At 43.5% G+C, this 111,330-nt stretch overlaps 1 protein-coding gene across 5 annotated transcripts; it reads right to left on the bottom strand.

Moving 5' to 3' along the window:
• Positions 1-5,580: 5,580 nt before the first annotated feature.
• On the bottom strand, positions 5,581-97,984 carry GABRA5 (gamma-aminobutyric acid type A receptor subunit alpha5). Of its 5 annotated transcripts, none has more exons than XM_070774993.1 (11): positions 97,537-97,718; positions 96,137-96,195; positions 95,611-95,770; positions 82,233-82,354; positions 81,374-81,441; positions 81,061-81,281; positions 35,359-35,441; positions 17,042-17,185; positions 14,518-14,670; positions 11,725-11,936; positions 5,581-6,861 (listed from the first exon to the last, which is right to left on the bottom strand). In XM_070774993.1, the coding sequence occupies exons 3-11, from the start codon at positions 95,694-95,696 to the stop codon at positions 6,562-6,564; spliced, it is 1,389 nt and encodes a 462-aa protein (XP_070631094.1). In that variant the 5' UTR covers positions 95,697-95,770; positions 96,137-96,195; positions 97,537-97,718; the 3' UTR covers positions 5,581-6,561. The 5 variants fall into 5 exon arrangements, with proteins under 5 accessions (XP_070631094.1, XP_070631095.1, XP_070631096.1 ...); XM_070774994.1 differs by lacking the exon at positions 97,537-97,718 and adding an exon at positions 97,264-97,368; XM_070774995.1 differs by lacking the exon at positions 97,537-97,718 and adding an exon at positions 96,976-97,043.
• Positions 97,985-111,330: the final 13,346 nt, after the last annotated feature.

The raw sequence follows: 111,330 nt of genomic DNA, 5'->3' as shown, positions 1-111,330 counted from the left end.
CCCAGCTGTGGATATGACTGGTGATAGAAGCAAGGTCCGATCCTGTAAAGAGCAATATTGATAGGAACCTGGAATGTCAGGTCCATGAATCAAGGCAAATTGGAAGTGGTCAAACAAGAGATGGCAAGAGTGAACATCAACATTCTAGGAATCAACGAACTAAAATGGACTGGAATGGGTGAATTTAACTCAGATGACCATTATATCTACTACTGCGGGCAGGAATCCCTCAAAAGAAATGGAGTAGACATCATGGTCAACAAAACAGTTCAAAATGCAGTACTTGAATGCAATCTCAAAAATGACAGAATGATCTCTGTTCATTTCCAAGGCAAACCATTCAATATCACAGTAATCCAAGTCAATGCCCCAACCAGTAATGCTGAAGAAGCTGAAGTTGAATGGTTCTATGAAGACCCACAAGACTTTTTAGAACTAACACCTAAAAAAGATGTCCTTTTCATTATAGGGGACTGGAATGCAAAAGTAGGAAGTCAAGAAACACCTGAAGTAACAGGCAAATTTGGCCTTGGAATACGGAATGAAGTAGGGCAAAGACTAATAGAGTTTTGCCAAGAAAATGCACTGGTCATAGCAAATACCCTCTTCCAACAACACAAGAGAAGACTCTACACGTGGACATCACCAGATGGTCAACACCGAAATCAGATTGATTATATTCTTTGCAGCCAAAGATGGAGAAGCTCTATACAGTCAACAAAAACAAGACCAGGAGCTGACTGTGGCTCAGATCATGAACTCCTTGTTGCCAAATTCAGACTGAAATTGAAGAAAGTAGGGAAAAACACTAGACCATTCAGGTATGACCTAAATCAAATCCCTTATGATTATACAGTGGAAGTGAGAAATAGATTTAAGGACCTAGATCTGATAGATAGAGTGCCTGATCAACTATGGAATGAGGTTTGTGACATTGTACAGGAGACAGGGATCAAGACCATCCCCATGGAAAAGAAATGCAAAAAAGCAAAATGGCTGTCTGCAGAGGCCTTACAAATAGCTGTGAAAAGAAGAGAAGGGAAAAGCAAAGGAGAAAAGGAAAGATATAAGCATCTGAATGAAGAGTTCCAAAGAATAGCAAGGAGAGATAAGAAAGCCTTCTTCAGGGATCAATGCAAAGAAATAGAGGAAAACAACAGAATGGGAAAGACTAGAGATCTCTTCAAGAAAATTACAGATACCAAGGGAACATTTCAAGCAAAGATGGGCTCGATAAAGGACAGAAATGGTATGGACCTAACAGAAGCAGAAGATATATTAAACAGAGGTGGCAGGAATACACAGGAAAACTGTACAAAAAAGATCTTCACGACCAAAATAATCACGATGGTGTGATCACTGACCTAGAGCCAGACATCCTGGAATGTGAAGTCAAGTGGGCCTTAGAAAGCATCACTACAAACAAAGCTAGTGGAGGTGATGGAATTCCAGTTGAGCTACTTCAAATCCTGAAAGATGATGCTGTGAAAGCGCTGCACTCAATACGCCAGCAAATTTGGAAAACTCAGCAGTGGCCACAAGACTGGAAAAGGTCAGTTTTCATTCCAATCCCAAAGAAAGGCAATGCCAAAGAATGCTCAAACTACCTCACAATTGCACTCATCTCACACACTAGTAAAATAATGCTCAAAATTCTCCAAGCCAGGCTTCAGCAACACGTGAACAGTGCACTTCCAGATGTTCAAGCTGGTTTTAGAAAAGGCAGAGGAACCAGAGATCAAATTGCCAACATCTGCTGGGTCATTGTAAAAGCAAGAGAATTCCAGGAAAACATCTATTTCTGCTTTATTGACTATGCCAAAACCTTTGACTGTGTGGATCACAATAAACTGTGGAAAATTCTTCAAGAGATGGGAATACCAGACCACCTGACCTGCCTCTTGAGAAACCTGTATGCAGGTCAGGAAGCAACAGTTAGAACTGGACATGGAACAACGGTCTGGCTCCAAATAGGAAAAGTAGTATGTCAAGGCTGTATATTGTCACCTTGCTTATTTAATTTCTATGCAGAGTACATCATGAGAAACACTGGACTGGAAGAAGCACAAGCTGGAATCAAGATTGCCGGGAGAAATATCAATAACCTCAGATATGCAGATGACACCACCCTTATGGCAGAAAGTGAAGAGGAACTCAAAAGCCTCTTGATGAAAGTGAAAGTGGAGAGTGAAAAAGTTGGCTTAAAGCTCAACATTCAGAAGACAAAGATCATGGCATCTGGTCCCATCACTTCATGGAAAATAGATGGGGAAACAGTGGAAACAATGTCAGATTCTTTTGGGGGCTCCAAAATCACTGCAGATGGTGACTGCAGCCATGAAATTAAAAGATGCTTACTCCTTGGAAGGAAAGTTATGACCAACCTAGATAGCATATTGAAAAGCAGAGACATTACTTTGCCAACAAAAGTCCGGCTAGTCAAGGCTATGGTTTTTCCAGGGGTCATGTATGGATGTGAGAGTTGGACTGTGAAGAAAGCTGAGCACTGAAGAATTGATGCTTTTGAACTGTGGTGTTGGAGAAGATTGTTGAAAGTCCCTTGGACTGCAAGGAGATCCAAGCAGTCCATTCTGAAGGAGATCAGCCCTGGGATTTCTTTGGAAGGAATGATGCTAAAGCTGAAACTCCAGTACTTTGGCCACCTCATGCGAAGAGTTGACTCATTGGAAAAGACTCTGATGCTGGGAGGGATTGGGGGCAGGAGGAGAAGGGGACGACAGAGGATGAGATGGCTGGATGGCATCACTGACTCGATGGATGTGAGTCTGAGCGAACTCCGGGAGTTGGTGATGGACAGGGAGGCCTGGCGTGTCGCGATTCATGGGGTTGCAAAGATTCGGACACGACTGAGTGACTGAACTGAACTGCCAATATTCAATGCGAAGTGTTGCTGTACCATTTTAATTTAGATAGTTTCTCTATAAATGTCTGAACCAAATTGTTGTACATAAGCATTTAGGTCAACTTTCACCACAGCCTGCCCTAAACAGACCCATCTCTTGCTGAGAAAGAGGGAAGTAATACTGCTGCTGCTGCTGCTAAGTTGCTTCAGTCGTGTCCGACTCTGTGCGACCCCATGGAGGGCAGCCCACCAGGCTCCCCCATACCGGGGATTCTCCAGGCAAGAACACTGGAGTGCGTTGCCACTTCTTCTTCAGTGCATGAAAGTGAAAAGTGAAAGTAAAGTCGCTCAGTTGTGTCTCTGAGCAACCCCATGGACTGCAGCCTACCAGCCTCCTCCGTCCACGGGGTTTTCCAAGCAACAGTACAGGAGTGGGTTCCCATTGCCTTCTCCGGAAGTAATACTGATTGCTGACTTATTAGAATATTCTTTGTATTTATGGTGATGTCAAAAGAGATATGTTAAATACTCTGGTTCTAAAAGTAGGGCAGTGTAATTTATAATCATTTTCAAAATTTTTATCTCCTACCTTATTATCATTTTCCCAAGGTGATTCGTCATTGTATCCTCATTAAAAATAACACTGAAATATCTATAATACAAAATTAACAGAAAACTAATGTGATCTTTTCCACTAAATTTTGCTCACATTTAAGGCTGAGCAGCATATAAATGCAGCAGTATCCTCAAATTGGAATTCCCCTAGCAGGGTTCTGATGGTTTCCTGTAACAAAGGCTAGAATTTGTCAAGAAAATTAATGCAACCTAATGTGGAAGATAACATTTCCCATTAGGATTGAGATGTTTAAAGTGAGTTCTTGTGTGTAGCCTTTTAGATCCAACCTATACTATATTTTTCTCCAAACTACAATGCAAAGCTAAAATGTGAAGACTACATAAACAAATATAAATAAACAGTAAATAAAAACAAAGTTGCACAGTCAGCATCAGATTTGCCTTTGGTTTTTGCTGATTTTGTGCTGTAGTACAATGGAAAATGAAAATGAAAGTGAAAGTCTCTCAGTCGTGTCTGATTCTTTGTGACCCCATGGACTGCAGCATGCCAGGCCTCCATGTCCATCACCAACACCCAGAGCTTGCTCAAACTCATGTCCTTTGAGTCGGTGATGCCATTCAACCATCTCATCCTCTATCGTCCCCTTCTCTTCCTGCCTTGAATCTTTCCCAGCATCAGGGGTCTTTTCCAATGAGTCAGTTCTTCGCATCAGGTGGCCAAAGCTGGAGTTTCAGCTTTAGCATCAGTCCTTCCAATGAATGTTCAGGACTGATCTCCTTTAGGATGGACTGGTTTGATCTCCTTGTAGTCCAAGGGACTCTCAAGAGTCTTCTCCAACACCACAGTTCAAAAGCATCAATTCTTCAATGCTCAGCTTTCCTTATGGTCCAACTTTCACATCCATAAATCCATAGAGGAAAATATAATACTTGATCTTGAATCCTGTGGAAAGATTTCTCAGAATAGTACTTGGGAGTTTTCAGTGAGTGGATGCTATAGGCATTTATATAGTTATTCAAGAATAAGGACTTCTGAATATGTGCTTATATGTGTGTCCATGGCCATGACCATATCTGTGTCCATCAAACATGCTGAGGTGTATGAGTTTTTAAGAACTAAGTTCCATGAAGTAGTCAGTTTAGGCAGGTATAACTTACTCCTTGGAAGGAAAGTGATGACCAACCTAGACAGCATAGCAGAGACATTACTTTGTCAACAAAGGTTCATCTAGTCAAGGCTAGGGTTTTTCCAGTAGTTATGTATGGATGTGAGAGTTGGACTAGAAAGAAAGCTGAGTGCTGAAGAACTGATGCTTTTGAACTGTGGTGTTGGAGAAGAGTCTTGAGAGTCCCTTGGACTGCAAGGACATCCAACCAATCCATCCTAAAGGAGATCAGTCCTGGATGTTCATTGAAAGGACTGATGTTGAAGCTGCAAGTCCAATACTTTGGCCACCTGATATGAAGAACTGACTCATTTGAAAAGACCCTGATGCTGGGAAAGATTGAGGGCAGGAGGAGAAGGGGACAACAGAGGATGAGATGGTTGGATGGCATCACTGATTCAATGGACATGAGTTTGGGTAAACTCTGGGAGTTTGTGATTGACAAGGACGCCTGGCATGCTGCAGTCCATGGGGTCACAAAGAGTTGACAAGACTGAGTCACTGAACTGAACTTTGATACCATTTGCTAATGGTCATAAAATCCCTTGAGAGGAAAAAGAAACAGTTTCTTTCACACATGTTATCACTCTAACAGTAAGTAGATGGTCTACATGCAGTTCTTTGTATCACTCTTCACAAACAGCAAAAGGAAAGGTATGGAGGACTGAGCAGTAACCTTACCTTCAGGGAGGACTCTATTGAGCAGAGACCAGTGGAGCACTGTATCATGGAGATGTATGTGACAGAAAGAACTTCTGGTTCCACCTATTCACCTCATTGTGGTTGAAGTCAGCTTTCTCTTTACATGCTACCCAGAAGAATCAGACTAGAGCAGAGATGAACAGCTAAGTAAGAGGCTTTCTTCCCGAGCACTTTCATGATGGGTTTCCTTTATATCATCTTTAGAAAATGAGTCAGTACACCCACCAAAATTAGAAATATTTTCAGAAAATGACATATTTTCCACAAGATCAGTTTCATTTTTATTTTTTAATGAACATTTAAGGTTCATATACAAAAGCTAACAGAGCAATAAGTCAATCATGAAATAACATACAGGGAAATAAAATGGAAAATAACTCATTTACAATTTCTCACCACTGAAGCACTATACTCTGGCTGCAGTGAATTGTGGTCAGTGTTCCAGACAGTGTATGCTCAGGTCAGATGCCAAGACTGTCATCACACTACTTTTTAAGATCTTTTCTGTCTTGATCATTGTTCAGTTAGTCAGTGGGGGGTGGGTGGTCAGAGGGAGAGAAGTATGTTTCACTCCCACTCCACCAAAAAAAAAAATTTTTAAGCAGTTAAATTTTTCCTTGGGGAAATATTTTATCTGTTAATCTAACATACTATCTGCTTCTATTATTAAATGTCTGCATAAATATTTATTTTATTTCTTAACATAAGATCATGCAGTAGTTTTAATTTCAGAGCAATTAAATTCTTTAATTTCAAAGAATTATCAAAGGCAATTAGTTTGTACATAAATGCCCACAGTTGAATTTTTCAATGCAAAATGTGCTCTTTGTGGTATCTGTTTCTTGTGAGAGTTGGTCAAGTAATAATCATGGAGCATTTCCTAAAATATTTATTTGCTGGGAAAATTTGTATGAAATGACATCTGAAGTATAAAAAACATTGTTAGGTAACACTTGGAACAGTTAAAAATATACTTGTTTGTAAACTCTCAGTGTAAGGTGCTGAGCATCTAAATGTCAGTGCCATTTCTCCTGTTTTTCTAGAAAGTGGCTTGATTTATTTATCAATGTGTCATCTCTGAAACATCTGACATTATATATAGAAACATCAAGGCAATATTATTTGTACATATAATTAAACATGCAAAAATTTCCTGAAAGATAGTGCCCAGATAAGGGAGGCCCCCCGAGTTCAACCTCTCCTTGGTGCCCGTCACTGACGTATGGCTCTCTTGGAGTTTGGGAGCATGAAAGCTCATTTTGGAGAGGTAGCCCCTTTAATCACTGGCTCCCTATTCAAATATGTTGCCCAGTAGACTAGATTGAAAGTGCCAAACAGAAGTGGGAATATAATTCGGGACATTTTGTCAATCTTGCTGATGCTGTTGTAAGTCTTTTTGTTTTCAGAAGCCTTGTCTTCAGGTTTTACTGAGGCTAAAGAGGCATTTGTGGTCCCTGCAGGGGTCTGCTCCTTTGGGATGTTCGGGGGGTGGGTCATCTTCCCAGTAGTATAAGCGTTTGTTGACTTATTTATTGTAAGCTCACGCTCCTTTTTCTGCAAAATACAAGAAGAATGTAAGGGCATGATGTTTGCAAGCAACTATCAGTTCTCAAAAGAGACAGAGACAGAGAGGGGGATCAGCTTATCCCTGGCAGAGGACAGCCTTCCACAGACTTCTAGGCTTAGAACCCCACGTGGCCAGTCTTGGATGTGAAATGCTAGAACAGGTAGAATAGTTTATGGTAGAAAAGTTAGGAAATGGTTCCCTTTGGTGCGGTGAGGACAGGAATGGACTGGGAAGGGGGACAGTGGCCTTCTGGAGTGTGACGACGTGCTCTGTCGTCATAGGGATTTGGGTTATACAGGTGAGCATGTTCGTCAAACCTTCTCAAGATACAGGTGAGCATGTTCGTCAAACCTTCTCAAGGGTACACTTAGAGTTTGTGCACATCATACTATGTAAATTTTTGCTTCAAAAGAATTAAACAATAAACAAATATTGAACTCTAATTAGTGATATGCTTGCTGAATTATTTAGTGGGAAATGCATTATTTACTTTGAATCCATCAAGAATTAAGAAGCATTGACAGACTGAGGATGGCTGGATGGATGAATGGATAGATAGATGTTCAGTTCAGTTCAGTCGCTCAGTTGTGTCTGACTCTTTGCGACCCCATGAATCGCGACACGCCAGGCCTCTCTGTCCATCACCAACTCCCGAAGTTCACTCAGACTCATGTCCATCGAGTCAGTGATGCCATCCAGCCATCTCATCCTCTGTCATCCCCTTTTCCTCCTGCCTCCAATCCCTCCCAGCATCAGAGTCTTTTCCAATGAATCAACTCTTCGCATGAGGTGGCCAAAGTACTGGAGTTTCAGCTTTAGCATCATTCCTTCCAAAGAAATCCCAGGGCTGATCTCCTTTACAATGGACTGCTTGGATCTCCTTGCAGTCCAAGGGACTCTCAAGAGTCTTCTCCAACACCACAGTTCAAAAGCATCAATTCTTCGGCGCTCAGCTTTCTTCACAGTCCAACTCTCACATCCATACATGACCCCTGGAAAAACCATAGCCTTGACTAGCCGGACCTTTGTTGGCAAAGTAATGTCTCTGCTTTTGAATATGCTATCTAGGTTGGTCATAACTTTCCTTCCAAGGAGTAAGCGTCTTTTGATTTCATGGCTGCAGCCACCATCTGTAGTGATTTTGGAGCCCCCAAAAATAAAGTCTGACACTGTTTGCACTGTTTCTCCATCTATTTCCCATGAAGTGATGGGACCAGATGCCATGATCTTTGTCTTCTGAATGTTGAGCTTTAAGCCAACTTTTTCACTCTCCACTTTCACTTTCATCAAGAGGCCTTTTAGTTGCTATTCACTTTCTGCCATAAGGGTGGTGTCATCTGCATATCTGAGGTTATTGATATTTCTCCCGGCAATCTTGATTCCAGCTTGTGTTTCTTCCAGTCCAGCATTTCTCATGATGTACTCTGCATATAAGTTAAATAAGCAGGGTGACAATATGCAGCCTTGACGTACTCCTTTTCCTATTTGGAACCAGTCTGTTGTTCCATGTCCAGTTCTAACTGTTGCTTCCTGACCTGCATACAAATTTCTCAAGAGGCAGGTCAGGTGGTCTGGTATTCCCATCTCTAGGTAACATAAATGACAGATAGGTAGCGATGACACACGCATAGTAAAATGTTAATAGAAGAGGTTTTCATTATGTAATTCCTCAACATTTCCACATGCTTGCAAATTCGCATGATAGAATGTTGGGGAAAATTCTGTTCTTTTACCAAGTTAACATAGTCTCATTGAATTAAATTTAGAAAAACACACGAATACATTAAAGATAATATATCACCATCTTGGTGATCAAGACAGAACACCATCAGCACTCCAGAAGGTCACCATGCCCCTTCCCAGCCCATTTGCATCCTCACCCCAACAAAAGGAACCACTATTCTGAGTTTTTATGGCATAAACTATTTTGCCGGTTCTAGAATTTCACATCCAAGACAGTATTACTCACAATAGCAAAGACTGGTAACAACAAGTATCCATCAATAGATGAATAGTTAAACAAAATGCACATATATGCGTATATATATATATATATATATGCATATACACACAGCTGAAGTGACTGATCATGAATATACATTTATACATACACACACACACACACACATATATATATGAATGCTGTTTGGTCGCTAAGTTGTGTCCCACTCTTCTGCAGCCCCATGGACTGCAGCCCACCAGGCTCCCCTGTCCATGGGATTTCCCAGGCAGGAATACTGGAGTGGGTTGCCATTTCCTCCTCCAGGGCATCTTCCCAACTCAGGGATCGATCCTGTGTCTCCTACATTGCATGTGGATTCTCTACTGCTGAGCCACCAGGGAAGCCTTATACTATATACACACACACACATATACCACACACACACAATGAAATACTATTCAGCCATAAATCCTACAGGGATGGACTGTTTTAAGTGAAATAAATCAGACAAATACCGTATGACTTCACTTATATGTAGGATCCAAATAAACAAAAAGCTGAACTCATAGATACAGCGAGCAGATTGGTGGTCAGCAGAGGTCAGGGTGGGGTGGGGAGCAAAGTGGATGAAGGTGGTCAAAAGGTACAAACTTCCAGCTTTAAAATAAATAAGATGAGGAAATGTAGTGCACAGCCTGGTGACTATAGTTTTAAAAAAGAAAAGCAAATATATTAACTATTAAAAATATGTGAAAGGTAAAAAGCAGAGAGGAAGGGCATGGAAAGGGAGCAGGAAGCAGTGGTGGAAAGCGAGGTTGAGCATGTGCACAGACCCAGGGAGCATGAGAACTCAGGCCCGCGGCGAGGATGACCATGAGCCTCAGAGCAGAGCAAGGCCTGTGAGCAGCTGTGCAGCAGGGCTCTCTGCAGACCCAGTGGCTCCACGCGCACCTGTGCGGGGCTGCCACCAGCCTGACAGACTAGCTCTGTCAGTGTCTCGTGCAGCCTTCACATCCTGGGGTAAGCAGGGCAGAGCACACACTGGAGGACAGCAGGGTGGTCTCAGGCTCAGGTGTCCTGCTCTGGGCAGGCGGGGCACAAGCCTTAGGACTGCCACAGTGGTTGGAGACGGGCCCCTGGTGCTCTGTCAGGGAAGACTTGCTGCCCAGCGCAGGGCGCAGAGGCCAGCAGACTGCTCCCTTCACAGTCAACCTGAACCTTTTTTCTGTACCCTTATGCAGGTGTTCACCCCTAAAAATTGCCTGGCACCCCCAACTCTGAAGACCCCAACAGGTAATGATGCCAAACAGTTTGGTGTTCAAGTTTTCTCTGCTTGTAAATAAAAGCCAGTTCATGCAAAAAGAGTAATGATACACTTCCTCATTCATGCTCACCACCACGACTAAAGTAGGGCTTGCTGGCTGGGATGCCTGCAGATACCCTGATGCCTTCACTGGCCGAGGGCATGGGACCCCCTGCTCCACAACCTCTGGGGGCAACACACAGTCTTCCAGGAGATCAGTGCTAGTCTGGAGTGAGACAAGCTACTTTACCTCCAAGCCCTCCTCTCCCTTCTGGTCTGTGTTCAGACCTGTGATGAGTGGGAAGGACAGGGAGGCCACGTGCGGGAGAATGAGGTGGCTGACGATGATGACAGCCCACTACTTCAGGGCTGCTCCGCCTTCCTCCTAGGCTCACAGACACAAGCCTGATGGCCTCAGTTCCTGCTGCACCTCCCAGCTGGCTGTCCCACTCAAGGGGGCCACCTCCAGTCTACCATCACCAGGCCCATAGCAAACATTTACTTCCCTGCAACATGGTGCTGGGAAGCTCCTCTCCCCAGACTTCATATTTTTTGGGGTACAAACACCCCCATGGCTCTGCCTACTGGGACCCTTCAGTCAAGAGCCCCCAGTCCGACAGTCCCCTGCTTCTGCAGTGTTCTCCCAGCTCTCTGCCAACCACCGGCTCTGCTCAGCTGGCTCCTGCCCCCGTCACCTCCCACAGAAACACCCGTCTGGGAGCGTCATGCCTGTCAAGACCCTCACCTCCCCCGGCACCTCTCCCCACCCCTCCTGCCCTCAGGGGCCTGATACGGGCCCACTAGGCTTTCCTCCATCTTCATACAGGTGAGCTGGGCCTAGAAGCAGGTCTTTCTTGCATGACTGAAACCTCGGCGTGGGAGTGGATTCATGGTGCTTGAAAGTAGGAAAAATCCGATGGGCCAGGTCAAGTCAGAACTTTGGACTTTTCGTAAGAAAAGAACAGCTGTGTTGAATGAAAACTTCCATGTATGTTATTTTCTTTTCCCCAAGGACCTTGTTCAAGTTGGAATGTTGCACAACCTTTTTCTTCAAATATTTTTTAGATTCAGGCACCAATCTCTTTCTATATACTCAGCACTTAATTGCTCTGCACAGAAAAATGCTTCCCAAGATAACTCTTGCCTCGTTTAAGCAAGCCGGATCATCCCATGAGTAGAATTAGGTGTGTTTGCTGTTGTGTTGCTTTCAATAATTCAAACGCTCCCTTTATGACCTTCAGCCACCTTGCAGAAGACACTGCATGGTGAAGTGGCAAAAGAATGAGCAGAACCATTGACTGTACAATTCAAAACTGGGTAAGTAGTCCCTGAACAGACAGAAGGTACTTCATCAAAAGTAATAGGCCTGAGGATAAACAAGCCCAAACCATGAACATGAAATCAGATCTTTCCCTTGAATGAAGCTAGTGATTGAAAATAAAGTTAAAACAGGACCTGTTATAAGACTTTGTAAGGTCTGTGAATATAAGGGAAGGAATCATTTTTCAGGGGAAGGGATGTAGGGAAGAGAAACACTTGGGCTTTTAGTTGGACATAAAGTCAGGCCCGTTTTCTTTGGAGTAAGGAGGAAAATGAAGTCAGTACCTTGATCTTGGCTGCTTCCAAGGCTTTTTTCCCATCCCAGGCCCAGCCTCTCTTTGTGAAATAGTTGACGGTAGCAAACTCGATCAGCGCAGAGAACACAAAAGCGTAACACACGGCTATGAACCAGTCCATGGCTGTTGCATAAGCCACTTTGGGCAGAGAGTTCCGGGCGCTGATGCTGAGGGTCGTCATGGTCAGCACCGTGGTCACCCCTGGTCAACAATAAGGGGAGGACAATGGAACAAGAGTCAGCTCTAGCATCGGACCCCAGGATAACACCTCTGCATGAGACAAAGACAGAAAGAAGCTGTCTCTCAGCCCAGGTCTCTCTCTACGATTCTCATAGCACAACACGTTCCTTTAAACACTGCTTAGTTTCCTTATCTTGTCAGTTGTCTCCGCTAGAATATGGATCGAGGCGGGCAGGGATTGGGTCTGATTTGTACACACACCCTGTGTCCCTGTTGTCCTGACCTGAGCCCTGCAGAGAGCGGATGCCCAACACAGATAAGTTAGAAGACTGGGGCATCTTTGTGTTCCTCAGAAAAGTCGAGCTGAGACGGGCAGGGATGTTCCCACGGCTCTGGGGAAGCACTTCACAAAGACTCACGGTGCCCCTGACAAACTGTGGGCTCCAGAAAACTCATAAAGCAGACTTGCTTTCACATGGACTAACGGAGCCTGCAGACTCCAAGGACCTGAGTGCAACAGAAGTACCACATCTGAATCTAGGTCTTGGCACGCCCTCTAAGAAAGAACTGGGTCACCTTGAGGCTGCTGTGTAAGATGCCTGTAGCCATCTGCCTTGTCTTTTAGGGAAATCTGCAGTGAGCATACAGCAAGTCTAGATCCTCAGAGGGAGCTGTTGAACCTTTACTGGGCGTCTGCTAGGGGCCAGCCCCTGATGTAAGCTACATTCTGGATGGGTGTCAATATTCACATTTGGCAGGTGAGGAGCTTAAAGATTTAAAAATAGTACTGCACTCAAATTCACCAGCTGGCAAATGAGAGCCAATACTAGACCCAGGTCTGCTGAACACTTACAGCCCATGTAGTTTCCACAAGCTCTGTCCTTCCTCTTAGCATAGTTTTGCTTGCATAAGGGTGCATGTCTACGCACGGGGTGTGAGTGCAATGCAGCTGTTCCAGTGGAACTGTGTGCCACCCTCCCCAAATTCAGAGGTTGAAGTCTTAATCTCTGGAACTCAGTATTACTTTCCAGATCTTACTTAGAAACATGGTGTTTACAGAAGTAATGAAGTTACAATGAGGTTATTAGGGTAGGCCTTAATCCAACATCACTGGTATCTTTCTCTCTCTCACACACACACACACACACACAGGGAAAACCCCATGTGAAGCCCAGAATTATGCTGCCACACGCCTAGAAACTACCAGAAACTAGGAGAGAGGCCAGACGCAGAGCCTTCCTTCAGAGAAAACCAACTCTGCTGATTTGGGACTTGGAGCTTCCAGAACAGTTAACTTCAGGCAGTTAACTTCTATTGCTTAAGCCCTCAGTGGGAGGAACTGTACTAAGGCAGCCCCAGCAAACAGCATCAAAAGACTGTAATGTTGCTGGTCGTCATAGCAGCTTAGTGTTCATTCAGTGTCATCCTTCAGAGATATTTACATACCCTCATCGAACATGGCACTGTGCATGGAACTGATGCTAAAGAAATCAGTGGTCACCTTTGATTTTTCTTAGAAATCCAGTTCATCATTGTGCTAGAGAGCAGTGCTCTGTGTATGACCTTAAACAGGCTTCTTTTGTCTCCTTGAGTCTTTTAACATCCTAACACTAGTTGAAAATCTCTACGAGGAAGCAGACTGGAATACAAGGCATCCTCCAAACTAAATTTTTTTCCTTGTCCACCTACTAATGTTCTCCTAAACAGCTGGGGGAACACTGTCTAGCCACAAGCCAACCCCCACACCTTCCTGATGCTAAATCAGAGGAGGCAGACGAAGCACGCGGTTGGAGGCAGAGAGGTGGTTGCACAGAAGCAGTCCTGGGCCCTTCCTGGAAATCTCCAGGATCTCCGGCTTCTTCCACCTACAGGAGTTTTGGCAGGAAATGCAGGGCACCTTTCCTTCTTTGGAAGAAAAAGTACAGTAGGAAGAGCTGAGATGGGAACAGTACTTGACAGTTTAGAAAAATGTGAATATCCATTACAACTGACCCATAAAATTACTTTTAATGTTGAATTTGATGAAATGAGCTCCCAAGTAAGAGTAAAACATTGGATCATGTCTGCTGTGTCAAGGTACTAGCTAGCTAGATCTGGCTAAACTTGATTTATGTCTCAGGAATGTCAGATAATATTCTAGATTCTTATCATACATATGTGTACATATACACACATATCATACATGCATATATCTCATATATGTGTTTATTTATACATTTGTTGTTCTTGCTCAGTCGGTCAGTTGTTTCCGAATTTCTGTGGTCCCATGGACTTTAGTCTGCCAGGCTCTTTTGTAAAAATACTGTAGCAAAATCTCGTGTAAGACAGATTGCTGGAAATTTTAAAAACACTGTCCTGTCCTGCCCTGCCCCTCCCCCCAAAAAGAGAAAAAAAAACAACAGGCTACCGGTGAAAGGCTTTTCAGGAGGGAAACGATGTTCAAATTGCTCTGAAACTTGGTTCAGAAAGCAGCCCTAAATCTAGTCTTTAAGACTGAATTTGTTTTCAAGGTCACAGAATAGACAGGCAGCTCTAGGCTGTTGTTTTCTGCGATGTTAGACTAGGCAGAACACAGTCTGCAGGCTGGGTTAGGCACACTCACCAAACACTGTCCTGGCAGGAACTGATTCTCGGTTCAGCCAAAAGGACACTTGTGACAAGATCACGGTCATGATGCAGGGGAGGTAGGTCTGGATGACAAAGTAGCCAATCTTCCTCTTCAGATGGAAATGAGCTGTCATGATTGTGTATTCACCTGCAAATAAGCAAATCAGTGCAGTCAGCCACCTAAAGGAATCCCTGTGCTTCCTGCCCCGGTCACCGTCTCCTCGGGAGCTCCCTTCTCCCCACCTTCCCTCTGCACAAGCGTTCAATTGTGTTCTTTGGGTGAAGGAGAGGCTGGTTGTTTTGTTAAGTCTCCTGACCCCCGGCCTCTGAAGAGCCTCTGCGGGGGGATGCTTTTCTGGGGAAAATCAGATTTGTGTGTTTTCCTAATCCCTGGTTACAATCTGTGCCACTCTCCACCTGCCCCCCTCAGTGCTACTGCCCTCAGGATTTCAGGATTTAGCCTCTCTACATATAACTCAGGACATCACAGAGCCCTGTCGCGGGTGGAGGGTTTTTCCTCACTTCCCAGCCAGAGAGGGCTGGCAGGGGCGGTGGGCTTCCAGGCCCCCACAGGCTCAGTGCCCCGCCTCGGCTGGGGGGTGAGAAGCAGCAGACCCAGGAGGCGGCGGGTCCTGACTGCGCCGAGCCCCCACGCCTTCCAGGGACAGCGAGGGCATCTCTTTGGCGATGTCCCAGTGCCTTCTCTGGATCTGCCTGGTGGTGTGGGAGGTGGGCGCCGACCTTCCCCTCATTGCGGAGAATGACGCTGCACTGACGGTGAACTGGTAAGGAGCCAAGGTGGCTACATGGGCAGTGGGGTGAGATGGGCTCCTTTGCTGCAAGAGTCTGCCTATCCCTGGGGAGACGGGAAGGATGCTTCCAGACGTGAAGGCACAGCTGAGTTGATCTGAGGACAAGAGTCCTTTGACTGATTGGAAGAATCAGACGGTGTGGTCAGCGAGTCTGGCAGAACCACGGATGTGGGTTGGGGGGCCTCTGCTGAAGTGGACCCCCAGATGGGCCATCTGTTTGAGGGTGGTCAGACTGCAGCATGGGCTCAGTGTTGAGGCGTTTGAGACTGGTTAAAGCGTGGATGCTTGCTGTTGGAATCAAAGCCCAGCGCTCAGTAAGGTCAGCTGCGGATGTGTCCCTAGGTGCCTTTCCTCACAGCATGAATTAAGATCATGTGTGGCAAAACCTGCTCCCTACAGAAGAGGAGACCACAATTCCTGCAGGGCCGAGAGCCACCACGCCCTCCCCACAGCCCCAGGCAGGCAAGAGGAGGGACTGGGCTCCGTCCCATAGAAGGAGACAGGGACACAGGGAAGGGGGGAAGGTATGCTAGTAGCAAAGACATCTTTGCCATGATCTGATTTTGCCAGGAGGATAAACACCATTCTGTTTCTTTGCATTCGGATTTGAAGTTACTCTCCTACTTATAAATTCTTTTGCTGTTATGGTTCTTTTCATTCTGTTTTATTTTTGAGTCGAGGATAGCAATATAAGATAACTTTCAAAAAAGGTCATTTTTTAAAATGCAAATAGGGGCAGAATCCCATTTAAAAATGTCTACAGAATGACATGAAACAGGGTTTATTAGTGTTGCACTCCTTAACCCCAAGTATCTGCCATGCCACCTTCCCACTTGTTCCTATAAAACCAGGCCTGCTTCCTCTTCCTTTCCCTTGAACGCAGCAACAGTATGTTGCAGCAGCCTCTTCCCAGGCCTGCCAGGCCCTTTCTGAGGACACCAACCCTCTCCAGCGGATGGGCACTGAGTGGAAGGCTGCAATGTGCATCCCTTGCTTCCGGCCAGCTCCCAGGGGTGGTGATGCTGACAGAGTGATGCTGACCGGGGGACCATCTGGGGCTTAGAACTCATGCTGCGAGCAGGACTCACTCCATCCTTGTCCCACATTTCTCCTGCCATTTGGTGCCCTGGAGGACCCTGCCCTGCTCACAGCCAAGCTAGTGATCGTGACCATTGGGGTTGGGGTCTGTGGACACCCCCTGTCGCTGTAGGCCAGGGGGTTCCTTCGAAGACCCTGCCCACTTGGCATCGGGTGATGCCAGGACTGTGCTGCCCTGAGGGCTCAAGCCAGCCCTGTGCCTGAGGGAGTTAACTGCACCCTCGAAGGCCATGGTGATTTCTACGCAGCTCGCTGTGCTTTCCAAAATTCAACCCCAGGGGAATCCCTGAAATGGTCAAACAGGGAAACAGCAGAGCAGGTAAATGGGAGAATGTGTAGGCAGCTCTCTGCCTTGGCTGCAGAGGCTGCTGCTGGCGTCTTGGTGCTTGGCAGGACTGTTACATAAGCAGGGCCCGCGGTCACTGATGCTCACATGGGGGCAAACGCACCTCGGATTAACGTCCCTCATGACCCTTAATCCCGGGATGCCACAGCTGCGCCTCCGTGCGCGGCCGAAGGAGGGGCTGGACGTGGCGGTTCCTTGCGGCTCAGGAGAGCCGGGGCTCCCCCAGGCGTGCGCCCGTGTGGGGTGCGGGAGAGGAGGGCTACCTGTGCTGGTGCTGATGTTCTCCGTGCCCACGGTCTGCCCCATGAGGTGGTACTGGTTCAGCCTGGAGCCATCTTCTGCCACCACCACTGACTTGGCGGTGCCGTTGGTCCAGACATAGACGACTTCGGAATTAGGATATGCGTCTGCATGGCGGGGGACAGAAGGCAGTGTAAGCCTGGGAACGTTTGCAGCCTGGTACAACCACACATGTTTATGAGAGTAGTCAGAGAGATGACTGAAGAATCAAATGACCTACAGAAAGTACAGGCAGTCAGACCAGGGCAGACAGCTCCACCGTCGAAGCCCTTATCATTTCCACAGGGCGGAGCCCTCAGAAGTCAGGCCCAGTGCTTCCCACGGACTGTCTTCTCTTCAGGGTGCACCGTCGCATGGGCCGAGACCACAGGGCCTGGGGCTCTCCCAGCTCCACGCTCTGGGGCAAGTCTCCTGTTCTGTGCTCAGTGCTTCTATCTGAGAACGGGATTGTGACAATGTCTGCCGTCCACTATTACAATGGACATGACGAGAGCTCCATCAGGGTGTCAACGGTTCATTAACAGTAAAAGTAAACACGATGAGTCACGCAAGAAGCAATGAGTAAGTTCACTGTGCACACACCAAAAAGACAGTTTGCAAACTGAGAGCTCTCAAACCAAAGCATGGGTTGAGGCTGAGGGGTACACCCTTATAAAGCACCTTGTATAGCAGGAAAGAGTTGATGGTTTATTATTCAAAGTGGTTACAATATTAGAATTTTCTTAAATGATATGGAATTGGTCAGTAGTTGCCTCATATCAACCCCGGGAAACAGTTTAAGTTTTACTTCTAATTCTTAGAGGCAAATGACCCAGGTCAAGTTAGCCTTAGAAAATAAGCTAAATTAAGCTTCATTTGTAGGACGAAACTGGCTGTCTGCTCAGTGAGTTTTCATGTCTGGTCTCCATTTGTTTGTGATTCTAACTTGCAGCAGCGTCTGACTACATCAGCTCCTATAAAGGTTTCACTTTGCAGAAGGCACTTGTCTGGTTGACTGCACTGTCCTGGCAGGCAGGTGATGCAGGCAGCAGGAACTTTAACCCTGGCGTCATATCTGTGACTGTTACCTTACACGGCAAAAGGCACCGTGCAAATGGAATGAAAGCTATGGGCCTTAAAGTCAGGAGATTTCCTAGATGATCCCAGTGGACCCAATATAACCACTTTAGTCCTTCAAAACAGAGAACTTTCTCAAGCTGAGGCCAGTCATAGACACCCAGTTTAGAGAGATGTGAGGCAGAAAGAAAGGACTCAACTTCTATTGCTGGTTTTAGAGATGTAGGAAGGGGCCATGACCCAGGGTATGGAGTTAGCCCTTTTATGGGCAAGAATGACTCCTGGTGACAGCCAGCAAGAAACAGACTTCAACCTGCAGATCAGGGAACTGAATCCTGCCTGCAGCCTGAGGGGCTGGATGTGGACTTGCCCCCAGAGCTTCCAGAAGGGAAGGCAGCCCTGCTGACACCACGATTCTGGCCATGGGAAACCCAGAGCTGGGATACCAGGCACATTCACTGTATGAACTGTAGAACTAGAAGACGATACAAGTGTTGTTCTATTTTTTAATGTTTTAACTATTGAGATACAATGGACACATATCATTGTATAAGTTTAAGGTGTACAATGTCATGATTTTATATATGTATATATTATAAAATGATGACTACAATAAGGCTACTTAATAAATATGTTGTTCAATTAAATTGCTAAGTTTGTGATAACATGTCACGGCAGCAGAACACTAGAACAGGTGGATGGAAAATAAACAGAAGACTGTATCCCAGAGGAGGGAGACAAATATACATGAACATGTTATATGTGAGGTGGCAGTGAGTGCTACAGGGAGACACACGCTCTGCCGAGGGGAGAGGTGCAGTGGGGGAGTCTGGGGAGGTGAGATCGAGGGGCGTCAGCACATGTACGTCATGGGAAGCAGTGGCTGGGGTGTGTGTCGGTGGAGGGGAGGGGCCTGCAGGGTGAGGCCTGAGAGGTGAGGAGGCAGCAGAGGCATTGGCGCGGCGGCCACTGCACTGGGGGGACGGTGAGCACGCTTCCGGGGGTCTGGGTGACAGGCTTGAGGAGAGCGGCTCCCGGGGAGCGGATGGCATGAAGGAACCCGCCCGCTGGAGCGCTCCTCGTGTCTTTCAAGGCCCCCGACGGTGAACCCACACACCTACAGCATCTGTACGGCTGCCACACCCAGACCCCAGCGCCTTCTGCACAAGCCTGTGCGCTGGGTTCCCCGCCTGGCATCAACCCCCGGCGCAAAGAGCTGCGTGCCCTCACAGGGAGGCCTCAGCAGGCGTCTCAGGAGACAGGCGGGCTGGTAGGGAAGGCGTCCCTGGGCCGGGCGGCAGGTTCCGGGACTCCGCCAGGCAGGGCCCGGTGCACGGCTCATGGGCCCGGTGCAGCCACTGCTGTGCAGACGGGCAGGAGTGTTGTGTGGCCACAGGCCTCCACAGAAGGTGCCAGAAGAAGAGTCACGCCAGTGATGAGTACTCCTTCCTACTAAGTGTGGAAGTTTCTCTGCTAGTGCACATCACTACCCTTATTCTTCATTTACGTGCGAAAGAGCATTCCTAATACTTGAAAAATAATAAAACAAACAAGTATAGAGCAAACACTGAGTTAATACAGAGGAAACTTCCAGGCCCTCTGTGAACTCACTTTCCCCCCACAGGTTCTATTCCAAACTTAACAATAATCACATAATCACTGCATTGTTTGCTCTGTAGTTTTACAGACATCACTAAACACAGGTTTTTTTTTTTTTTTTTTTTTTTTGCTGTTTTCTTCATAAAATCTGATTGTGTTTTTTACCCGTTTGAATCATGTATTCTTTACATATTCTGATATACATAATTTTTTTGTTCCATGTGTTGTAAACATCTTCAAGTTGTGCCTATATAACTTTGCTCACTTAAAAAAAAATTTATAAATGGTAGCTTAAGTGAGTTAAATTTATCAACCTTTTAATCTCTGCATCTTATTTTGGAGGCCCTCCTGATCAAAGCTAGAATGCTCCATCTTTAACCATTAGGGCCTTGATACAAGGAGCTGACTTCTGTACATATTTTCCTATATAAGTATCCAATTGCACCCTCTCCATGAGATTTTCTGTGCTGCCACAGGAATCATTAAGCCGTTCTTCCCACCCACATCCTTTCAGGGCCTGTTCTGACAAGTAAGGTCTCCTGTGGGCACAGGCTCTCTCTGTGGAATTGTCTGTTTTGCTTCCTTTTTCTATTGCGATTTCAAGCCCCTCGCCTTAACCACACAGAGTGCAGAACTCTAGACACCAGCAGCTGGAAGAGCAATCTGTCCCCTTTTCATCTTCACCCACACACATGTTAGAATCAGGCTTTCCCCAAAATACTCTGATGAGATTTATGTTGGACCTGAACCGGATCTACAGATTTTAGATTGGGGTGACATCACATCTTAGGTATAGAATCCTTTTACCAGGGACATGATGTTTATGTAGGTCTCTGGAGTGCAAGTGACTGATAATAAGCTTTTTTTAATTGTAGTGTTAAGTGCCTGGGATCAGGCTTTCAATTGCTGATTGCCAAGGCACCTGTTTAAAAAGGCATTCACCTCCCATGAGCATATTCCCAGATACTCCACTAGATAAAGGACCAACCCACCCATGCAGTTCCCCTTCAAGAAAACCCAAGGTGACCTAGATAACCGACCGCCTGATGACCCCAATTCTCCCTAGTTAGAACACCTAATTCCCGTTCTTATGTTTTGAATTTGCCAATAAAAATTGAACTGGTGAAACCCTAAACACCCCACCCTGGACCCCAATAAAGGCAGAGCCCCACATCTATGGTCTTCCTCTTTCCCTCACCATGACTGTGCTGCATGGCCCTGGGTGTGCTATGTGTCCGCTGAGATCTCTGAGTGATAACCTGGTTTTTTCAAAGTTCCCTTTTCCTGGCAGTTCCTGCCAAGTGTGTCATGCAGTCATAACAGAAACCATGAAGGCCTGTCCAGTGTCAGCATTGGCTCCCATCAGAGAATGTCTGAGTGGGCTGCCATGGCTCGTACGGGCCCAGATGGGCACCCCAAGCATTCCTAGCCACAGTGTGTGTCTGACGGCTGATGATGACCTGAGGGCAACACAGAACAGTGCTCTAGGTGCACACATCTCTCGGTGAGGTCGTATCACTTTCCTCTTTCACCGGGTGTTCTCCCCTCAGACGTGTGTTAGTCAACACGGTTCCAAAACCCAGTGTGTCCTGTCTCTGAGCAAAGCCACAGCTCCCAGAGTTGGGAACCCTACTTCTCAGGAGGCTCCTCGGCAAGGGGGTCGTTAGAACCCTGAGAATCAGTGACACGATTCCAGTGCCATCTGTGTATCAGTAAGATATCAAACAGAATGATGTAAACAGAGCAGACGTGCTCACCAGTTAATGGGATACCACACATGCTGCACTTGAATTACATGGCAAGTGGAGGCTGAGTGTTCTTGTCATGTGGTTTTAAATTAGCATGACCTTCCAAGTCTCAGGTAATGCAGAAGCGTGTTTGCACATGGGCTGCACTGGAGCCCTCCAGCACAAGTGTGTTCTGCTGTAAGTTCCCTTCTCTGTTACGGGAGATGTGGCTGGGGTGGTGTTGGGGGCTGACGGTGCACTCCACCCTGGCAAGCTGCTTTCCAAGTGTCTGGTCACAGACAGTCAGGCTTGTGCTGGCAGCTCCCTGAATTCCCCACAAACAAGGTGAGATTTCCCTCTTTCTATCATTCAAACGGCACAGCACCCTGAAGACTGCAGGGCCGTGGCGCTGAGACATGGACTGGAGCAGAGTGGCCACGCCGGGTTCTGGCCAGGGCTGAGTGTGGAGTGGGTGGTGGACGGTGATGAGGCTCCCTGCTGTCCCCAGACTGGCGCAGGCAGCTAGCATCCTGTGGTCTTGTGCCCCGTCTTTCCCCAGCCACTGTGCCCCAGGACAGGCCAGGCTGCTGCTCTGTGAGGCTGGCCCCACTCCGGCCATGTTCACAGGGAGGAGGGCTGCTCATGTCCCACCAGCACCCCTCATTCCGCTCCCAATCCACACACCACGGGCTGTGAGTCTGTCCCCTGGCCCAAAGAAGTATGCAGGCTCCCATGACCCCTGGAAGATGTGAGCCAGCTGGGAACTGTGAATCCCAAAGCTCAGAAAGGAGCGCAAACCTTGGGGCAATAGGTCTCAGTGACCTGGGCGGTTCTGAGAGCCAAGAATGACTGGGTGCAGAGACATGCATCAGAGCAGAGAGCACAGAAAACGATGCACCATCCCTCCTCCCCCAACTGCAGAGCTACCTACTCAATGCCAGTGTCCTCAAGGAAGAGGGAAGAGGGCAAAGAGCAGGGGGCACAGGGAAGAGGGGGGCCTTTGGGAAGAATGAGGCTTTCAGGAGGGAGAGAGTGCCTGCCTGGGTGGCCTGGAGAGAAGCTGACCACGATGCGGGCATGCATGTGGGAGCTGTGGGATGGTGGGGGTGCAGACGTGGTGGGGTACAGATTGGATCGCTGGGCACATAGTCCTGACTCTCCTGGTGGGACTGGGTGTGGCTGGGCATGCGGTCCTGACTATCTGTGGGACTGGGTGTGGCTGGGCACATGGTCCTGACTCTCCATGGGACTGGGTGTGTCTGGGCATGTGGTGCTGACTCTCCCCATGGGACTGGGTGTGGCTGGGCACACGGTTCTGAATCTCCCCGTGGGACTATGTGTGGCTGGGCACACGGTTCTGACTCTCCCGTGGGACTGTGTGTGGCTGGGCACGTGGTCCTGACTGCCTTGGGACTGGGTGTGGCTGGGCACACGGTCCTGACTCTCTGCGGGACTGGGTGTGGCTGGGCACAGGGTCCTGACTCTCCGTGGGACTGGGCGTGGCTAGGTAGGCAGTCCTTATTCTCTGTGAGACTGGATGTGGCTGGGCATGCGGTCCTGAGTCTCTGTGGGACTGGGTGTGGCTGGGCACGCGGTCCTGACTCTCTCCATGGGACTGGGTATGCCTGGGCATGAGGTCCTGAATCTCTGTGTGACTGGGTGTGGCTGGGAACGCTGTATGGCTGGGCATGAGGTCCTGAATCTCTGTGGGACTGGGTGTGGCTGGGCACACAGTCCTGACTTTCTCTGTGTGACTGGGTGTGGCTGGGAATGCTGTCCTGACTCTCTCTGTGGAACTGGGTGTGGCTGGGCACACGGTCCTGACTCTCTGTGGGACTGGGTATGGCTGGGCATGCAGTCCTGACTCCCTCTGTGGGACTGGGTGTGGCTGGGCATGCAGTCCTGACTCTCTCTGTGGAACTGGGTGTGGCTGGGCATGCAGTCCTGACTCTCTGTGGGACTGGGTGTGGTTGGGCACACAGTCCTGACTTTCTCTGTGTGACTGGGTGTGGCTGGGAACGCTGTCCTGACTCTCTCTGTGGGACTGGGTGTGGCTGGGCATGCAGTCCTGACTCTCTGTGGGACTGGGTGTGGCTGGGCATGCAGTCCTGACTCTCTGTGGGACTGGGTGTGGCTGGGCACGCGGTCCTGACTCTCTCCATGGGACTGGGTATGCCTGGGCATGAGGTCCTGAATCTCTGTGTGACTGGGTGTGGCTGGGAACGCTGTATGGCTGGGCATGAGGTCCTGAATCTCTGTGGGACTGGGTGTGGCTGGGCACACAGTCCTGACTTTCTCTGTGTGACTGGGTGTGGCTGGGAATGCTGTCCTGACTCTCTCTGTGGAACTGGGTGTGGCTGGGCACACGGTCCTGACTCTCTGTGGGACTGGGTATGGCTGGGCATGCAGTCCTGACTCCCTCTGTGGGACTGGGTGTGGCTGGGCATGCAGTCCTGACTCTCTCTGTGGAACTGGGTGTGGCTGGGCATGCAGTCCTGACTCTCTGTGGGACTGGGTGTGGTTGGGCACACAGTCCTGACTTTCTCTGTGTGACTGGGTGTGGCTGGGAACGCTGTCCTGACTCTCTCTGTGGGACTGGGTGTGGCTGGGCATGCAGTCCTGACTCTCTGTGGGACTGGGTGTGGCTGGGCATGCAGTCCTGACTCTCTGTGGGACTGGGTGTGGCTGGGCATGTGGTCCTGACTCTCTGTGGGACTGGGTGTGCCTGGCATGTGGTCCTGACTCTCTCTGTGGGACTGGGTGTGGCTGGGCACACGGTCCTGACTCCTCTGTGGGACTGGGTGTGGTTGGGCACGTGGTCCTGACTCCCTCTGTGGGACTGGGTGTGGCTGGGCACTCGGTCCTGACTCTCCGTGGGACTGGATGTGGCTGGGCACGTGGTCCTGACTCTCCGTGGGGCTGGGTGTGGCTGGGCACACGGTCCTGACTCTCCATGGGACTGGATGTGGCTGGGCACGTGGTCCTGACTCTCCGTGGGACTGGCTGTGGCTGGGCATGTCATCCTGACTCTCCATGGGCCTGAGTGTGGCTGTCCTTGAGTTCTGGGGCCAAGTGGCATGCAGACCAGGAAAGCCTGTCTGTGCTTCAAGGATCAGAGGCTGAGGAGAGGCTGCCTCTGTTACCTGCAGGCTCACTAGCCTCCATGCCTCTTTCTCCACTGCTGATGGGGATGGGGTCAGGTGGATTATGGACCACCATAATCCAACATTAAGGACCCCAGAAAATCAGAATTGTAACCAGATAAAAGTTACTTGAAATCACAGAGTAATGTATGAATGTCAACTACAATGCACACTAATCATTCATATCGTCTTGTTTTTCAAATTGCTAGTATTAAATGGCCTGTTGATATCAATGACATTTAGCAGCACTAAATTCTGCTCTTTGTGTCAGATGCGTGGCAAACAATCTCTTAGCTGGGACAACAGTAAACGAGGCCATCAAGTTTGCCATACCACCGTCATCTGTCATGATTTAGAGCTCCAGAAACATAACGCTTGCCTTCCTCCAACTATACATCAGCAGAGCTAGGCAAGAAGGTTTGAAACATTTTCACCCACAGCCAACTTGGCAATTCATCACTGCTTTCTGAGCAGCTCTGTCCCCGGGCTGACACCTCCTATGTGTCCTCTTCTGGCTCTGCAAATCCTGAATAAACAGCCACAATGGCACACCAACCGCTCGTTTACAAGGCCTTTTAGAAGCCACGAGTTTTTGTCTAACGATGAGAGAAACATTTTGCCATGATCCCGACCTTCACTGTTCTACTCTAAGCTCTGCTCTCTCATCTGCAGATTGAGCAGAACAGCCTGGAGGTGCTCAGAGCAACATGAACTCATGGCAACCAAGTATTCACCATGTGCCTGATACACAGTAGATCCTCAGTAAACAGCGACCGAGGAACAGAGCCATAGGTTGGACAGAAGTTTTGTTTGGTGTCAAATCCAGTCTCATGAGAAGATCTTTGTACATGAATTCACTTTCTAATTGTCAAAAGCAAACCGAGTGTGTGGGAACCACTGCTTAGTCTTACGTGCCAGGCTATGAGACAGTGAGGAAGCCCCTTCTACCCTGTGCATTCACTGCCTATGTTAGAAGAAATACAGGTTAGGAGGTGATCAGAATTTTGATGATTGGCAAACTCTATAGGATTTTAGTTCTCTGATGCCCGTGTCCCCAGTCTTCCTCCTTCTTCTAAAACTGAGGTAGGAATCGGCAGAGTACCTGTCCCAGGTGACCTCACCAACCATCACCTGTGTGACCCACCTGCCTTCAACTGCCCCATCAGTCTCCTGAACTGAAAACCAAGTCAATACCTGACACATCAATTCTGTAATCTAAATTAGAAACTTTGTAAAATATAAATGTCTGTGGATACATATCTCTAATGACCTATGACACTCTGCATCCCTGCTTTCAATCAAGCAGGTACCAATGAGATCAGTGGGGCTTTGCCAGGCCTCTTTCCCTGTCCAGAATCAGCTGAGAAGTGAGGGCAGCTCTCTGCAGATGGAGATGAACAGATAACATTGCTGCTCTGTTACCCAGAAAGCAATAGTGGAAGACTGAGATTTGCTAGTCAGATGGCCCATCACCACCCCACAGTTGGGTCTCTGTAAAATTACATGGGGTCACTGACTGCCCGCTGGTCTGAGGCAGAGTTGAGAGACCGTGCTCTGTGTCTATAGACTTAAGTGGAACCAAATCAGAGAAGAAGACAAAGGACTGTCACCCTCCAAGTAGAAGGGCTGCTTCCTTTGTGAAGAAGAATGAGAAGCAAGTCAAAGGCCAGGAATATGAGGATCGAACCCGTCCACATACTCTTCTGTCCCCTTCATAAACCAATTAGCTTTTTACACATTCATACCAGTAGCTCCTTCCAATCACTTCCCAATTTCTCATAGAAAATAGCATTTTGCAAGTCATCTGGTCTTAAATCACGATGCCATCTTTGACTTATACATGGGCCCAGAGCCCATCTCATAATCCACTTGTCACACCGGCCACCACCCTGCTCTCAGCTCTCATCACCTCCACTGCTTCGTGACATTCCAAGTACTTGTTTTCACTTCCAAAACAATGACTTCAGCACATCCTCCCCTTAGTTCACATCACTGCTCTATTTCTACATTTTGGAATTTAAGGCCCTTCCTACTGGGGTCAGAGAATAAGATGTTAGATAGCATCACTGACTCAATGAACATGAATTTCAGCAAACTCTGGGAGACAGTGGAGGACAAAGAAGGCTGGTGTGCTGTAGTCCATGGGGACTGACTTAGTGACTAAACAACAATAAAAACATATAACAACAACAGCAGCAGCATGAGGTCACAAAGAGACATGACTGAGCGACTGAACAACAATAACAACATCTGAACGGTGACACTGCCGTGTCTCTTCTCCAAAGGGGGAAGTCCGGTGCCTCCACAAACTGACCACCTGCCGATTGTGCTTTATCCTTTATCCGTTATGCCTTCTTCCATCCAAATCCTCCAGGCTCAGTTCAAAATATGACCCCCATGAGCTTCCCCAAACAGCCCTCAGTTTCACAAGGGTTTTCACCGAATTATTTAATCTGCCCAGCATTTGCTCCTGGAACCCTGGCTATGCCTGTTTCCCACTGTACCTCGCAGGGTGCTGAGAGCAGAGCACCCCTGACACAGCCGCCAGATGATAATCAAGGTCGACCAATGCACAACACAGAGCTCCAACGTGTCTCCAAGACCTCACACCAGGCTCTCTGAAACCTGCACTCCAGACACCCACAGGCCAGCGGAGTCGCTCCATACTGGCGTGGCCAAGGCAGCAGCAGAGCTGTAATCTCACATGTCTGAACTCTAACAGCTCAACCTCATGATACTTATGATGGCCTGAAATTCTGTCTACTGGAGATCCACCAAAATAGGGTTCACGTCTAATTTAGGGTATATTCTCATCAATTCAGATGTTTTCTCATGAAACTTGGTCTACCACTTAAGGCATAACTTCACAAATAAAATGAACAACAAAAAAAGGACTATTTCCTTCTCTAAATAGTCTTGATTTGTTTAAGCACTTGCTTCCAAATTTAAGCCATGCCATTAGACCCTGATGCTGGGAAAGATTGAAGGCAGGAGGAGAAGGGGATGACAGAGGATGAGATGGTTGGATGGCATCACTGACTCAATGGACATTAGTTTGGGTAAACTCCGGGAGTTGGTGATGGACAGGGAGGCCTGGCGTGCTGCAGTCCATGGGGTCGCAAAGAGTCGGACACGACTGAGCGACTGAACTGAACTGAATTAACTTTAAGGAATTTCCTTACAGACTGGGAAATATAGGTCTAGAAGCCAGGGCTGATTTCAATAACTGAATTCTTGAGAGTAGATATAACAATAAGAGAAATGTATGTTAATTCAGTTCTGCGTTAGAGAAGCCAAGAGTATGTGGCTCATCAGAATAATGACGACTATCTGCATTGCTTTGTCTCCTAATAGCAGAGAGTTGTTGGACTGGGTAATTTGAAAATCATTATATTATCACATTTAGCCTCTGCAGCCCTGGATGCCAAGGGTAGAAGTGAGCTCTTTGACCAAGCAGCTATTTTTAGTAAATCCAAAAGATAAAACACCAGTAAGAAAAACACTTCATTGAATAGTATTTCTCCTCCTAAAACTATTTAGTCCTGAGTTGAAACCATAGGAGCTGAGGAAAAGTGAAGTCTATGAGGTTTTCTAGCTTTTGGTCAATTGTATGCAAACATGACATACGAGGAAAATCTTCTAAGCTGCCTTGCATATCATAGTAATGATAGTAACAGCAAACATAAATAAGAGATCGCATCAATTTCAAACCAATCTTACAATATCAGGCAGATATAAATAAATTTGGTATGAGAGTTCTGTATCTCTACTGAGTTCAAGAAATGTTTATATTGGTTTTGTCTCTGTGAAGTTCAAGAAATGCATACATTTGTGTATTCACAAATTTATATATATATATATACACACACACACATATATACATATATATATACACACACATATATAAATTGATGTTGTTTGGTTGAATGTAGAAATGAAGAGGTCCTATTAGATAAATTTTTTAGCTTTGAATTATATAACCGTAGTTGGGGAGTCACTGAATACGAGATGATATAAAGACCATTTAAAAGCTCACATACTTTATTTCACCAAAAATTGCTTTGTGCTGCCTGCCCTGCACACCACTGCCATTAAATCTGAACATCACATTGACTTGAATTTATTTAGATAATGATGAAAAATAACAATCTTTGACTTTTAGCGTTCTACCTTTGATCAAATGAAGAGCGTAATTTTCAGGTGCAAAGAGTGGCATAATTTTAAGTGCCATAATGACTCAGTGTTTCCTAAATGAGGTGCCCCAGGGACCTTTTGAAGGGTTTGTCCCAACTTCTGATGTGCACAGCCACTGACGGCAGTAGGAATTTAAATAAATTCTAGTGAGAGTCCCTCTCTATTATACTACTTTCCCCAAGTAAATGTATGTGTTATCTCTACATGGCATTTGAAGATCATAATTTGAAAAAAAATGATTTATTCCCATCCAACTTAATTTTGGTTCATCACACATACTTCTGATCCCCCAAATCCCTTTGGAATTAAAGAAGGAAATTAACTTTAAGGAAACCCTCAGAATTAAAGGAAGTTCCCTGCCAGTAATGGCAGAGTGGCTATTAGTAGGTAATAACTATTAACTCTGGACACCACATGAAAAATAACTCCTTGAAGGCAATGGAGAGTGAACAAGGGCAGGAGGGACCCAGAGAGGAGCTGGCACTTGGATGCAGGAAATGGCTTCTCTTTAAAAAAGAAAAAGATAGAAAATAATCATTTGACTCCAGTCAAATACCACAGAAAAGATGCTGCTCTGCCCCAGCCCAGGCCCACAAAGAGAGTGGGGAGCTAGGCTTTCCCCTCAGCAGCTATGAGGACAGGTCCAGCCTGAGGGCAGGGCCTTATGTCGGGCAGCACTGACACCCACTCTCTGCAGGGGTGAGAGGGCGAGGGGAGCCTGGACCCCCAGCGACGAGCAGAAGCAGTCCTCCTGACACTTGCTGGGGCTGCGTCAAAGGAGGCCCAGTGGAAGCTGAGACTCCTACCACCCCAAGGCCAGGCTACCCACACAGTGTCAGGGGACACTGATACAGAGCTCGAGGTCCTGTATCTACCCAGCAGCAGCCAGAACCCAGGGCCCCCTCTGTCAACGGAAGCTGGGGGTAAGCCTCAGTTCAGTTCAGTTCAGTCACTCAGTCGTGTCTGACTCCTCAAGACCCCATGAACCACAGCACGCCAGGCCTCCCTGTCCGTTACCAACTCCTGGAGTCTACTCAGACTCATGTCCATCGAGTCAGTGATGCCATCCAACCATCTCATCCTCTGTCGTCCCCTTCTCCTCCTGCCTTCAATCTTTACCAGCATCAGAGGGGAAGGCTACCTGGCAGTAAGAAGGCTGTGGTACACCTTTCCCTGCAGAGCAGTGATTTTAAGTCTAGCTAAAACAGAAGGTTTCAATAAATCTAGAGTGTCATAATATAACACACGAAATGTCCAGGTTCCAATAAAAACACATGTGTCCTAATCATAACCAGGAAGATCAAACTGGGTTTTTTAAAAAATCAATAGATGTCAAGGAAGATATGACAGAGATGTTAGAATTACCTGACAAAGAGTTTTTTAAGCAGCCACCGTAAAACACCACAATGATCAATTACAAACATGCTTGAAACAAATAAAAAAAAAAAACAGAAAGTCTCAGCAAAGAAATAAAAGAGAGAAACAAAACTCAAACATAAGTTTTAGTATTTGTGTTGGTCTGCTTGGGCTACCATAACAAAGTACTATAGACTGGTCGACTTAAATCAAAATTTATTTTCTCACAGTTCTGGAGGCTGGCAAGTCCAAGATGGAGGTGTTAGCAGATTCTGGTGAGGACTCTTGTCCTGATTTACAGAGGGCTGCCTTCTCCCTGTGTACTCACATGGCCTCTCCTTGTTGCATGCATGTGGAGACAGAGAGATCTCTCTTCCTTTGCTTATACAGGCACTAATCCCATCAGATGAGGGTTGTACCTTTACGACCTCCATTATATTTAGTTACAAAGGCTCTATGCTCAAATGCAGTAACACTGAGGATTAGGGTTTCAAAATATGAATTTGGGAGGCATAATTCAGTTCATAACATTCTACCAATGGCCCCCACAAAATCCATGTCCTTCTCACATGCAAAATCTATTCATTCCATCCTAGTAAGTCCCAAAGTCTTAACTCTTTCCAGGCATCAACTCTAATGTCTGAAGTCCAGTCTCATCTAAACATCATCTAAATCAGATATTGGTTAGATTCAATTCATCCTGAGGCAAAATTTGTCTCCAGCTGTGAACTTGTGAAACCAGTTATTTTGTTCTAAAATATAATGGTGGGATGGGTATAGGATAGACATTCCCCTTTCAAAACGAAAAGAAGGGCTGATAAGTCTCAAGCAAGTCCAAAACCTAGCAAGGCAAGTTCCACTAGATCTTAAAGCTCGAACATAATCCTCTCTGGTTCAGTGTTTGGGGAGCAGCCTCACACCCACTGCCTTGCAGGGAGTAGCACTCAGGACTCTGCTGATGGCAGAAGAGAGGCCGTCTCACTCCCTGGCCCATGCACGCTGCACCTGGGCCAGGACTGGCAGCTCTGAACCACTTTGGGGCTCATTCTTCCTGCTTCTGTTGAGATGGCTTATAACACCATGGTAACCTTTTTTTTTTTTGGGTGTTCTGTCATGAACAAACTTCCTCATTTTTGCAATATAAGAATTTCCCAAATCTTTAAGTTCTGGAATTTATTTTCATTTTTTTTTTTGTTTTGGCTTAACAATTCCTTCTTTAATTCATCTGTTGCCTCTCAAGAGGAACCAAACAACTCCTCCAGCACTTTAGAAATTTCCTCAACTAAGTACCCAATTTCATTACTCACAAGGTTTACTTTCTACAAAACACTAGAATACAAATTAGTCAAGTGCTTTGCCGATTCATAACAAGAAGCATCTTTCTACCATTTTCCAAAAACCTGTTTCACATTTCTTTCTGAGACCGCACCAGAAAACCTTTAACATCCAAGTTTCAAGCAGCATTCTATTCATGATTATTTGGGTATTCTCTAAGAAGATGAAAATTTTCTCTCTAGCGCTTTTTTTTTTTCTTTGGAGCCCTAACCAGTATCTTCAATATCCTCATTTCAGCCAACAACAGTCCCTTCATAGCAACCTCAGCTTTTTTAAACATTCACTACAAAACTCTCCAGCCTCTATCCCTTACCCAGGTCTAAAGCCACATTCACATTTTCAGGCCTTTGCCAGAGTAACACCTACTTCTCATAACCAAAATCTGAATTAGTCAGGGTTCTCCAGAGAAACAGAAACAATAGGATATGTGTGTGTATATCATCTCTATATATACACACACATATATATAACTTATTATAAGATATACACAGTTATGTATATGATTTATTATAAGGTGTTGCCTTATGAAGTAATAGTAGCCTGAAGTCCCAAGATCTGCAGTCAGTAAGCTGAAGACCCAGGAGAGCTGATGGTGCAGTTCCAGTTTGAGAACTGTTAGGCTGGAGACCCAAGAAGAGCTGTTTCAGTTTGCATCCAAAGGCAGGAAAAGACCAACATTCCTGCTCAGGGCAGTTAGGTAGGAGGGGTTTCTTACCCATGGGAAAGTCAGCCCTTCTGTTCTATTTCAGGTCTTCAACTGATTGAACAAGGTCCACCTACATTAGGGAAGGCAATCTGCTTTATTCAGTCAACCAATCTAAATGTTAATCTTATTAAAATATATCCTCACATGCACACCCAGAATAATGTTTAACAAGTTTCTAGGCATCCTGTGGCCCAGTCAAGGTGACACATAAAATTAAAGAAAATAATAACTAATAACCATAATAAGAAGCTCACTAAATGGGTTCATCAGCAAGATGGAGGGAACAAAAGAAAGTATCAGTAAAATTAAATATACAACAATAAAAATTAAGTTTATCTGAAAAATAGAGTATTGGGTTGCACCTATTAGGCCTAAGAGGCCTGTACTCAACCATCCTCTAGACTGGAGAAACAGTCAGTGACAGAGGTGTCAATGGTTTAAAGGATGAGGGAGCTTACATGTCTGAAGCAAGGTCCTGGCTGGGTGGCTGGCAGGACATGGTAGCCACCTTTGCTCAGGGGGTAGGGGAGATTGCCAATTACAGGGGGAAATGGTACCAAGTTGGCTCATCAGTTACCAGGGAGACCACCAGAGGGGCCCAGTCCTCACCCACCCTTTGATAAGAGGAGAAGAGAGGAGAGTTCTGACCTAAAGCTAGAAGAGTTGTTAGCTGGGGCCTGGGACAAGTATCTAAGTCAGTCATGTGAGTAGGGTGTAGGTGTATATCCACTGGTCAGGCAGAGGATATACAGACAGCAAGAGAAAAGCCATCTTGAGGAGCCTGACCACACACAGATGCAACCGAAAAAAACACAAAGAGCCTCAGAACTTGTGGGAATACAACAAAAGATTTCATATTTACGTCATTGAAATCAGGAAAGAAGAAGAGAAAGAGGATGGGGCAGAAAAAGTATTCAAAGTAATAACTGCTCAAACTTCCTAAATTTGACCAAAAACCTACAGATTCAAAAAGTAGAGCAAATCTCAAATCAGATAAACCCAAAGAAATCCACACTAATACACATCATAGTCAAACTTCTCTAAAGACAAAAAAAAGAAGCCTGAAAGCAACAAAGAGAAAAGATATCTCACCTATAAGGAGAGATATGATTTGAATTACAGCAGATTTCTCATCAGAAACCATAGAGGCAAGAATAAAGTAGCACATTTTTCAAATGCCACAGAACTGTCAGATCAGAATCTTATATTCATTAAAAATGTTCTTCAGGTATGAAGAGAGAAATCAAGATATTTTCAGATGAAGAAAAACTAAGAGAATTTATTGCCAGAAGTCTATCCTAAAGGAATGGTTAAAGGGAGTTTGCTAAGCAGTTATAAAGGAGCCTGTAGCCCTCTGGGCTCCTCTGTCCATGGGGATTCTCCAGGCAAAAATACTGGAGTAGGGTTGCTATGCCCGCCTGCAGGGGATCTTCCCAACCCAGGGATACAACTCAGGTCTCCCGCATCACAGGCAGATTCTTAACCATCTGAGCCGCCAGGGAAGCCCAGTTTTAATATAACATTTATTTCAAAATGTTTTATTTTATTTTTATGATAAAATAATTTTTAGTTATAAAAGAAGAAATCCTAGGACACTGGGAGTACAATAAAAGAACACCATAAGCAAAAATAGAGAAAAAAAAATCCTTTTTCTCTTGAGATTTCAAAATTAAGTTTGATGGTTCAAATAAACACTACAATACTCTCTGACATGATTCTAGGTGAATACAGACAAAATGTTTAAGACAACTATATTTTCACTATCTTAGGATAAAGGAACATAGCTTTCATATGAACTGGTAAAATAAGAACAACAGTAAACTGTAGTAAGTCATGTATGTATAAAGTAATATCTACAGCAATAACTTAAAAGATGTACAAGAAGATACAAACAAAACAGTATAAATTTAAAAAAAAATGGAATCATAATAAATGTTCAGCTAACCCACATGGAGTCAGGAAAAGGAAAATAAAGAAACAGAAAACAGAGAGCAAAAAGCCAAAAAATCAAATAAAGTGGCAGACAAGCCTTCCAAAAAGTGTAAATTATGAGAATACACCAATTAAAAGATAGAGACTGGCAAAGCGAATTTAAAAATATGACCCAAACATACACCAACTACAAGAAATTCATTTTAACATGATGATTAAGCAAATGGAAATAACTCACTCATACACATATATCATTCAAATATAATCAAAAGAAAGTAGGAGTGGCCATATAGATTTCAGGTAAAGTAGACTTTAAAACAAAGAAAATTACCACAGAGAGGAATATTATGCAATCACAAAGGGTTGATTCACCCAGAAGAGACTATAATCCTGAATTTGTGTGCACCAGAGAACAAGTGAGAAATACATGGAACAAAAAAGTACTGAACTGAAAGTAGGAATAGTTAATTGCACAATTAGTTGGAGCCTTCAACACCTCTTGCTCGACAACTGATGTAGACAGAAAATCAGCAAACAGTATAGAACTCACAACAGCATAGTCAACAGGATCTAATTACTACTTGTAGAGCATTCCACCAAGTAACTGCAAAATATACATAATTTTCAAGTGTCCAAAGAACAAATACCAAGATGAATCCTCTGGGTCATGAAATAAACTCCCATAAATGTAAGAAAGGTGAAATCATATAGAAGGCGTCCTCTGATTATAACGGAATTAAACTAGAAATCAATAACAGAACGATAACAGGAAAATCCCAAACTGTTTAAAAATTAAATAACCACATCTAAATAATCAAATGTTCATATGGAACATCTGAGAAAAAGTGACTCAACATAGCAATGACTACCATGAAATAAGGAGTTCCGAGGCGGGTAATGGAAATTGGGTCATTAAGGGCTCCTGGAGGAGGTGACCTGGAATCTGAGAAGTGAAAACAAGAAAGAACCGCCTGGTGCAGGTCTAGGGGTAAGGAGCTGTTTCCCCAGGAGCATATCCTAGAGGGCAAAAGCCCTCACTTGCATTCTCTCAGTTACAGGCAGGGAAATCATTCTGAAAGGACAAGTGTGTGTGCCCCACTGCCTGTCCAGCTTTCCCAAGCACACTGAAGCGCATCTTGAGTTTATTTACATATAGTATCTAAATGCTTCTGAATGAATGTGGAAATAACCCCAAAGTATATCCACGGTTCTTACTTGTGAAAATAACTTACAGCTGCCAAATTTCAGAGGGCAGGCATGGGCATCCATTGGGAAGTCTTCAAGTTGCATTGGGCACTCTGCAGAGATGGTCAAGCTGAAAAACAAGAGATGGGGACCTTTCAATGACTCGTCAACTCTATTTATTGGACACCATGTTCCAGAAAGGCATATTAAGTACTCCACTCATTATTTTAATTAAAGTCTTTTATGAAATTGTCTAAACTGTTGCATCAAATTACATAGGACTACATTGTAGGTGAATATCATTTAGAAATAAGGTTTAAATCAAATCTACTCAGGAGTTATATGGCTTGATGTGTCTGTACATACATTACCACTTGTAAAGCAATTTGAGATGCCTTTAAAAATAATTTATTCTTTTATTCTCGCATCACTTACCAAGAGTAATCTAAAAAACTTCCCTGACCAGGCCTAAAATATATTTTTGCATAAATAATTTATAAGCTCAAAAATATAAATGTGGAATAAATGCACAGTCCATATTTTGACCCCTGAACATTCATTGGAAGGACTGATGCTGAAGCTGAAGCTCCAATACTTTGGTCACCTGATGAGAAGAGTCAACTCATTGGAAAAGACCCCAATGCTGGGAAAGATTGAGTGCATGAGGAGAAGGGGGTGGCAGAGGATGAGATGGTTGGATGGCATCATCGACTCAATGGACATGAGTTTGAGCCAACTTGAGGAAATAGTGACAGACAGGGAAGTCTGCTGCAGTCATGGGGCTGCAAAGAGTCGGACCCACTGAGTGACTGAACAACAGTAACAAGCTTTAACCAAAAGCTGGCTATAATTATCAGGTGTGGGGCTGCTACCATGAAACTTCAGAGTAAGTGAAATGCAACTTTCCTACTGTTTTTAACCCAAGTCTGGTCTTCCAGATAATAATCCCATCCACTACTGCCGTCACTAATGACTGAAACAGCACTGGGCATAAGAGCTGCTGGTCTGTGCCAGGCACTGTGTTAAGTTCTTCACCTATATTAACACATCTATAGAATAGCAGGATTTATTGCTATTACCATCCCAGTTTCAAGGTAAGAAAGTCAGACACAGATATTAAGGGATCCGGACATGAATTCACAGATCCTAACGACAAGTCCTCCCACAGGCTCTGTGACCTGAGGCTGGCTGTATTTGCAGAGTTGTCCCTGTGGTGCTTTTATTTTTTTTACAGAGCTACTAATTAGGTAGTAAATCTAAATTTCTTTAGGAGTTAATCTTCTGTTTCTCGATGTTTAATTCTATTATTTGAAATGAAAAATAATTACCTAAAATGAAACCAAATTGCACCATTTTCAACTTTAAAATGGATGTTACAATTCTATTTTGTTATATTAAGTCTGGATCTTGCCTATGTGCCTGGGATGAGAGTCAAAATATACAATCATTTTTGTCTTTACTGCTTCCTTCTTTCAAGATAGATTAACCTTTTGCTCTTTAATTGGGCACATAATTCACACTTGACAATTCCAGATGGAGTGGTCAATGCATGTATTCTCTGAATGGAGCTAAAACATGTGTCAGTGGAAGGAAGGTGTGTGTCCATCACAGAGAGGAAATTTTCTGGTGGTCTGGGGGGACCACTCTCCCCCAAATGGGGTCAGTTCTAAGGGATGTGAGTGCATGTGGGTGAGAATATACCACAAAAGTTTCACATTCAGGCAGGGAGATGATATTTAAAATTATATGCCACCTATGTTCATAGAAGAATATGGAAAATGCAGAAGAATTATAAGTAAAAAAGTTACAAATACATATCATTTCACTTATAATTTCACCTCATACATGTTGTCCAGATTTTTTCACAGGTACATATGTTCTCATTTCATTCTTCTTGGTTTATAAAATTCAGTCTTTTGGTTACCCAACATTAGAGTAGAGGTATTCCCCAAATCATTAAAATCTCTACAGAATCATGACTTTGAAAGGTGCAATATTTAACTGTAGCATGCAGATGTGTAAGTATGTGTAGGATATAGATATATCTGTATATGTGTGGACATCTTCAAGCATAAACTATATAAAATGGATTATTATTAGAGACAATGAAATAAGTAAGGTAAAGGAATATTTATTTAGTAGAACTAAGAAAACAGGACTTAAAAACCACAGCCTGTGAGGAGGACATTCAGCCAACATAAAAGAAAATAGTGTTACTCTATTCAGTTGTTAGCAAACTTAAGCCATTTGTTAAAAGAGATAGTGGGAGAGAAAAACTTAAGTGAGTCAAATATGTTCTGGAGAATAAAATCACAATGACCCAGTAAATCTAGAATTTTCTTGAGAAACAAATTTATAGTAGGGAAATAGAAGGCACATACAAAGCTACAGTGCCATGTACAATGCAGTACCTGTGAAAATAAGCACATGAAGAAACGGTCGTATGGAAGCACAGAGAATGCTGATGACCAGGAAAGTCTGTCTCACACGCAGCCTCCGTTCCAACAGCTGATGGCCCTGGTGTAAGGAACATGCTGGGCTCAGCCGGTGGGAACGCGGCAGGGCAGTGGGTGGGGTGCTTCAGGTGCAACCAACTGGCATAGCCCTGCTGCAGGGCTCGCAGACCCCAACCAGCAGACCCAGCGCTGGCATAGCCCTGCTGCAGGGCTCGCAGACCCCAACCAGCAGACCCAGCGCTGCAGACGTCACGTTGCCCCCACCCAGCTCAGCAACTACTGGCTGCACTCCCACCACGGAGTAACATAGAGAGGGTCCTTCCGTGGCAGAATCTCCTCTCGAGACACTAGCATGGCTGGAGCTCACACAACTGGGCTTCTGTCCCTTGGAAAACACCCCTCGGCCCACTGGGTCTGGAGGCTGCCCTGGAGCCACATGTGTTGGCCGGGTTCTTGACAATGTGGTGAGTCATGGTTAACTCCTCTGGCCCTTGCTTGGAGCTGGTTCTCTGCTTCAGTGTCCATGGCCATGGTGGGCACCTGCATTCCTGCTGTTTATCAGAGAAGACCCCCGCAGGGAGACTTGGCCTCCCACCTTTATCACTCTGCCCACTCCTGACTTTTTGTCCATTTCTTCACATGCTCCTTTTTCTTGGCTAACAGCGTGTGTCTATAAGAGAGGTGAGGAGCCATCCCTTCTGTAACTGTGGTTTTGGCATCTCATGTCTTGCTTTATTCTGGCTGTTTGGCCCTGAGATCTAGGCCAAGACTGCTGCACTGACATTTTACAATGGCAAGGAATGTATACCAAGGAGTCTGCTTTTGGCATACAGCAGGAGAAAAGTGTGGGTAGAGACAGGTAGGAAGAATTTAAGTGGATCTAAAAATAAAACTCTTTTGAAGAAAAAACATAAAACATAGTAAAACATAAAAAGAAGTAAAAACATAAAAAAGATTCTACAATTACCATCTCGATAAGTGTTATCATTAGAGCCTCTGAGATTGTTTCCCCAATTTAATAGATTTCCTTAGAATTAGAATTCCAAACATCAAAAAAATATACTTCATTTATGGTAGCATCTCTCCTCTAAGGAATCAATGTAGATAAATTTCCCAATAGCAAATGTTTCAACCTTAGTAAGAGAACATTAAAAATTTTGATCTCTTTGAACATTTTTAAAAAAGGCTTTTATAGTATTCAAACAACGTCTCTAGATAAGAGAGACCCTTCCATTCATGGGATCCTTAAAATGTAGTGTCCCTTAATGTATAATCAACCTCCTTCACACAAAATTGAGATCAAAGCACTCCATAGAATATGGACTGTCATAGCAAAGGAGCTAGCCAGGGCATCTCATAGAAACACTTTTCTTAAAAGGTTAATGAATGTCTTTATGGAAAAACTTCAGTGAATTATTGGTAGATCCAAGGATATGGTTTTCTTCCCCAAAGGTTATATTTCTGTTTTACTTCCAATTTCTAAAGACATTCAAGCAGTAACTTATTGGAATGTAAGATCCATTTTTAATATCTTAATTTTAGGGCCGGGAAAAGGGCATTTTGTGACTTAAGCTGTTTGCTTCAACTTGGATGTAAACTCCCTAGAGAGCTCTTTGCTTGCACAGGGGCAGCCCACAGTGCAGCATGCTTTAAGATGTTAAAATAGCCAAATTCTAGAGTAGCTTTGCCATTAAAGAATTGTGAGACCTTTGTAAACTGCCTAACCTCTCTGATCCAGCTTATCCAAATGGAAAAGAAAATAGTAACAGCTGCTTTATCCTCTGGGAAAAAAAAAAACAAAAGTTAATAGGTGTGAATAGAGATTTCTATTTCTACCCAATATGCTCTTCAGAGCCAAGCCTTCTTCATTTACATGAAAATACTGTGTGGATACAATAGGTGTTGTGGCAGACAGAATAATGGTCCTGCAAAGATGTCCATGTCCTAATCCCCCAAACCTCATGACTTGTAAATATGTTACCTTAAATAGCAGAAGGGCTTTGAGGATGTGATTAAGTGAAGGCCTCTGGGAGATGGGAGATTATCTTGGATTATCCAGATGGGCCCAGCAGAATCGTACAGGCAGGAGTGTCAGTCAGAAGCCATGCAGTGGGAGATTGGTTCAAGCCAGCAGAGGAGAAGGGTGCGTGCTCACCTCCTCCCGTGAGAGCACTGAAATCACCACTAACCACTAAACACTCGTCGACAAGGGGTGCTGGAACCCACTGAAAGAGATACCCCACGCCCAAAGACAAAGCCGCAACAAGAGAGCAGGAGGTGCGCAACCATAACAAAATCCAATTCCATAACCTCCGGGTGGGCGGCCCACAGACTGGAGGACAATTATACCACAGAGGTTCTCCCACTGTTGTGAAGGTACTGAGCCCCAGGTCCGACTCCCAGCCTGGGGATCTGGCAAAAGGATTAGAAATCCCCAGGGAATCTGACGTTAAAGGCCAGCAGGATCTGAGTGCAGATTTCCACAGGGCTGGGGAAACAGATTCCATTCTTGGAGGACAGACACAAAATCTTGTGCACCAGGACCCAGGGGATAGGAGCAGTGACCCCACAGGAGATGGAACTAAACCTGGCTGCTGGTGGTGGAGCATCCCTTGCAGAGGCATGGTTGGCAGAGCCCCCTTAGGGGACAAGGGCGCTGGCAGCAGCGGTTCCAGATGTACCTGTAGGCATGAGCCCTCACGGAGCTTGTCACCATTGTCCCTACAATAAAGCCTGCTGAGTCCAGGGCTGGGTTGCCTTAGATCAATTCAAACCCATCAGTAAACAACTAAATTAAAATTGTACTAAGCAAAGTCCTGCCCCCCAGATAGAACCAGTGCTATCCATGGTCAGTCTGTCCCATCAGGAGCTTCATCCACCAGAGGGCAGAAAGCAGAATCAAGGCCAAATTACTAGAACCTTCAGAACGAAAACCACAATCACAGAAAGTTAATCAAAATGACAAGGCAGAGGATTATGTCCCAGATGAAGCAACAAGAGAACACTTCAACTAAATGAACTAAATGAAGCAGAGGTAGGCAACCTTCCAGAAAAAGAATTCAGAATAAGAATAGTGCAAATAATCCAGGATCTCAGAAAAAGAATGGAGGCAATAGAGGCAAAGATTGAAAAGATGCAAGAAATGTTTACCAAAGACCTAGAAGAACTAAAGAATAAACAGAGATGAAAAATACAATATAATACCTGAAATGAAAAATGCACAAGAAGGAATCAATAGCAGAATAACTGAGGCAGAAGAATGGCTAGGTGACCGGGAAGACAGAATGGTGGAAATCACTGCCACAGAAGAGAATGAACAGAAAAGAATGAAAAGAAATGAAGACAGCCTAACAGGCCTCTGAAACAATATTAAACAAACCAACATTTGCATTATAGGGGGTCCCAGAAGGAGAAGAGAAAAAGGACCTGATAAAATATTTGCTCACACACTAGTAAAGTAATGCTCAAAATTCTCCAAGCCAGTCTTCAGCAATACGTGAACTGTGAACTTCCTGATGTTCAAGCTGGTTTTAGAAAAGGCAGAGGAACCAGAGATCAAATTGCCAACATCTGCTGGATCATGGAAAAAGCAAGAGAGTTCCAGAAAAACATCTATTTCTGCTTTATTGACTATGTCAAAGCCTTTGACTGTGTGGATCACAATAAACTGTGGAAAATTCTTCAAGAGATGGGAATACCAGAACACCTGACCTGACTCTTGAGAAATCTGTATGCAGGTCAGGAAGCAACAGTTAGAACTGGACATGGAACAACAGACTGGTTCCAAATAGGAAAAGGAGTATGTCAAGGCTGTATATTGTCACCCTGCTTATTTAACTTATATGCGGAGTACATCATGAGAAACGCTGGACAGGAAGAAACGCAAGCTGGAATCAAGATTGCCGGGAGAAATATCAATAACCTCAGATATGCAGATGACACCACCCTTATGGCAAAAAGTGAAAAAGAACTTAAAAGCCTCTTGATGAAAGTGCAAGTGGAGAGTGAAAAAGTTGGCTTAAAGCTCAACATTCAGAAAACAAAGATCATGGCATCTGGTCCCATCACTTCATGGAAAATAGATGGGGCAACAGTGGAAACAGTGTCAGACTTTATTTTTCTGGGCTCCAAAATCACTGCAGATGGTGACTGCAGCCATGAAATTAAAAGACGCTTACTCCTTGGAAGGAAAGTTATGACCAACCTAGGTAGCATATTCAAAAGCAGAGACATTACTTTGCCAACAAAGGTCCGGCTAGTCAAGGCTATGGTTTTTCCTGTGGTCATGTATGGATGTGAGAGTTGGACTGTGAAGAAGGCTGAGCACCAAAGAATTGATGTTTTTGAGCTGTGGTGTTGGAGAAGACTCTTGAGAGTCCCTTGGACTGCAAGGAGATCCAACCAGTCCATTCTGAAGGAGATCAGCCCTGGGATTTCTTTGGAAGGAATGATGCTAAAGCTGAAACTCCAGTACTTTAGCCACCTCATGCGAAGAGTTGACTCATTGGAAAAGACTCTGATGCTGGGAGGGATTGGGGGCAGGAGGAGAAGGGTACGACAGAGGATGCGATGGCTGGATGGCATCACCGACTCGATGGATGTGAGACTGAGTGAACTCTGGGAGTTGGTGATGGACAGGGAGGCCTGGCATGCTGCGATTCATGGGGTCGCAAAGAGTCGGACACGACAGAACGACTGAACTGAACTGAAAATATTTGATGAGATAATAGCTGAAACCTTGTTTAACACGGAAAAGGAAACAGCCAGCCAGGTCTAGGAAGTGCAGAATCCCAGGCAGGATAAACCCAGGGGGGACACGCTGAGACACATAGTAAGCAAACTGACAAAAATTAAAGACAAAGATAAAAATAGAAAAAACAACTGCAGAGGAAGGAATATTCCCAAACTTATTCTATGAGGCCACCATCACCCATACCAAAAACAAAGATACCTAAAAAATTATAGGCCAATATCACTGATGAACATAGATGCAAAAATTGTCAATAAAATAGTAGCAATCCAAATCTAGCAATACATTAAAAGAACATAAAGGGAACATACCTCAACTCATAAAGGCCATACAAACCTACAGCTAACATCACACTCATTGGTGCAAAGCTGAAAGCATCTCCTCTAAGATTAGGAACAAGAAAGGAAGTCCACTCTTGCTGCTTTTATTAAACACAGTTTTGGAAGTCCTAGCTACGGGAATCAGAGAAGAAAAAGAAGTAAAGGGAATCCAAATTGGAAAAGAAGTTAAACTATCATTGTTTGCAGATGACAGGCTTCCCAGGTGGTGCCAGTGGTAAAGAACCCACCTGCCAATGCAGAAAACATGAGACATGGGTTCAATCCCTGCGTTGGGAGGAGGAAATGGCAACCCACTCCAGTATTCTTGCCTAGAGAATCCTATGGACTGAGGACCCCGGCAGGCTACAGTCCATGGGGTCTCAAAGAGTCAGACATGACAGGAGCAACACAGCACACATGATACTATACACAGAAAATCCTAAAGATGCTCTGAGAAAACGACCAGAACTCATCAATGAATATGGTGAACTGCAAGTTACAAAATTAACACAGAGAAATCTGCTGCATTTCTATACACTAACAAGAAAAGACCAGAAGGAGAAATTCAAGAAACAGTTACATTTACCATCACATAGGAAAGAATAAAATAGTAGGAATAAACCTACCTAAGGAAACTAAAGACCTGTACTCTGAAAACTACAAGAAATTGAAGAAGACTCAAACAGATGGAAAGATACACTGTGTACTTGGAATGGAAGAATCAATATTGTCAAAATGACTATACTAGCCTAAGCAATCTACATATTCAATGCAATCCTTATCAAACTACCAATGGCAATTTTTTAACAGAATTAGGGAAAAAAACTGTATGGAGAGACAATAGACCCTGAGTATCCAAAGCAATCTTGAAAAAGAAAAACAGAAGTGGCAGAATCAGAATGGCTCTCTGACTTCAGATTATACCACAAAGATATAGTTATCCAAACAGTATACTACTGGAACAGAAATAGAAATATAGATCAAGGAAATAGGGTAGAAAGCCCAGAAATAAAGCCATGCATCTAAGGTCAATTAAGCTCTGAAAAGGAGGCAAGACTACACAATGTTGGAATGACTGTCTCTTCATCAAATGGTGCTGTGAAAACTGGACAGCTGTATGTAAAAAACAAAATCATATCCTTCTCTAACACCGCACACAAAAGTAAGCTCAAAATGTTTAAAGACCGAAAAGACCTAAATGTGAAACCAGACGCTCTAAAACTCCTAGAGGAAAACATAGGAAGAATACTCTGACATAAATCACAGCAATATCTTTTCAAATGTCTCCCATAATAACAGAAATTAAAACAAACATAAATGGGACCTCAAAAACCTCAAAAGCTTTTGCACAACAAAGAAAACAACAACCAAAACAAAAAGACAACCACAGACTGGGTAAAAAGATTTGCAGATAATTTGACTGACAAGGGATTAGTCTCCAAAATCTACAAACAGCTCATGAAGCAAGCCAATCAAAAAATGGTCAGAAGATCTAAAAAGATCTTTCTCCAAAGAAGACATACAGATGGCCAAGAGGCACATGAAAAAGTGTTCAACATCACTAATAATTAGAGAAATGCAAATCAAAACTACAATGAGATAGCAACTCACACCAGTCAAAAGGGCTATCATCAAAAAATCCACGGCCAATAAATGCTGGAGAAGGGAACCCTCCTACACTGTCAGTGGGAATGGAGCTGGTACAGACACTATGGAGAACAATATGGAAGTTCTTTAAAAAACTAAAAATAGAGCTATCATATGACCCTGAAATCTCACTCTTGGGCATATACCCAGAGGAGAAAAACTGGTCTGAAAGGATACATGCACCACAATATTTATTGCAGCACTGTTTACAATAGCCAAGACATGAAAGGAACCTAAATGTCCATCAACAGAGGAATGGATAAAGAAGATGTGGTACATATATACAATGTAATATTACTTAATATTACTCAGCCATCAAAAAAGAATGAAATAATGCCATTTCCAGCAACATGGATGGATGCAGAGACTGCATACGCGGTGAAATAAGACAAAGCAGAAACATCATATGACATTGCTTTTATGTGGAACCTAAAAAGGCATGATAGAAATTAACTTATTTATAAAACAGACTCACAGATTTAGAGAACGAACTTAAGGTTGCCAGGGGGAAAAGGTTGGGGGGAAGGGAAAGTTGGGGAGTTTGGATGTGCAGGTACACTCTGCTGCATTTAAAATGGATAATCAACAAGGATCTACTTACCGTACAGCAGAGTACTTACTGTACTCTGTTCAATGTTATGTGGCATCCTGGATGGGAGCAGAATTTGGGGGAGAACGGACACATTTATATGGATGGCTGAATCCCTTTGGTGTCCATTTGAAACTGTAACAACATTGTTAATCCGTTACACTCCAATACAAAATAAAAAGTTTGTTTGTTTGTTTGTTTGTTTTAAAGAAAGTAGCAGAAGGGAAAGTCAGAGCGATTCAAAACATAAGACAACGTCATCATTGCTGGTTCAAAGATAAAGGGAAACATAATGAGGAATGTAAGTGACCTGAAGGAGCTGAGAGAGGAATCCAGCTGACAGCAAGAATACATCCTCAACACTGCGACCACAAGAAACTGAATTCTGCCAACAACCTTACACTGCTGATCCTGTTCGTGATGCCCACTGTCTTGCTGTTTACACTGTTTGCTGAAGGCAGGTAGACAAGGCGCCATCTAAGAGGCTGGAAGGAAACTCGAGGAGCCACAGGAACGGCGTGTTGCAGCAGTAATGCCGCTGTTTTCTAGGTGGAGCTCACATGTGCCAATAGCACAGAGTAGCTCGTGAGCAAGCGAGTACCTCCTGACGTGCATGCGTGGTGCTATAAACGATCTCAGCTGTTACCTAGTCATCATTTACAAAACGTGGGGTGAGAGAGCAGAACACGCCGTCCTGGCCAATTTGCTCTCTCCCCACAAACCCAAGTGAGCTGGGAACAGATTCTCCCCCACAGTCTCTGGCTAACAGGCCAGATCATCAAACATCTTGATTTCAGCTCTGGGAGACCCAAAACAGAGGAACTAGATTTCTGACCTACAGAACCACGAGATAGTAAATTTGTGCTGTTTTAGGCCACTAAGCATGTGGTCAGGAGAAGGCAATGGCACCCCACTCCAGTACTCTTGCCTGGAAAATCCCATGGATGGAGGAGCCTGGTAGGCTGCAGTCCATGGGGTCGCTAGGAGTCGGACACGACTCAGCGACTTCCCTTTCACTTTTCACTTTTATGCTTTGGAGAAGGAAATGGCAACCCACTCCAGTGTTCTTGCCTGGAGAATCCCAGGGACAGGGGAGCCTGGTGGGCTGCCATCTATGGGGTCGCATAGAGTCGGACAGAACTGACTTAGCAGCAGCAGCAGCAGCAAGCATGTGGTCATTTGTTATTATATTACAGCGAAAGAAAAGTATTGCACCAGATAACCAATCCAGACTTTCCTTCTACTCCAAGACCCATCAGAATCCAGGCCTACTTGACTAAGCCCAGCTAGTTTCCCTCTGCTCACAAACACTGGCTTTTGATATCTGCCAGGTCAGGCTCAGCTCTGTACACAGAGGTTTTATTTTTTGAAGTAGAAAAAAACAAAAACAAAAACCAGTAGATGATGACAGCATAGTATGAACTCAGAGAGCATGCGGTGTGTGCAGATCTGTGCTGTCCAGATCCCCCTCAAGGAAGGCCTTCTTCTGCCCCACTGCAGGGGTACAGTCAGTGGACAGCCCCTGCTGTCAGCTCTTGGAGGATCCACTTGAGCTGCAGGGAGCCAACTTCCTCAAGGCCATATTCTTCCCAAGGAAGTTTGTGTCTGTGACTAAGCAGAGGAGTGGACAGAGAGAGGCTCGGCCACTTGGGCTCAACGTGGGCCACTTGGGCTCAACGTGGGCCACTCTGAATGTTCATGAGGCTGGCTGACTCCCTATCAGGCTCATGTTGCAGTTTGACTTCTTGTGCCCAAACCTGCTTCTTGCTTTCTTCATAGGTTAATTCCTAATAAACAACTTGAAACTTGCTCCCCTCCAAAATAAGTGATGTGATGACAAAAGCAGAATTTAATGGGACTGCCGTCATGAACCCTAGGGATGCAGGTGGTTTCTTGAAGCTGGAAGAGGCAAGGAAAGGCTTCTCCCCTAGAGAATCCAGAAAGAATACAGTCCTGCTGCCTGCAACTTGATTTCAGCCTAAGACCTTTTTTAGCCTCTTTTTGGACTTTTGATCCAAAGAACGGTAAGATAAATTGTGTTTTAGCCAATAAATTTGTGATAATTTGTTACAACATCAATAGGAAAATAATACAAAATCTGCTACCTAGAAGTAGGATGCTACTGTAACATACCTAAAAAATGTGGAAACAATTTGGAACTGGACAATAGGAAGAGGCTGTAAGAATTCTGAGATTCATCACAGAAAACACCTGGACTACACTGAACAGACTAGTACTTGAAATGTGAATGTTGATGGTTCTGTAATGAGAATTTGTAGTGAGAAGCAAGGTAGTTAAAACCTATATTAATAAACACACTGTTCCTAGCAATATGAACATTCAGTTCAGTCGCTCGGTCATGTCCGACTCTTTGCGACCCCATGAATCGCAGCACGCCAGGCCTCCCTGTCCATCACCAACTCCTGGAGTTCACTCAGACTCACGTCCATCGAGTCTGTGATGCCACCCAGCCATCTCATCCTCTGTCATCCCCTTCTCCTCCTGCCCCCAGTCCCTCCCAGCATCAGAGTCTTTTCCAGTGAGTCAACTCTTCACATCAGGTGGCTAAAGTACTGGAGTTTCAGCTTTAGTATCATTCCTTCCAAAGAAATCCCAGGGATGATCTCCTTCAGAATGGACTGGTTGGATCTCCTTGCAGTCCAAGGGACTCTCAAGAGTCTTCTCCAACACCACAGTTCAAAAGCATCAATTCTTCGGTGCTCAGCTTTCTTCACAGTCCAACTCTCACATCCATACATGAACATTAAAGGCCCTAATAATGAGGGCTCAGAAGGAAATCAGGAAACTGGAAATTGGAGGACAGAAGACTCTTGCTATACAGCGACAGAGGCTCATGTGGAAAGCAGAACTTATAAAAGATGATAGTAAGCTAAACAATGCCCCTTAAAGATATCAGGTCCTAATTCCGGGAAGTTGCAAACATTACCTTATATGGAAAAAGGGTCTTTGCAGATGTGATTAAGTTAAAGGTCTTGAGATGGGGAGACTGACAAGATGGGCACTAAATGCATCATAAAGACACTTATAAGGGAAAGGCAAAGGAGACTGCAGAGACAAAAGAAATGGGATGGGATGAAAGCACGGCTATTGGAAGATGCTGTGCTGCTGGCTTTGAAGATGCAGGAAGGTGTCCTGATCCAAGGAATGCAGGTATGCAGCTCTGGAGACTGGAAAAGGCAAGTAAACAGACTCTGGCCTAGAGCATCCGGAGCCCTGCCAAAACCTTGATTTTGCCCCAGTGACACAGATTTCAGACTCATGGTCTCCAGAAATCTAACAGAATAAATGTGTGTTGTTTTAAGTCCTCAAGTGTGTGGTAAAATTTTTTATAGTAGCTACAGGAAACTGATACAATAATGAAATTAGACCCTTAGATGAGGAGAGTGCAAGCGAAGTGTTGTGGCCTCTTCCTATTGCTTACAGCAAAATGTGAGACGAAATAGATTAAGGTAAGAACTGCCAATGAAAAAGGGACCAGGACTTGATTTAGGAAAATTCTCAGTTTATCCAGGTTACAAAAGACATTATAATTAGGCGATTCATTGTGAGGAAAACAAATGCTTAAGAGGAAGCCAAGGGTGTGGTTGGACAACCTTCTGCTACTGCTTCAGACTCTTTGAGGAAATGAGTTGTGTGATTCATGGATTGTCTCAGCCATGTTACCAAAAGCCAGGAATAAGGAATGAATTATTCATGAAAGATATATGGAGGAGGTCTAGTGGTATAAATTCTTGAGACATATGCAGGAGACCTACATGATTCTTAAAAATTTTACCAGCAGAAACACTGTCAGCTTAGACTGAAAAGGACGGACAGAAGCCAAAATGAAAGAAGCCTGTCCGAACCCCAACAGTCTACATGCAGGAAATAGGTAGGGAAAAACCACTCAACTGGAAACATGTGCTATCCTTAATGAAAAAGAAAGGATGACTCCAAGGATAGAACTTTAGTCACAGGTGATTAGTCCCAGGCCTTGAAATCGACTGCTGTTTGCCTACCTGGATTTAGAAATTTGGGTGGAACACTGCTTCCTTTTGTCCTATTAGATTCTTTGCTTTCAAATGGCAATATCTTTAACTGTTATCCTATGCTTGTCCCACCACTGTATTCTGTGGGTAATAACTTGTGGGCTGAAGCTGAAGCTCCAATACTTTGTCCACCTGATGCAGTAGAGCCAATTCATTGGAAAAGACCCTGATGCTGGGAAAGGTTGAAGGCAGGAGAAGGGGGTGACAGAGGATGAGATGGTTAGAAATTAGATAGCATCACCGACTCAGTGGACACGACTCTGAGCAAACTCTGGGAGACAATGAAGGACAGGGGAGCCTGGTGTGCTGCAGTCCATGGGGTCACAAAGAATCAGACATGACTTAGCAACTGAGGACAATGAACAACAAATTTGTTTCTTGAGCTCCACAAATTCACAGATAAAAAGAACTGTGCCTCAGGGAAGATCATATAGCTGATTTAGATGATTCGGGCCTGGAACTTTGGAGCTGATAAAATTTAGTTGAGATTATGGACTTTAATTTGCTTCTGTAATAATTTAAGACTTGGGGATACTGGAATGAGATTAATATTTTTTTCATGTGTGACAGACATGAATTCGGGGGCAGACCATAAACTGCGGTAGGCAAAACAATGATTTTGCCAAAGATGTTCATGTCCTAATCCTTCCTCTTCCTACTTATGAACACAAAACCTACCATGGCAAAAGGGACTTTTCAGATGACATTAAATTAAGGATTTGGGGATGGGGAGATTACCCTGATTATCTGGGTGGGCCCAATGTAGGCACAAAGGCTACTTATAAGGAGACAGAAGTGTCTGAGTTGGAGGGGGAGATGTGATGTGGAAGCAGTGATGTGGAAGGAGTGATGAAGGACATGAATAAAGGGATGCAGGCAGCCTCCAGAAGTTGGGGAAGGTAAGGAAATAACTTTCCACTAGAGAATCTGGAAAGGACACAAACCTCCCAATGTAAGACATGTTTCAGACTTCTGGTCTCCAGAACAGTGAGATAATTAATTTGTACAGTTTTAAGCCACTAAGTTTGTGGTAATTTGTTACAACAACAACAGGAAACTAACAGATTAGTTTCAATAAAATAAAATAATAATAATATTACTAATTCAATAACCAGTTGTCAAATGATCTTCACAAAGTTGAAAAAGAAATTTGATTTCGTCAACTTATAAATAGTTTACAAAGTGTTCAATTCAGTTCAGTTCAGTTCAGTCACTCAGTCCGACTCTTTGTGACCCCATGGACTGCAACACACCAGGCTTCCCTGTCCATCACCAACTCCCAGAGCTTGCTCAAACTCATGTCCATCAAGTTGGTGACGCCATCCGACCATCTCATCCTCTGTTGAACCCTTCTCCTCCTACCATCAATCTTACCCAGCATTAGGGTCTTTTCCAAGAAGTCAGTTCTTCGCATCACGTGGTCAAAGTATCAGAGCTTCAGCTTCAGCATCGGTCATTCCAATGAGCATTCAAGACTGATTTCCTTTAGGACTGGCTGGTTTGATCTCCTTGCATCCAAGAGACTCTGAAGAGTCTTCTCCAGCACCACAATTCAAAAGCATCAACTGTTTGTCAGTCATCTTTCTTTATGGCCCAATTCTCACATCCATACATGACTATTGGAAAAGCCTTTGACTAGATGGACCTTTGTTAGCAAAGTAATGTCTCTGTTTTTCAATATGCTATCTAGGTTGGCCATAGATTTTCTTCCAAGAAGCAAGCATCTTTTAATTTCAGGGCTGCAGTCATCATCTTCAGTGATTTTGGAACAGAAGAAAAAAAAGTCTCTCACTGTTTCCCCTTCTATTTGTCCTAAGTGATGAGATTGGATGCCATGATCTTAGTTTTCTGAATGTTGAGCTTTAAGCCAGCCTTTTCACTTTCTTCTTTCACTTTCATCAAGAGGCTTTTCAGTTCCTCTTCGCTTTCTGCCATAAGGGTGGTATCATCTGCATATCTGAGGTTATTGATATTTCTCCTGGCAATCTTGATTTCAGCTTATGCTTCATCCAGCCCAGAATTTCACATGATATACTCTGCATATAGGTTAAGTAAGCAGAGTGACAACATACAGCCTTGACATGCTCCTTTCCCAGTTTGGAACCAGTCCATTCTCCATGTCAGGTTCTAACTGTTGTTTCTTGACTTGCATACAGATTTCTCTGGAGTCAAGTATGGTAGTCTAGTATTCCCATCCCTTTAAGCATTTTCCACAGTTTGTTGTGATCCACAACAGTCAAAGGCTTTAGTGTAGTCAAAGAAGCAGAAGGAGATGTTTTTCTGGAATTCTCTTGCTTTTTTATGATCCAACAGATTTTGGCAATTTGATCTCTGGTTCCTCTGCCTTTTCTAAATTTGGCTTGAACATCCACAAGTTCTCGGTTCATGTTCTTTTGAAGCCTAGCTTGGAGAATTTTGAGCATTACTTTGCTAGGGTGTTGAGATGAGTGTAATTGTGTGGTAGTTTGAACATTCTTTAGGTTTGGAATGAAAACTGACCTTTTCTAGTCCTGTGGCCACTGCTGAGTTTTCCAAATTTGCTGGCATGTTGAGTGTAGCACTTTCACAGCATCATCTTTTAGGATTTGAAATACCTCAGGTGGAATTCCATCACTTCCAATAGCTTTGTTCATAGCGATACTTCCCAAGGCCCACTTGACTTCACACTCCAGGATATCTGGCTCTAGGTGAGTGATCACTCCATTGTGGTTATCTGGGTTGTGAATATCTTTTTTGTATAGTTCTTCTGTATATTCTTGCCACCGCTACTTAATATCTTCTGCTTCTGTTAGGTCCATACCGTTTCTGTCCTTTATTGAGCCCATCTTTGCATGAAATGTCCCCTTGGCACAAAGTGTTCACTACCATGAAAATCACAGCCTGGGTAATGAAATGGACTGGAGCCTCATGCAAAGTACCCTGGCCTGATCAGCGACTAACATCCAGGCTGCACCTCCTCCCTTTTTACCCCTACCCTCCTCCTCCTCCTTGGCAGCCACAAGTCTGGTCTCTATATCACTAAGTGTATTTTGTTTCTTAAATATAATTTGTGTCATATTTTAGATTCCACACATAAGTGATATCGTATGTATTTGTCTTTCTCTGTCTGACTTATTTCACTCGGTATGACAATCTCTAGGTCCATCCATGTTCCTGCAAATAATATTATTTAATTCTTTTTTACAGCTGAGTAATATGCCTCCACTGGTCACTCAGTGGAAGCATCACCTTCCTATCATGATGCTGCAGTGACTCTCAGGCAATATATGGAATTTACTTGAGGACTCTTGAAATTCATTACTCACACAGTACTTACTGATTGGTGTCATGGGGAAGAGGCGAGGCTTAATTTGGTTGTGATACGTTTCCAAGTGAGCTTCCGGAAGGGACATACATGTGTGTGTTAAGTCGCTTCATTTCTGTCCGACTCTGCGACCCCATGGACTTTAGCCCACCAGGTTCCTCCGTCCATAAGACAGCCCAGGCAAAAATAGTGGAGTGGGTTGCCATACCCTCCTCCAGGGGATCTTCCCAACCTAGGGATCAAACTCCCATCTCTGTATTAGCAGGAAGATTCTTTACCACTAGTGTCAACTGAGAAGCCCCTTGGAAGGAACACAGAAGTGCTTAGTGTACACAACTTTCTATTGACTGTGGCTGCACCCATCTGAAGCGCTGCTGGGTTTGGAGGTGGCAGAGGTCTGGCACTGCCAGCTGGCTTTACTGCACGCAGCACCATCATTGTTCCGTGGCCCCCTGTGCTGCTCTGGTTATTTCTGCCTGGGTGGGGCTATGCAGGGCCCCTTCAACACTCTAGAGACTCTTCCTTGCTCTGCACCTGCGTCTCATCCTCAGTCAGAAAGCTGCAGATTCATATCTGCATGAGGAATGCATTTTGCGCTGGGTAGAGATGGGGAGGTCTCTGAAAGAAGCCTACCTCTGAGGATTATATGCTTCTTTTCCTTATATTTGATTTACCTCTAGATTGGCAAATAACAGAGGTTTACTCAGGTATTACAAACAGTTGGTCTTTTTATTAGTATAATATGTGCTTATTTACATGTCCACACATTATGTATTTATTAAGTCACTGGTGCTAGGTACAGATAGCCCTACTCCTTCAGAAACTTCCCCATGAGCCCTGCTTAAAGTCAAAATCTTATTTATTGGAGGTTTCTCCCTTATACTCCTATGCTTAGAAGAACTGCAAGCTTCTTCAGTAAATAAAAGAATACATGGATGCATTTCTCTTCCTGTGAACAATCACTGTTCTGCGTGTTGTGATAAACAGTGAAATACCGTGTTCACGATCTGTCACTTAGGCATTGCTGGTTTTCCCAGAAACTAAATATGAGTCATAATAATGTTTTGAGGAAAACACACTCTAATGCTCATATATATAAAACATATATATAGATATAGATATATATAAAACTGAAGCTCAGTTCTATCAAAACAGAACTTCTAAAATCTAAACACTGACAAATTGGGAGCAATGTATGTTTGAACCCAAAGGTCACTGCCAGGGGCAGCCGCCCCTACTCTGTCCTTCTACTAACTAACCTGTGCACACTGGTCCCTTCGGCAACTGTTGTAGACCTACTGAAATTGTGTTTGATCCAAATCAGAAGTGCAAGCCTAGTTTTATTCAGGGTCTGGCCATGACGCCTGTCCTGGTAAGTTGCCCTCCTGAGGGATCTTCGCCTTAGCACTTACCCTGGCCTGACCAAATCTAAAGAAGGGGTTTGGTCTGTGATAAAGATGAGAAGAGACACCAAGTTTAGCAGGTACAGTCCAGGAAGGGGTGGGGAGCAGTCAGTGAACAAAGGGTGCAATGGCTTGTTTAAAGGCAATAGAATTCAAATTCAGTGAAAGACAGCCTTGTAGAAAGAAAAACCCAGGCATTATCTGAAAGTTCCAATAATACTATACTAAAATGACCTGTGTTTTTGTTTCTACAACTGTAAAGTTCCATGCTTCAAAACACCTGTTATTGAAATAACATAATGAAACTCTTCCTTTTAGCAATGAAATCAAATTCCACAACTTACTTCCAGTTTGAGTTACACATTTCATATCATCCTAAAGCTAACTGATTCATTTTGTACTCTTCAATGTAATAGGAATGTACAAGGGACCAGCTATCAGAATTATTCTGCTAAAAATCCTCTCTGAACTTGCACTGTTCATTAGGACTATCATTCCCCTTCAGCTGTTGGAAAGATGCCAGGAATTCTTCTGTCTTTTGGGAAAACTAGTAGATGAGTAACAATTTTACAGTCATATTTCTTAGCAAAAAGGGATATAAGCTTCATTGATCTATTTTGATTAACATAGCTATTTCTTTTTTAATGCTTGTGTTTCTCAGGAAAACACTATGATTGATGTGAGAATGGAAAATTTGGTTAATTTTTTATGTGTATCCACACACCCAGCAACAAACCATCTTAATAAATCAAATGTAGGAAAATAAACACAAGCCTGGGCAATAAAAATAATGCTTCAAAAAAGAAACAGCACCGATATGCAAAGACATTCCTTTCTCAAAGTGAAATTCAAGTACATCTCTAATCATAAGGCATAATGCAATCAACAGTGTCATGGGGGAGAGAGTAGATAGTAAAATGGAACAGACCCAGCTCCAAAGCTCAGCTCAGTCTCCATATGCCCACATTTCCCTATAAAGAGGATTGTATTGATATAAAGCTTATCTTATAGTGTTAAGTCCCAACGTACCAAATACCAATACAGATGTGTTGTACAAAGCCTGACACACAGTAAATGCTTTGAAAATTCTAGAGGAGAAGTAAAGGTAACATCAGTAGAAGTAAGGGACTAGGGAACAACACAGTGAATAAGCTGCAAAAATGGTCAGCATCAACTTTTTATGCAACTCTGGCATCTATAAAATAAAAAGTAGCCAGAGAATATTTTGTAAAGAAAAAAAAAAAAAAAAGCCTGAAAACCAGTAAGCAAGTTCTGTAGCACTGTAATTTACCCTGGTACCAGCACCCCCTCTCCAGCTCTGCAGTGGTCTTGAAAATAGGAACTCATATTCCTGGTGCAGGTTGCTGGTAACAGGAATGATATGGACCTTATTCTCACAGAATGTTGGTTGTTTGTTTTGATCTGTCTGGTGGGTTCTGAAAGACTGGCTCAAAGGCTTGCCTTTGTTTCAACTGACTCAGAGATGTCTTCCTAGGGTATTTGGGTTGAAAACATCTGCAGGTAAAGGTATTCGGCATGGTCACAGGGGCAATGGATATAGATGGGGCAAGCAAGAAACAGACTCAAAGCCTAGGAAGGAGAAGCTGAGGAAGGAGATACTTGGGGAAAGAGGGGGTGAAAAGTGCCCACATATTCCAGAGATTCTAGAAGGCCATGTGCATACACAGGACTGAATACATGCTCAGAAGAGACCCGAGAAGACCCTGAGTTCTCATCTCCAGCTGACCCTCAGGCTCTGAACATGCAGGAAGTGAAAACTATGGCAAAGAGGTAGACCACTTGGCCAAGCTTTAAAAAGCACTCCGACATACACATGAGGCGATTCACAAAGACTGAGAGTTTTTCTGTTTTTTCACTCCAGGTTATTAAGGAATCTCTATGAAACTACTTGCTAGCCATTAGTCTAATGAGTTACCACACATGACAAAGAATACAGACTTTAAAAAGTTGTTGAGAAAACTCACTAAACAATACCACAGAAAGCAAAACAGGACACTCTATTGATGGAGCAGGATCTGATTTCCTGAGTTACTATATTAAGATAATCAAAACATCCAATTTCAACAAAAAATTAAGAGGCATAAAAACAGACCCCACAAAAATAGATATCCCATTCACAAGGGAAAGAAAAAATGAACAGATGCAGTCCCTGAGGAAGCAAAGACACTGGATTTACCAAAAATCCCTTTAAATCAATTGCCTTGAATGTCAAGGAGGTAAAGAAAACAATGGACAGAGAAATTAAGCAAACCTAGAGAACAACAGCTCAACAAAGAGAAAATATCAATAAAGAGAGAGAAGGTATAATAAGAATCAAACAATTTCTTCAGGTCAAAAAATATCAATAATTGAAAGGAAAAATTCACAAGAGGGTTTCAATAGCAGATATGAGATGGAAGAATCAGCAAACTCGAAGATAAGTCAAGTAAAATTATCCAGTTCAAGAAAAGACAGAAAAAGACGGAATGAAAATGAATAAAGCCCAAGAGACCTCTGGGAAACCATCAAAAATATCAAAATAGGGACTTCCCTGCTGGTCCGGAGGCTAGGTCTCTGTTCTCTCAGTGCAGGAGGTCTGGGTGCAATCCCTGGTCTGAGGACTAAATCCCACACACTGCAGCTAGGAGTTCCCATGCTGCAGCTAAGATCCTTCACACCACAACGAAGATCAAAGATCCCACTCACACGACCAAGACCTGGCACAGTCAAACAAATAAACTGATGACATTTTTAAAAAGAATACCAAAGTGCACACAATAAGAGTCCCAGAACAAGTGCAAAATGAGGAAGGGGCAGAAAGAATACCTGAAGAAATAATAGCCAAAAATGTCTTCATTTAATCAGAAATATCAACATCAAAGTTAAAAAAACTCCAAGTAGGATAAACTTAAAGCGATCCACACTAAGACACCTTATCATCTAACTGCTGAAAGCCAAAGATGAAGAGAGAGTTTTGAAAGCAGCAAGGTCGAAGTAACTCATCTTGCTCCGGATATCCTAACTAAGGTTAACAATTGATTTCCATCAGAAACCATGGAAGTCAGAGGCAGTGAAGGGACATGTTCAAAGTGCTGTAAGAAACTAAGTCTCCTTCAAAACTGAAGGAGATATTAAGATATCACAGATAAGCAAAAGGTGAGGGCATTCACTGTTGATAGATCTGTTCTATTATAAACACTAAAGGTAGTCCTTTAAGTGAAAACAAAAGAGCACTAGGAGTAACTGAGTCACGTGAAAACACGAGGAATGTCAGTGCTGATACAGACACAGGTAAACAAAACATAAAAGCCAGTACTAGTTTTATTTTTGGTTCATAACCTCTCTATGATGATTTTAAAGACAATGCATAAAATGGTAATTATAAATCCACATTACTGGGTACTCTCTATTTAAAGATGCAATTTGTGACAGTAACAGCATAAGAGGAGGGTAGAACTGTAGGATCAAACTTTTATATACTATTGAAACTAAGTCAGTGTGAATTTGAACTAGATTGTCATAAATGTAGAGGCTAATGTAAGTCCCCAGAGTCACCTTTAAGAAAAATGACTAAAAAATATACAGTAAGAGAAGTGAGATAGAACTGAAATAGTGTGTTATAAAAAAATAACTAAATACCAAAGAAAGCAATAATGGAAGAGCTGAGGAACTAAACAAAAATTAAGGCATAAAGAAAGCAAATAAACTTAATCACTTCTTTAAAGACCCTATCCCCGAATACAGTCACATGCTGAGGTACTGAGGATTAGGATTTCAACATATGAATTTGGAAGGACACAGTTCAGCCTGTGACAACATCCCTTACTGCATTATTTTGAGTCCTTCCTTGTCAGTAATTATATGAAATCTAAATGGAAACAAACACTTCAATTAAAAGGAACAGATGAGTAGAATCGATAAAGAAATAGAACTAACCATATACTGTCTAAAAGGGATTCACTTTAGTTCCAAAAACGTTAACAGTAATTGAAAGTGAATGGATGGGAAAAAACAAACATAGCCAAAAGACAGCTCAAGGTAAAAATTTTTACAAGAGATGAAGAAGGACCCTACATAATGACAAAAACCTCAATCAGTTAAGAATATATAGAAATTATAAACAAAAATGAATCTCAAAAATATATGGGGCACAAACTGACAAAATTCAGGAAAAATAGACAGTTTTACAATAATCCTTGGAGATCTCAATGTTCCACTTTCAGTAATGTTAGAAAAACCAGAGAGATTGATGACAGTTAAACTATACTATAACCCTAGTAGACCTACCAGGCTTATACAGAGAACTTCATCCAACAATAGCCCTCTTTTCAAAGGCACACACAACACTGTCCCAGATAGACCACACAAACAGCCACAAAACAAGTCTCAAAAATTTCAAACTACTGAAATCATACAAAGCATTTCCCAATGGAATGGAATGGAATGGAATGGGGAATGGAATGGAATGAAACTAGGAATCAGTAACTGAAGAAAAATGGAAAATTTCTCAAATATGTGAAAATTAAATAATACAATCCTACATAACAAATGGATCAAAGAATAAATAAGAGAAATGAGATAAAACTTTGAGATGAATGGAAACAAAAACACAGCATTTGAAAACTTATGGGATGCATTAAAAAGAGTGCTCAGAGTGAAACTCAGAGCTGCAAATAGTCTGCATTTAAAAAAAAGAAAGATTTCAAATCAATAACCTGATTTTACATATTAAAGAACCAGAAAAAGAAGACCTAACTAGACCCAAAGCTAACTGAAGAAACGAAATAATAAAAACTGGCTAAGTGAAATAGAAAATACAAAAATCTCAGCTTTTCTCACAGAGAAGCCAAAGGGTGCACTGTGCAGTGACTGAGGCCCACAGTGCCAGTCTTCCCCACCACAGATGCTGTAGTTTTCCATGCCTGAATCTCTTCTTCCAGAGTTCTAAATGCTGTGAATAATGGACATTAGAGCAGGATTTATTATGTTATTTAACACATTTTAACAACCCCGAATCTTTCAAATAATGACCACATCCTTCTTTGGGGAGCTGACAGAAAGGGTGATGTTGGAGCACGCGGGTAAGTAGACGAGACACTTGCTAAACTAACAGATGCTCGACAGCTGAGCACCATCTGAGTGGTGGCTGCAGCCTCCTTAAAGCGAGGATTGGGTTATTAGATTTTCTGTTGGCCTCACTGAACAGTGGGGATTTCTTTGTCCAGACTTAGAGACTCAGGGATTTTCTTCCTAGATTGTTCATGGAAAGAGAGTCTGGAGACCCTTCCTCCTGGGGGCTTTGTTTTTTGCTAAGGACACAAAAAAGAATCTAAGGCCTTTACCTGATGCAAGAAAGCTTATTAACAGAAATGAAAGAAAGAGCAGGCCACAGAGTCCAGCACAACTGAGTGAGTGAGCACACAGAGAAAGAACAGGGAGAACACCTTAAGAGTGAACTGCGCCAGGCCAAGGGAGGCAAATGGCCCTGCAGAGCTGGGGTGCAGAGCTTTTAATGCAGGGTTATTTGCATAGTCCACGGGGGTCACTGATTGACAGCTGCATGTCCTACAACAGGATGCTCTCCCATACATGCACTTCCAATAATTCAGTCTGTTATAATTATAGATGTATTTATTCATGGCATATTTATGAGCAGTTAATAAGTCCAACGGCTGCCAAAGGTTACTTTAGTCAGGACAGTGTGAGGCCTACATATGTGCTAGAGTAGGGAAAGTCCTGCCAGTTGGCCACAGGGGTTATTCCGGCCCCCTGACTATCTCTGGAGTACTGTTTTGGGGGTGGGGCTGGTAAATTACTTGGAGGGATTAGGTGGCAATGGATGGTTAGCTGAAGGGGCCGCCTCTCCTCGCTCTCTGCTAACTTTCTGCCTATCAGAACTGCCCATCAGTATCATTCCTCTCAATTTCCATGACTGTGCTTTGGCCATCACTCTCTTCTGTTCACTTCACATTTCAGAATGCTCTACTGTCTACTCTGGCAACTCATTGTATGACAGTCTAGCATTTCCAGTAAGTGGCCAGACAAATATTTTGTGGAGTTTCTGTGAATCAGTAAGAGTTTCAGGTTTTTCTATCATTTAAATGTCTGAGCTCAAGCCTACCAGTCCCCAAGTGTCATCAACTTAGGGAAAGTGCATTACTTTTAGAAAACAGTATGATAAAATGTGCCCAGAAAGTCCCTTTCTGGATTAGTTTTTATCCGCAGCACACGGCGAATAGCCTATAAGTAACGCTGACTGGTCTTCAGGACGCAAGTTTGTAGAGCAGAGAATGAGAAACGTGTAGCACAGAAGCTGAGCATAAAATAGGAAAAGTGACAAGAGGTTCTGCCTGTCATTAGCGGACTTATCATAAAAGACATATGCATTCTGAAACTCTAGATTTTACCAGTGAGTAACTTGTACTTCTCCAGGTTTGTAAGGAATTGAGAGTGTGGTGAGGAAGCCGTGCATAGTGGGTTGGGATGGTTTGTACGGTGCTGTAGCTTTTCATTGATGTCTGGGTGTGTTTGCTAAGAGAGCCAAAGCAAAGTGTCACAGATTCAAGGGCAAAAACCACAGTAATAAATTTTCTCACAGATCTAGAGGCTGGAAGTGTGAGACCGAAGCCGGACTGGTGTCTACTGAGGTCTCTCTCCTCGCCTCACAGATGCCTTCTTCTCCCGTGTCCTCACAGCCTCTGTGCCTACCTGTGTGCCCGTCTCTTCTTATAAAGACACCAGTCACAGTGGGCCAGGATCCATTCCAAAGACCTCTGTTTAACTTAATTACCTCTTTAAAGGACCTATCTCCAAACCCAGCCACATTCTGAAGAATCGGGGCTTAGGGCTTTAACACATAAACTTGGCGGGAAGGACACAATTTGTCCCACAACAATAACGAAATCACTTGCTTCTTACCTGCAACACCCTCCCCCACCTTTCTGACTTAACAAAAATTATGGCATACAGACTAAAACAATAAGGAAATCTACCTGAACTTGTGAATTTGTATTGTTGAAAAGTGACTTTACAAAGGGGGTGAAGATTTGGCATTTGTGAGACATTATGTTTCATTTCATATGCCTTTTATGAGATATTCTGAACAGTCATTTTATGGCTGCTTTGCAGAGACACCAAGAAATTTTTGGTTAATTTGGGCCCAAAATTAATGCACATACCCAGAAACACCTCAGAGTTTATATGCAATCTATTTCAAATAGCCTTTCTACTCTTGTGTGACTCAAGAGAAGGAGACCCCAGAAGTGCTGGGTTCTGAGCAAATTCAAGATCGAGGAATGGCCAAGGGTGGGAAGGATGTAAATGGACAACTCTGGAGGAAAAACACCATCCCTTCATAGGAAAGCCTGAGCAGGGTCTGCTTGGTTTTCTTAGACACCCTGACCAGCCTGGCTGACAACTAAATGAGTTTCTCCTCTGCCCAGTAAAAAAAAAAAGCTTTTGAAATGCTGTGAAAAAGCTTTTTTCACTTGTGTTTACAAAAACCCTAGAACACGGGTACTATTCTCATACCTATTTACAGATGAAGTTACAAAATCTCTCCCATGTCACACAGTTAGTGGCACAGTTAGGATTCCAACCCAAGTGGAATAGTTCCAGAGTCTGCACACAAGTTGGTGTCAAGTCAGGAATCTGCAAGTTAGTTAACAAGCTCTGTATCCCTAACAAGAGACACTCAGTGCTTCAAATTGTCTTGGGTTCTGTATTCAGAAGGACTCCCTGAGAGCCAGGAGCCAACCAAGTGCCAAGGCAGCATTCCAGTGGAGGTGAAGGGCCCACGTGACCGAGCAGGCAGGGCAGGACAGGAGGAATAGGCAGCCCCTGGTAGCCAGGGCTGAAAAAAACCCAACAAAACACTAGGGAAGCAGTTGCTATTTGGGAAGAATTCTGGGCCACATTTCAGACCTTGACAGATGAGCCTGAGGGGATGTCCTATAGGTCATCACTGTGTGGTCAACGCGGGACCACACAAGATGAAATCAAGGCCTGTGTTTTACAGAACATCAGCAAATAGACAGGCTGGGCCATGGAAACAGAAGAATTTTCAGAGAGGAAACCTGGGAATAAGATGAAGTACCCAAGGGCCTGATGCTCTGCTGGCCAGGCTGTCCCTGGGTCTGTTTCAGCTCTACAGAAAAGGGGGGAATATACACCTAACATCTCTAAAGGAGAGCACACGTACCTCCAATGGCTAAAATAACAGGTATTAGCATCTTCTTAATGTGGGGTCTGTCTAGTCAAGGCTATGGTTTTTCCTGTGGTCATGTATGGATGTGAGTTGGACTGTGAAGAAAGCTGAGCACTGAAGAATTGATGCTTTTGAACTGTGGTGTTGGAGAAGACTCTTGAGAGTCCCTTGGGCTGCAAGGAGATCCAACCAGTCCATTCTGAAGGAGATCAGCCCTGGGATTTCTTTGGAAGGAATGATGCTAAAGCTGAAACTCCAGTACTTTAGCCACCTGATGCGAAGAGTTGACTCATTGGAAAAGACTCTGATGCTGGGAGGGACTGGGGGCAGGAGGAGAAGGGGACGACAGAGGATGAGATGGCTGGATGGCATCACCGACTCGATGGACATGACTCTGAGTGAACTCCAGGAGTTGGTGATGGACAGGGAGGCCTGGTGTGCTGCGATCCATGGGGTCGCAAAGAGTTGGACACAACTGAGCGACTGAACTGAACTAAACTGAATGTGGGAGCAAAGGAAGAGTCTGATGAGCACAGGGCCCAGGGAAGCACAGGTTTATACAGAGAAGGACAGTGAATGCCTGCAGAGGGGGATCATGCACCAGCGTCCAGAGGCCAAGGGATTAAGCTGAAGGCCAGTGAGGGGAAGTGGGTCTCACCGGGTTCATCCTCAACAATCAGGGACCAGCTTTTATAAACACGTGACAGAGGGCAACAGCTTAGAGCCACGCACTCGGCATGCTGCTGATCTGCTGCAGAGAGCAGCGGTCTCTACTCCAAGGCATCTGAGAAAGGAGGAGAAGGCTGGCCAGTCAAGGGCTCAGGAGAGATTCTGCTTCTTGCCATAGAATTCCCAGGGGCCCAAAGCAGAAGGAACTAGCCTTGTATACAGAGAATCATTCCTTGCCCGCCTTTTATTCTTCTGAGATATCATCACACATTTTTAATACTGTTTCACTTGGACGCCTAGTTCCATATTTTTGCACGTTTTTGTCCCTATGTCTAGAGCATGCTTGCAAATCTCCCCCTCAACCCACACAGCCATGTCCCCCCACAACTCAGCTCAGTCTTCCATCACTCCCTCTGTTAACCCTGCCTCCTGCCCACCAGCCCAAGGTAGGTCCCCACGGACCTGTTCCCCAATACGCCTGCCTCCATCTCCATGACATCCAGGGTACGGATGGTATTTATGCACCATCTAAACTGGAGCTGGCCTGTCAGTCAGTCTGTCTCCCGCCCTCCACCCTGTGAGCTCTTCACTGAACCATCTTTTTCTCCCCTCTTGCTCCATCCCTTCATCAACTGAGAGAAAAAGGGGAGAAAAGGATGGTTCAGCAAAGAGCTCACGGGGTGAAGGGCAGGAGACAGACTGGCGGACAGGTCAGCTCCAGTGATCACCGCTTACTTATTTAAATTAACACACAGGGAGATAAGCGAAACCGACCTTCATCTCGCCTCCCCCTCCTGTTTAATAGTTTAATAATACACTTTCAGCTGGAAGACTAAGGCTCATCCCCTCACCGCCTCCCACACACCCACACAAGCTCACACGCTGCTCTGACTCTGGCACTGACAGCCTCTGTAGCGTCCTTCCGCAAGCTCAGTCTCACACCAGGAAAACAGAGAGTAAGGGAGGAGGAGGAGAATGACCTCCAGATGCCTGTACAACTGTCCATTTTCCAGCCGGGGGATGAGTACAGCTTGTGCGCTTGGTGGGGAGGGATCACTCTGCGTGCAGGGGTGGGGAGGCCAGCAGAACCCCACCGGGACAGCTCTGTCGTCTGCCGTCCCTTCAGACCCACTGCTCAGGGCATGGCCTCTGCTGATCAGCACCCCGGGAAAGGGTTTAACAACCTGTTGAAAGTCAAACCAAAATGTCGAGCAATAGCATCTTCGTGTGCAGCCTCAGAGCCACACGGTCTGAGTGTAATGAAAATGGAATTCAGCCTTCCTCTGACCCTTGCAGGAAACCCTGGTGCCCTTCAGATATCTTCATGCATGCATTCCTTCACACTATGACCTTGAAACAGCGCTGCTTTGCAAGACAAATCTGGGAGTCATTGCTGACACTTGTCATGCATGTATCTCTCCGTTTCAATTCCACCAGCAAGTCCCGTCAAGTTCTCCTCTAAAATGACTGTTTCACCTCATTTCTTTGGTTTTGTCTCCCAAAGATCTGTTCTCATCTCCTGCCCAAAGTGGCAAACCCCCTAAGAGCACTGTGTGATTCCACTCGGAAGTCTGATTCCTCTAAACCCTGTTCTTTTTGCAAGACAGCAGATACCTAAGCTTAAACCTCTGCACTTCACTCCCTGCTTCAGCCTTTCCTCCACTCCTTAAAACACTGGTTCAGGACACCAAGCCAGTGCCACCTTGTCCTTCTGGCTGCAATTGCAAAGTGACTTAGAGAAGCCTTTCCTGGGCCCACCCCCAATCTAAGGGGTCTTTCCTGTTATTCTCTCCCATGTTCTTTTTCTTCTCTGTTTTAATACTAACAGAAAATAACATTTTCTAGGTTTATAATTAAAGGTGTGAGGTTCCAGGGTGGCTCAGTGTTCAAGAATCCACTTGCAATGCAGGAGACACAGGAGACATGGGTTAGGTCCCTGGGTCTGGGAAGATGCCCTGGAGGAGGGCATGGCCATCCACTCCAGCATTCTTGCCTGGAGAATCCCATGGACAGAGCAGCCTGGCGGGCTACAGTCTATGGGGTCGCAAAGAGTCAGAAACAACTAAGCGCACACACATTACTGACCTTATTAGTACTGTCTGAAGCACTGTAGGGAAGAAATTGGATTCAGTTGAAAAAAACAGGTTCAATAATAAAAACCAGATCTGCAATGCTTATTATTTTTTGTTGGATGCCTTTAAAAATATTTAGAATCTATTTGATTTCTCATATGTTTAAATGCTTTTTTAAAAGTCTTTTATTAAAAGAGGAGTGACATCATCATGTTGAAGGCCCAGGCCCTTTCCCTCCACAAAGACCAAGGGCTGAATTGCTCTTCATGAGCAAAAACAGCTCTGAGAGGTCTGGAGCCCACGCTCCACTTCTTAGCAGACAAAGATTTGGGTGAGCGATCAGGTTCCACAGCTGTTCTCAACACTTTGCAAAGGTCCTATTTCACTTACATGCAATGAAGACTGGCCAAACCGATGTATGACGTGGGTAGAAGCAGGAAGAAAAGCAGGGGCTACTAGGAGCAGCCACGTAGCGGAATGACCAGGTCTCACACTGGCCTGCTCTGTAGACAAAACCGGCAGTCATCAGAGAGGAAAGCGAAGGCAGTGCGGCCACTGTCGAAACCCTGCAGACCTCTCAGCTTTCACCCCAGAGGCATCTCACTGACACCAGCCACCTGAGTCTTTCCCCAGTCCCTCTCCTGTGTCCCCGCCAGAGCCTGGGCACCACACCAGCAGCCAGCCCAGGCCTCTGCATCTGCATGAGTTCCTGCCGAGACATCGCCACTGATGCCCACCACCATGTACGCACTGAGGCCAGCCCACCCAGCAGGCCTGTGAACACTGTCAGCCCCCACTACAGGGAGGCCACAGGGGAGCACACCAGAGCCAGGGCCCCACCACAGCCGGTGGGCCCGCACTGGGCCCTGTCTTCTGCCCCTGACCTATGCCACTGCACTCCCCTGCCGCTGGTCCCTTCTTTCCTGCTGTGTGCCACCACGCCCCCAGCCTGGCCGTCATGCCACACCCATGGCATGATCCAGCAATCACTAGTGCACACGGACATCCAGGGCCCCCGTGGTTGGCCTTGCCCCTCCATCATTACATACGTGTCTGCAGCTGGCCCCTGCAGCTGAGTGTGTGCATACCACCAGCTCTGGCAACCACCACAATTGTCAAGTCCTTTTCCAACAACAATTACTTGATGTAAATGTAAACGATTGAATTTTCCAATCAAAAGGTACAAAACACGTGGATGGACAGAGAAACACGACCCAGTCATATGTGGCCTATAAGAGACTCGTATTAACTTTAAGGACACAAACTGACTCAATGTGAAGGCACAGAAAAAGATACTCCATGAAAATGGAAACTGAAAGGAAGCAGAGATAACTGTACTTATACCAGAAAAAACAGACTTTAAACCAAAACTGTAAGAAGAAACAAACAAGGTCTTTATATAACAATAACAGCTCAATGCATCAACATATGCTCCCAATATCAGAATACCTAAATATACTGACCAAATACTAATAGACCTGAAGGGAGAAATAGACAGTACAATAATAGTAAGGAACTTCAATACCCCACTTGGAACAACACCATTGCTTCAACTTCGCTATCCAGACAGGAAATGAATAAGGAAAGCTGGACTTTATATACTTTAGACCAATGGACCTGACAGCCACATACAGAACATAGCACCCAAGAGCAGCAGGACACACACTCTCCACGATGCACATGGAACAGTCTCCAGGACAGGACACCAAGTCTTAGCACACTTGAGAAGACTGAAATCATGCCAAGTATCTTTCTGCTCATGATGGTATGAAACTGGAGATCAACAACAGGAAGAAAAGTGGGAAACTCATGAGTATATAGAAATTAAATAACACTCTCTTCAATGACCAAAAGGTCAAAGAAGAAATCAAAAGGAGGGTCAAAAATATCTTGAAGCAAATGAAAATGGAAATATAACACACAAAATCCTACAGGCTTTCTAACAGGTTTCATCGGTCTATATTTCTATTTTTGTGCCAGTACCATACAGTCTGGATGATTATAGCTTTGCAGTATAGTCTGAAGGCAGGAAAGTTGACACATCCACCTCCATTCTTCTTTTGCAAAACTGCTTTGGATGTTAGGGGTCTTTTGTGTTTCCACACAAGTTGTGAAATCATTTGTTCTAGTCCCATGAAAAATACCCTTAGTAGTTTGACAGGTATTGCACGGAATTTATACATTGCTTTAGGTAGTAGAGTCATTTTCACAATATTTTTTTTTCAACTCAAGAACATGGTGTATCTCTCCATTTGTGTGTGTTGTCTTTGATTTCTTTCACCAGTGTTTTATAGTTTTGTTTTGTTTTGTTTTTTGCATACAGGTCTTTTGTCTCTTTAAATAGGTTTTAAAGTGAAAGTGTTAGTTGCTCAGTCGTGTCTGATTCTTTGTGACCCCCATGGACTGAGTATGCCAGGTTCCTCTATCCATGGGATTCTCCAAGCAAGAATACTGGAGTGGGTAGCCATTCCCTTCTCCAGGGGATCTTCTCAAGCCAGGGATCAAACCCAGGTCTCCTGCATTTCATGCAGATTCTTTATCAACTGCTCCTAGGTACTTGAATCTTTTTGTTGGAATAGTGAATGGGATTGTTTCTAGAACTTCTCTTCCTAATTTTTTAGTGTTAGTGTATAAGAATGCAATGGATTTCTGTGTATTACTATTAAATCCTGAGACTTTACTATATGGAAAAGCTCAGAGATAAACCCATGCACCTATAGGCAAATGATATTCAACAAAGGAGGCAAGACTATACAGTGGAGAAAAGACAGTCTCTTCAATAAGTGGTGCTGGGGAAAATGGATAGCTACATGTGAAAGAATGAAATTAGAACACTTCCTAATACCATATATAAAAATAAACTCAAAATGGATTAAAGACTTACATATAAGACCAGAAACTATAAAACTCTTAGAGGAAAATATAGTCAAAACACCCTTTGAAATAAAGCACAAATGATTTCTGACCCACCTTCTAGAGTAATAGAAATAAAACAAAAAATAAATAAATGGGACCTAATTAAACATAGGGAGAAGGCAATGGCACCCCACTCCAGTACTGTTGCCCGGAAAATCCCATGGACGGAGAAGCCTGGTAGGCTGCAGTCCATGGGATCGCTAAGAGTCAGACACGACTGAGTGACTTCACTTTCACTTTCCACTTTCATGCATTGGAGAAGAAAATGGCAACCCACTCCAGTGTTCTTGCCTGGAGAATCCCATGGACGGAGAAGCCTGGTAGGCTGCAGTCCATGGGGTCACACAGAGTCAGACACGACTGAAGCGACTTGTCAGGCAGCAATTAAACATAAAAGCTTTTGCATAGTGAAGCAAATTATAAACAGGGTGAAAAAGACAACCCTTGGAATGGGAGAAAATAATAGCAAATGAAACAACTGACAAAGGATTAATCTCCAAAATATGCATGCAGGAAATGCAACTCAACACCAGAAAAAAAAAAAAAAAACAATCAAAAAGTGGGGCAGAAGACCTAAACAGACATTTCTACAAAGAAGACATACAAATCACTAATAAACACATGAAAAGATGTTCAACATTGTTAATTATTAGAGAAATGCAAATCAAAAGTACATTGAGGTATTGTACCCCACACTGGACAGAATGGCCATTATCAAAAAATCCACAGATAATAAATGCTGGAGAGGGTTCGGAGAAAAGGGAACGCTCATACTACTGGTGGTAATGTAAACTGATACAGCCACTGTAGAGAACAGTAAGGAGATTTCTTAAAAAACTAGGAATAAAACTACCAGACGACCCAGAAATCTCATGAATGAGCATATGCCTTGAGGAAACCATAATTGAAGAAGACACATATACCCCAACGTTCATCACAGCACTATTTAAAATAGCTAGGACATGGAAGCAACCTAGATATCCACTGACATATGAATGGATAAAGAAGATGTGATACCTGTATATAATGGATTATTACTGAGCTATAAAAAGGAACACATTTGAGTCAGTTCTAATGAAGCAGATAAACCTAGATCCTATTATACAGAGTGAAGTAAGCCAGAAAGAAAAACATATCATACATTAATGCATATACATATATGGAATCTATATATAATCTATGCATATATATATGGAGTCTATATATAATCTATAAATATATATATATATATAAATATGGAATCTATAAAGATGGCACTGATGAATCTATCTGTAGAGCAGCAGAGGAGACACAGGCATAGAGCATAGACTTGTGGACACAGCAGGGGAAGCAGAGGGCAGGACCGACTGAGAGTAGCACTGAGACACACACATTACCATAGGGAAAACAGACGGTCCACAAGCTTTCCTATATGACACAGGAGCTCAAGCTGCTGCTCTGTGATGACCAAGAGTGGTGGGGCGGGGCAGGAGGTGGAAGGGAGGTGCAAGAGGAAAGGCACATATGCATATCTAACACTGATTCATGCTGATGTATGGCAGAGACCAACACAATTTTGTAAAGCTGTTATCCTCCAATTAAAAATAAATTAAAAAAAAATCCTATGGGATGCTGCAAAAGCAATGCTAGGAGGAAAGCGTGCAAATGCCTCAACTAGAAAAAAGAAATATCTCAAATAAATACCCTAACTCTATACCTCAAGGAACTAGATAAAAAACAAAGTAAGCCCAAAGTTTGCAGAAGAATGAAATAATAAAGATCAGAGCAGAAATATTAAAAAGACAGACCAGGAAATAACAAGGATTAACAGAACTAATGGGTTTTATTTTTAAATGGGGGGAAAATTGACAAACCTTTAGCTAGCCTAAGAATAAAATAGAAAAGACTCAAATAAAACCAGAGATGAAAGAGAAAATTTTATAACTAATATCACAAAATACAAAGAATCAAAAAACTACTATAAACAAGTATGTGCCAAAAACTGAATAACTTAGAAGAGCTGTATAAATTCTCAGAAACATACAACCTTCCTAGACTATTATAGGAAAAATAAAAAGTATAAACAGATGAAAAATTAGCAAGAAAATTTAATCATTATGGAAAATCTTCCAACAAAGAAAAGTGTTAAGACCAGATGGTTTCACTGATGGATGCTACCAAACAGTGAAAGAACAATGAAAACAATCTTTCTCAAACTCTTCCAAAAAACTGAAGAGAAAAGAACACTCCCAAATTCATTTCACAAGGTCAGCATCACCTTGATACCAAAGCCAGACAAGGATACTATTACGAAAACTACAGACAATGTCCTGGATTAATCTAGATGCAAAAATTCATAACAAAATATTAGCAAACCAAATTCAACAGCATATTAAAAGGAGCATACATTATAATCAAGTGGGATTTACTCCAGAGATGCAAGGAATTATTAAATATGATACATCACATAAAAACTTTAACCACTTGATGCAAAGAGCCAACTCACTGGAAAAGACCATGATTCTGGGAAAGATTGAGGGCAGGAGGACAAGAGGGTGACAGAGGATGAGATAGTTGGATGGCACCACTGGTTCAATGGACGTGAGTTTGAGAAATCTCTGGGAGATAGTGAGGGACAGGGAAGACTGGTATGCTGAAATCCACAGGGTTGCAAAGAGTTGGACATGACTGAGTGACTGAACAACAACAATCATGTAAATAGAATAAAAGATAAGGATCTTGCAATTAACTCAATAGAAGTATTCACTGAAGATGAATTTATCCTTTCATGATAAAAATAAGATCCTATCATGATAAAAACATTTAACAACTTCAGTATACAGTATGTTTCAATGTAATAAAGGGAATATATGACAAGACTGGGGCTTGGCAGGTGGCGCTAATGGTAAAGAACCTGCTTGCCAGTGCTTGAGACGTAAGAGGCCTGGGTTTGATCCCTGAGTCAGAAAGATCCCCTGGAAGAGGGCATGTCAGCCCACTCCAGTATCCTTGCCTGGAGAATCCCATAGACAGAGAACCATAGGACTGCAAAGAATCAGACACAACTGAAGTGACTTAGCACACGTATGTGACAAGACCACTGCTAGCCTCACACTCAACAGAGAAAGACTAAAAGTCTTTTCCTCTAATATTAGGGATAAGACAAGAATACTCTCTCTCACCACTCTAATTTGACATAGTTACTGCACATCCTATACAGAACAATCTGGCAAGAAAAAGAAATAAAAGGCACCACATTGGAAAGAATGAAAATTGTGTTTATGTGATGATATGATCTTATATACAGAGACCTAAAAACTCCATCAAAAACTTATTGGAACTAATCAATGAATTCAGTAAAGTTGCAAAACACAAAAATCACAAGTAAAAATCAGCTATAATTCTATATATTAATGACAAAATATCTGAAAAATAAAAACATCTCATTTTGAATAGCACAAAAAACAATAAAATACTTAGGAATGAATTTAACCAAGAAGGTGAAAGTTCTTTTCACTGAAAAGAACATGATTTTGAAGAAAGAAATTTAAAAAGACACAAGCAAATGGAAAAATTTCACATTCATGAATCAGAAAAATCAATATTGTTAAAATGTCCATATTACCTGATTGTCTATATATTCAATGTAATCCTTTTCAAAATTTGAAAAAGTCATTTTTCACAGAGATACAACAACAATCCTAAAATTTGTATAAAACCACAAAAGACACTGAATAGTTAGAGCAACCCTGAGAAAGATGAAGAAAGCTGGAGGCATCATGGTTCCAGATTTCAATTATACTACAAAGCTATAGTAATCAAAGCAGTATGGCATTGCCTTAAAAACAGAAACATGGACCAACGGAACAGAACTGAGAGTCCAGAAATAAACCTTCTAACATACAGTCGATTAATGTTTCACATGGGAGCTAAGAATACTCACTGGCAAAAGAATAATCTCTTCAATACCTAGTGTTGGGAAAACTGGATAAACACATGCATAAGAATGAAATCAGAGCCATATCTCACATTAGTCATAAAAATTAACTCAAAACAGATCAATGACTTGGACACAAAACCTGAAAAGAAAAAACTGCTAGGAAAAAACATAGGGGAAAAGCTCCTTGGCATTGGCCTTGGCAACCCTTTTTTGGATATAACAACAAAAGCAAACAAAGAAACAGACAAACAAACAAAAATGCTTCTGCACATCCAAAGAAATAATCATCAAAGTGAAAGCACAGCCTATAAAATGGGAGAAAATATTTGCAAAGCATATATCTGATAAGGGTTTACTTTCCAAAAAACATAAAGAACTCATACAACTCAATAGCAAAAAAAAAAAAAAATCCAACTTTTAAAATGGGCAGAGGAACTGAAAAGACATTCTCCCAAAGAAGACAAACAGATGGCCAACAGGTACATGAAAAGATGCTCAACAACTAGTTGCCATGGAAACACAAATCAAAACAACGAGATGCCACCTTACATCTGTCAAAATGGCTATCATGAAAAAGATAAGAGATAAAAAGTTTGGAGAGGGTGTGGAAAAAAGGGAGTCCTCCTATCCTGATAGTGGGTATGTAAGTTGATGTAGCCACTACAGAAAAAGAAGAATATAAGTTCCTCAGAAAACTAAAAATTGAACTACCATATGATCCAGCAATCTAACTTTGGGGAATAATTCCAATGAAAACTAACTACAAGAGATACTTGCACTACCTGCAATCCTTATTGCAGGATTTTTCACAAATCCTGTTATAAAAAAAAAGAGAAGTTATAAAAACAATCTAAGTATTCATCTCTGGATGACTGAATAAAAAGAATGTGATATATACTCATATTTACACATCCAAGAGAATATTATTCAGTCATGAGAAAGACAATTCTTCTATTTGCAACAACTTGGATGAACCTTCAAGGCATTATGTCAGACAGAAAAAGGCAAATATTGTATGAATTTAAAACTCCAAACTTCCAGAAATGAGAGTAGACTGGTGGTGATCAGGGCTGGAGGGTGGGTGAATTGGGGAGATATTGGTAAAAAGGTACAAACTTCTAGTTAAGAATGAATCAGTTCTAGGTATCTAGAGTGGAAGGATGGTGATTATAGTTGTAATACTGCATGACGTATTTGAAAGTTGCTAAGAGAGTAGACCTAAAATGTTCTCACCACAAAAAAAAGATATGGTAATTATGTGATACAACAGGTGTTACTAACATGGTGGTGGTCATCATGTTGCAACGCATAAGGCATCAAGTCAACACGCTGTATGGCTTGACCTTACACAGCATTATATGTCAATTATTCTGTTAAAACTAGAAAAAATATATATTTGTCTATATAAAAATACAGTTATAAAAATATTGTACCATAAATGCTTTAACTTTTTCAAAGCTATTCTAAAATTTTACTTAAGTCCGAGGATTCTCGGCATCCTCTGTCATCCCTTCTTTGTATGTGTTATAGCAGAAAGTTGGCTAATGCTGGCCACAGTGCTGTGTGCAACTATCAGGGCCAATGGAAAAATATGACCCCTGGGAAACATTTCAGCTCTGTTGGATTAGGCTGGGTTTCCACCTGAACTTTCTGTGATGATATGAATGGCCTATATTTGTGCTGTCTGATACTGAAGCCCTACTTCACACTAGCTACTGACCACTTAAAATATGGCCAGTATGACGTAGAAGCTGAATTTTCCATTTTATTTAACCTTAAAATTAACAACAAGATGCAGCGGCTACTGTATGAGAAAGTACAATTACAAGAAAAACAAAACCCAAAACTCATGATCCCACACCCCTTGGGAAACATTTTCAGCAGTGAGGACTCGGTGTCTTCATTCTTCTCCATAAACATCAGACACAGAAACCCTCAGGGCATTATCCACATAACTAAAAGATCTCTCTGATTTATGTGATTCGCAAGGTACTTGTCTGACATTTATGAAGTGAAAAGTGGCAGTGTTAGTCGCTTGGTTGTGTCTGACTCTGTGACCCTGTGGACTGTAGCCCGCCAGGCTCCTCTGTCCATGGGATTCTCCAGGTAAGAATACCAGAGTGGGTTGCCATTTCCTTCTCCAGGGGATGTTCTCGACCCAGGGATCCAACCCTGGTCTCCTGCATTGCAGGCGGATTCTTCGCCATCTGACAGATTATGCGTGAGATGAGATTATGCACAGGTTACGTCTGAGATGAGACCACCAATTACAGCGTCCTAGAAGGACCCTTCATGTTTCCCCAGGTGAGGAGACAGAAGCACTTCTTCAGGAGCCCTTCAGCTCTAGAGTCAGCACCCTGGTGTCCCAGTGGCATGGCAGGAGGTACAGGCCAGTTGTGTGCCAGTGAGGGTGTGGTGCTAGGACGGGCTTCCTGGCTGTGAGAAACCTCAGGCCAGTCGCAGACTCACCACCTGCATCTCACAGCAACACTGCTCAGAGATGCAGCACTTTACTCTCCCTGAATGAGCTTCAGGGCGACCAGAGCTTCCCTCTTGTGTCTCACTTAAGGCACTCCTGAGCCCATTCCCCCTAAATGCAAGTGCATAGGGCGCCACCTGGTGGAGACTTTTCAAGCAGGTCGGTGGAACAGCATGCATACCCTACTGCTGCGTGTTTCTCAGACACTGTGTTAAAGTAGGTATAGGTGGGTGAGTTGGGCATTTGAACTCTATTGATGGGCTAATTCCTGTGTGTTCATTTTCATCTGCTTCATTTGCCTCATCTATGAACAGGGATAATGATGGTACCAAGCTGTTAGGGTGATTTGAGGATTAGATGAATTTATATTTCTAAAGTATTTGGCACATAAAAAAGGCTACATACTTTTTTTGAAAAGCAATTAGCAGCCCAGGTCAAGAGGTGTTCTCCACTCAACATTACTTAGGGCCTGGGCCTTACCTTTGTGAGGCTGGTAATGGGGTCTAGGACCAAGTCACCAGCCAGCAGCTGCCTGGGACTTGCAGCCCACCGCCTCCCACCCACTGCCTTCAAAGAGAGGCCATAGAGATTCCTCAAGACTGTGGGAGCTGTGGCCTGAGCTTAAGGTCCCTGCCTGGACAGGGAGGCCCGAGACTCCAATCCACAAGAGCACAGTGGAAGGAGCCTAGAAGGGAGTGCCTGACAGCCTTTGTTGGTTCAGAACCTAAGAAGACAAAAACGTGCTGGAGTTGTCCATCTGCAAAGGATGACGTAATCCAATCTAATGGTCTAAAAATTGACACTAACTGCAGTGAATTGACCCAGGATAATCACGTTCCAGTCACGTTTTCAAACCAAGTAGCCAAGAAACCTGTAGTAAGACGGCCTCATGTGGCCCCAAAGTACAATTTGTTAGCCACACATAAACTTGAATCCGTATAAAACTGGCAGACACCCAAGCACTGAGCATGTCTGTGGAAATTTTCTAGGTCTCCCTTCCAAATCTGTCAAACTAAGGCCTGAGCCATGATGTAGGAGAGATTAAGGAAGGTGTTTTGTTCACCATGGCTTGTGTGTGTGTGTCAGTCACTCAGTCGTGTCTGACTCTTTGTGACCCCATGGACTGCAGCCCACCAGGCTTCTCTGTCTATGGGATTCTCCAGGCAAGAATACTGAGTGGGTTGCCATTTCCTTCTCCAGTCATTATGGTTTACTCTTCACAAACATAAACTCCTCTTGAGGGCCAGGAGCCAGGCCTCTAGAGTCCACGGACTGTAAGAAATCACAGAGAATCATGCATGATCAAGATATAGGCCCTTCCCCAAAGATGCTCCGAAGTTCAACAGGGATGTCAGATGCAGGTGGTAAACACTTCAGGCAAGATTACTCAGGGGCTGTGAGCGGGGGACTCTGAGATAAGCCGGGGCCAGTGAGCTGGAGAGCAGGCGGCTGTGGGGGGTCATCTGGGCAAGTCTGGGGCCCAGTGCTAGGGGAAAACAAGGGAAGTTGAAGGTGCACACTGACAGGAAGACGGACGTGGGAGTGGAGCTGTGCAGCCAGGTGCCCAGGCCCTCACTCGGGAGGAAAGGTCATCTTTGCTCAAGTCAGTTCACAAGCTGCTCTGTGGGATGCATTTCCCAAAGGGAAAGAAGAAGGCTGGTGTGAGTATAAGTCTCAGACTCACTGGGACACATGCACTTTTCTGTCGCTGATCGCATCCCATGGAGCACCAAGGGGTGCTGCTTTGTTTTCAGTTCTACAGGTAAAATGTTAGTGGGGAAGTAACAGGGACCACCCCTCCTCCCCTGTTGGAGGGAGTGAATTTGGTAGAGTTTTTAGAGAGTAACGTGGAAACATGTACTGAAAGGCTTATCTTTTGACCAATACCTGGAATTTATGCAATGGATAGAATTATGTGCTTGCAGCAAGGAGATCCAACCAGTCCATCCTAAAGGAGATCAGTCCTGGGTGTTCACTGGAAGGACTGATGTTGAAGCTGGAACTCCAATACTTTGGCCACCTGATGCGAAGAGCTGACTCATTGGAAATACCCTGATGTTGGGAAAGATTGAGGGCAGGAGGAGAAGGGGACAACAGAGGATGAGATGGTTGGAGGGCATCACTGACTCAATGGACATGGGTTTGGGTGGACTCCGGGAGTTGGTGATGGACATGGAGGCCTGGCGTGCTGCGGTTCATGGGGTCGCAAAGAGTCGGACACGACTGAGCGACTGAACTGAACTGATTACAGTGTTTATCATAAAGTAAAAAAAAATTAATATGACATGCATTTCTTTAGAGACTATATAATGACAGGATACCGACCTGATGGATGTAATGGATCACAAACTTGAGAACAATGTTTAATGAGGGGGAAAGGTACTCAATATACTTTATCATAAAGCTATTTACAAAACAATTTTCAGAGAATGAGACCACTCAAAATCTGTAGGAGAGTATGTGTGGAGACATGCAGATATACACACGTGTATGCAGGTGTGCTCACACATGTGGGCACATATATGCGACACAGACCAAACCGTTAACATTGATTTTCTTTGGTCTCGGTGTCATAAGTGTATTCCATATTTGGTGATTTGCCTTGTTTTACAAATATTTAAATAACACATTGATTCTAATCATTAAAATAAACGTTAGCTTAAAAATTTCAAGATCTGGCCAATATATCTACTGGTATCATGAAGGACACTGGTTTACACGTAGGGATGTAGACACTCTTAAACACATACCAGTTCTTAGTTACAAACTTCTAGTTATATATGTATGATCTCCTTCAAATATATTACCCACAAATCAAACATATGTAACGTGTATATAATCTCATTCAAGTAAGTTCAGTTCAGTTCAGTTCGGTCACTCAGTCATGTCCGACTCTTTGCGACCCCATGAATCGCAGCACGCCAGGCCTCCCTGTCCATCACCAACTCCCGGAGTTCACTCAGACTCACGTCCATCGAGTCAGTGATGCCATCCAGCCATCTCATCCTCTGTCGTCCCCTTCTCCTCCTGCGCCCAATCCCTCCCAGCATCAGGGTCTTTTCCAGTGAGTCAACTCTTCACATGAGATGGCCAAAGTACTGGAGTTTCAGCTTTACCATCATACTAAATGGTCGCTGCCAATCACTATGCAAAAATGTGACTGTGTTGCCTCCCAGTGGCCATTCAAGGAATAGCTGTACATATGATGATGTTCTCAAACACATTCTCAGAGCCTGCAGGTACACTGTACTGAAAGAAAGAAATAAACAATAACAAACAATGGTTCTAAGAGATTAAAGTAAAACGGCCAAGTGTTCATGACCACTAAATGATCAAGTCAAGATTAAGTGAGGCTAACTCCAAAATCCATGCTCCTTTCTCTTTCTATAGCTCCAATCCAAAGCAGTGATGTCTACTAATAATGAAAATCCAAACGGGGTATAAACAATCATAAAAATATGCCTTTCTCAAAATAAAAATAGCACAGGGAAATACATAGTGTGCCAGAGTGATTGCAGAGTGATTCTGGTCTTCTCAGGGCTCTTTTCCCAGTGCAGGGCATTCTGTGACCACGAAGGCAGTCACCGGCACTCTCAGACACCTGCCCATGGATGTGGACGCAGTGATCCTAGGTCCAGCATCAGCCAGGTTCTCTGACACCATGTGATACTACCAGAGCCCGCTTCCTTGTCAGTGCTTTCTTGCTTGTTGCAGTTTCCTACACCACAGACTAGAGAGACTGGCTCTTCCGTCAGGGACCCAAAGACCAGGAAACTAAGCCCTGTGTGGTCCTCACAAGTCTGCACCTTCAGAAGGCACGCAGGAAACAGAGATGAGAGCTGGTCACTATCTCCCCGCTTACCTGTTATAAAGAAAATGTGTCCTGAGGTTTGGCACATGCCCTCCTGTGGTCATGTCCGAGCTTGCAGGGGAGTGAAATAACTCTCTATTACTCAATGATGACCTAAACTTCCACCCAGGGAAAAACCCCAGGCAATTAGTGAGGCCGGCCAGAAGGGCAGTGATTCAGTCCTTGGGTGGACAGAAGTCGTGCTCTGGATTCTGTGCCTCTTCAACCCAGGGAAACTGCTAAGCTGAGGGTCCCCTTGACGATGCCGGGCCACTGGCCTGGCGTCCACAGTACACCTCTGGGTATGGCTCTGTAAAACTTATATCTTTTATTTGCTACAAGGTCATCCTGAAGGAAACTGCAGAGCGTCTTAAGGGTCCTCTCTTTGATGGTCTAACAGGAAATGTCTATGGCTCTCTTTGGACTTACCTTTTTATCATTAGATCCTATAAACAGATTATGCAAGGTGGTAGAAAGTTCTCCGGAACTGGAATTGTAGATCAGCTCTAGGCAAGCACCAAAGGCTTTTTAGAAGACATTTTGGGAGCAAATGACATCAATAGCTTATGTTCCCTTAGCTTCTTTGGAATCACCTAAGGAATTTCATCCATCTGAATTGTGTGTGTCTTTTAATATTACCTTAAATGATTTCTGGAGCATGGTGGGGATGTTATATAAATGAATCCCTCCCATGTACAATAATCACTATAGAGTTACTTTTCAGAAGTTGGTAACAGTACTTCTCAAATATTTCTCAATATGTATCTCAGGTTAAAAGTGTAGGATGTGAACCCTCATTTCTTCTTCATGTTCGTGTTTTATATTTTTTATTAGATCCAAAGTCTGAATAAAAATTTTTAAATACAATTTTAGTTGAAAAAATGTGCAGAATTTTTATATTTTTCCCAGTGTTTGGTATCATAAGTAACATGAGAGTAGAAACCTTTGTGCATAAAGCTTAGTCCTTACTCCTAGTTATTTCCTGAAGATGGACATTACATAGAAATTACTGGGTCAAAGTATATCACTGCTTTTATAAGATTTGGTGGGAGTGACCAAAGTGCTAGACAGAAAGGCTGTACTTCTAAAGGCCCAGTGACGGGGTGAGGCCTGGATGGGGCTCTGTGCCCTGTCCAGTTAATTATGATTGCCATCTCACCATCTCTGCTAAATCTGTAGACTAAAATGCTATCAAATTATAGCTATAGATCCATCATACTAGAATTCCTAATGCTTTCAAGTGTAGATAGTTCTACTTTCCACATGTTGTATAAGACTGAAAAAGAAAACTGGTTATCAACTTTGCAACCCATTAGCAGCAGGCTTCCTCTGCATAAATAAGGATAAATCACTGCTAAGTTGCTCTGGTTCTCACCACTTCCTTCTGGGCATGACACTTTCCTAAAGGTAAGAAGGCCATTACCTGTCTAATAATGCTGCATCCCTCCAATTTCCAAATGCGGTGGGTTAAACAAGGAAATTGCTCATACCAGAACCCAAATTCCTGCTGCCACCACCCCCTTTATAGCTGTGACCTTGGGCTGATTACCAAACATTTCTAGCCTCTGCCTATTTGTTGGTTAGTGGAAATGCTGTCCCCTGGCTGGGAGGTCTGAAGCGCTTTGTGTATTGGGGACGTTTTTGGTATACAGACACTTGGTAAAAGGACCCTTTGCTGCCTCCTCCCCTTCTGGACAAGAGGCTTCTCTCACACCCTGTCCATGCAACTGTGCCCAAGACGAAGGCATCCCATCGTCATAGGTGACGGACCGAACTGACCCCTGCAGGACGGGAGCCAGGTGTGAATCAAGGATAAGAATCTATGCAGACTGGGGTATGTCTAACCTAGGGACAGAACACAGATGCAAGGCAGGCCCACCCAGGGTCCCCTCTGGGGGGAACCCCAGCACCGGCCAGGATGCGGGACTCGTCTCCACCACTCCCTGCTCTCAGGCTGAGCACAGTTCTCTGTCTCACTGCCCAGCCTTGCTTCCCACAGCACGACGACCGAGGACTGAACGTCAGCCCGAGATATTCCCCAGCCGTCCTTCCCACAGCACGATGACCAAGGATTGAACGTCAGTCCTAGAGATATTCCCCAGCCTTCCATCCCACAGTATGACGACCGAGGACTGAACGTCAGTCCTCGAGATATTCCTCAGCTTTCCACATGCTTTCTGCATGGGGAAGGCATTGATGTGATGCTCACAACTCCTATCTCCATCTACGGGTGAAACACCTTCCAGATCAATGTAGGGAAAAAGGAAGAGTAAAGACTGGAAAAAAACACCAAGGTGTGTGTGCAGATCACTGATCAGAATCCTTATTGGGCTGGTATAAGAAAAATCATGGCCAGTTGTCAACCAGGTTTGGGACACAATAGGCCAAAGCATTCCTCAGAATTACGTTAGGACATGCAGTCTTTGAAGATGACTGTATTCACATTATTTTCCACTACAATTATCCTGTTAAATATAAAGTTTATTGTGAATAATTATAACTAAGAAAATATCTATAACAGCTACCTAAATGAATGTACCTTTTTAAAAACTTGGCTTTTGTGCTTTTTTCTTTACTTTTCTCTTTTTCATTAATTTAAAAATATCTTCTAAAGTCTACTTAGACCCACCATGGAAGCTGAAAAGCTATAAAGGAGTCTTTCTCACTGGTCAATGTATTGATTTACTCAGATGCAATGAATAATTCAGAATTTTCAAAAAAATGACTAATGATCATTTTAAATGACAAATGCTAAAATTTAACCTCAGTGCTGGAAATGTTATCAAATCACACAACAAATAGACTTTTAAAACTTCAAAATACTGCACAATCGCAACAAAAAAAGGGGTCTCCTTACTTTTAAAATAAAATCTCTGTTAAAGTTTCCCTAACTTACATTACCACGCATCTAAAGATGCCCTTGATCTTGAATCAAATAAACAAGTATAGATAAATACTATGAACTCATAGTAGCCCAAAGAAATAATCTACATGGACATCAGTATGGGCAAGTCAGAAGGTAAAAAGCACCCATCTCTCTCTCTCTCACACACACACACACACACACACACCCTCAGACTAGCCAGCTTCGGCACGGCAGCGCCCGCCGGCGGCACTCACCGCATGGTGTACAGCAGCGTGCCGTCGTCCTCCAGACGCAGCAGCTTGTTGGGCGTGGTCATGTTGTGGGCGATGGACTTCTTCCCGTTGTGGAAGAACGTGTCTGGAGTCCAAATTTTGCTGGCGAGGAGATTGTTGAGTGGAAGGCGCTGCATGGGCCCTTTAAACCGAAGCCTTTCGTCTTTCCAGCTTTGTCGGAAAAATACGTCGATGGTATATTCCTAGTACAAAGGGAGGCAAGGCTCGTTAGGGCAGCCCTGGGCCGGTGCGTCACGGCTTACAGTGGTCCCGGCGGGGCCGCAAGCGCACTCACCATCTCCGTGTCGGACACGGGGCCGAAGCTGGTGACGTAGATGTCCGTTCTCACCTGAGTGATACGCTCTGAAACACAGACACAGGTTCCTCGCCAGGGCCTCAGCTCACAGTTCAGAGGGACGTAACTCAGGGCACAGTAAAATGGGGTCAGGGAGCCTACGTGGACTGTTCTTGTCAAAGAGGTATAGAGGGTCAACCCATGGTTTAAGCAAATGCCCCTGATAAAAAATGCCAATAATGAAGAAGAACTAAACATTTTCCTCTGGGAATGGATTTGCTAGGGGGTCCCTCCTCACTCAATGGAGCAGGTTCAAATATACACGCCCCGCACACACCTGAAACGCACGGGATTCCCAGCACAAAGTCAAGCCAGCTGTACCCTGAAAGCATATTTTACTATTCATTTAGTTTCATCAGCTTTTTAGGGTCAAAGTAAAAACTAATTACAGCTCTAGTAAAAAATTAAACCTGTAATATGCAATGTGTAAAGAAGACTTGCACTAAATAGTGGATTTCTGAAAAGGACTTGCAGAGACAGGAGGGTAAGAGGTTGATGATAAAGTATTTCCTAACATAGGGTAACTTCAGCTTCAGTATCACCTAAGAAGTGGTTTCTCCTCAAGTGGACCAGAATGGATGTTACCATTATCTGGGGAGAACAGGAGTTTTCACTTCCCCTGGCCTCTTGCATCTGGAAAATGACAACATGCAGCAGCCTTGGCAACACCACCAAGTCAAACTCCTAGCAGGGAAGCCCTTTGAGGAGTTGTTTGAATCACAGCAAACGTAAGCTTGAGACTGGGTTTAAGCAGAAATGTGCCTTGGGCCCAAGGGCCTCAGCCAGGGCCCACACCCACCTCCGAGCCCGGGCCTCAGTCTGTTGTCGTAACCGTCCAGCAGCCCATCCAGGATCCTGGTGAATATCGTGATGTTGTCATCGGTCTCAGCTTTTACAGAGCTGGTTGGCATTTGTGAAAAGCTTTATTAACAGAGAAACAAAAGAAAGAGTTCAGACTTTCTTGTTTCTTACAATTTTTTCTCAAAATAGAGAAACAGGGAATGATATGTTGACTTGTCTTGGAGGCAGGACATCTAAGAATGATCTCCTGTACTATCCAGGCTGTTTTGCTTACATGATCCTTATTCTTGAAATTTAAACAGACTTAATTCTTAAATAGCCCAGTCTGAGAATGCTGGCTCTGGGCTGGTCACCCATCAAAGCAAACTCCATCCCTCCCAGACTCTGGAGAACTATTTGTGTTGATAGAGTAGCCATTTTTAAGACATATTAGTCACTGCACATGGACTGGCAGAGCCTCACCCACTTGTGGGGCATTTCAGCAGTTTGGTTCAAATACAGAGAAACTGAGCCTTCATTTTGTTAGTTACTTCACTGCAACGGGCTCTGCGGTACCGGGGGACATTAGAGCTTCTATCTAATTTGAAAGTAAGATTGGTGTGCCCACATTTTCCTGCATTCTTGACTGGGAGCACTCGTGCTGTGAGCATTATGCCAGGACAGATCGCTGGTGAGGGACGGCGGTGGACTTCCGCACCGTCAGCTCTGCTGGCACGCTCCTCTCAGTCAGAGCACAGGCCGGCCCAGCAGGAGTTGTGAAGCCCAGGCTGAAAACCTCGACTTTACGTGATGTGGCCCCAGAGCAGAGACTCAGGGAGCACAGTGTTCTGTGACCAACGTGTCAACCTACAATAAAACGCTGAGAAGAGCAGGTGGGACCTTGCAGGAGGTTCACAGGAAGAACGGTCTAATTTGTACAATTCAGCAACAAACTTACTCAGGCCTCAAAAGTCTATGTCAAAAAAAAGTGTATGCCAGTGGAGCAGGTGGAAATGAGAATCGGCCCTGAGCAGATACGGGAAAAGCTAAAGAAGTTATCAGCAGGGAAAGAAAGCCACAGTCCAGAAGATGATTGACACATGGGTTCCACCTCAGATGTCCATCCATTGCTACCTGTTCAGATGTGCAAATAGCAAAATGCATGTTATTACCAAGAACTTGACCTGCATCTGGCTCGGCTTCAAAGGGAACTCATCCTGCTGAGAGCCGGCTGTGGCTCCATGAAGTCAGCACCCGTGGTACTTGGGATGAGAACACGGGGCTCCTGGGGCCCCTCTGAAGTGTCACGGTGGACCCCACTCTGCTCAGAGTAGCTGGAGTGAAAGCTGAACCTCGCCATCAGCAGGCGGTTCTCGGGGCAGCACAGATGTGTGCCTGCCCCACCCGCTTCTCGAAAATCGGTCATTTCCACCGACGGCAGCTGACAGATCAATCCTCTAATGGCCTAAAGTGTCTCCTTTTTGAATGAACGACTATAATGTTCTTTGGATCTAATTTTCTTAAATGCATATAGTTGAAGCTCAAACAACCTAAAATTCAGTCCCGTTACAGACTGAATTATGTACCTTTGGAGTCCACAGACACATTTTTTTTTTCTTCTTTACTCTGTGACTTAGTATTTTAAAATACTGAATTCCCTTTTCTCTGACATCCATTTTAGTTTCACACAGGAAGACAAAGCACTCAGCCTTGGAAACCTAGTGTCAGGATGAAGGGCCTTAATACTGTCCTCCAAATTTATGACAGAAAGTCTGTGCATGGGCCCAGCTGAGCAACAACAGAGCAACTATTGCTCAAACTAAGTCTGGCCTCAATGTCCACTTCACGTGAAGCTCTCAACGATAACCACTTTGGTTACTCAATTCTAGGTTTTGTCCAAGTGTCCAATTTTTGGAAGGTCCCGGTTGGCTCTTTAACAGAAGAGAGATGAGAGCATGCAAACTGGCAAAGAAAAGCTATCACCTGTATGTGAAACCTAAAAAAGCCAACTCGTAGAGACAGAGAGTAACCAGGGGCTGGGGTGATGGAATTTGGGAGCTGTTAAGGTTACAAACCTGCAACTAGAACAAAAATAATTTGGGGGAATCTAATGCACAACGAAGTAATTCTAGTTAATAATACTATGTTATAAACTCCAAAGTTAATAAGAGGCTAGATCTTGTTTCCATCACAAAAAGGAAATGACTTAATAATTACATGACATGACAGAGGTGTCAGCTAATGCTAAGGTGGTAATCACATTGCAGTATATAAATGTATCAAATCAACATGCTACATACCTCAAATTTACACAAAGTTACATATCAATTCTATCTTAACAAAAAATATAAAAGTCACAATCAAAAAAAGAAAAAGCATACCTTAATGTTTCAAGTACATTTTAAAAACTATTACATTATCTGTTGTGAAAATACTCTTAAATTATATTTGCTCTGAATAGCCTTGACTGTCAGGAGATAGAGACCATGGAGATGTCCACAGACCACTTAGTCCCATCACGTCTCCAGAAATGCTGCCTCCTAGACACCCTTGCAGGAATTTCAGCATTTGTCCTCTTTTGCTACAACTGTTTCTTACATTTATCTGTGGACTTAAAAAAAAAATAGATGCCCTGCTGTGGATTTGCCATGATTTCTTCTCTGTATTTACTGAAGGTAGGCCCTAGGACGTTGCAAACAGTTTCTTTAGAAGTCCTTAAAAATGCCTGTCAGGGCAGGCAGGAGTAGAGGGTCCTCTCATGAACAACTGGAAAGTCCTCTTCAGGAAACCATTCCTTTGTAACTGGTGGTTACAAAACGCACTGTCTTCACAGCTATGGAGAGGAAGGCCTTCCCATACGACCGAAAGCAAACAGTGTGCCAGCACACAGGAGACTTTCAGCGTGGCCTGGTGAACTTTCTCACGCACATCAAGTTGTATAATTTTTACAGACTGCTTCTAACATACAGAGTGACTTCAGCTTGCTTTGTTCCATTTGGGCTAGGAAAACAAAACGACACACAATATGGGGCTGTGCCTTCAGTGAGCAGTTCCATGCAGTGAGCAAATCCACAAGGCCTCCAGGTGGAAACACAAGACCCCCCAGCCCTCCGGGATACAGGGAGCAGGCTTCAGCTTGCGTCTTCCCGGTTCTGAGTAAAACCAAAGAGCTCTGCCGGCCCTCAGGTCAGCTGTGAGTGCATGGCCACTTCTAAGACAAGCTGAAAGCTCTGTTCTTGCAGGAAGCAGATTCTGTGAACTAAGACTAGAGCCATTATTTTTGAGAACAATTTTATATAAAGTAGAAATCCTTGAAAAATTTGGTAATTTTCCCTTCAGTATCAGGATTAATAAACTAGGTTGTCTGAAAATTTGAACCATTTTCTTAAAGTTAGTGCATGTTTTCTACAAATAATGCCCGTGAAACAGCTGCAACATTTTCATATTACTGATGTTCCAGAAAAGGGACAATAAAGGAAATATACATCCAACCACTCATGTTAAAACATCCTCATGTTTTACATCTTCTATACAAAAGGCACAAGGACTCGATCCCTAAGCTTGAACGCTGAGCCCCATGTTCCAGGCGGAGGAGGGAAGGTGATGGCTGGGACTTGGGCAGGGACCAAATGGGACCCGACGCTCAGGTGGTGGAAGGACTTCCTCACGCTCATGAATGGCCCCCGCCAGGCCTAAAGGTCTGGGTCTTTCAGGGACTTCTGATGAGGTGGAGTAGGGAACAGGCAGCTGTAAAATGTGGTCCACTAAAGGGTTTATTTCACACAGAGTTTTCAGAACAAAAAATATGCATGACTTTAGAAAGGCCCAACTCTAGTAATTGTGCAAATTTCCCACCTGTCCCTGTGGTCTTACTTCTGGTGTCTTCAGGGCATTTGAATCTGTGACTTTTGCATTAGCTTCTTCCGGATTTCTAGACCCTAGAGACTCGGCCTTAGGAGGAATGGGCACTGCTATTTTTTAAGGTCCCCAAGTGATCTTCATGTGAAGTCAGAGGGCAGAGGGACTGTCTTAAGACTAGAGAGCTAAGTCGGAAACAGGCTGCTCTGTGAACCAGCTGCCAGAGTGACTCCAAATGACCCCAGAGAGCACCTCTCTCATCACATCTTCACAGAGGTTCACTATCCCAGGAGCTCAGCTCAGCAAAGGCGTTGTGGGTGTCGACCGTGTGCCTGGCATTGTGCCGGGAACTGTGACAATGACAAAGGTGGCATCCCTAACCTTGGGATCTAAAAGAATGGGCCATGCTCCCAGAGGATTCCTGAAGAACGTGATTGCTTCAGGAGTCTCATATGCAGGGCATCCTAGGACCCGAAAGTAGAGGGATCAAGCTTTGTATGAGGTCAGAAGAAAGGAAAGCAGACCTGAGCCTTCAAGCATGAAGATCAGGTCTCAAGCCAAAGGAAGCGGTCTGTGAGTAGCAGCACTAGGAAAAAAAATTGGTAGATTGGGATTGATATATATACACATTATTATATATAAAACAGATAACTAATAAGGACCTACTGCATAGCAAGGGAAATTCTATTCAATATTCTATGATGACCTATATGAGAGAAGAATCTATAAAAGAGTAGATATATGTATAACTGATTCACTTTGCTGTACAGCAGAAACACAACATTGTAAATCAACTATACTCAAATAAAAATTAAAAAAAAAAAAAAGAAAAATATTGACATTTGCAGTGGGCATGTAAGAACCCTAGTGAGAAGAGCCCTGTGGGGGGTCAAATCACGGCATATTCATGTGACAAGCTCCACCTCCAGGGTCTGGCCTGAAGGTGGTGGGAAAGCAAAGCACTTTAACAGGGGCATTGTCTTTCCTTGTGGCCCCAGGCACCTTGGGGATGATGGGCTTATCAGAGGCAAGACTGGAGGTGGAGAGGGCCAGTGTTCAGGCCAAGCAGGGCTGCAGAGGTGGGATGGACAGGCCATCAGCAGGGTTTCTGACGAGGAGGAATGGGAGCGAGGAATGACGGGAGGAATGGGGAGGGAGCAATCTGAAAGCAGCAAGACAAGGATCCCAAGAAAGCTTTCTCCAAAACCAGGTATCAAGGCGGGTGAAACCTGCAGTAGAATCCATGCATTACTCTGAAAGGGGAGAGTTGTATTAGGCGTCAAACCTAAGAGTCTTTTTGTTTCTGAGGAAACTACTCCAACGTAACTTTTCTATCAGTATGAATGCCTCTGCTAGTAATAATAACACTATGCAGTGGAGTCCACCTTTAAATGCGTTTCACTTTACCAAGTGATGCTTGATGATGCCTCCTTATTTCAGTATTTTAAATGGTTCACGTTGAACAGTTACGTCATCATTTCTGGGGAAGAAAAATCTTTTGAGTCTCGTACCACAAATGGTGCTATTGATGGCAATATGTGATGCATTTCTTGTGATCTCTGCTTATGCTGACAGTCATTTTCGATTTCCATAAAATGGTATAGATAATTGCATCTGCAGACCAGCTTTAATGTGAACTTACTTTGGGACTTGAACAGAATTGCTTTTAAGCAACAGCTTGTCTGTCTTCTTGAACTGCATTTCTTTCTGCATTCTTTCTCCAGTATATTGTTACTTCTGAGAAAAGTATCTTCAGTTTATTCACTCATTACTTTAAGCTCACTAAATAAGTACCTCTAAATGGCAGTTTTGTGATGTTTTCATCAAATTTCCATTACACACCACTTTAGTTAACTATATTAAAATATGTAAAAATTTAAAAATACCATGGTGGATATAACCAGACATGAAAATAAAACTTGAGTTTCCAATTAAATTGTTTCCTCTTATGATGGAAAATATGGACTGATTGGCACGTGTGCTTTATGTGAATAAAGTTGTGTCCATAAAGCTTTATGGCAGAACTCTTAGGTGGCTTCCACGTCAAAAGTGCCCCTGGTCCTGCCCATCACCTCTCCAGACAGAGCTCAAGTCCACCCCATCCTTGCACACCACTCTTCAGGTAGATGCTCCACTCTTGTCCCCAAGACTGCAGCCTGGTTCAGAATCCTACAACCTGCAAGGTAGGACCCAGGTGCCTGCCTTACAGGCCACACCCCCGTCATCTGACCCCAGACTTCCGGAGACTCATCCCCTTCCTTTCCCCCAGCCACGCTGGATGCGCCACAAATGTGGTTATAAAGCACATGAATCATCCCGGTGCTTATTACACGTGGGTCTCCCTCCCTCCCTAACCATTCCCATCAGTAATTACATCAGGTCTTTGAAAAGTCTCTCATTCACCCTATATTCCCTTTCAGGTATTGCTCCATCCTCAGCCTCTCGTCTGAAGAGGCCCTCTCACTGAAGATCTGTCTGCTCAAAGGTCTCTGCTGTCACTCTGCCCTGCTCTTGCCCCCACCTCACCCAGGATCCCAGTGAAATCCTCTGGGGCTGCTCCTCCCAGTGCCAAACCCGCTGGTCCAGTCTCAGCCCTCAGCTGAGCCCATCCCCTTCTTACAGCACAGGACACAGTCTCTTCTTATCTTCCCCTGCCTCTTCTCCTTAAACCTGGCATTTCCCAGGGCTGTCTAGAGACACTCCTTCAGTCTAAACTCAATCTCTAATTGATCTCATTCAATCTAATGGCTTTAAATATCTCTCTCAAGTTCATGTCTCCAGTCCCAAACTCTCTCTCTCTGAGTCCAGACCTGTATGCCCAATGGCCTACCTGGCCGCTTGGATATCTAACAAAGCTCGCACAGGTCCAGAACTGTGCTGATAATTCTCAGCGGCCTCCTCCCCTGCTGTCACTTCCAGCTCAACAACAACCTATTGAACCCATCACCTTTTCAGGTGTTCATTCAAGTCCACGGCAGCCCATCAACACATCCTGCTGGCCAAAACGCCCATCCCCTGGGGCACTACCTTTGCCTCCTTACCGCCTTTTCCTGGTACCTCCTTTACTAAGCCTCCCCACCCAGATTCTGAGTTTACTCTCCACTTACAGCCAGAGTCAGCCTTACTGACTGCAGGTCTCAGTGGGATCAGATTTCACTCTTCAACAGCCAACTGCTTGTCCCAATGCTACCCCGCATGGCCTACAGACGATCTGACTATCCCCCACCCATGCTGCCTCTCTGGCCCTGCCTCCCACCAACCTTCCCCATCCTCAAGCTGGCTTCTTCAGTCACCCTGCCTCTGCTGCTCCTCTCAACTGTCCAATCATCACCACCAAGACAGGCTCATTCTTCAGACATCTGCTTGAGTACATCTCCCAGCACACTCACTACCTCCTACTCTGAATTACTTCACAGCAATCCTTGTGACCCAACTGATAAGTACATGTTTACTTACTGCACCAGAAGGAGCCCTCCTGGAAGGCAGGCTTTGCTCTGCCCATCACAGGATCTCAGCACCTAGGACAGTGCCTGGCATGTAGGAAGGACTCAACAGACCCTGACGCAGCTGCAGGGTACCATCCTGCAGAATGCCCAAACCCCGATCCAGAACCTATAACTGTGAATGTGCGTCCTTACACAGAAGGGAGACTCTGCCAATGGGACTAAGCTTGTGGACTTTGCTGTGCCCAGCCCATGAGTCTAGCAAACCTTGGCGCTTCTTGGTCACAACACCCAGAAGGATAGTGCTAGCCTGGACTTAGCACTCCCTTCTTACTTGGACATGTTTCAGCATTTAGCATACGTGCATTTATCCTTCACATCAACTCTGTGGCATAGGATCTGTTATTACTTTAACTTGGAGATTAGGAAGCTTGAGTTGCAGGCAGGCTTAGTAACTGCTGCCACAACAAACAACTTCACTTTCCTGTCAAAATGATACCTACATCCCTGAAGTAGGAACTAGATTGATTATGGAGTGATGGCCCAATTTCTTCCTGTGGTTAAAAGTGAAAATGAACTGCTCCTGGGTTTCATTTATTTTTAGGTTTGCCTTTTGATCTTGAGATAAATTGTTAAATAAATACAAATAAAACAGAATTTTCAATGAACTGCTAAAGTCTGTTTCATTGTCTATCTTAATTTTCCTATAAGATGGTTCCCTCTCTATTACATCATATTTCATAGTATATATTTTGTATTTGATTTTATTCAGGCTGTGAAATACTATCTTTAGAGCAGTGCTATTTGAGTTCTAGGTTAGAAGATTTCAATGTACAGATTTCCCCCCCTTCTATCCCTTTCCGTTGCAGCTTAAATATGCAGACATTCTGGAGAAGCTCCTGCATTGATGGTGCGAGCTCAGGCCCTGGAGATGGACCCTGACTTTCCTACTTTTCAATGATGAAACTTAGACATGTTTCTCTGTATTCTATCACCTTAACTCTCTTCACCTACAGAGAGAGGACTCTGTGAAAATTAAACAGTACATTTCTTTTGAAAATGCATTCTGGAAATGAAGAAGTACTCATGTAAGCACTTATAAGTATTGTTGCTGCCACTAGAATTCTACTTTTGATTCTAATATTTTCCTTTGAAATTTCACACCAATTAAAATACGCATGTTATGCAATGGTATCTTTGTTTAAAAAATCCCAAAACCTACATTCTCCTTCTCCCCTTGAACCAAGCCAGTTACTCATCTTGGAGCTGATGGCCAGAGAAAGGCTGGCTGGGTCGACTCTGGCTGGCTATCCGTCTAAGCTTTGCTTAGCAGTTTTAAGTTTTGAAGCAGGTAATCTGGAAGTATTTTGTTTTGGTGCCTTAAAAAAATGTTGGCATTACTCTGTAGTAGGGTCTTAGTCGGGCTTTCCTGGAATGCAGAAGACCCCAGTTCAATTCTGGGTCAAGAAGATCCGCTGGAGAAGGGATAGACTACCCTTTCCAGTATTCTTGGGCTTCTCTGGTGGCTCAGATGGTAAAGAATCCACGTGCAATGCAGGACCCTTGGGTTTGACCGCTGGGTCGAAGGGAAGATCCCCTGGAGGAGGAAATGGCAACCCATCCCAATATTCTTGCTTAGAAAATCCCTATGGACAGAGGAGCCTGGTGGGTTACAGTCCATGCAGTCACAAAGAGTTGGAAACAACTGAGTGACTAAGCACAGCACAGCACAGTGTCTTAGTCACCTGAAATGTTTACTATATGCAAGGTCTCTGGCTATCCCTACAGCCTCCACATAAGTGCCTCCTCACCTGTGAGTGTCCTATCTGCTTCACAGCACTTCTCTGTGGTTTTATAATTGTCATGATGACCATCAGTCCTGGTCTTCTGAATCTGCGGTAACAAGCAGGAAGAACTTTCCATATGGGAATTTCCCTCTTGCCATTTAAAAAGACATCATGAGTACGTGAATGACTCAGAGAGAGTGCACTTTCTGCTCTAGTTAAGAGAAGAGAACTGTCCTTGAGAACGTGTATGAACAGGCCCTCTTCGTGAAACCAACAGTCCCAGTTAGCATGCTTGTGTAGACAGATAAAAAAGAACCTGATATGTTCCTTTTCTTAAGCTACTTCTACAAGAACCTGCCTATAATTGCCAATTACAGAGTACTGTTTTCCAAAGTCTATTTGAATTATAGCTCCCATGTGATAAAATTCTAATGCATTTTTTACTTTCCAATATATAAACCTCTAAACAGTGTTTAACATTATTAAATGAATGGAATTAGATTTTACCATATTATGGAGTTGATAATCCTCAAATTTATCTTGCAATTATCACTGATCTAATCAAGTCTGAAAAGTATGATTTTTCAGATGATGATAAAGTAACTTCAGATTAGATTATGTTTTGACCTTACATTGATGCAAACATTGTTTCTGTGCTGGCGTCTTTATACCATATATGTGTGATTACTGGTTAAAATAACTGTAATGCCTCAAATTATGCCATGCCTCTGAATGTGACATCACACAAGGCCGACAGTCAGATATGTCTCTGCTCAGTTATACACTTGACTCATTCTCTGTTATATAACTTAAAACTAACAGAAGAATTACAAAGGCTACTGAAAATGAGCTACTGGTGGCTCTGATCAAATTTAGAAAATAAAAAGGAGAAGACATGAGACTCATATTTTCAAAGCAATTTCACTGTATCTTATATAATCACCAAATACATTTTACTTATCACATATAAATTTCCTGATTGCCAGATCCACATGTTTTTCGCAAACAGTGTATGATTTTGTATTGCACAGAAGCACAGCGTCCTGCCTCTTTCCTCTGCTCTCTGACTGACAGCAGTTTCCTATCCCTCTTTACCCTTCACCAGTTGTCTGATCTTCTTTATGCATTTACAGGTATCCACATTTCTTCCGTCCCACAATGTGCAAATTACGGCCTTTCATGCTTCCCTGTTCACCTTTCTTTAGAACAAAATCACATAAACTCTTTCTTTGGAAGAAGATAACAGAGCTTACCAAGCTCTTTTTTTCTGTAATCTCAGAACGGAAAATTCTCTCTACCCTGATGCAGAGAATTCCTTTCAAAATTATGCCCCCTTCCTCTATAGGTCAGTCTGACTAAGACCTTCCCTGCAAACCATGTGAAGTCAAGACGAGAACCCCAGGACTACCCAGCAGGTTCCCTCTGAGGAGGGCTGAGGACAGAACCCCAGCACGACCAGCGTGGTAAACCCACCAGTAGCCTCTTTTCCTCTCGTCTCCCTGACTGTAAGCCAGGGCTAACGATGCTCAGCTCATAAGTGTCTTCTAAAACAGACATGGTAACAATAGGCACTTCATATTGCAATACATATTATTTTGTCAAGATTTTAAATCAAATAAGTGTTCTGAAACTCCCTTTGCAATTTGACAAAATTATTCTTAAGCTCATTTACAGTAATAACCAAGTGAGAGGAGCCTTGTATGAAAAGGCAATCGATAGGCCCTTGTGCCCCTAGACGTCAAGATGCCTTCTGCTGAAAACCATACCCTACTTGACTTCCCACTTTGCTACAGATCTTGGCCCCCAGAAGCAACTGGACGCATAAAACCAAGAGCTAAAAGCACTCAGGGAGGCTGACGTAAAAGTCCACTTACAGAAACATCTTCTAATAGAAATGAACTCAAATACTTAAAGCCATTGTAGGACAGATATGTTCACACATATGTAGGAAAACAACACAATCAGAAACAATGCAAACAGCCCTAATTAGGGATGTAGCCCATGACAAAGCATTTATGCACTGCAATACACTTGTCCATTTTACGTCATACATTTTAAGACTTTGTGGTAACAAAGTATTGGTGTGAAGAAAGCACAAAAATTACAGAACTGAAAACACAGTATGATCCCAACTGTATAGAGCTAGGCATAGAAGCAAGAGGAAGAAACACACCAGAATGGGAAGGATGATTCTATCTGTGTGGTGGAATTAAGGATATCTTCCTTTTTCACATCCTATTCTGTGTCTCATTAATTTCTGCAGTTAGTAGGTATCATTTTAGGATGGACTATTAAACTTGTATCTGACAGGTTCAAAACTTCAACAACTAACTGTAAAGGAGATTAAGGGGCATTCTACTACTTGTTCTGTATTAGCTTCTAGAAACTAAGAGTTATCTCTCTATTTTGAAGATGACATCAGAAAGTCATCAAATTGAGTAAGAAATCAAGTACAGCTGCTTCTAATGGCCAAACTCCATATGCACATTTTTTCATACTTCAGACTTTTATCCACCAGGTAAGCATAATACCTTCTTGACTATAGAATATGCAGATTCACAGAAATATATTTGACTAAAATCTTAGGAAAAAATACATGTTTCCAATCCTAGCATATTTCTTACATCTGAAATATTGATAAATGTATGCAATATATCAGTAAGCAAACTACCTACCTAATGTATTAACTTGGAAATTTAAAATATTGTGTTTGATTTCACTTCTAAACACACTTCTCATGCAGGAGGGATGTATGCAGGATGTATGTGGGAACACTACGGTTAAATCCTAGAAGATTTAGCAGCAGGGAGAGCCCTTGGAAGGGAAGACATTCACTGAACAGATAAGGAAACCAAAGGCACAAATAGGGAAGTACCCATTCAAGACGAGCAGCAAGGTAAGAATAACAACCAACGCTGTGTCCCAAGGGAACGCCCTGACTGGCTAGGAGGCTGTCCCACAGGCATGGGCAGCACGCACACTCTGTCCCCTTCACGGTGCTGAGGGCCAGACAAGTCTCTGATGGAGCTGGAACGCAGCCCCATGCCGTCATGTACCAGCCACACACCTGGGGATGGTCACAGACCTCTCTCTCTCTGCTTTCTCGTCTGTACAGACTTGGGAAGTCAGAAGTACAGAAAATGACCTGAGAACAAAGAGAGAGGGTCATGGACTTTGGAGAGGCCTCCTTCCTGCCGACTCGTGGGGATGTATTGCAGAACCACTATGCCCCGCAGGTGCCTCCATGATTCACACAAGGGCAACCTTCACCACTGATTTTCACATAAGGGGTGTTTGGCAACTTTCGTCCTAAAATTTAACTTCTTAATTACACTCCACCAACTTTAAGTTGGGGTCTCCCTGCTGGCTCAGGGGTAAAGAGCCTGCCTGCCAAGACAGGAGACACAGGTTCAGTCCCTGGGTGGGGAAGATCCCCTGGAGAAGGAAATTGCAACCTACTCCAGTATTCTTGCCTAGAGTATCCCATGGACAGAGGAGCCTCACCGGCTATCGTCCAAGGGGTTGCAAAGAGTCGGATATGACTTATCGACTAAACACACCACCAACTTCAAGTTACAATCCTTGTGATTAGCCAGAGCAATTTTGGGAAGAAGAGGACAGAGTCAGCACCTCATAAGAAGTTTGTCAGGAACTTGGGTTATCACTAGTTTGATGAAAAACTATTAGAATCAGTACACTGATACTAAAGGCCAAGATGAAAGAACTTAAAGGCACTGGTAACACCAAATGCCCTGGGGTCCTGCAGATCATCAGACACATGCAGTTTCTGGTATCTGCGTTTGCATTCCGATGGCCACAGTTCAAGGCCTTTGGCTCAAGTCAGGACCACTGCGAGTCCTTGTCAGTGCCACCTACAGTAGGCTTGGCTTTAAAGGCAAATTCCTTTACAGAATGGAACTAAGGACAACAATCCTTAGTTTGTCTGGAACTAAGGACGACAAAGAATGTTGCCCACTGCTTTGTCCAACAAGCAATAAATGTCCTTCATGCAGGTCAGCTTTTCAATCCTGCTTTAACCTGAGTGGGAGGAAACACAGCTTACTCTGAAACCATCTTCGGCTTCCACTTCTGAAAACATAATCTGCCTCTTTTTTCTGACTGACTTCAGAGACCTTACACTTGGAGCAGCCTTGCTCGGAATTAAGCGTGGGGTAAGGCAAGGACTCTTATAAGTCTGTGGGACTGCAAAGGTGGCCAATGAGGGTTTGCTGATACACTGCTCAACAAAGTTTCTAAAAGGTACTTGTGCCCTGAAAATTGTAAAATCAAAGCATAGATGATAACTTACCCAAAGTGACTGGCTAAGTTCATGGAAATACAAAAGAGAAGGAGGTTTTTGATCATGATAAAGCTAGAGAACATTCCATTGTCCATTCCCAGTAAGAAAAACAGCTGAAGCAGATGAATTTGGAAGAATTGCTATTCCTTTCTCCACCTTGATCTTGAAGCTGAAAGGGGAAAAAACATAAACATGAATGTTGCCATGAAACAGTTCCTAGAATCAAATCACACTGCTAACATACACAATGCATAAAGGAGCCTGGCTGTTCTTGTCCATCACGGTTCCATATCAGAATTATCTGTGTTCACTGGCCAGTAAGTTGGGGTGTAAAAAGAAATTACAGTAGGCTTGATTTTCACCTTTACTCAGGGTGCAGAATCATTCTCCTAATTTATCTTTCCCATGTTGCAAATTCTTTGTTTTACTTTTTCCATGTGATCAAATGACCCTCTAGTCCTATTATTAGAATCAATGCCTGAAGTTATCTAACTGTATTTTACATCTGTCAAATCCACAAGTGGAATAATTTTACCTTTCTGAAATATTTGCCACGCGTCAAAGCCAGCAAGCTACTCCTTGTTCTGCAAGGTGCTATGAGAAAGTATGTGGAAAGAGGGGAAAAAAGGCACATTTAAACAAGTCTTCTGCAAGATCACGACAATATAAGAACTGCTTATAAAAGAAGGCTGCCACTTTCTCAGCAGTCTGTCCCCATGACTAAAGAACTTAGTAATCACTGCATTTTGGAAAGTCTCTCGGCTCTGGATTATATGGTGGGCCCTAATTAATGCATTTGAAATCCAAGCAGGCACAATCCCTGGGCTCTGCAACTAACCCTACAGAAGGGATATATTTCTCAATATGCGCATAACGCAAATGGATAGACATCATAAAGGAGCACCGCGTGTTCAAAAGCAACATTTTCCCGAGGAGACCCCAGGCCAACTCCGGAAGAGAGAAACACACAACAGGTACTTCCACCTCCGAAACCAAGGCCCTCGAGTCGAGAAAGGCAGGGCGGGGATTGCCTGGGTGCGTCCAGGGGCTGCTCTCCAAACCCGGGCCGGAGTCCCGGCGGCGAGCACGCGGCGCTGCATGCGGGAAACCCGGGCGGCACCTCCTGCCGCCCTCAGCCTGGTGACAGTCTGGACCAGGCTTTGGGGGAGTCGGGACCCCCAAAGACAGGCTGTCTCCCACGGTCCCGGGACCGCCGCGGGGGCTCGCGGGCGCGGGGGTGGCACTGCAGAGCTGCAGCCTCCGCGCCCGGGCGCCCGCGGCCGGGTAGAGTCGGCCGCCCTCCCGGTCCGCAGCGGCGCGCCCAGCGCCAACCGTTTGCCCACCCTCCCCGGCTCGCTTCTGGCCGGGGCAGACCTGCCCTGCTGCCGCCCCGGGTCCGAGCGGAGCGTCCTGCCGCGCGGCGCTTTCCTCCTCGGCCCGGAGCGCGCGGTGCAGCGTCGGCTCCGTGTCTCCCGGCCTCGAGCCGGCAGCGCGACCCGCTCGCGCCCCCGCCCCCAGTCTCGAGCCCGAGCCCGCGCCCACCCTGCAGAAAGCGCCCAGCCCGCCGCGCCTCGGAGCCCGGCGGCTGGCGGGGCCCCCGGGGGGCGTTCTCGGCCCTCGGCTCCGGTGACCGCGGCGGGAGCCTCGTGCCCCAGTTCCTACCGGCAGGTCCGTGGGTCTTGCGCCCCGGCGCCCCGTCCGGCGGCGCCGCGCTGCTCTGGACGCCCCTGCCCTCTCATGCGGGCTGCGCCTCCGCAGTCGCCGGGGGAAAGTTTGCGCTCCTGGCCGCCCGCGGGGCCCCGCCTGCCTCCACCGCCCTCCCTGAGCCAGGCACCCTCGAGGACAGGCATGCGGGCCGAGCCGGGTCCTCTTGCCCTCCCGCCGCCGTCCGCAGCTTCTGACCCCACGGCCCCGGTCCCGCGCGCCCGGGCTTACCCCGCGCGCCGGCCCGGGAAGGCGAGCCGTCGGCTAGGGCGCATCCTCCTCCCCCGTCTGCTCTCCCCGGCTGGCAAGCGCGGAGGCCGGTGCGGCGTCACCGCCCCATGCCGCCAGCGCGAACTTCCCCGGTGCTCCCAGGCCGAGCGCCTCGGGCACCCCCTGCGCTCCCGCCGCCGCCCTGCGGCTCAGCTCCGCGCCCGAGGCCGCGCGCCGCCCCGCTGCAGAGCCCCCGGCGCCCCCGGCGCGCCGGCGCGCGCTCTCACCTCGCCCGAGCGCTACATGTCGGCTCCGGCTCTGAGAAACGCTCCTCTGCGGAGGCGCTCCGGTAGAGGCCGCCAGACTCTCACCAAACGCGCCCTGGCCCTGGGCCGGCTGCGAGGAAGTGGGGGCGTTCGGGGTCCCCGGCTTGGCCAGTTCTGGGACAGGCCACGTTTCTGATGAAGTTTCTTGGTAGCCTGCCGGAGTGTATCGGTGCCTCGTGTCCCTCTTTTTAGGGCTGAGATGGAAAGGGGGTGTCCAGGCAAGGCGCCGAAGGCCGGGGTGCCGAGAGCTTTCCTGTCTCAGGACCAGCCCTGAGCGCCTTTCTGGCCGGGCCTAAGTCCTGCCTCAGTCCTCCACGCAGGCCCCTGTGTCTGCAGCTCCTACTCTCTATAGGAAGAAACTGGCCTCTGAGGCTACTTTTTAAAGAATTGTAATTCATTGCTATGGGAAGTAAAGTCAGTAAAATGGATTAATTAGAATTAAACGCTTACCTAATTGCTCTGTACATTTGGGGAGGCTGGGAAGTTCCCTTTCTTGACAAGAAGCCTTCTTGTCAGTGACAAGAGGACTTAGGGTCTGCAGACTTGTGAGTGGGTATCGGACTTGAATTCTGCTGTAGGGCGTTACCTCCCGCACCCACGAACACGTGAAATTTCATTATCGAGGTCATGTTCGTCTCTGCCTCAGCGTGCCTACTCTGAGTGCTGAGGCTGGCTGGCACAAATGACGCTCGGGCAGGATAGGGAAGCAAAGCAAGCACAGTTGTGGTTTTAAGATGGCAGCGTCTGATTTTCTCCGGACCGGATGCTTCTTGGCTATGAGAACACCCAGGGGGAGATGTTCAATATTTAAATAAACCCAGCAAGAACCTGATGGGCAGTGTATTACCATTTCTATGTCTTTTGTCATACTCTGACAAAAGACAAAGAAAGACTTTGAGAGTCAAGAGTCAAAAGACTCTGACTGAATTGTTTACAGTCACTCTTAACAGAATAATTGTGAGAAGGGCGAATTTCTAACTCTCCAGAAAAGATCTTTAATCATTCAATGTGTGAAGTCACACTATACTTAGTTATGTTTAATACAACGCAGTCCAAATCTAAGCTAACTGCTGGCACTTTTGCACATGCCAAAAATTCTAAGATTTTCTAAAAATAGCAGCTTCTAGATATATTTCAGAAATAGGACATAAAAATACATAAATGTTCCAAATATAAGGAAGTGTTATTCTGAGTATACACTTAGTCATAGTATTAAATAGCTCTGATTCCAGTGATTCTGCATGAAATATAAATTAGATAAGATGCTTATTTGAAAGGCTTTTCTGATTCTAAAATGAATAAATTGAAGACAGATATTTCTTCATTTTCTAATTACTCAAAAATCGTATCACTAAGATAAAGCTCATTGACAATCAAAATCATTAAATTAAAAGCAATAAAAATCAATATAATTGTAACCTACTAAGTGTTAGAATTCTAGGTTTAGAGATACCAGTGATAATTACTATTTCCCCAATATTAAACAACATAAGGCAAATCAAAGAGTTCAAATAACTAGTGAATTTAAAGCCTTAGAGATTACCAAAGGAAATCACTTACTAATTTTTGCAAAGAAATGTGGATAAACCAGGGATTATTTTGTATTAGTGAGAGTTACAAATACTGATTTTTAACAATAATACTTTCCTGGATTCAATCAACTGTAAGAGAATTTATGTTCTTTTCATGAATTATTTTTAAAATTTGCATGTTTTCCCTATCAGTCTAAAGTCAATGCATATTATTGAACACATGGAAATTATGTGTACTGAGAGCTAATCTTTAAATTTTATTTAACCACGTGGCTTAAATACTTAATTTCTCCATGTGATGAAATGATAACCCCGTCTCTGCTCTTAATATTTATGAACATATAAAGAGCCTTAGGTTGGACCTGAAAGGATAGTAAAATAATAAGGCATACCTTATGGAAATTCACATGTTAGAAGAATATATATTAGCATTTCATAATATTTGTTTTAATACGAAATTCAGTGTTTGCCCTGGGAAATGATGGTCTATCCACTTAATTCCCATGTGTTCTATTAGCATTTTCCCTTGTGTTGAATGACAGAAAGCAAAGTAGTCACGGTTCTGGAAAGCAGTAGAGGGCACCACAGTTCCACGTAACCTTGGGTTGGCCCAGTCTCCATAAGAGCTTCCAAGTGAGAGACTAAAATAGCTGAACCTGGGGAAGCTGGGCGATGGGTAGACACCCTCTATCACACCCAGCACAGAGGCAGCACAGCGAGGCTGTTTGTGGCAGTAGGTGGAGTAGAGATGGCTAAACAAAAAAAAAACAAAAACAGTATTGCCATGAGGAAGCAGAGCTTGGTGAGAAGTTGAATGGAGAGTCTTCTCAGCTGAGAGCTGAGAGTCAGTTCACTGAATTGTGTGTTATTTCATATTTAGGAAAATTCAAGTGCAGGGTAAAGATAGCAAGAGATGAGATGAGTCGGGCACTGGAAGACAAAAACTGTGGAGCCAAGGAATCAACTTCTTGCAGGGAAGGAGTCATTGAATAGTTTCCTTGGTCAGGGAAGTACATGTTCCAGAACAGATTCCCCATAGCAGCTGTATACAGAAAAAGTGTTGGGAAGAGACAAGTTTAGGCTAAAAGCATGAATGAACATTGCAGGTCTAGTCTATGGTGGGGGGAAATTTAACCAATGTTTTGAGTTTTTTCATTCATGGAATCATAACCACATTGATTCACATGTACTCCAAGTGGATTTATTAGTGCTTTGCCCAAGCAAGAGGGTCTTGATTGTTAAGGAAACAGAAATGTCTGTTCTGACTAGAAGAAGAAACAAAATTCCTAGGAAAAGATGGCAGTTGATTTGGATTTTGAAAAAGAAATTGGACAGAAAATATCAGAAAAAGGTAAAAGCAAGAGCAGGAACAAAAGTAGGAAGGTATGGGGCACATTAAGTGATAAATGTTCCATTCACAGAAATCACACTCTCTATTTTTAGTCCATCATTGATTCCTTTTATTGTTCACTTTATTTAAATTAGAGTTATCATATTAGTTACCTGAAGGCTATATGTAGACTACAGATGCGTTTAATTAGTCAGCACTATTTTAAAATAAAGACAACTTAAAAACCAGAAGATTTCACATGAATCAAGGAATAATAGATGAATTATTCTATTCATAGATTAATTGCATCTAGATGAATAGGTGAATTATATCTACTCAATGCATAAATAGATAGATTTTTGGCTTTTCTTAAAAGAAAAACAGTTAAGATCAAATTTAGCAGTAGTGGACATACATTACCGCCTTCTGAGCCAGCTGTCACCCACTTATACTAGGCACGGGATCCTCAGAGCAACATGGTCTCTTCTGTTTTTACACCTAGGCTGGCTCCTTCACTTACATTAAATGGCAAATAGAAGCACATGAGTCTTTGTTTTGGATTCCATTTTCTCTTCTTTATTGGCTTGTTAGTTACATCTATTTATTTTGTTTTTGTTAGTTTCTCTAAGGTTGAAAATAGAAAACTCTAAATTAATATGCATGCATGCTAAGTCACTTCAGTCATGTCAGGCTCTACAACCCTACGGACTATAGCCTGTCCAAGTTCCTCTGTCCATGGTATTCTCCAGGCTAGAATACTGGAGTGGGTTGCCATACCCTCCTCCAGGGGATCATCCCGATCCAGGGATCAAACCCATGTCTCTTATGTCTCCTGCATTGGCAGGCATGCTCTCTACCACTAACACCATCTATACCTACCTGTAAGTGACAGTACACCATTGCATGTGTAGTATATGAATCTTACAATTTATACTTGTATATTGTTTGTTGTCCTATTTTCTGTTGTTGTCACACTTTACTTCTACATAATCAGTCAGTGTTTACTTTAACAGTCAGAAACCTACTTTTTAAATTATGATAAAATGCACATAATATAAAATTTACATTTCAGTTCAGTCGCTCAGTCATGTCTGACTTTGCAACCCCGTGGCAGCACACCAGGCCTCCCTGTCCATCACCAACTGCCAGAACTTGCTCAAACTCATGGTGATCAAGTCAAGGATGCTATTCAAACATCTCATCCTCTTGTCCCCTTCTCCTTCTGCCTTCAATCTTTCCCAGCATCAGGGTCTTTTCCAATGAGTCAGTTCTTCGCATCAGGTGGACCAAGTATTGGAGTTTCAGCTTCAGCATCAGTCCTTCCAGTGAACACCCAGGACTGATTTCCTTTAGGATGGACTGGTTGGATCTCCTTGCAGTCCAAGGGACTCTCAAGAGTCTTCTCCAACACCACAGTTCAAAAGCATCAATTCTTCAGTGCTCAGCTTTCTTTATGGTCCAACTCTCACATCCATACATGACTCCTGGAAAAACCAGAGCTTTGACTGTACAGACCTTAGTCAGCAAAGTGATGTCTCTGCTTTTTAATATGCAGTTTAAGTTTGTCATAGCTTTTCTTTCAAGGAACAAGTGTCTTTTAAGTTCATGGCTGCAGTCACCATCTGCAGTGTTTTTGAAGCCCAAGAAAATAATATCTCTCACTGTTTCCATTGTTTCCTCGTCTATTTGCCATGAGGTGATGGGACCAGATGCCATGATCTTAGTTTTTTGAATGTTGAGCTTTAAACCAGCTTCTTTACTCTATTCTTTCACTTTCATCAAGAAGCTCTGCAGTTCCTCTTCGCTTTCTGCCATAAGGGTGGTGTCATCTGCATATTTGAGGTTAATGATATTTCTCATGGCAATCTTGATTCCACCTTGTGCTTCATCCAACCCAGCATTTTGCATGATATATTTTGCATATAAGATAAATAAGCAGGGTGAAAATATACAGCCTTGATTGTAATCCTTTCCCAATTTGGAACCAGTTCATTTTTCCATGTCTGCTTCTAACTGTTCCTTCTTGAACTGCATATAAGTTTCTCAGGATGCAGGTAAGGTGGTCTGGTATTCCCATACCTTCAAGAAGTTTCCAGTTTGTTGTGATCCACACAGTCAAAGGCTTTGGCATAGTCAGTAAAGCAGAAGTAGATGTTTTCCTAGAACTCTCTTGCTTTTTCCATGATCCAGCAGATGTTGACCATTTGATCTCTGGCTCCTCTGCCTTTTCTAAATCCAGCTTGAACATCTGGAAGATCTCAGTTCATGTACTGTTGAAGCTCATTTGGAGAATTTTGAGCATTAATTTCCTAGTATGTGAGATGAGTGCAACTGTGCCGTAGTTTGAACATTGTTTGGCACTACCTTTCTTTGGGATTGGAATGAAAACTGACGTTTTCCAGTTCTGTGGCCACTTCTGAGTTTTCCAAATGTGCTGTCATATTGAGTGCAGCACTGTCACAGCATCATCTTTTAGGACTTGAAACAGCTCAGCTGGAATTCTATCACCTCCACTAGCTTTGTTTGTACTGATGCTTTCTAAAGCCCACCTGAGTTCACATGCCAGGATGTGTGGCTCTAGGTGAGTGATCACACCATTGTGATTATCTGGGTCTAATGACCCAGATAAAAAAAAAAAAAAAAAAAAGATCTTTTTTGTATAGTTCTTCTGAGTATTCTTGCCTGGAGAATCCCATAGACAGAGGAGCCTGGTAGGCTACAGTTCATGGGGTCCCAAAGAGTCGGACACGACTGAGCAACTTCACTTTCACTTTCTGAGTATTCTTTCCGCCCCTTCTTAGTATCTTCTGCTTCTGTTAGGTTCATATCATTTCTGTCCTTTATTTTACCCATCTCTGCATGAAATGTTCCCTTGGTATCTCTAATTTTCTTGAAGATATCTCTAAATTTTCCCATTCTGTTGTTTTCCTCTATTTCTTTGCATTGATCACTGAGGATGGTTTTCTTATCTCTTCTTGCTATTCTTTGGAACTCTGCATTCAAATGGGTATATCTTTCCTTTTCTCCTTGCGTTTCACTTCTCTTCTTTTCTTAGCTATTTGTGAGACCTCTTCAGACAACCATTTTGCCTTTTTGCATTACTTTTTCTCGGGGATGGTCTTGATCCCTGCCTCCTGTACAATGTCACGAAGCTCCATCCATAATTCTCCAGGCACTCTATCAGATCTATCCCATGAATCAGTTTGTCTCTTCCACTGTGTAATCATAAGGGATTTTGATTTAGGTCATACCTGAATGGTCTAGTGGTTTTCCCTACTTTCTTCAGTTTAAGTCTGGATTTTGTAGTAAGGATTTCATAATCTGAGCCACAGTCACCTCCCAGTCTTGTTTTTGCTGACTTCTCCATCTTTGGCTGCAAAGAATGTAATCAGTCTGATTTCAGTGTTGACCATCTGGTGATGTCCATGTGTAGAGTCATCTCTTGTGTTGTTGGAAGAGGATGTGCTCTATGACCAGTGTGTTCTCTTGGCAAAACTCTGTAATCCTTTGCCCTGCTTCATTCTGTACTCCAAGGCCAAACTTGCCTGTTACTTCAGGTATCGCTCAACTTCTACTTTTGCATTCCAGTCCCCTATGATGATAGGGCATCTTTTTTGCATGTTAGTTCTAGAAGGTCTTGTAGGTCATCATAGAACCATTCAACTTCAGCTTCTTCAGCATTAATGGTTAGATCATAGACTTGTATTACTGTGATGTTGAACAGTTTGCCTTGGGAATGAATAGAGATCATTGTGTCATGTTTGAGATTCCATCCAAGTACTGCATTTCAGACTCTCTTGTTGACTATGATGGCTACTCCATTTCTTCTAAGGGATTCTTGCCCACAGTAGTAGATATAGTGGTCATCTGAATTAAATTCACCCATTCCAGTCCATTCTAGTTCGCTGATTCCTAAAATATTGATGTTCACTCTTGCCATCTCCTGTTCGAACACTTCCAATTTACCTTGATTCATGGACCTAACATTCCAGGTTCCTATGCAATATTGCTCTTTACAGCATCAGACTTTACTTCCATCACCAATCACATCCCCACCTGGGTGTTGTTTTTGCTTTGGCTCCGTGTCTTCATTCTTTCTGGAGTTATTTTTCCAGTCTTCTTCAGTAGCATATGGGGCACCTACCAACCTGGGGAGTTCATCTTTCAGTGTGATATCTTTTTGCTTTTTCATCCCATCCATGGGGTTCTCAAGTCAAGAATACTGAAGTGGTTTGCCATTCCCTTCTCCAGTGGAGCACGTTTTGTCTCCCCATAATAATCAACAATGTTTGTTTCTGTTTTCATTTTGTTTTTATTTAATAGGCACCTGTGAGGAGAGAGCAAATTAGTTAAGATGGTGTGTTTAGGCTCCCTCACACCATGTTTTGTAAATATTGACTATGTAACAGCTGAGATCATTTATAGCATGGAGCATGCACGTCACGAGGTACTCGCTTGGTCACAGATTGTACGCATGACCTCCAGGTGAGCTCCACCTAGAAAGCTGTGGCATATTACTGCTGTATCGAGGTTGTGACCATTGTGTCCGCCATGAGATGAGAGAATACAGTGTGTCTGCTGCTGCATCTGCTGGGTCAACCAGTAGAGCATAAACGTGTCTGCAGTTCCTAGGGCTCCTCAAGTCTTCTTTCAGCCTCTTAGATCACACCTTGTCTCCCTGGGTTCAATGAACAGTGTGGACAGTGAGATACAGAGAGACAGCACCCTAGTAGGTTTGCAGAGTGTTACCTTATTATTGCTTTGCTTTGCCTTTCCTTAATAGTGATTTTGAGTATATATATGTGCTTGTTCCATATTTGTATATCTTCTTTCAAATGTCTTCTCAAGAGCTTTGCCCTTTTTGAAATGGGTTGTTTGACTTTTTGGTGTTGGATCATATACTGGTATTAATCCCTTGCTGCTGCTGCTGCTAAGTCGCTTCAGTTGTGTCCGACTCTGTGCGACCCCACAGACGGCAGCCCATGAGGCTCCTCCATCCCTGGGATTCTCCGGGCAAGAACACTGGAGTGGGTTGCCATTTCCTTCTCCAATGCATGAAAGTGAAAAATGAAAGGGAAGTCGCTCAGTTGTGTCCGACTCTTAGCGACCTCATGGACTGCAGCCTACCAGACTCCTCCATCCATGGGATTTTCCAGGCAAGAGTACTGGAGCGGGGTGCCATTGTCTTCTCCCATTAATCCCTTAGCTGATATATAATTTGAAAATATTTTTTTACTCTGTTGATACTGTCCTTTGATGTACAAAATTTTCATTGTGATGAAGTTCAGTTTGCCTGTTTTTTTCTTTTATTGCCTGTGCTTTTGATGTTCAAGTAATCATTGCCAAATTCAAAGTCATGAACTTTTACCTTATGTTTTCTTCTGATAGTTTTATAGTTTTAACTCTATGTTTACATCTCTGACCCATGCTGAGTTCATTTTTGTATATGTTGTTAGGTTGTAATTCAACTTCATGGTTTTGCATATGAATGTTCAATTTTCGCAGCACCGTTTTTTTAAAAAAAATCCTATTCTTTATCTCAGAGAATGGTCTTGGCATCCTTTGGTAAGTCATGTGACCATATATGCAAGGGTTTTTCTCTAGGTTCTTTACCCTGCCTTTAATCTAGTACTTTGCTATTTTGATTATGGTAGTCTTGTAATAAGTTTACAAATCAGTAGGTGTGAGTCCTCAAATTTCATTTTTATTTGTTTTTCTTTTTGAAGATTTTTTAGCTATTCATATTTCCTTGAGATTCATATGAAACTGAGAAAATGTTTCTCTAATTCTGCAAAAAAATGTCATCAAGATTTTGATAGGAACAGCTTTAAATCTGTAGATTCTTTTGGATAGAATGGACATCCTAGAAATATTGAGTATTCCTATCACTGAAAGTGGAATGTTTTCCCACTTATCTAAGTCTTTAATTTCTTTCAGTAATATTGTGTCATTTGCTTGTATGTGTGTGCGTGTTCTCAGTTGTACAGTTGTATCCAACTCTTTGAGACCCTATGAACTAACCTGCCAGGCTCTTCAGTCCATGAAATTTTCCAGGCAAGAATACTGAAGTTGGTTGCCATTTCCTACTCCAGGGGATCTTCCTGACCAGGAGATTGAACCCGAATCTCTTGCATCTCCTGCATTGGCAGGTGGATTCTTTACCACTGCACATGCTGGAGGTTTATTATTGCTAGAAATAAATGAAAATGAAAACGCAATATTCTCAAAATTTATAGGACGTAATGAAAGCAATGCTAAGAAGGAAACTAACAGCTGTAAATACCTACTTTAAAAAACAATAAATATCTTAAATCAATAGACTAACTTACAGTTTAAGCAACTTAAGAAGAACAAATTATACACAAAGCTAACAGAGGAAGAAAATAATAAAGATTAGAGCAGACACAAATGAGATTGAGGGGAGAAAAACAACAGAGAGAAGCAGCACAATCAAAAGTTGGTTCTTTGAAAAGATCAAATTTGACAGACTTTTAGGTAGTTAGAAAAAAGAGAGAGAAGACTTAAATTACTAAACTCAGGGATGAAATTGAGACTTTGCTACTGGTTCCCTGGAAATAAAAATGATTGGAAGAGGGCACTGTAGGCTACTTTAGGTCAACAAATTGGCATAACTTAAATGAAATAAACAAATTCCTAGAAACAAAATGCTACCAGGACTGACTCATAAGGAAATAGAAAATCTGAATAGATTTTTGACTAGCAAGGAGGTTGAATCAGTAATAAAAAAACTTCTCAAGAGTCTGTCAGAATGAAGTAAGTCAGAAAGAGAAAAACAAATATCATGTATAGATTCATGTATCTGGAATCTAGAGAAATGGTGCAGATGAACCTATTTGCAGGGCAGCAGTAGATGCAGATGCAGAGAATGGATGTGTAGACACACTGGGGGTGGGGGGGATTGGCAGACTGGGACTGACATATATTCACTAACATGGGTATGACGGATGGCGAGTAGGAACCTGCTATATAACACAGGGAGCTAAACTTGGTGCTTTGTGGTGACCTACATGGGTGGATGGTGGGGATGGGAGGGAGACCCAAGAGGGAGGGCTTTATGTATACAAATAGTTGATTCACCTTGCTGTACAGCAGAAGCTAACACAACATCATAAAGCAAGTATACCTCGATAAATAAAAGAAAAAAAAAGAATAGAAAAGCTCAGGATCACATGGCTATATTGGTGAATTCCTAACATACACTTAAATAAAAATTAACATCAATCATTTTCAAAATGTTCAAAACAACTGAAGAGGAGGAAACACCTCCTAACTCCTTTTTTAAGGCTAGCTTCAGCTTTATCTTTATACCAAAGCCATATAAAATTTTCTAAAGGAAAATAAACTACAGACCAATATACCTTATGAAGACTCATGAAAATATCCTCAGCAACATGCTAACAAGCCAAATTTAGCTGCATATCAAAATGTTTATACATGAGCCATGTGTAAATGACCCATAACCATGTGGGATTTGCTCCTAGAAGGCACCCTAACCCTATATGTGAAAATCGAATAAAGCAGTACACCAAATTACCAGATTGAATAAAACAAAAACAGAGAACCCTATTGATCATCTCAATAGACGTAAAAACGCTTTTGAAAAAATTCAACAACTTTTCCTGATAAAAACACTCAAACGAGAAATAGAAAGAAACTGTCTCAAAATAATAAATTACCATATATTAAATACCCACAGTTAATATCATACTCAGTGATAAGGGACTAGAACATTTTTTCTAAGTTTAGAACAAGATATCTCTGTGCCACCTCTATTCAACATAGCACTGGAAGTTATAGTCAGAGAAATTAAGAAAGAAAAATAAACAGAAAAGGAAAAAGGAAATTGGAAAGGAAAAAGCAAAGTTATCTCTGTTCACAGACAATACGGTCTTGTACATCACTGTTGGGTATTCAATATATTGATGTTAGATCTAGTTGACCTATTGTGTCATTTAAGTCCTCTATTTCTTTACTTATCTTTTGTCCAGTTGTTTTGCCTCTTATTGAGTAGGTTCTGAAATCTCTGGTTACTATTGAAAAGCTATATCTTTCTCCCCATGGTGCTGTCATTTTTCCCCATATATCTTAAGGATCTGTTATGAGATCCATAAATGCTGATAATTATTGCATTTAACTTTTCTTTTTAATTTATTCAAATTTTTAAGTTGGAGGTAATTATAATGTTGTGCTAGTTTCTGCAGTACAGCAACATGAATCGGCTATAAGTATACATATATCCTCTCCCTCTTAAGCTTCACTCCCACCCTCCAGTTCTACTCCTCTAGGTCATCACAGAGCATCCAGCTGAGCTCCTGTGTTATACAATGGCTTCTCAATAGTTATCTGTTTTATACATGGTACTATACATATATAAATTCTACTTTCTCAATTCACCCCACACTGTTCTTCCCCTGCTGTGTCCAAAAGTTAATTCTCTTCATCTCTTTTCCTGGCAAATAGACTCATCAGTAACATTTTTCTAGATTCCATTATATGTGCATTAATATATGATATTTATTTTTCTTTGCTTTCTGACATACTTCACTCATGACAAACCGCATAACAAGTTCTAGTTTCATCCACCTCAGTTGAACTGACTCATTTATCCCTTTTTATGAAATGAATTCCACTGTGTATATATACCGCAACTTCTTTATCCATTCATCTGCCAATGGCCATCTAGGTTGCTTCCATGTCCTGGCTATTGTAAATAGTGCTGCAATGAATATTGGGATGCATGTGTCATTTTGAATTATGGCTTTATTGGGGTATATGCCCAGAAGTGGGACTCCTGGGTCACATGGTAGCTTTACCCCTAGTTTCTTAATAAATCTCCATACTGTTCTCCATAGTGACCGTCTCAACTTATATCCCCACCAACACTGCAAGAGGGTTCCCTTTTCTCCACATCCTCTCCAGCATGTTTTGTTTGTATACTTTTTAATGGTGGCCATTCTGACTGGTATGAGGTGACCCCTCATTGGAGTTTTGATTTGCATTTATCTAATATGAGCAGTTGTAGCATCTTTTCATGTATTTGTTGGCCATTTATGTGTCTTCTTTGGAGAAATGTATATTTAGGTCTTCTGAAGGCAATGGCACCCCACTCCAGTACTCTTGCCTGGAAAATCCCATGGACGGAGAAGCCTGGTGGGCTGCAGTCCATGGGGTCGCTAAGAGTCGGACACGACTGAGCGACTTCACTTTCACTTTTCACTTTCATGCATTGAAGAAGGAAATGGCAACCCACTCCAGTGTTCTTGCCTGGAGAGTCCCAGGGACGGGGGAGCCTGGTGGGCTGCCGTCTATGGGGTCGCACAGAGTCGAACACGACTGAAGTGACTTAGCGGCCATTGTTTGATTGGGTTGTTTTTTGTGTTTTAATATTGAGCTGCATAATCTCCTTGTATATTTTGGAGATTAATACTTTGTCACTTCCTTTGTTCGCAAATAGTTTCTCCCATTCTGAAGGTTGTCTTTTCATCCTGCTTATAGTTTCCTTTGCTGTGCGAAAGCTTTTAAGTTTAATTAGGTCCCTTTTGTTTATTGTTGTTTTTATTTCCACTGTTCTAGGAGAGGAGTCAAAGAGGATATTGCTGCAATTTATGTCAGGGAGTGTGCTGCCTATGTTTTCCTGTAAGAGTTTTATGGTTTCTGGCCTTACATTTAGGTATTTAATCCATCATTAGTTTATTTCCATGTATGGTGTCATGAGTGAAGGAGGATATTCTAAATATTCTAATTTTATTCTTTTACATGTAGTTGTCCAGTTTTCTCAGCACCACTTATTGAAGAGTCTATGTTTTCTCCATTGTATATTCTTGCCTCTTTTGTCAAAGATAAGGTGCCCATATGGTGTGTGGGTTGATATCCAGGCTTTCTATCTTGTTCCATTGATCTAGGTTTCTATCTTTGTGCCAATTACCATAATGCTTTGATTACTGTAGCTTTGTAGTATAGTGTGAAATAAGGAAGGCTGATTCCTCCAGCTCCATTTTTCTTTCTCAAGATTGCTTTGCCTACTCAGAGTCTTTTGTGTTTTCATACAGAATTGTGAATGTTTTTGTTCTAGTTCTGTGAAAAATGCCATTGCTAATTTGATAGGGATTGCATTGAATCTGTAGATCTCCTTGGATAGTGTAGTCATTTTCATAATATTAATTCTTCCAATTCAGGAATATGATGTAGTTCTTCATCTGTTTGTCTCACCTTTAATTTCTTTGGTCAGCTGTATAGATTTTTTTTGTATACAGGTCTTTTGTCTTCTTAAGTAGGTTTATTCCTAGATAATTTATTCTTCTTGTTGCAATGAGGAATGAGATTGTTTCCTTAATTTCTCTTTCTGATTTTTTGCTATTAGTATACAGGAATGCAAGGGATTTCTGTATATTGATTTTGTGTCCTGTGGCTTTACTAAATTCATTGATTACCTTTAGTAATTTTCTGAGAGTATCTTTATGATGTTCTATATATAGTATCACGTTATCACAAATGGTGAGAGTTTTACTTCTTCTTTTCTGATCTAGATTCCTTTCTTTTTATTCTGATTTCCATGGCTAGGACTTCCAAAACTATGTAGAATAACTGGTGAGAGTGGGCACCCTTG

The sequence above is a fragment of the Bos indicus genome, chromosome 21 (genome assembly GCF_029378745.1).
Source record: "Bos indicus isolate NIAB-ARS_2022 breed Sahiwal x Tharparkar chromosome 21, NIAB-ARS_B.indTharparkar_mat_pri_1.0, whole genome shotgun sequence".
In the NCBI taxonomy this organism is placed as follows: Eukaryota; Metazoa; Chordata; class Mammalia; order Artiodactyla; family Bovidae; genus Bos; species Bos indicus.
The sequence above is the reverse complement of the archived record's forward strand: the minus strand, read 5'-3'. Positions and strand labels throughout refer to the sequence as shown.

Excerpts from the sequence above, each read along its gene's own strand:
- GABRA5 (XM_070774996.1), bottom strand. The coding sequence starts at position 95,696 with ATGGACAATGGAATGTTCTCTAGCTTTATCATGATCAAAAACCTCCTT. Across the intron at positions 81,442-82,232 it reads ACTGAGGCCCGGGCTCGGAG|AGCGTATCACTCAGGTGAGA; the intron begins GTGGGTGTGGGC and ends TCTGTGTTTCAG. Across the intron at positions 35,442-81,060 it reads ACGCTGCTGTACACCATGCG|CTTGACCATCTCTGCAGAGT; the intron begins GTGAGTGCCGCC and ends CTTGTTTTTCAG.